Source organism: Syngnathus typhle, linkage group LG6 (assembly GCF_033458585.1).
Source record: "Syngnathus typhle isolate RoL2023-S1 ecotype Sweden linkage group LG6, RoL_Styp_1.0, whole genome shotgun sequence".
Classification (NCBI taxonomy): Eukaryota; Metazoa; Chordata; class Actinopteri; order Syngnathiformes; family Syngnathidae; genus Syngnathus; species Syngnathus typhle.
In genome coordinates, this window is record NC_083743.1 from 15,214,231 (window position 1) to 15,336,126 (window position 121,896).

The 121,896-nt window shown below is 41.1% G+C and overlaps 7 protein-coding genes across 13 annotated transcripts in view; 4 read left to right on the forward strand and 3 right to left on the reverse strand.

Annotated features, from left to right (window-relative positions):
* Positions 1–556, reverse strand: part of usf1 (upstream transcription factor 1) — an 8,600-nt gene extending 8,044 nt beyond the window's left edge. For 2 of the 3 annotated variants that reach the window (XR_009714576.1, XM_061280119.1), the window contains exon 1: positions 267–494. The gene's annotated coding sequence lies outside the window, so the exon portion shown is untranslated. The other variant, XM_061280120.1, reaches the window with a different exon arrangement.
* Positions 557–10,208: 9,652 nt separating this feature from the next.
* On the reverse strand, positions 10,209–15,301 carry LOC133155915 (zinc finger protein OZF-like). Of its 2 annotated transcripts, none has more exons than XM_061281588.1 (3): positions 15,183–15,301; positions 12,915–13,136; positions 10,209–12,600 (listed from the first exon to the last, which is right to left on the reverse strand). In XM_061281588.1, exons 2-3 carry the CDS (start codon positions 12,925–12,927, stop codon positions 11,147–11,149), a joined length of 1,467 nt encoding a protein of 488 aa, XP_061137572.1. In that variant the 5' UTR covers positions 12,928–13,136; positions 15,183–15,301; the 3' UTR covers positions 10,209–11,146. The 2 variants fall into 2 exon arrangements, with proteins under 2 accessions (XP_061137572.1, XP_061137571.1); XM_061281587.1 differs by having other exon boundaries at positions 14,910–15,286.
* Positions 15,302–26,701: 11,400 nt separating this feature from the next.
* Positions 26,702–45,509, forward strand: LOC133156074 (ATP-binding cassette subfamily G member 4-like). Its single transcript, XM_061281836.1, has 15 exons — positions 26,702–26,843; positions 30,575–30,815; positions 31,558–31,675; positions 31,901–32,033; positions 32,129–32,179; positions 32,598–32,743; positions 34,472–34,595; positions 35,172–35,286; positions 35,376–35,518; positions 36,345–36,443; positions 36,547–36,715; positions 36,809–36,909; positions 38,609–38,767; positions 44,011–44,129; positions 44,321–45,509. The coding sequence occupies exons 2-15, from the start codon at positions 30,584–30,586 to the stop codon at positions 44,544–44,546; spliced, it is 1,935 nt and encodes a 644-aa protein (XP_061137820.1). The 5' UTR covers positions 26,702–26,843; positions 30,575–30,583; the 3' UTR covers positions 44,547–45,509.
* Positions 45,510–57,223: 11,714 nt separating this feature from the next.
* ngef (neuronal guanine nucleotide exchange factor) lies at positions 57,224–81,891 on the reverse strand. Of its 4 annotated transcripts, XM_061280298.1 has the most exons (15): positions 81,308–81,891; positions 78,167–78,263; positions 76,105–76,407; positions 75,694–75,752; positions 74,050–74,288; positions 71,867–72,027; positions 71,286–71,438; positions 64,868–64,997; positions 64,701–64,775; positions 63,374–63,463; positions 62,047–62,210; positions 61,801–61,959; positions 59,258–59,337; positions 59,072–59,176; positions 57,224–58,995 (listed from the first exon to the last, which is right to left on the reverse strand). In XM_061280298.1, exons 1-15 carry the CDS (start codon positions 81,519–81,521, stop codon positions 58,751–58,753), a joined length of 2,274 nt encoding a protein of 757 aa, XP_061136282.1. In that variant the 5' UTR covers positions 81,522–81,891; the 3' UTR covers positions 57,224–58,750. The 4 variants fall into 4 exon arrangements, with proteins under 4 accessions (XP_061136282.1, XP_061136285.1, XP_061136284.1 ...); XM_061280301.1 differs by lacking the exon at positions 78,167–78,263 and having other exon boundaries at positions 81,308–81,448; XM_061280300.1 differs by lacking the exons at positions 78,167–78,263; positions 81,308–81,891 and adding an exon at positions 77,991–78,139.
* A 1,771-nt stretch (positions 81,892–83,662) lies between these two features.
* mrps23 (mitochondrial ribosomal protein S23) lies at positions 83,663–88,187 on the forward strand. The gene is made up of 5 exons (XM_061280138.1): positions 83,663–83,786; positions 86,096–86,275; positions 86,395–86,472; positions 86,605–86,728; positions 87,169–88,187. The coding sequence occupies exons 1-5, from the start codon at positions 83,743–83,745 to the stop codon at positions 87,298–87,300; spliced, it is 558 nt and encodes a 185-aa protein (XP_061136122.1). The 5' UTR covers positions 83,663–83,742; the 3' UTR covers positions 87,301–88,187.
* Positions 88,188–90,415: 2,228 nt separating this feature from the next.
* LOC133155113 (gastrula zinc finger protein XlCGF26.1-like) lies at positions 90,416–94,211 on the forward strand. Its single transcript, XM_061280137.1, has 3 exons — positions 90,416–90,881; positions 91,144–91,253; positions 91,918–94,211. The coding sequence occupies exons 2-3, from the start codon at positions 91,151–91,153 to the stop codon at positions 93,654–93,656; spliced, it is 1,842 nt and encodes a 613-aa protein (XP_061136121.1). The 5' UTR covers positions 90,416–90,881; positions 91,144–91,150; the 3' UTR covers positions 93,657–94,211.
* A 1,660-nt stretch (positions 94,212–95,871) lies between these two features.
* On the forward strand, positions 95,872–118,947 carry LOC133155112 (centrosomal protein of 164 kDa-like). Its single transcript, XM_061280136.1, has 28 exons — positions 95,872–96,033; positions 96,396–96,473; positions 96,656–96,767; positions 99,499–99,712; positions 99,933–100,097; positions 101,033–101,143; positions 101,251–101,331; positions 101,556–101,654; positions 105,861–106,694; positions 107,196–107,249; positions 107,730–107,854; positions 108,159–108,800; positions 109,625–109,756; positions 110,019–110,205; positions 110,327–110,401; positions 110,474–110,596; positions 111,742–111,885; positions 112,532–112,615; positions 112,688–112,756; positions 112,821–113,080; positions 113,191–113,349; positions 115,261–115,405; positions 115,489–115,593; positions 116,300–116,402; positions 116,502–116,831; positions 116,918–116,984; positions 117,088–117,189; positions 118,107–118,947. Exons 2-28 carry the CDS (start codon positions 96,401–96,403, stop codon positions 118,201–118,203), a joined length of 4,692 nt encoding a protein of 1,563 aa, XP_061136120.1. The 5' UTR covers positions 95,872–96,033; positions 96,396–96,400; the 3' UTR covers positions 118,204–118,947.
* Positions 118,948–121,896: the final 2,949 nt, after the last annotated feature.

A 121,896-nucleotide genomic window follows, 5' to 3' on the forward strand; every position in this document is an offset into this window, starting at 1 on the left:
GCGAAATGTGTTCTAAAGCGACTTTGGTAGCTTCCACAGCTACACTGTATTTTCAGCTTAACAATTTTACGATTGTCGGTAGCGGATAGTTTCTGCGCTCAAAATTACAGCAGGTAATTTAAGAAAAATACAGTCGCAGTAAAATATAAGACAATTTAGCAACGGTATGTATGGTATGGTAATGGTATTTTTTGTGCATTTAGGATTTCTTTTGAATAATTTCACCGGGTAGGTCAAATAATGTAAATACTTTATTGGATCCCAACCTGAAGTTGCGCTTTTAGCTAGCTGGACGAGATCCTTCCTGTTGTCTACAATGTTCGGCCCCAGTGGTTCTTTGCAGATGTTTAAATAAGCGCTTTATCTAATGGACATTAAATAGATGCATGTTCCAGTGATTTATGCCAACAGCCTAAAGTTAGCTCTAAAACAATACGCTATGCACAGGGAGCTACAATTTGGTAAGTATATTTGACTGTGACGAACAAAGATCTACTTACACCAAGGTTTGGACCCTCCCACAACATTTGTCAACAGCATTTATGTCGACTTTGCGCATGCGCAACAGGAAACTGCGTCATTAGTCGTCACTGTTTACCTTTTTTCGCCCGCGTATGACATGAATGTACAGGATATAATCTTGATCCATCCATTTTATGCAGCTCTTATCCTCAATAAAAAAGGAAAATACTGTCGAGCCGGTTTATTTGCTAGCATATTGTCTTATTTGGATTAAAAATGATGGCAAATGCTTATTAAAAAAAAAAAGTACGAGTAGTTTCAAAGAACACCTTTATATAACATTTGAAGAAGAAATGGTGACAAATTAACTTGCAAATTAAAATTGTAACGTTTCGTAAGTAATGTACGGTAGCCTAAGAATGTGTCCAGTCTGGCCACTCGACATAAAAAGTGAAAGTCTCCGTTGATACACTATTACAACAACCAATAAGAGTCGCTGTTGAGTCACTTATGTGAACGGTCTTGATCTTATTTTACTCCAGTAAATTAGTCGTGGACTTATTATGTAATCATTATTCATGTGTACTACATGCACTCTGACAACGGTACATTTTTAAATACAACTGAAAACAGAACATTCTATCTACAGTATGAGTATAGATAGTCCAAGCTGAAATTGATTTGCATTTCTCGCACCTCTTTCTTTCAGAAACGCTAGAAAAGCATAGAATTATTAGGTGTAATAGACACTTTACAACTAAGAGTTTGAGTTTCCTTTATCATTTACTTAAAATGGTGAAGTAAATTCGATGGAGGACTGTAAGTGCAAAAATTGAACAAAGAAACACACCATTTACTGAATCCATTATTTAATTAATACATGAAACATTTAAGTAATAATACATCTATTTAGTGGTGCATTTATTTTCGGAATGGTGCATTTATTTTTGTTTGATTTATTTAATTCCATATTTATTAATAAATGACATCACATGACATGTTTAATAAAATATTTCTTAGTGTATTTATTCATTTGTTTTGGCACTTCCAGTAGAAGAACGGACGTCGACGGCTCGTCCATTGTATGTCTTTTTTGAGCACAACTAACCACGGAGCTACACTAGTGTGACATTTTGACAAAATATCTGGATATACATTAGTCAAATTTCAATTGCGGTAAATATCGAGAATAGCTCTATGACAAAATAGTTCAGTCAAAACTATTGTATTAAAGCATCCATATACGTATACGTAGGATTACCTCAATGGGGGTAAAACATGAAGTTAAAAGAACACACTGGACATCGCCCGTGGTTTGAACCCAGGGAGGGTTTGAGAAGAGACGAATTCTGCAGAAGAATTGTAACTTGACGAAGTAACTACTGAGCTACACCAGTGCGAATCCATAGTGTGGGAAATGGGATTTTATTCGTCAATTTTTTTGTTGCATGCCATTTCGCTCCCCCAAACTACTGTATTAAAGCATACATATACGTTTACTCAATGAGGGGAAAACATGACATTAAAAAAAAAAAAACACTGGACATCGCCCGTGGTTTGAACCCGGGGTGGGTTTGAGAAGGCGAATTCTACAGGAGAATTGTGACTTGACGAAGTAACCACTGAGCTAAACCAGTGCAACTGACAACTGAGGAAAATTGGATTTTATTCTTGGTTGCATGCCATTTAGCTTCCCAAATAAAATAAAGAAACGTCAACAATGGGACTGCAGATTAATGTACTCGGCGACTACGAGATTTTACGACTCATACACACAACGGAGGGCTGGCTCTTATAGCCAACACTAGAGGTCGCCACCCATATATATGTTTTCCTTAATGAGGGGAAAAATGAAGTTAAAAGAACACACTGGACATCGCCCGTGGTTTGAACCCAGGGAGGGTTTGATAAGAGACGGATTCTGTAGTGGAATTGTAATTTGACGAGGTAACCACTGAGCTGAGTGTATGGTGGGTTTTTATTCAAGTCTGATTCTTTGTTGCAAGCCATTTAGCCCCCCCCCCCCAAAAATGCAAATGCATAAAGAGGAAATAGGGTATTATTAAAGCTTAATTCTTCTGTGTGAAATGGCTTTTCTGTGTGACATTACGAGTCATCTGAATGCAATGAACTTGCAGCTGCAGGGTCGGGATCGTGTCATCTCTGATATGTACAGTACAGTGAAGGCATTTAAAACCAAACTGACTCTGTGGGAGACGCAGATGCGGAAAGAAAATTTGAGCCACTTTCCCAGCTGCCAGACCATGAACGAGAAGCTCTCTACCAGTGCGTTCCCGAGCGCACAGTTGGCTGATAAAATAGGTATGCTTGCCGCTGACTTTCGACGCCGATTTGCTGACTTTGAAGCACAAAAAAGCAGGTTGGAACTGCTCGGTAACCCATTTGCTGTTGACGTGGAAAGCTCACCACCAAACCTCCAAATGGAGTTGATTGACCTCCAATGCAATGATGCACTGAGGGCAAAATATGCGGCAGTGGGTGCTGCGGAGTTCGCCCGTTTCCTCCCCGACACAATGCCCCAGCTGCGCATCCAGGCTGCTCAAACGTTGTCTATGTTTGGCAGCACATACCTGTGTGAACAACTGTTTTCTTTGATGAACCTGAACAAAACATCACACAGAAGTCGACTTACTGCTGAACACCTCCACTCAATTCTGAGGATTTCCTCAGCTCAGAGCCTTACCCCGAACATTGATGAACTTGTGGAAAAGATGGGACACCACCAAGTATCACCCTCAACCTCAAACAAGTGAACATTACTGTGCAATCACATATTTAGAGTTTTTACTCAGTTCAAGTTTAAAAGTTAAAGTTTAATATTTGTTTTCACTGCATGTTACTTCTCCTTAAACAAAGTGTTGTTTTTGATTAATAGATTTTTGCACTTTATTTTATTGTATTTCAATCCAATTATATTTTAAAAATATTTCAGTTGAGTGGATGATAGAAAATTTAGGCCACTTTTGCTAAAATAGAAAATATAGGCTACTGATGGTGCCTTGAATACCGGTTTCTTTCATTTAATGTTCATGTTATGGGGATTTTTATATAAAGGAAATTTGTCTTTTGTGTCTGTTGAAAATTAAAGATTACTGACAGAGCCATAAGAAAATATTGCTTTATTTATCTGATCATATTGGAATATATTTGTTAGGTTTTCAGTAGGTTCAATTAGGTTCACTAGACTATATGCGTCATTTAAATTTTTTTCAATGAACATTCGAACAGTCCGGCCCTCGGCTTGTAGCTAAATTTTTTATTTGGCCCTCCGTCCATTTGACTTTGACACCCCTGGCCTACAGGGACGAAGTGGTCCGGCTATCGGAGTGGTGCGGAGAGAACAATCTGCTCCTAAACACGGCTAAAACCCAAGAACTGGTCATTGATTTTAGGAGGAAAAATAATGTATTTGTATTTTTTAAATCTTTTATTCTATTTATTCTGTTTATTTTTTTATCTCATGCGCGGATCGGTTGGCACTTTTTAAATTTCGTTGTACATGTTACAATGACAAATAAAGATCTATCTATTTATCTAACATTGCACTACAATATTTTGTCATGCAATTTAAAACATAAATTGTAATTGTTTTAATTCCATAACTTTTTAAAATTAGTCTTACACAAAGGCGAATGACTTCCTGTTGCAACACCCAAAGTTGAAGCAACAATGAGCTGTCGGCTCTGGGACTGTGACTAGGATTCTTTGACATAGCTCTCAGGCGTCGTCTCTTGGAATTTAGTCTGCTGGTGGCATCATTGGCTTCCCTGGGAAACATGGACCACATCATAGAAGTTTGTCCTCTCCACAGACTTAAAGGAGGGTTAGTCACCCTCCATACAGCAGACCCAGTTTTTTTTTTGGATTGAAAATATAAATCCTTGTAGCAGTCTGATTAGCCAAGATACTCCTTTAGAATCTTGAATTGTGCAACTGATCCGGTTCAGCTTGAAACAAAACTCAAAAGTCCACTCGACGGCCGAGCATTCCTAATTCTTGGCCCTAAGTAGCACTTGCCCAAAGACGGAGGGCCCCTAAATTTTTATTTCTTTACCTACACCTCCCTATCTTCACCGCCGGCAGCCCTAAACGGCTACGAACGGCAACCACCCCCCTGAGTGCCTGACTGAGGCCACCCACCCGTCTTTGGACCCAGTTCGACCAAAAGTGTCATGATTGGTCCCCAGTTTTGCTAAGTTGCCATGGTTTCTGTTCGCGTCGCCCCTCCCCTCCTGTGTTCCCTCAATCAATGTAACCGCGTTCACCTGCCTCGTGTTTTGTGCTTGGTATTTAAGCCCTGTCTGCCCCTTGTTCATTGTCGGTTCATTGCTCGTCGATTGTTGCTTGTCGATCAATCGCTGCTGTCATGGTCACGTCACCATGTCTTTCTGTTCCACGTCATGTCAGGTCAGTCCTATTATTGATGTCAGTTTACCAAGTTTGTGTTTGAGTTGTTCCAATAAACCCTGGTCCAAGCTGCACATGGTCGTCCTGCTCCATTTCCACACGCCGCCCGTGACAGAATGAACCGACCATCACAGCGACCAGCGTTTGGACCTTCCAGGATCAGCTCCCGTCCGCGACCTGCAGAACACATCGAGAACGCTACCCGTATACATAACAGCTTGCAGAATGTGCGACAAAAAGGTCAAAACCGAAGTGACGCAGTTTGATAAAACCAAACTGCGCAAGACTGAACCCGAAGAGAAGACATCACTTCCAACCCAAAAGGAGATTGAAGAGGAAAAGAAATTAAACGAAGAGGAACCTACCCGAATGATCAACGATGAAGTGGTGAGATTTAACCCCAAGAAGCCACAGCCCAAGCCACAGCCCAAGCCACAGCCCAAGCCACAGCCCAAGCCACAGCTCAAGCCACAGCTCAAGCCACAGCTCAAGCCACAGCTCAAGCCACAGCTCAAGCCACAGCTCAAGCCACAGCTCAAGCCACAGCTCAAGCCACAGCTCAAGCCACAGCTCAAGCCACAGCTCAAGCCACAGCTCAAGCCACAGCTCAAGCCACAGCTCAAGCCACAGCTCAAGCCACAGCTCAAGCCACAGCTCAAGCCACAGCTCAAGCCACAGCTCAAGCCACAGCTCAAGCCACAGCTCAAGCCACAGCTCAAGCCACAGCTCAAGCCACAGCTCAAGCCACAGCTCAAGCCACAGCTCAAGCCACAGCTCAAGCCACAGCTCAAGCCACAGCTCAAGCCACAGCTCAAGCCACAGCTCAAGCCACAGCTCAAGCCACAGCTCAAGCCACAGCTCAAGCCACAGCTCAAGCCACAGCTCAAGCCACAGCTCAAGCCACAGCTCAAGCCACAGCTCAAGCCACAGCTCAAGCCACAGCTCAAGCCACAGCGAAGCCCAAGCCACAGCGAAGCCCAAGCCGAGCGAAGCCCAAGCCGAGCGAAGCCAAAGCCCGAGCGAAGCCAAAGCCCGAGCGAAGCCAAAGCCCGAGCGAAGCCAGAAACCAAGCCAAGAAACCAAGCCAAGAAACCAAGCCAAGAAACCAAGCCAAGAAACCAAGCCAAGAAACCAAGCCAAGAAACCAAGCCAAGAAACCAAGAAGCCAAGCCAAGCAACCAAGCCAAGCAACCAAGCCAAGCAACCAAGCCAAGCCCAAGAAAGCCAAGCCCAAGAAAGCCAAGCCCAAGAAAGCCAAGCCCAAGAAAGCCAAGCCCAAGAAAGCCAAGCCCAAGAAAGCCAAGCCCAAGAAAGCCAAGCCCAAGAAAGCCAAGCCAAGCCCCGTCGGCGCGGATGCTACGGCCGCCACCAATCCAGGCGGCGTAGATCCAGCGGCCGACTACCGACCCGGTCCCGTCGGCGCGGATGCTACGGCCGCCACAAATCCAGGCGGCGTGGGATCCAGCGGCTGACCCCCGACCCTGTCCCGTCGGCACGGATGCTACGGCCGCCACAAATCCAGGCGGCGTGGATCCAGCGGCTGACCCCCGACCCTGTCCCGACGGCGCGGACGCTGCGGCCGCCACAAATCCAGGCGGCGCGGATCCAGCGGCCGTCATCCAGTCGGTCTTCGGGGGTGTTGCAGGACCTACGGCCGGGGCCAGATTCAAGCCAGCTGCGCCGGACCCACGATCGTCCATGGTCCCCACCCCACTGCGACAGCGCGTGCTGACTCTTGCCGTTGCGCACAGCACCGCCTTCCAATTGCCGCTGATTGCGGACCGGACTTCAAACTGCCACCAATTGCGGCTCTGACTTTTCAAGTTCCCGCCGAGCACGGTTTTGTTCCCCGAGTTGCCTCCGAGCGCGGTTCTGTCCCTGAGTTGTCATCGTTTGTTTTTCTGTCCCTGAGTTGTCATCGTTTGTTTTTCATGTCCCCCGAGTCGCCGCCAGAGTGCGGTTCATGTCCCCCGAGTCGCCGCCAGAGTGCGGTTCATGTCCCCCGAGTCGCCGCCAGAGTGCGGTTCATGTCCCCCGAGTCGCCGCCCGAGTGCGGTTCATGTCCCCCGAGTCGCCGCCCGAGTGCGGTTCATGTCCCCCGAGTCGCCGCCAGAGTGCGGTTCATGTCCCCCGAGTCGCCGCCAGAGTGCGGTTCATGTCCCCCGAGTCGCCGCCAGAGTGCGGTTCATGTCCCCCGAGTCGCCGCCAGAGTGCGGTTCATGGCCCCCGAGTCGCCGCCAGAGTGCGGTTCATGTTCCCCGAGTCGCCGCCGGAGTGCGGTTCATGTTCCCCAAAGTTCCTGCCAATTGCGCGTCAGGCCCCCAGGGTGTGCCGCGAGTGTGGCCCTGGGCCCCTGACCTCCGCTGAGCGCAGTTCTGTTCCCCAAGTTCCTGCCGATTGCGCGTCAGGCCCCCAGTGTGTGCCGCGAGTGTGGCCCTGGGCCCCTGACCTCCGCTGAGTGCAGTTCTGTCCCCAAAGTCGCCGCCCGAGTGCGGCTCCCGGCCCCTAGTCGCCGCCGCCCGAGTGCGGCTCCCTACCCCTAGTCGCCGCCGCCCGAGTGCGGCTCTCTGCCCACCCGCCCCCCCCTTGTCGTGAGGGATTGGATTTTTGGGTCGTCGGGAGCCGTCCCTTGTGGGGGGGGTACTGTCATGATTGGTCCCCAGTTTTGCTAAGTTGCCATGGTTTCTGTTCGCGTCGCCCCTCCCCTCCTGTGTTCCCTCAATCAATGTAACCGCGTTCACCTGCCTCGTGTTTTGTGCTTGGTATTTAAGCCCTGTCTGCCCCTTGTTCATTGTCGGTTCATTGCTCGTCGATTGTTGCTTGTCGATCAATCGCTGCTGTCATGGTCACGTCACCATGTCTTTCTGTTCCACGTCATGTCAGGTCAGTCCTATTATTGATGTCAGTTTACCAAGTTTGTGTTTGAGTTGTTCCAATAAACCCTGGTCCAAGCTGCACATGGTCGTCCTGCTCCATTTCCACACGCCGCCCGTGACAAAAAGGAGACTTTGTGTGGACTTTGATGGATGGTATCATCCCCCATGGAGCAGGAGAGGCCTCAGAAAAGTTACAAAGATAGGGTTTGAGTCTACACACATGAAGAAAAAAAACTAAACAAAAAAAACCTCACTGCAGTACCATGTACTAAAGCAAAGAAAGCGCAAACTAACTCTTGCCCCCCCCCCCCCTAAAAAAACCTCACTGCAGTACCATGTACTACAGGAAAGGGAGCAATAAATGCTGATGATAACCAAAGACACAGCCCGCCCCATATCCCACCCACCTAAAGACACAGCCGACCCCACCTTGCCCCACACCTTCCCACACAATCCCCAAACCATCCCACTCCCAATAAATTAAGTACCATCCGAACTTTTGACACTTTAAGCATGCGCGTTACACCACGCTAACTTGTTAGTTTACCATGCTGCGTAGCTAGCCTCCAATTTATTTAAATTAAATACAACAAAGGGTATAAAAAGTTCAGGGCTCATGGAGAGTTTTGGAGCTTACTAACAGAGGGGAAATACCACTGCTCTGACTGCATTATCCAGTTCCACCTATTTATTTGAATCCGCCTTTTCCCACATGAAGATTATTAAGTCTAAATACCATTCTACCATGACTGAAAGCATGCTTGAAGCAGGCTATTCTACTGTCCGGACTACGCTGCTTTGGCTGATGCCATTCAATGCAAGCCATCAATGTAAGTTGTGAGTTGTATTGTACAATGTGGGTTCATGCAGGTATACAAGACCCATCAATATGTACTGTAGATGAATTTCAAATTCAATTAAAAAAATACTTTATTTATCCTGAAAGGGAAAAAAGGAAAAGGACAGAAAGAAAACACAATATATAATAATAATAATATAGAAGAAATACATTTTTGTCTTGCATTCTTATTGTAGGTAGATCCTTTTGACTTTAGTCTGTTTGCCACAGAAAAAGTGAACGTCTACAACATTGACACACTATTAGAACAACCAATAAGAGTCGCTGTTGAGTCCTTTAAGTGAATGGTCTTGGTCTTATGTTGTCCCGTAAATTAGTCGTGCAGCGATCGTATAATGATTATTAATGTGTACTACATGCACTCTGACAACGGTACATTTTTTAAATACAACTGAAAGCAGAACATTCTATGTACAGTATAACTATAGATAGTCCCAGCGGAAATCAATTTGCATGCTTTGCACTTCTTTCTGTCAGAAATCCTAGAAAAACATAGTATTATTAGCCAACAGTTATAGTCTAATAATTAATTGATAAGGCAATCATAATGGCATAGGAATCGTAATGAGAAAAAAAGAGACTGAAATATGATAGTGCGTTCAAAGGTTTGGCACTTATCGGCAACACAAGAAGTCGTCACCCAAAATGGAAAAAAAAAATGTGTTTGTGTGTGGGTGGGGGGTGGGGGAGAGCTAATCACTACTGGACAACCGAATGGACCCGATACATAAAGAACGTTTATAACTTATAGCCAACACTAGTCACCATATCACTTAGGGGCAGAGCACTAACATGTCTCAAATCTACAAACTTATGATTGAAAAAATAAAATAAAATCAAGAATAGTGATAATTAAAGCATACATAAATGTTTTCCTAAAGAGGGGGGAAAAATGCCTCCAAAATGCACTGGACATCGCCCGTGGTTTGAACCCGCGGAGGGCTGGAGAAGAGGATTCTGGCAGAGAATGGTTTCTTATCGAAGTAACCACTGAGCTAAACCAGTGCGAGTGATCAAGCTGGAAAGTCGGGTATTATTCAAGTCTAGTTCTTCTTTACAACGCTACGCAACTCCCCAAAAAATTAAACGAATGAAATAAAAAATGAAGTTCAAATTATGTTACACATCACCCGTGGTTCAAACACGAGCAGGGTCTGAGAAGAGACGAGTGTTATGGTATTTATTTAATTTTATAGTAGAAGTGTAACTTGTCGAAGTAACCACTGAGCTGCACCAGTTCAAATGCATGAGGTGGAAATTGAGATATTCAAGTTTAGTTTTTCGTTAAAAGAAATAACAATGGGACTGCTGATGACTGTACTAGAAGTTGCCATCCATATTCAAATTAAAAAAAACTAGTTAAAGAAAAGCGACTACCCAAATGTATTTTTTGTCAGGGTTTAAAAGACATTCTCATGATATTTCATGATTGTATATTTTCTTGTTGCTATAAAATGGTGAGATTTTTAATTGTTTTAATTTGACGTAAGGACAGTTGTGAAAGCTTTAGATGCTGCGTGTGCGATGGGAAACAAACATAACACGTGTAACACAGCTGTTGATAAACATAAGGGAGACCAAAATCAGTTCACTAAAACCAAGGTCTTCACTTAAGGAAGGACAAGGCAAGTTTATTCTTATAACACAATTCATGTAGAAGACATATTCAAAGTGCTTTACATAAAACATTTGAAGCATTACAGAAAGAGAAACAAAATTTGAAGACAGAAAATTCCTTTAAAATAACAGTGTAATTATAGAACCGAGCATCAAGACAGGGAAACGAAACATGAAGACTAAAGGAATTAGTCACAAGAATGTTGCAGTAAATAACACTTTTCAATGAACTGACGGTTTGAGCAATAACTAAATGTTGCTTCACTTTGTTTGCTTCTGATTGGGGGACACATACTGGACCTGACCTAGACAACCTGAGAGGTCTGGATGCTTCATAGGGTAGGCTACTAGTAAATTCTGCATTTATTTTGGTCCAGGACCGTTTAGAGCAGTGGTTCTTAACCTTGTTGGAGGTACCAAACCCCACCAGTTTCATATGCGCATTCACTGAACCCCTCGCTAGTGAAAAATACAATTATTTTCAAATTCAAGACATCGATGTTTTTTCCTGGTGCACAAAATGAGCAGTGCAAGAACATGACCTTGTTCAAAGAATAAAACCAACACTATACATGAACTCAACAAATGGCATACCAGCAAATCAGTATGACTTCTGCTGGTGCCTTTACGAGACCAGTTCAGATATGCGCTATCACGAATTTACACGACATTCAGGTGTTTGGCCCTCCGCAGTGGAGCCTCTGCCGAACCCCAAGGGTTTGATCGAACCCAGGTTACGAACCACAGGTTTAGAGATTTATTGACCAGCAGCAAGATTTTTAAAATCTAATGTTTGATTTACTGGTAGCCAGTGTAATGATTTGAGGGCACGTGTGATGCGGTCCAATTTCCTGGTGTTTGAAGTAGGGAATAAGTAAATGATTCCAAGCCAGTCTGTTTCTGTTTATGCTGAAGCTTCATTACCTACACACTTGTGGCTCTTAATGTGGTGCTGAAATGTGAAGCTTTTACAGCAGACACTGCAACTGAATGGTTTCTCGCCTGTGTGCGTTCTTGCGTGCCGTATTAAATTTTCATTTAGGTAGAATTTTGCACCACAAACTGAGCATGCAAAAGGTTTTTGACCATGTTTTCTAACGTGTCTGGATAATTGCTTTTTTTCACCGAATCTCAGCCCACAAAGTGAGCATTCAAATGGTGTCTCTCCAGTGTGTGTTCTTATGTGTACTGTCAAATTGCCTTTTGCGGCGAATCTTCTTTTACAAATTAAGCAGGCAAAAGGTTGCTCCCCAGTGTGGGTTTTATGGTGTTCTTTTAAATGGGACTTCATCAAAAATTTTCGCCCACACTCTAAGCAGGCAAACAATTTCTCTCCAGTGTGAATTATTTCATGTCTCGTCACATGCGACTTTCGAAAAAATCTTTTACCACAAACTGAGCAGGCATGAAGCTTTTCTCCAGTGTGTAATAATGCATGTGTTATTAAACATGCCTTTGAAGATACTATTTTTCCACAAATAGAGCAGACAAAATCTTTGTCCATCGTGTGGTTTCTTTTGTGTGCTCTTAAATCTGCCTTTTGAGAGAATATTTCAACGCAGATTGAGCACGCATCAGGTTCTTCTTCAGTGTGCCTTTTCAAACATATTTTTTGAGAGACTCCTTCACCACAAACTGAGTAGGCGACCCGTTTTACACAAGTATGTGTTCTTGTGTGAACTTTTAAATTCCTCTTTGAAGCAAACTTATTCCCACACTGAGAACATTTCCAGCATTTGCTCGGGTGACCTCCCTTATTATCTTTGGAGGGTTCCTCCTCCAACTCTTCACCCTCTTCTTCCAGCTCTTCTTCTTCCTCTGGGAAATGTGACAAACTACTGTCACTATCAACTTGTGATTCTCCACAGTCATCTCCAAAACGTTTCACCCCAGTGTGTGTAACTGAGCAGGCAAAAAGTTTCTCTCCAGCGTGTTTTCTTCTGTGCTTTGTTAAACTTGCCTTTTTAGAGAAACATTTACCACAAACCAAACAGGTAAAAGAATTCTCTTCAGTATGTATTCTGAAGTGAACTTTCAAATGCCCCTTTGAACTAAATTTCTTACCGCAATCAGAACAACCCCAGAATTTACTGTCGTTGGGAAATGGCATAAGATCATTGTCAAAGTGTGACGTGATGTCACAATCAGCTTGTGACCTTCCACAGTAGTCTCGATCCCATTCTGATGTCACGTGGGGGCTTGGACGGACTGTCCCTCTGCTCTGCTCACTTCGAACATTGTCTTCTTCACTCAAGAACATTTCTTCGTCTTTGATGCGGAGCGGCTCTTCATACTCCTTTTTAATGAGAGGGCACTTTGGCTCCTGTTGCTCAAGACTAGGATTTTTTTTACTGACATCTGCAGGACAGAAGACAAAACCATTTCGTAAGGTTAACATTTTTCATACTGCGACTTTGATGTGCATCATTCGTATAGTGGTACTTCTGACTTTAATGTGCTGCATGACCAAGTTTGTCACTGAAATTATAAATGCGTTCATGCATCCATTATCTGATTAAATGCCCGTTTAAAAAAAAATCTTTCCACACTCAGAACATAGCAAGAATTTACTCTCATTGGGAAATGTCATAAGATCATCATAATAAGGAGAGCGTGACATCATCGTGTCACTATCTGCTGGTGATCTTCCACAGTGGACTCGACTCCATCACCTTCTGTTGTCATGTGATGACTTGAGCCGCTGCCTGGAGGCTGCGCCTTTTGGCTCTCCTCAGTTTGAACTTTGTCTTCTTCACTCTTGAAAGACGCGAAGTTTGAGGACAAATTGGCAATATCATTGTTTTCTTCCTCTTTGAGCGGCTTTTCGTTCTCCTTTTTAATGTGAGAGTACTCTGTCTTCCGTTGTTCATGACGAAGATATTTCTCACTTACGTCTGCAGGACATACGAAGAGAAATAATTTGGTTAGGGGAAGGGACACTAAAGCAGGCTGAACATTGATAGGTATGATAGGTCTATATGTAAAAATGATCTCAGATCTAAAATTCATCACTGTTAAAGAATCTGTAACAATTTAATGACTTTATTGGGGATAAGATTTGTGTCAAACTGGTCCATCTATTTATGGAGCTTGCATCTTGTATTTTTCTTCTTTCTCAGTTTATCTAAGCGCAGATCGATTTCAGCTTCTTATCCCAGCCATCAATTGGCATCGAAAGCCGGCCGCACAGCGACGAGACTGATCGGATAACTTTGACAACTCCGGGTGGTCGTTTTGTTGGAAACATTGGGATCACCAGACTTCAAGCGAGGAGGCCACTATTCAACTGAGTGTGGTTGTTTAAAGCACCTTCTTTTTGAATAGGTGGCGGAAGTGGTACCCCATAAGTGGACTGCTGGGAAAATGTAAGTCAAATGAACCCTTACCAATTCCGATTGAATATATAATCAGTTATAAACAACTGAACTTTCAAAAAGCCTCTCAGGATGCCTTGTTTTTGTAGCTTGGTCACTTACGAGCAAAAATAAGCAGAGGGGACAGAAACTGCACTTTAGCCGCTCATTCATCATCATCATCGGTTTAAAGTCCGCTTTCCAGGCGCCGCTGGGTTGGACTGGGTTCTCGATATGGCCTTCTTCCACCGGGAACGGTCCATGGCCATCTCGTGGTTGATGCCGAGTGCCTCCATGTCGGCTGCCACGGTCACCTGCCAGGTCTTTTTAGGTCGGCAACTGGGTCTTGTTTCCTCTACGTTATACGATAACTTTCTTCACCCAGTCGTTCTCGTCCTTCCTCACTACATGTCCGTACCATCGCAGTCTGCCTCTCCTCACCACATCCACTATGGCCTCCACTCCCATATTCTGTCTCAGCTCTGCACTGCTCTTTTCTTCCCTCATTGAAACACCACACATCCATCTGATCATTCTCATTTCTGCTCTGTTTAGTTTGTCTTCGTGTTGTTTTCAAGGGCCATGCCTCACTTCCGGACGTCATACTACCTCTAACACAGGCTGAGTACACTCATTAATCCCTTTTTATAAGTCAGCCAGGGAAAAGCGAATCTTTGAGGTTTTCAGAGGTTGAAGTTAGCCTAAAAAAGTCCACATACATTTTGACGCTGGTTAAGCCCTGTTATTTTGACATCACAAGCTATGTCTGTACAATGATTTCCTATGGATAAACTGTCCCTTGTTCCCTCAAGCGACTCCCACCAAGACATGAAGAGAATGGAGGGGGCTTGGCCCTATTGCTCATTAAAGGTGGGGGTTTCTGAAGGCATTACTTATTGCATTATTTCTCCAGAATGAACTGAAATGATCATATAGAAAAGCCAAACCAACTCAAAAGAAGTGAATGGCTTGACGCAGTTGCTGCAAATATATGCCAGCAAACATTAAATGTTATTCATCGTAAGTTAATTTTAACAGGAGTTGAAAGACTTTTGGTCTCTTGAAAAGTTCAAAGCTCAAACTAAAGGTGGAACACGCGCACACACGTATGAAGGAAGACACGTTCAACTTTCATGTCTAGTGTCACGTGTGAGAGAGACCTGTCACAGATGTATGCAAACTCAGAGGACATATTTTAGGCTCAAATGGAATGCCACACTAAAGGAAATGTATACGTACACGTCAAATCCAATTTATATGAAGCTACATGTTTCAAACTGGCACGTGTCAGGACGCTCCTGTAATAGTACAAACCTGCTCTGCGTAACACAACTCGAAGCTGCTTCCAAACAATGTCGTGGAGTTGATAACTTTGTCGCTCGTTCTCCTCTTTTGGCCCTGGACGTTTCCCTATACATATTGCTGTCGTTCTTGCACACATTTCTAGGCAAAAATCCTAACACGTTCTATTTCGATCGTTGTTTAGGGTCTCTTTGATGTCTCTTTTATAACTCTGCTAAAACAAGCTGGGCTGAGGTTCCGAACGAGAATATTAATAAATGATGTTTTAGTTGTTTATATACGTACAGAAGTGCAGCGTAGAGGATTCCGTCAGTTAATAACTAGTACAAAAAATATTTAGCGGAGGGTACGTGATGAGATGGGTACGGAAGTAAAACCACGTCGGAAGTTCTTCTTCTTCTTTGCTAAACAGCAGTTTGCGTAGTGATTTTGTACATTACCGCCATCCACAGACATGTATTGAGCACTGCTTTGGCTTACAATGTAAGCATTGACCATAACATAAAAAAAGAACATTGTTGCATGTACAAATTACATTTTTTATTACATTGATATTTATTCCTTTTTATATATATATTTTTATTAATTAATTTCGGTGTATTTAATCGAGGCACATGTACACAGATTAGGTGCTCCGTGGACGTATGTGGTGGACGTCACCAGATTTCATTCATAACGAATTATTACAAAAATCAATTCATTGACCAGATTATAATTATTACCATCTCGAAAATATTTTAATAGCAGCCACGTCACCTTTCCCTATTGCGGGGCCTTGGACTTAGACCGGTGCTTCTCAATCATTTTCTGTGATGCCCCCCTAGGGAGAAGAAAACATTTCACGCCCCACACCCCCATGCTTATTAACAATAAAGAAAACAAAAAATAAAGAAAAAATAAAGAAAAATCAACTTACACTAAAGAATAACTTTATTAATAACAATGTTATTAGTCTGTAACAGAAGAGATTCAATGTTCAACTGTTACAACTCAACCCAGATCGTTCTACTACGTGTCCATGTTGTCATAATTTCTGTCCGCGTCTCTGTGTACTTGCCCCTCTTCTCCTGTGTCTGCCCACGATCAGTGTAATCACGGTCACTTACCTGCCTCTCGTTACCTGTCTTGTATTTAAATCCTGTCTGCGTGTCACGCCCTCTTGGATTGTTCTCGTCTGTAGTCTTGTCTGATGTCTTCTTGTCTCTTGTGCCACGTCTTTGTCAGTCTGTTCCCCTTCATCCTCCACTCCAACTCCCCTTTTCCTTCAATAAACCCTGGTCCAAGCTGCATTTGGTCGCCCTGGCTCCATTCCGATCCTGACAGCATCATTTTACCTGAAATTAAAAAACTAATTATAATTATTTAAACAATAAACATTCTTGATTAACTGCCATTTTATGGCGAAAAAAATACAATAAAATAATAACATACAAAGTATTAAATTAAATAACAGCAATAAATAATATTCAAATAGGTATTCAAAGTAATCAGAAACATTAACTCAGGAGCACAATATATAAAACATTTTAACCTACAAAACAAAAATGAATAAAACAATTTGTGCTCAAAATGAGGCAGCATGACGGAGACCATATCCACGACTGCAGGTAGTATCAGGTCTTCTGCAATGGTGTGTGTTTTTCTTGCGCTGAGCAATTTGGTACGCTGCTTTATATGATTCTTACTGTGCTTGCTGATTGACTGAAGTAGCATTCACAAAGTGGGATGATTGTTGGCAATATTCAGCCCGTTTTTGCTGAAAAACCTCAAGCATCTTATCAGCGTGATTGAGGTGCTTTATGAGTGCCGCCTTAATATATTTGGCTTCATACTGTCCGCTGCTAACATTGTAAGGCACAGTAAACACACCGTTTTTTTCCTCATCTCCCATCGTAGTCACACTGAAGCCGAGCGCTACGTACGCTTCGTCATATTTCCTTGTCTTAGCTTTCGTGTGACTCTCAATTTTCTTGTCTCCGTTCTTTTAAACTCTCTTAAACATTTTTCCTTGGTGTCCCACTGAACTTTTTATCGCCTGCTCTGTGCTCTGTGCGTACTTTCCGTGCGCTCTACACTGTAGAGCTGGGGTGGCCAACCAGTCAGAGACTAAGAGCCACATTTTTTACTGTTACCGCAAAGAGCCACATCATACACAGGAGCACACATGAACATCACCTCATCCCTCTTATACACGCACACGCACGGACGCACGCGCACGCACACACACACACGCACACACACGCCTTTTCTGGACAGTATAAAACAAGCTGACCTGGAGAAGGAAACTGTTGGTTCATCTGCTGCCGTGCCTCGTGTACTGACCGCCATTAAACAACCCAAGATCTTGCCAATAAAGAACCAATTGTTACTCCACATCTTTGTTTTTGGTGGCTCAACAATGGACATCCCAAACAACATACAACAAGAGCCAACTAGGCGTTGAGGGCACTGCACTCGACTGGCTTACCAACAGAAACCAGTTCATCTCTCTCTCCGGTCACAAATCCATCCTCTCCCCAGTTACGCAAGGGGTCCCCCAAGGCTCAGTTCTTGGCCCCCTCCTATTCATCTGTTACCTCTTTCCCCTTGGTACTGGCATCCGCAAACTCAATCTGGACTTCCACTGCTACGCTGATGACACCCAGTGTACCACACCAACCCGTAACCCTTCCTTCACCCACTTTGAAACCTGCATCTCTACAATAAAAACATGGCTGACAACTTTCTCAAACTCAACAGTGACAAAACAGAGCTCCTCCTCATAGGCACTAAATCCTCCCTTAATAAAACTGGATCCATCACACTCACCATTGACTCCTCAAACGTCACTTCCTCCCCTCTGGCACGCAACCTTGGCGTTATTTCTGACTCCACACTCTCCTTCCACCCTCATGTTAGCTTAGTTGTCAAGACCTACTACTTCCACCTCCGAAGCATCGCCAAAATCCGGCACTGCCTCTCTCTCCCTGCCGATGAATCCCTCATCCACGCCTTCATCTCCTCCCGGCTTGACTACTGCAACTCCCTTCTCACTGGAATCACTGCTCACTCACTCCATAGACTTCAACTAGTCCAAAACTCTGATGCCCGCCTCCTTACCCACACCCGGTCCCGTGAACACATCACTCCTGTTCTCCACTCTCTTCACTGGCTCCCCAATAAAGAGCGTATCATTTTCAAGATACTCCTCCTCACCGATCCTCCAATACTTCACGTCTGACAGTCCCAAAAACTAAACTAAAATCCTTCGGTGACAGAGCCTTCTCCTGCGCATCACCCCGACTCTGGAACTCTCCCTCAGTCTGTCTGTGACTCACCCACACCCCATATTTAAGTCCCGTCTAGAAACTTACCTCTTCTCCCAAGCTCATGACCTTCCCTACCCATAACTGGTTTCCTCTTCTTAATTTTATCCAATTGTTTCTTCCCCGCGGCTCGGTGGCACACTTGGGTAGCACGTCCGTCTCACAGTTAGGAGGGTGCAGGTTCGATTCCACCTCCGGCCCTCCCTGTGTGGAGTTTACATGTTCGCCCCGGGCCCACGCGGGTTTTCTCCGGGCACTCCGGTTTCCTCCCACATCGAGTGCGAGTGCAAATGGTTGTTTGTCTCTGTGTGCCCTGCGATTGGCTGGCAACGGGTTTAGAGTGTCCCCGGTCTATTGCCCGATGATGGCTGGGATAGGCTCCAGCACGCCCGCGCCCCCCGTGGGGACTAAGCGGTACAGAAAATGGATGGATGGATGTTTCTTCCCCCTCCCCTCATGTAAGTGTTTGCTTGTTCCCTGTAAGCGTTATTTGGGTTTTTGAAAAGCGCTATACAGATTTAATGAATTATTATTATTATTATTTGTTATTCGTTCATACATGCACATTCCTCTAAACTTTGTAACTGGCCCTGGCTTAATTAATATTAAAATATATGTCTGTTTCCTATGCAAAGGTGGAAATATTGTCAGTACTAGCTCAGAGCAGCTGACAGGTAAAGAACAGTCATCTATAACTGCATGGGATTGAATAGGCCTATGACTATGCATGAAACATTTGAAGAAAGGCCTATATTTGACCATATCATTCTTTTGATAAATAAATAAATATTCAATCAATCAATCAATCAATTAAATGTGTTATTGTCGATAAAATAATTATTAGGCTGGTTGTTCTGACACTCCCAGACGATGCAGAGTATACTGGCAAGACAAGTCCAGGGAGCAGTGCAGGGGAAAGGCCAACTCAGGACACAGACAGACAGTCAAACTCAGAGACCTTTTCATCATTTTGCTTGCCCTCATTCCAGAGATTTTGATTTGTTTTTTCCGGTACCACCCACACAAAACCCCAAAAATGATTGTGTGCATATGTGTTCGCAAAAATGCGTTTTGCTTGTGCCCATGCATTTAAGTGTGGGTGTGAACATGCACGTGTGGGCAAGGCCAGGGTGGCCTGGTTACATAACTGACTCCTGGCCTGAAAAAAATTCCCAGTCCCGGCCCTGCAGAGCATGATCCCCTCCCTCCGTAAACTGGGCAGTATTCCAACACAATAACAACCTCAAACACACCTCCAAGACGACCACTGCCTTCTTAAAGAAGCTGAGCGTAAAGGTGATGGACTGGCCAATCATGTCCCCAGACCTAAACCCTATTGAACATCTGTGGGGCATCCTCAAACGGAAGGTGGAGGGGCGCAAGGTCTCCAACATCCACCAGCTCCGTGATGTCTTCATGGAAGAGTGGAAGAGGATTCCAGCGGTGACCTGTGAAGCTCTGGTGAACTCCATGCCTAAAGGTTTACGGCGGTGCTGGAAAATAATGGTGGCCACACAAAATATTGACATTTGGGTCCAATTTTGACATTTTCAGTTGGGGTGTACTCACTTTTGTTGCTATGCACATTCATTGTTGTATTTTGAGTTACTTTGAAGTCACAATAAATTTACTTTGCTATCCAAGCTATACAGTGAGTACTTAACATTGGATGAAAGTGTCATTTCTTCAGTGTTGTCCCATTACAAGATGTCATTAAAACATTGCAGAAATGTGAGGGGTGTACTCACTTTTATGAGATACTGTAGACTGAGGTTTGTGCTTGGCATGCACTCAGAATGAAAATAACACCCCAGAAGGTTGCGATGAATGTTGCATGTCAGGGACTTTTTTAATAACGATTCTGTGATTGTTTTTCTTTCTGTCATATTGTAGTTTACAGGAATGAGGCGAGGCTAAAATCATATTGTAGTTTACAGGACTGAGGAGCGGCTAAAATGAAGAGCTGATAAGGAAAAAAAGAGTGTGAACATAAAACCCATGCACAAACACTTGACAATAAACATTCATGGGTTATTCTAGGTCAAAACATCAAGCAACATGTTCAGTACCGTATGTAACATTTATATAATTTTCAAAGTACATGTTACAATAAACATACAACGAATAAACAATTTTAGTAAATCTTTGAACATATTGGTATAATGTAGGCTAAATACTTTTTTATTTATTTATTTTTTTACTCATGGGTGAGCAAGCCAATACTTTTGCTTCCTCTGCAGCTAGTCAATCAGTTCAAAGGATCTTAGCACTTTGTTCTACTACTTTGTTAAGACAAGACAAGTTTGGTTAATTATTACAGGTTACATTCCAACATAATCATAGGATCAAACTAATCTATCGACCCCAACAATTTAAATGCAGCATAACGTTTAATTAATTTCAAGAGCGTCTGAGTCACTATCACAAAGGCACCCCAGGCATCGTCCCCAGCGACAGGCAGCATTTGCACCAATCGATCACATAGCTAATTATCTCCCACTCTGTCATGCTGTGTCTTGAGCATTGTCTCATTGAGACCAGCCATCTCACGACAGCGGTCAGAACAAGGAAGCCGATGGCCATGAGGATGGAGATATACATATGTACTAGGGGTGTAAATCGCGGGTTTTGTCACAATACGATATCATATCGATACAAAGAACTACGATACCATATTTGCCGATATCCTAAAGCCTGCTGTGATTCATTCACACTATATCGCGATATAGTGCTCTACGATCGATATATATATATTTTTAAATAAAAAATATAGAACAATATCCTGATTTATAACAATTCATACGCAAAATCAACAAGGTACTGCAAACTCTTTATTTAGGAAATTACAAGAATATTGTAGTATACAAAGTGCTTATTTTAACACTGAACTTTGATGTCGTGTTCTTTCTTTAAATGTGCGGCGAGATTTGTGTCCCTGAATATTTGATCACCGCATGGCAGGATTTACAAACTGCACGTGTCTTGTCCGTTGAGCCATCTTGTCTTTGGACTCCAAAGTGCTTCCAAACGAATGACTTGAAGCCTAAAGGGGAGCAAATTTCCTCGTCTTTTTGGACACTAGTCATAGCACCAGCCCAGGAGCCGCGTACTAGTTGTCGACTCCCCTTTCACGTGCCTGCTCTGCTCACAACACAACAACGCCGCGCACTGCTCCCGGAAAGAGGAAGCAAGCAACAATGAACTGGATTTCAAAATAAAGTCACGTCTAATGTCCGAGGTCAAACACGGCGATATAAATCGATGTTTACCTTTAGCATCGATGCCAATAAATCGTAGAGCATTATATCGATTAATCGATGTGTATCGATGAATCGTTACACCACTAATATGTACACATCTTCCACATCTTCCGTATGCAACCTGTCAAAGCAAATGACACGCCACTTGCTGTATGTGTCCCTAAACTTCAGTACCATAAAGCAAATGAGGTTCTATTCGTGTCGAATATACAATTTTCAAAGTTGACTTATTTCCTTTGTTTTGTAGTCTGATTGCACAGGTATTTTTTTTGCTAATTTAATTTGGAGTTTTTTGAAGTGTGGTTTCCATCCCAGGAGGTTGTCAATAGTAATTCCCAACATGTTGTACTATGTACTCTTTCGATAGGAGAAACATCTATTGTTAGATGTACTTCCTTGTTTCTATTGAGGTTAGGGTTTTTTAATTTCTCTAACGATTCTGTGATTGTTTTTCTTTCTGTCATATTGTAGTTTACAGGAATGAGGCGAGGCTAAAATCATATTGTAGTTTACAGGACTGAGGAGCGGCTAAAATGAAGAGCTGATAAGGAAAAACAGAGTGTGAACATAAAATCCATGCACAAACACTTGACAATAAACGTTCATGGGTTATTCTAGGTCAAAACATCAAGCAACATGTTCAGTACGGTATGTAACGTTTTCAAAGTTACATGTTACAATACACATACAACGAATAAACAATTTTAGTAAATCTTTGAACATATTGGTATAATGTAGGCTAAATACTTTAAAAAAATTGCTTTTTTTTTTTTTACTCATGGGTGAGCAAGCCAATACTTTTGCTTTTGGTTACATTCCAACATAATCATAGAATCAAACTACCGTTTTTTTCCATGTATAATGCGCCCCCATGTATAATACGCACCCTAAAAATGGCATGTTGATGCTGGAAAAAAGCCTGTATAATACGCACCCAATTTTTATTACTATTATTATTATTTTTTTAAGTCCCAATGATCGTCACACACGCAGGGAGGCAATGGGTCCCATTTTTATAGTCGTTGGTATGGTCTTAACTAGGCTGGATGTATTTTTTTTTTGTTGGCATTGATTTCTCCGACTGCCCGTAAAGCCACCACCGCGATCAGTGCGGACATGTGAAAAAGGCGTGCGGACATGTGAAAAAGGCGGCTCTGTATGGGAAAGACGTTGAAGAGGAATAAAAACACCCTTGGAAACCAAAACTTGCCCCTCGTCGTGACTCGGAGCAGCAACAAATGTTTCGGATTTGTGTAGGGTACAGTGTGACAGCAAACGAGCAGGTGATCGAGCAAGCGTCTGATACGAGAGCATTGTGTTCGTATGGAGCGTGTTTGAAGTGAACAGCAGAGAAGAAAGGAACAAGGCAAAGTGTTGTGAAATAAAATATTACCTGTAATACGCATTTTGTTATTTGCTGATTGAAACTGCTAATTAAACTGTGAATTGAAACTAATAGGGAGAGAACTGAAGTCTTGCTCTTTATATAGCTGACGTGTCTTGCGCATCCGTTCTGCGCATCTGTAATGGCGGCCTCTGTATGATATCCGGTTTGCGATGGAGAAAAACAAACAATATTTGACAATAACACACCATCAAGGATTGCACCATCGCATCAAACGATGTGTCGTCAATTATGAATTTTACTGACTAAGTGTGTTGGGCAGGATGGCTGAATGCGATGCGCGATTGACAACAAACAAGAAGAAAGGTGAGTTTTATTTCGGGGGAGATTTGTCATGTCTCGTCCCCAGTTTTGCTATGTGTCTAGGTTGCCATAGTTTCTGTTGGTGTCGCCCCTCCCTTCCTGTGTCACCTCAATCAATGTAACGTGTTTTGTATTTAAGTCCTGTCTGCTCCTCGCTCACCGTCGGATCATTGCATGTGTTACTGTCATGATGTCTGTTTGGTTTCTGTTCCTGTCTTTGGTAATGTCACCCTGTCTTTTTGTTCCACGTCTTTGTCGGTCAGTCCTGTTGTTGGTTTTGTTGTACCACGACTTTCTTGAAAAAAAAATTAAAAAAAAAAAAATTACATTTTTTTTGTACCCATGTATAATGCACACCCCAGATTTTAGGACAATAAATTAGTTAAATTTTGCGCATTATACACGGAAAAAAACGGTAATCTATCGACCCTAACAATTTGAATGCAGCATAACGTTTAATTAATTTCAAGAGCGTCTGTATCACTATCACAAAGGCACCCCAGGCATCGTCCCCAGCGACAGGCAGCACTTGCACCAATCGATCACACAGCTAATCATCTCCCACTCTGTCATGCTGTGTCTTGAGCATTGTCTCATTGAGACTAGCCATCTCACGACAGCGGTCAGAACAAGGAAGCCGGTGGCCATGAGGATGGAGATATACGTATGTACACATCTTCCACATCTTCCGTATGCAACCTGTGACACGCCACTTGCTGTATGTGTCCCCAAACTTCAGTACCATAAAGCAAATGAGGTTCTATTCGTGCCGAATATACAATTTTCAAAGTTGACTTATTTCCTTTGTTTTGTAGTCTGATTGCACAGGTATTTTTTTTGCTAATTTAATTTGGAGTTTAAGTGTGGTTTCCATCCCAAGAGGTTGTCAATAGTAATTCCCAACATGTTGTACTATGTACTCTTTCGATAGGAGAAACATCTATTGTTAGATGTACTTCCTTGTTTCTATTGAGATTAGGGTTAGGTTTTTTTAATTTCTCTAACGATTAGATGTACTTCCTTGTTTCTATTGATGTTGTTAATATAATTTAATGTTGTACTTATTTCCTCTTTCGATAGGTGACCCATATATTGTTAGTTGTACTTTGTACTTACTTGTTTACAAAGTAATTCACTCCACATTATGTAAGACTGTCATGTTGTGGCATGGTCGAGGAGCCAAATGCAAAGAAATGAGGCAGGAGTCCAATAAAAAGTAATTTAATTCAAAAGTAAAAATAATGCAAAACAAGGTAGTTTGGTAACCACAAGTTCCCAAGTATCAAAACAAAAGTAACTTAAAAAAGACTAGGAAATAGAATAGAACATGAGGAGGTAAACAAACAGGATGACAGACGAAGTGACAGGGACACAACAAACCGATGATGGACAAAACCCCAAGGTGGGTAAATGACGCACAAAAGAACACAATAACCTACGGAGACAGACACAAAAGAAACACGAGAAAAACATAAAACTATATATTCTAAAGGAAAACCAAATCAATGAATCATTGTGATGGCGGAATGAAGCCTCATGAATTGCCGAGCTTCAGAAAACTGGTGAGTTGTGATTGGTTGTGACCAGAGACCTGGCAATTGTGATGTCATTTTTAGTCGACAGCAGGTGACTGTCCCCTACCCATGATAAAAATGGAGGACTTTTGCTGCTTAACATACTTCTCACACACACACAAACACACCCACACACACGCACACACGCACACGCACGCACGCACGCACGCACGCACGCACGCACGCACACACACACACACACACACACACACACACACACACACACAATTTAATCAGTGTTCACCAGGTGGGGGCACATACAACATATTGTTAAGAAAGTTTTGGGGTTGACACAAAAAAGAATGAAAAAATAGAGCAACTTAAAAGGAACTAGCATCATGGAATTGGTTTCATCTGAAAAGTTTCCACTGTGTTCTTACACAATATGTACTTTAGGATACATGTGCTTTTATGTATTGCCTGTAATTACTATAGGCGGCTCAGGGGTGCACTGGTTAGCACGTCCGCCTCACAGTTAGGAGGGTGCGGGTTTGATTCCACCGGCCCTCCCTGTGTTCTTCCCGTACTCGCGTGGGTTTTCTCCGGGCACCCCGGTTTCCTCCCACATCCCAATGCTTGGTAGGCTGATTGAGCACTCCAAATTGCCCCTAGTGAGCGTGAGTGCGGATGGTTGTTCATCTCTGTGTGCTCTGTGGCTGACAATCGGTCCAGAGTGTCCCCTGCCTACTGCCCGATGACTGCTGGAATAGGCTCCAGCACGCCTACGACCCCCGTGGGGTCAAGAGGTGTAGAAACACGACTTGAGGTGTACCTGCATATTTGAAGACCTTTGACACCATTATTCCATCATTTAAAGAAAGAGTTATTACTACAAGTATAGACCTCTGTCAGCAGGTAGTAGGGATAAGATCATAATTTCTTAAGAAAATGGCTAATTACATTTTTTGTCTTTGGCACCTTGACCAGTGAAAAGGTTGAACAAATTGAGCATGCTAGAAGCCCTGCTCCTGATGAATTGCTGCTGTTTATAAAGGCACTAGTGACTAGATTTAAGTGACTCAGGACTTACTTGGAGAATGATTTCCCCTTTGGCAAGTTGATATTATTGAAAGCCACATGGACCAAGGAGAAGACAAAGACTTGTTCAAATATACATTGTATCGACATTTCCCATCTAAATGAGTATGGGTCACCTCTAGCTGCATGCTCAGTATTGGAGACTCTCGTGGACGAGTTGTTGCTTGTTTTATTGCCACATTCCCAACCACGAAGGAATTCGATTGTGACTCCAACTTCCACATAATGTGTCATTGCAGCTGTAACATGTAACATACCTCAAGGCATGTAAACTCACTGAAGGAACTGGAAGTTCCAAATGAAAAAAAATCTAATTATACTAACAATACAACCAAATTTTGTGTCAGAATATTGATCTCAAACATGTTACCATAGTAACGCTCAATAGCAGTTTTTTGTTTTTATACCTTGCTAATCAGACCAGAAGCACCTACTGAAGGTCCGAAATAGTCTCTGGGATTAAGTTCAAATGTAGTCTTGCTGGCTGCTACCCGGCCATATGATAAAATCATGTAATCTCTGTGTATCCATTTTTAAAAATTTCAGTGATTTTAATTAGCTTAACCTTTTTTGTTTTTCTCCTCACTCTCTTTATTCAGTTTTAAACGGGAGCTGCAGTTTAAAGAAATACTGTAATAGGAATACTCATTAGAGTGGACTGCAATTTTTGAATGAGCAAATACTGCATTTATGTTTTACTTATGGGAACAAAGACATCAAAGTTAGCCTATCGTGTAAAGTTGTCATTGAAATAAAATGAAATAAAAAGGAATTAGAAATGATAAAGATAAGAAGGGCATAAAAAGATATTTCCAAGAGGTGTTGCTTAATCCCTCATGTGACGCAGGTATGTTAGAACAGCCCCTCCTCCAGCCATCTACAGTATCCACCTACCAAGTCAACCCGAGTCGACCTCCCGCCCACATCCCTCCTGTAGTAATACACCCTGTAAGCTGGGGCCCGGCGAGATGAGAAGGTGTAGAACACTCTTGGCTGGATACTGAACGTTCAAGCCGGTAATACCTCATCAAACTTGGACGTCATACCTGACAACAAATAACGTAAGAGCAACACCGAATTTCCAAATTAACTTGAAATACAGCCTTTTTTCCTCCGTTATTGTTTTAAATGTTGTTTTAGATAAAAGCAGATACTTAATGTCACACAAGTTACCCTTTATGGGTAATTATTGTTAATTCAAAATACCTTTTTACTTAAATCTCTTAAATTTATGTTACCTATTTAGTTTTTTTTTTCTTGTATTGAATATTGATGTTAATTTCAGTCGCAACCTAAAAGAAAATCTGGTTAGAATAATAACCGCACTTTACATGGATCAATGGTTGTTTAAAAGGAAGCAATACAACATTTCTACATTATTTATACAACAATTTGGATCGAATGTGTATGCATCTTCTGTAGCTTCAATGAAGAAATGGTTCTTTTTGTTTCCCCATTTAAACTTCCTCAGCAATTTAGCTTACTAAATCATGGGAGACCTGCAATGTTAACCTATTTTGCTTGGTCTGATCTCAATATGCAGCATTTCAGCATTCTTGTGTTAACACATGGGCAAAATTACTTCGTAGACCTACTGTTAATCGTTACGTACTGTTTATTAGCATAGTAATATTAAAGTATTGAAAATTAAAAGTATCAAACCTATAATTAACCATTTGGCTTCAGGATTTTGTGGTTGGGTGAAAAATTTCTTGTTCCATTAACAAGTCATCCAGGCCTTGAAGTGGTAAAACAGCCGCAGTTGAAAATGTTCCAGAGATGACAAGATGCCATCCGCGGTAGATTATCTGACAGTTTGCCTTTGTAGGGATAGCTCAGGGGTGGGCAAACCTTTTGACTTGCGGGCCGAATTGGGTTCTAAATTTTGACGGGGGGCCGAACCAGGAGCAGATGGATGTAGTGTTTGTGTGAAGTAATATAAATGACATGTAAAGGTCATTGCACAAAAGATTTTTACTTTTAGTAGATACTAAAGCATGGATATTAAAAGCTTTTTGAAAACAAATGCATTTATTAACATCATTAAAAAAATATTTCACCAAAAAACTACTATCAGTGATTCTTATTAAATACAACACTGTTATGATGAATAACATTTTCCATAACTTCAGCGCCTGCAGGTCAGATTTATGAAATATGTTTATCTAATGAGGCGAAATCACATCTAACGGCAAACATTCGACACTGTTATGACCAAATACATCATCTTGAAGAATCTAAAATAAAATAAATAAAGTAATAAAGAAATCAATAGTATTGTTGGTTTCCCTTTTTTGCTAGTGCATCATAGCCTGGAGTAAAATGTGTTGTGGTAATTCTTAGGATAGAGCCGAGGTGTCGGTCCGTTAACCTAGATCTGTGACGGGCTTTGTTGACGTTCATGTGACTGAACGTCTTCTCACAGACGTACTAGGTCGAGCCAAATTGTCCACTCTTTTTTAACATTCGGCACTCAGTGTCCACCTTTCTTTTCTTTGGGCCACTCATTTTAATGGAAGGATTCCAGGGGAAGGTTTGTGGGTGGCATTAGCGTAAAACTGTATCTGAAAACTCAGCGCGCGAATTACGAGAATATTGACGTCACAGCCTACACTCGAAATTCGGCACTGATAGATGAAATTACTACGTACTATCGAGTACGCACACGCACTTGTGAGTGTACACCAAGCTTTCTGACGGCTCCCGGGAGTAAATGCGCGGGCGGGCGCTTCCCCATCTACTGGGGAAACATAGTAATTGCAGGAAAAATGACCCCCCCAAAAATTAATAATACGATTTATTCAGGTTTGGCGGGCCGGATTAAACGACCCCGTGGGCCGGATGTGGCCCGCGGGCCGTAGTTTGCCCATACTGGGATAGCCAAACTTGTTTTTTAACCTTGTAGAATCCACACTATTAGGTGAATTAGCTTAGCAATTAGCACAGCTTATCAGTGTTTCCTCGTTGTCCCTTTCTGAGAACCACACTTGTAACAAATGTATCTTATTTGCCACCATAGAGGAGATAGTTTCAAATTTAGGAGCAACTGTGCAACATGTGTAAATGAACTATTAGCCAGCCTAAACTAGCACTAGCATCCAAGACAAGCTTTTTGGGCCGATTGGCAGTTAATTCTCAGTTGTGCTATTCAATGTTTTGTTCAGCACTAAATGTGAATTTTGCATTGCAAACTTTGATGCAAAACTGGATATTTTGAGCTTTGTAGCCTATAGTATGTATCAAAATATACGTGTACATATTACCCAACCATTTGAGGCAATCACTGCAATGAAAAATGTTAACTTTCAATGACCCTATGGGCAAGCGTTTTGACCTTTTCCTCATGAGAAAACTTCTTCAGTTGTCTCAACTTTGAAGGATGCTTTCTTTGACTGCATGTTTTAGTTCTTTTTATCGGTTCAATAGGGTTTAGATCAAGACTCATACAAAGCCACTTCAGAATAGTCCGACACTGCTATTCTTGGGTAGTTTTAGCTGTGTGTTTTGGGTCCTTTTGCAAGACCCATGACCTGCAACTGAGAGCAAAGTTTGTCATCAGTTTTCTTCTTGCGGCCATGTCCAGAGAGGTTTACATTCCTTTGGTTCTTAAATTTCTGAATAGTATGTGCAACTGTACCTCAAGCTGATTGGAGTCTTTACTTTTATCATGTTCATAATTTTCTTTATGATCCCCTGAGACAACGCTTTCATTTGCTTCCCTGGTTCATGTTTAGGCTGCGTGACTGATTATAATTTTGAGGACATCTGTGGACAAACCTTGGTGAAACAAGTTCCTATGGTTTAATTATTTGTATTATCTTCTGGGGGTAACATAATTTTTCTGTACAGGCCTATTTCATGAGTTTGGTTTTCAAAAATAATTCTGCTCAACCACAAGTATAAAATAATGAATGATTTTCATTTGTTAATTTATGCAGTTTTCTTCCATTATTTCATCAGGTTCAAGTTATATTTGTGACCGCGGTGGGATTCTCTGCTATTAAGAGAAGGGCGCCAACAATTTTGTTCATTTGGTTGCGGTGAAACATATGAGATTCAAATGAGATTCAAGCGTAACATTGCACTCAAGGTGGTGTGATCCAGGACCATTGAGTTCTTCTCCCTGTGGACTGTGGCTTTCGTCCAGAGTACTCCCCAGGTGGACTCGTGACATGTTGGCATGAAATGTGTCTCCCCTGTTCCCTGCTCTCTTTTTATCAGAACCTTTTGTCACCTAAAAATGAAGGTTGAGACCTCCCACTCTATGCTGTCAGTAAAATGAATGTGTCTAAGTGTGAAGTCGGGGGCAAGTGAAGGAGTATTCATTTCCCATACATTAGCTTGGCATCGGACATGAGTCTGCAGATTTTTCCCAAGGAGCTGACTGCTGCCCCTCCTGCCCCCAACATATCAAGGCTGGACAAGAAAGTTTTTAATCCCAGAGAGGATTAAAAACCCCATGAAAGATTAGATGAGACCTCTGGCTCAAAGTGGACAAATTACTGTACCACCGCAGACTTAAGAACCGCTTACACAGTGTTAGATTATGGCTCCATATTGATGTGTGATCAAGAGTTTGACTACATATTTCTGCTACTTAGAGTCTTGTCAAGAGAATGGAATTGGATTGCAAAACTCATATTGCAAGCATAGTCGCCAAATTATAAAGATTAACTGCATCGATTTAATTTGGGACAATTTTGAATTGCAACTCGCCTGATAATTTGACTCATGTACTTCCAATGGAGTAACGTTTCAAACTACTGCTTTTACTATTATTTTATGCTCACAGGAGACGAGTATGGATAACAAGGCGTTGGAACCCGACTCTGTGAGTGTTTCCATAGAGGACAGCATCATTTGTAATGGAGGTACTCAGCAACAGGAGACTTCCATGCTGAAGCTAAAGAAAGTTGAGAACCAGATCACAGAAGCACAGCGCATCACCCATCTACCCAAACGTTCACCTGTAGACCTTGAGTTTATTAACATCTCTTACACCATTCAGGAGGGATCTTGCTGTAAGAGGAGAGGTAATGCACATTAAACTCATCTTTCATACAAATAGTTTTGTCAGTCATCCATTTGGTTTGGTCAGTCTTCCATTTATCAGTTTTCACTGAACGGTGAAAGCTTGTGAAGGTGGTGTATGTTAATTCCCCAATACAACAGCCAAACATTAATTGGAAATGAAATGTTATGAGTAACTCATAAAATTGAACACAAAAATATTTTTTTATACATAATGTTTTTATTTACCTCTTTATTTGACTTTTATATTTACAGTGATACCTCATATATTGCTGGAGATGTGTTCCAGAACCACCCACAAAAATCAAAATTCCGCAAAGTAGAAATATACGTATGTCTTATTAAGGCATTTAAACAAACACGCGATATAAACACACCGCCTCCTGTGTTTGAACGTCCGCAGTGACACACATTGCTCAGAGGCATGCCCCGCACTATCAGTGTGTTTTTAAATGCCGTTCACCTGTCGCTTATAAACCCACAAAGTAGCGCATTTGCTAAAGGTGAAGCGTAAAGTGGCGAGGGATCACTGTAATTTTATTCTTTATTCCTTTTAGTCTTACAGTTACTTGTCTTACACTTTCCTGTTCAAAAACGGATGTTGTACAGCATAGCCTGTCCATTAACAAGTTTCATTCATATCTTGACGACTTGGATGAAATTTTAATTTACTCTTTTTACATACGGCATATGAATCCCTAAATGATCAATACCATGTCTATCTATCTTCAATATTTTTATTAGGATTCAAAGCCTTATTGAAAAGCATCTCTGGGAAATTCTGCAGTCGGGAGCTCGTAGGAATCATGGGTCCCTCGGGTGCTGGAAAGTCTACCTTAATGAACATTTTGGCAGGGTACAGGTGAGCTAATCCACCTCTAATGCTAAAGTTTTTGTCCATAGTCTTTGCCATGACTTAAATCAGCGCTTTTTAAAGTACCAAGTACAAATCAGATTATTTATAAACTATTAAACAAATAAATACATAAATGAATGTCCTCATAGCAACTTTATTACTGTACTGATTTTATCTCTTGCACTTGGGTATTTTCTGTCCCCGTTTGAATGTATCTTTTATTCTGATTAGGGGAAAAGGAATGAAGGGTCAAATCCTTGTAAATGGGAGACCCAGGGACCTGAGGTCATTTCGGAAAATGTCATGCTATATCATGCAACAAGACATACTGCTGCCACATCTTACTGCACAAGAAGCCATGATGGTAAGCAGTTATACATTATATTTAAACATTTACATAATGCAAGTTCTTGCTGATATTCACTTTTTTGTTTGTATTGTGTTGTGATTATATTCCAGGTATCAGCCAACTTAAAGCTCAATGAGTCTATGGATGTGAAAAGAAAACTGGTAAACTAAAAAAAAAACAGACAAAGTACACAGGGGCAATTTATCAAATTCTGGCAATTTATTACATGCTCAAAAGTAATGTTGCTGTCTTAATATTTGGGGTATCTGACACATAACTACATGTGGTCACAGTGAGAACCAAAAGTAAAGTAACTGTGGTGTGTTCATTTTGAAAAAATTAATGTTCCACATACAATGATGTGCCAATAAGCTAAAATTTTATCATTATCACACTTGTGGCGTCAACCAAGGACTTTTGCCAAGGACTGCCAAGCGCTCACACCCCATGTTAGCATTCGTTTGCTTGAGGTCAGAGGCATTTTGAGCCTAGCCAAAGAAAGGGGATGTGCCCTTTAATGTCGACTAGGATTACCCCAATTGATTTTTTGCTCTCTTAATGTTCATGTTTCTTTGATAGGTTAATGAGATTCTGATTGCCTTGGGGCTTCTTGAGTGTGCTCATACTCGTACCAGCTCACTATCAGGCGGTCAGTGTAAAAGGCTCGCCATTGCCCTTGAGCTGGTCAACAATCCACCAGTCATGTTTTTTGATGAACCCACCAGGTAAAAAAATCCAGTGTAAATACAGACAGATGCATAAAAATAAAAAAATAAATAAAAAAATAAATAAATATTTATATATATATATAAATAAATATATATATATATTCACAATATATATATATTCACAATATATATATATATATATTCACAATATATATATATATATATATGTATATTATATATATATATATATATAATGCGAGAGACAAAATAGTTACATATAGTTACAGAATCCAAATTTCAGATGTTGCATATATTGGAAGTTTCCAGATGTAAACATGCTCTTTGGAAAATTATTTAAGTCACAGTGATGACGTTAGATGACCATATCTTACAAATGAACATTTTACTTGTACAGTAGGGGGGTAAATCGCGGGTTTTGTCACGATACTATATCATATCGATATAAAGAACTACGATACGATATTTGCCGATATCTTAAAGCCTGCTGCGATTCATTCACGATACATCGCGATATAGTGCTCTACTGTAGTGGGTTGACATAATTCACCCGGAACCTAAGTTCACGTTGCCGAGTTCCGGTGGGATGGTTTACACGTGTGGGAGTTTCCGGTTTGAGTAGTGTGTGTTAGGATCTCGAAGGGAAAAGAGTCGGCCCGTGGTTGAGAGAAGCAAATTATAAATGTCATTAAAACAACCGCCGTTGGCACCGTCATTTATCACTCCGCCTCCGACTCCAGTCCTTGCACACCACACTACGATCGATTTTTTTTTTTTTAATTAAAAATATAGAACAATATCCTGATCTATAACAATTCATACGCAAAATCAACAAGGTACTGCAAACTCTTTATTTAGGAAATTACATGAGTATTGTAGTATACAAATTGCTTACTTTAACACTGAACTTTGATGTCGTGTTTTTTCTTTAAATATAAATATAGAGATTTGTGGTCCCTGAATATTTGATCACCGCATGGCAGGATTTACAAACTGCACGTGTCTTGCCCGTTGAGCCATCTTTTCTTTGGAATCCAAAGTGCTTCCAAACGAATGACTTGAAGCCTAAAGGGGAGCAAATTTCCTTGTCTTTTTGGACACTAGCCATAGCACCAGCCCAGGAGCCGCGTACTAGTTGTCGCCTCCCCTTTCACGTGCCTGCTCTGCTCACAACACAACAACGCCGGGCGCACTGCTCCCGGAAAGAGGAAGCAAGCAACAATGAACTGGATTTCAAAATAAAGTTGCGTCTAATGTCCGAGGTCAAACACGGCGATATAAATTGATGTTTACCTTTAGCATCGATGCCAATAAATCGTAGAGCATTATATCGATTAATCGATGTGTATTGATGTATCGTTACACCCCTAGTATCGATGTATCGTTACACCCCTATTGTACACTCATAAATTAAAACATTGTCACAAACAATGGGGTATAATCTACAATAGGTGTTCAACAACCTCAAGATTTAATTTGTAGTCGATGCTGAGGTCATGTTAGTCAAGTCTACTTTTTTTCCATTGACAAATTCCTTAACCTATACAAAAGTAGCATTCAGTCATATTAATTCATCATCATTTTAGGCAGATGTTGTGAATCGGGTTAGTTGCAGTGAGTTACTTGCAGAATATGACAATTTAATAAGTGACACATGTTCTGGTTGTTATGGTCCCTTACTGCAGAGATAATGATGAATAAGCATGCCTGTTTCTCTTCACCACACTTTCCCTATGCTCATTGAGTTTGTTTTGTTTGCTTCTGCAGTGGCTTAGACAGCACATCGTGTTATCAGGTTGTGTCTCTCATGCGTTCTTTGGCGCTGGGAGGAAGGACTATCATCTGCACTATCCATCAACCAAGCGCTAAACTCTTTGAGATGTTTGACAAGGTATACCTTTTTTCACAAAGAAGCACACACTCACTCAAACATGGATTCAAATTTTTGATCATACTTGTACCGTATACATGAATTCATTAAATGTTTTATAATTGTTCTTCCAAGTGATTTGGTTAACCCATTCAGGGTTTGACACACACTTTTGTTACCTGGTTTGTACTTTTTTCCATCTCTTTGTTTGTTCTCACAACACGCATCAATCATCCTTCATTTGCCCTGCCCTGTTGCCTTTGTTACAATATGAGTCACCCATCTAACCGCAGGATGAGAACATGAGAAGTCATTCTGAGAACCTGTTTGTTTCTGGGTTTACTTCTGTTTTTATTTTACTTCTTGTTTCATACCAGTCCTCAAGATAACTTTGTTGACCTTTTCATTGCATTTATCAGAAAAGTAAATATTGACTTCACTTCATTGTTTGTCAAAGTATTTGTGACCTTTGCTTCTCCATGAATCTTAAATAGCTTGGAACCCCCACACCCCACAAATTGTTTTACACAGATTTATCCTCCATAATATCTCCCTCCCCTAAATAGCGATTAATTGAACAAATTTGTCCTTTCACAGCTATACATCCTCGGCCAGGGTCAGTGTATCTACAAAGGCACAGGCCCCTACCTTATTCCCTATTTGAAAAGGCTGGGACTTTACTGTCCCACCTATCATAACCCTGCAGACTTCAGTAGGTCTATTATGACTGTTTATTATGATCAAACCTCTTAATATTTCCCTCCTTTTGATTTACATTACATCTCCCTGATTCTGATTCAGTCATTGAAGTGGCATCAGGAGAGTATGGAGACCTGAACCCAGTTTTGTTTGAAGCAGTCCAAGGAGGAATGTGTGGAACAGAAGACAAAAAGAACCAGCGTGGTACCAATGGCTCATTGGTCTATACCACAGAACATTCCAAGGTGGGCAGTAAACAAAGTGTTGCCGTGCATCAAATTCTAAATTGCATGATTTTTCCCCCCTCAACTAAAAAAAGTAGCACACTGCTTAATTCAATCAAGGCTTTTTATGAAAATAGATTGTTTGACAGCATAGCGAAGAACACAACCAAAATCTTAAACGACTATACACACCATAGTCAAGAATGAGAAACTCAATTAAGGATAAAACTACTTTTGTGGATATTACTTTTGTGTCGTATGTCAGAAAAGCGATATGAATTATAAGTTTATTTATATTGATTCGATTTGAAGGAGTCAACTCTGCTGATTTAAAATATCCATCCATCCATTTTCTGAACCGCTTAGTCCCCACGGGGGTCGCGGGCGTGCTGGAGTCTATCCCAGCCGTCATCGGGCAGTAGGCGGGGGACACCCTGAACCGGTTGCCAGCCAATCGCAGGGCACACAGAGACAAACAACCATTTGCACTCGCACTCATACCTAGGGACAATTTGGAGTCTTCAATCGGCCTACCAAGCATGTTTTTGGGATGTGGGAGGAAACCGGAGTGCCCGGAGAAAACCCACGCAGGCCCGGGGAGAACATGCAAACTCCACACAGGGAGGGCCGGAGGTGGAATCGAACCCGCACCCTCCTAACTGTGAGGCGGACGTGTTACCCAGTGCGCCACCGATATAATAATATAATATATAATATTTAAAAAATAAAACTTGCTTGAAGAAACCATAGTCTTTGTGGGGACAAGTAAGCAGGCGCAAAGTTAGGTCTAATTCTTAAGATTATGCACTGTAATAAAAAAATATATACCTGTCTCAATTTTGCTTAGGATACTGGACACATAGAGAGACATACTTTTGCTACAAGCACACTGACACAGTTCTGCATCCTCTTCAAGAGAACCTTCATAACCATTTGTCGAGACCAGGTAATTGATTATAATGCTCTACAAATACTTATTCAACATGTAGCATAAATATACCAATATAGTTATACTACAATGAAAGATACAAGTTTTTCTCTGATTTCAGGTTTTGACCCACCTCAGACTGATGTCCCACATTGTCATAGGTGTGGTGATAGGCTTGCTCTATCTGAACATTGGTAATGATGCCAGCAAGGTGCTTAACAACACTGGATTTCTCTTCTTCTCAATGCTTTTCCTCATGTTTGGAGCACTCATGCCAACTGTGTTAACCTGTGAGTATTAAAAAAGAAAAGAGCAGAGAGAAGCCACCTCGGCATTCTCATGATTCTGTCAATCAGTGTAGGTACATGTCTCTTCTATTTCAGTTCCTCTGGAGATGTCAGTGTTTCTGAGGGAGCACCTGAACTACTGGTACAGCCTGAAAGCCTATTATCTGGCCAAGACCATGGCTGATATTCCATTCCAAGTGGGTTGGCAGTAATTGAGCCTTAGATTAAAACAATCATATGTCCACATTACTCTACAGCAGGGGTCATCAACCTGAACAAAATCCACATGTCAGTGAGCAGTATGTAAAATCTCGGTGGCTATTCTCTGTAAATCACACTTTGGAAATTCTTGAGATGTAGTCAAGCATCCAACAGGTTTTCTGCAGCTTTTGATCTCTATCATCCCTTTGATACAAGAAGTATCATACTTCCCCCACTCCCTCAAAGCTGAAGGCCCCCAGTGAGTGTGGGTCACCACAAAATGATCAAATTAAAAAACAAAAACTAGCAATGTTCAATGGTCACTATTGTAGCACGTGATCAAACCATAAAATTTGTGGGGACAAGTGAACAGGCACAATGACAATGAGAAGATGAATTACTTCCAACTACCTTTCTATACCACGGGGGGTGCTAGAGCCTATCCCAGCAATCATCGGACAGTAGGCGGAAAACACCCTGAACTGGTTGCCAGGCAATCACAGGGCACATAGAGATGAACAACCATCCGCTCTCGCACCTAGGGGCAATTTGGAGTGCTCAATCACCTACCATGCATGTTTTTGAGAGGTGGGAGGAAACCAGAGTATCCGTATCCATGCAGACACGGAGAGAACATGCAAACTCCACACAGGGAGGGCTGGAGTTTATTGACAGGTGCACATACATTTTAGTTACAATGCCAACTTGGAAACACAACTATTGTTAACAGGTACCTGATCCCAGCAGGATTGGTCAGCAGAATTGTACAAAAAAAAAGCTATGGTCCGTGGGCACCAGGTAGCTCCCAGGGGCCACGTGAGTACCCCGCGGGCTTGCTCTAAAAATAGCTCAACATAAATAATATAATTTTAATAATTCATAAAATAATAATTTTCTAATAATGTTATAGAAGTGATCATTTGAAAATGTAAATGTATATCAAATGGGTTAAGCTCACATAAAGTACTTATCAATAGGGGTTTAAATTGCGGGTTTTGTCACGATACGATATCATATCGATACAAAGAACTACGATACGATATTTGCCAATATCTTTAAGCCTGCTGCGATTCATTCACGATATATCACGATATAGTGCTCTACGATCGATATATATATATATTTTTTTAAATAAAAAATATAGAACAATATCCTGATTTATAACAATTCATACGCAAAATCAACAAGGTACTGCAAACTCTTTATTTAGGAAATTACAAGAGTATTGTAGTATACAAAGTGCTTATTTTAACACTGAACTTTGATGTCGATCCTGAACTCTCTCTCCCTTTCTGCGTAGCGTCCTGTACTTTGCGCTATGCTTACTGTCTGCTATATGCACACTGGCTCCGTTTTGCTCCATTTATTTATTGTGTTATTTGTTTGTTTATTATTTATTCATCACTCTTATTATTTATTGTTTGTGCCTTCTTGTTTTTATTTTGTGTCATTTACTTGTATGTCTATCGTGTACTATGTCTCGTCACCGTGGGATAGAGGAAACGTAATTTTGGTTTCTTTGTGTGTCTTGACATGTGAAGGGATTGACAATAAAGCAGACTTTGACTTTGACTAGAAACAGAAACTACAGGCAGCAGCATTGCAAGTGGTTATAGATCAATAAAACTATACGATAGGCATTATATTCAAGTAGGAATGAAACTAGCAACTAATGATAACTATATGTCGTTTCAGGTGATCTGCCCCATCATGTATTGCAGCATTGTGTACTGGATGACAGAGCAACCTCCTGAGGTCAGCCGCTACCTCCTCTTCATAGCGCTGTCCATTTGCACTTCTCTGGTTGCACAATCCCTCGGCTTGCTAGTTGGTGCTGCTTCCACTTCATTGCAGGTACTCTCTCTGTCTGTCATATATATATATATATATATATATATATATATATATATATATATATATATATATATATATATATATGTATATATATATATATATTAGGGGTGTAAATCGCGGGTTTTGTCACGATACGATATAATATCGATATCAAGAACTACGATACGATATTTGCCGATATCTTAAAGCCTGCTGCGATTCATTCACGATATATTGCGATATAGTGCTCTACGATCGTTTTTTTTTTTTTAAATAAAAAATATAGAACAATATCCTGATTTAGGCGGCTCGGTGGCGCACTTGGGTAGCACGTCCGCCTCACAGTTAGGAGGGTGCGAGTTCGATTCCACCTCCGGCCCTCCCTGTGTGGAGTTTGCATGTTCTCCCCGGGCCCGCGTGGGTTTTCTCCGGGCACTCCGGTTTCCTCCCACATCCCAAAAAACATGCTTGGTAGGCTGATTGAACACTCCAAATTGTCACTAGGTGTGAGTGCGAGTGCGAGTGCGAGTGCAAGTGGTTGTTTGTCTCTGTGTGCCCTGCGATTGGCTGGCAACCGGTTCAGGGTGTCCCCCGCCTGCTGCCCGATGACGGCTGGGATAGGCTCCAGCACGCCCGCGACCCCAGTGGGGACTAAGCGGTACAGAAAATGGATGGATGAATATCCTGATTTATAACAATTCATACGCAAAATCAACAAGGTACTGCAAACTCTTTATTTAGGAAATTACAAGAGTAAAGGGGAGTCGACAACTAGTACGCGGCTCCTGGGCTGGTGCTATGGCTAGTGTCCAAAAAGACGAGGAAATTTGCTCCCCTTTAGGCTTCAAGTCATTCGTTTGGAAGCACTTTGGATTCCAAAGAAAAGATGGCTCAACGGACAAGACACGTGCAGTTTGTAAATCCTGCCATGCAGTGATCAAATATTCAGGGAGCACAAATCTCGCCCCACATTTAAAGAAAAAACACGACATCAAAGTTCAGTGTTAAAATAAGCACTTTGTATACTACAATACTCTTGTAATTTCCTAAATAAAAAGTTTGCAGTACCTTGTTGATTTTGCGTATGAATTGTTATAAATCAGGTTATTGTTCTATATTTTTTATTAAAAAAAAAAAAAATCGATCGTAGAGTACTATATCGCGATATATCGTGAATGAATCGCAGCAGGCTTTAGGATATCGGCAAATATCGTATCGTAGTTCTTTGTATCGATATTAAATCGTATCATGACAAAACCCGCGATTTAGACCCCTAGTATCGATGTATCGTTACACCCCTAATATATATATCGTCACCTTATCGTGGTCGAGGGGTTTCCATGTCCCTATGATCCTACGAGCCATGTTGTCTGGGGCTTCATGCCTCTGGTAGGGTCACCCATGGCAAAAGGGTCCTAGGTGAGGGGCCAGACAAAGCACGGCTCAAAAGACCCCTTTTGAAGAATACAGTATATAGACTTAATTTTCCCTCGCCCGGACGCGGGTCACTGGGGCCCCCCTCTGGAGCCAGGCCTGGAGGTGGAGCTCGAAGGCGAGTGTTTGGTGGCCGGGCTTTCGCCCATGGGGCCCGGCCGGGCACAGCCCGAAAAGCGAACGTGGGTCCCCCTTCCCATGGGCTCACCCCCTGTGGGAGGGGGCCAAAGGGGTCAGGGGAGTAGTGAGCTGGGCGGCGGCCAAGGGCGGGAACCTTGGTGGTCTGATCCACGGCTGCAGAAGCTGGCTCTTGGGATATGGAATGTCACCTCTCTGGCTGTAAAGGAGCCCAAGCTGGTGTGTGAGGCAGACAAGTTCAGACTAAACATATTTATGTATATTATGTAACTCCATACATAGTTTGGGTTCCGATACAAGCCCTCTCAAGAGGGGCTGGACTCTCTTCCACTTTGGAGTTGTCCACGGTGAGAGGCGTCGAGCAGGTGTGGGCCTACGAATGTTTTGGACACTTGAGTGAAGAGAGGGGCGGAGCTCTCAACTGATCACCACCTGGTGGTGAGTGAGCTCTGATGGTGGGGGAAGATGCCGGTCCGACCTGGAAGACCCAAACGTACTGTGAGGGTCTGCTGTGAACGTCTGTCAGAATCCCCTGTCAGAAAGAGCTTCAACTCCCACCTCCGGCAGAGCTTTTCCCATGTCCCGGGGGAGGCAGGGGACATTGAGTCTCACCATGTTCCATGGCCCCATTGATGAGGCAGCTGACCGGAGCTGTGGCCGTAAGGTGGTCGGTGCCTGTCCTGGCGGCAATCCCCGAACCCGCTGGTGGACACCGGTGGTAAGGGATGCCATTAAGGTGAAGAAGGAGTCCTATCAAGCCGTTTTGGCCTGTGGGACTCCGGAAGCAGCCGACAGGTACCGGACGGCCAAGCGGAACGTGGGTTCGGTGGTTGCTGAGGCAAAAACCCGGGCGTGGGAGGAGTTTGGCGAGGCCATAGAGAATGACTTCCGGACAGCTTCGAGGAAATTCTGTTCCACCATCTGGCGTCTCAGGAGGGGGATGCAGTGCACCGTCAACACTGTTTACAGTGAAGATGGCGTGCTGCTGACCTCGACTTGGGACGTCGTGAGTCGGTGGGGAGAATACATCGAAGACCTCCTCAATTCCACCAACAACCCTTCCATTGTGGAAGCAGAGCCTGGAGACTCTGAGGTGGACTCTCCAATCTCTGGGGTCGAAGTGACTGGGAAAGTTAAAAAACTCCTCGCTTGCAAGGCCCAAGTCAGACATGGGCAAACTACGGCCCGCGGGCCACATCCGGCCCACGGGGCCGTTTAATCCAGCCGCCAAACCTGAATAAATTGTATTATTAATTTTTTGGGGGTCATTTTCCCTGCAATTGCTATGTTTCCCCAATAGATGGGGAAGCGCCCGCCCATGCATTTACTCCCGGGAGCCGTGTCAGAAAGCTCGGTGCACACTCACAAGTGCATTTGCGTACTCGATAGTACGTAGTAATTTCATCTATCAGTGCCGAATTTCGAGTGTAGGCTGTGACGTCAATATTCTCGTAATTCGCGCGCTGAGTTTTCAGATACAGTTTTACGCTAATGCCACCCACAAACCTTCCCCTGGAATGCTTCCATTAAAATGAGTGGCCCGAAGAAAAGAAAGGTGAACACTGAGTGCCGAATGTTCAAAAAGAGTGGACAATTTGGCTCGACCTACGTGTGTGAGAAGACGTTCAGCCACACGAACGTCAACAAAGCTCGTCACAGATCTAGGTTAACGGACCGACACCTCGGCTCTATCCTAAGAATTACCACAACAAATTTTACTCCAGACTATGATGCACTAGCAAAAAAGGGAAACCAACAATACTATTGATTTCTTTATTACTTTATTTACATGTATTCTTTCACTGATTCTTCAAGATGATGAATTTGGTCAGAATGTTTGCCGTTGGATGTGATTTCGCCTCATTAGATAAACATATTTCATAAATCTGACCTGCAGGCGCTGAAGTGATGGAAAATGTTATTCATCATAACAGTGTCGTATTTAATAAGAATCACTGATAGTAGTTTTTGGGTGAAATATTTTTTTAATGCTGTTAATAAAAGCATTTGTTTTCAAAAAGCTTTTTTTAATATCTATGCTTTAGTATCTACTAAAAGTAAAAACCTTTTATGCAATGACCTTTACATGTCATTTATATTACTTCACACAAACACTACATCCATCTGCTCCTGGTTTGGCCCCCCGGTCAAAATTTAGAACCCAATTCGGCCCGCAAGTCAAAACGTTTGCCCACCCCTGGCTTGAGTGGTGGATGAGATCCGCCCGGCATTCTTAAAGGCTCTGAATGTTGTGGGGCTGTCCTGGCTGACACGCCTTTGCAACATTGCGTGGACATCGGGGACGGTGCCTCTGGATTGGCAGACTGGGGTGGTGGTTCCCCTCTTTAAGAAGGGGGACCGGAGGGTGTGTTCAAACTACAGGGGAATCACACTCCTCAGCCTCCCTGGTAAGGTCTATTCAGGGGTGCTGGAGAGGAGGGTCCATCAAGATGTCGAACCTCGGATTCAGGAGGAGCAATGTGGCTTTCATCCTGGCCGTGGAACAGTGGACCAGCTCTATACCCTCGGCATGGGAGTTCGCTCAACCAGTCCACATGTGTTTTGTGAACTTGGAGAAGGCGTTCGACCGTGTCCCTCGGGAAGTTCTGTGGAGGGTACTTCGGGAGTACGGGGTGCCGAGCCAACTCATACGGGCGGTGTGGTCCCTGTATCATGGATGCCAGAGTTTGGTCAGCATTTCCGGCAGTAAGTCGGATTCTTTTCCAGTGAAGGTTGTACTCCACCAAGGCTGCCCTTTGTCACCGGTTCTGTTCATAACTTTTATGGACAGAATTTCTAGGCGCAGCCGAGGCGTTGAGGGTGTCCGGTTTGGGGACCTAAGCATTGCGTCTCTGCTTTTTGCAGACAGCGTGGTGCTGTTGGCTTCTTCAAGCCGTGATCTCCAGCTCTCACTGGAGCGTTTCACAGCCGAGTGTGAAGCGATTGGGATGTGGGTGGGCACCTCCAAATCTGAGTCCATGGTTCCCGGTCGGAAAAGGGTGGAACGCCCTCTCCGGATCAGGGATGAGATCATGCCCCAAGTGGAGGAGTTCACGTATCTTGGGGTCTTGTTCACGAGCAAGGGTAGGATGAAGCGTGAGATCGACAGTTGGATCAGCTGTAATGCGGACTCTGTACCGGTCTGTCGTGGTGAAGAGAGAGCTGAGCCAAAAGGTAAAGCTCTTAATTTACCGGCTGATCTACGTGCTTACCCTCACCTATGATCACGAGCTATGGGTCGTGACCGAAAGAACGAGATCCTGGATACAAGCGGTCGAAATGAGTTTTCTCCGTAGGGTGTCCAGGCTCTCCCTTAGAGATAGGGTGTGAAGCTCGGTCATTTGGGAGAGACTCGGAGTAGAGCCGCTATTCCTCCACGTTGAGAGGAGCCAGATGAGGTGGCTCGGGCATCTCATCAGGATGCCTCCTGGACATGTCCTACCGGCAGGAGACCCCGTGGACGACCCAGGATGTGCTGGAGAGACTGTCTCTCAGCTGGCCTGGGAACGTCTTGGGATACCGGGATAAGCTGGGCGATGTCGCTGGGGAAAAGAACGTCTGGGAGTCCCTCCTAAAGCTGCTGCCCCCGTGACTCGACCCCGGATAAGTGGAAGAAGATGGATGTTTGGACGGATGGATTTTCCCTTGGGTCACTGTGTGTAACTACTGCATGTCTTTGTACCGGTTCACAGGTGGCCACATTCGTTGGACCCGTCACAGCTGTCCCGGTGCTACTTTTCTCTGGATTCTTTGTGAACTTTGACACAATTCCAAAGTACCTGCAGTGGACCTGTTACGTGTCATATGTCAGGTTTGTGCAGTATATGTATCAGAACATATCGAAGAGGGCATTACTATCTGCTGCTCAGTAGATGTTTGATAAGTTTTCTCTCAACAATATACAAATTCATCTCTTGTACCAAAACATTAGTTCACATTGGGTTTTTTTCTTGCATTGTTTGACAGAAGAAAAAGTTTCATGTTTTCAAACGTCCCTCCTAGGTATGGTTTTGAAGGAGTGATTTTGTCTATCTATGGGATGAATCGTTCTGAGTTGGAGTGTCCAGGCAAAGCGTGTCGCTTACAACAGCCTGAGGAGGTTCTTAAGCTGTTGGACGTAGAAGATGCCAAGCTCTACATTGATTTCATTGCCTTGGGCGTTTTCTTTATCATCCTGCGCCTGGCCACTTACCTTGTTCTCCGCTATAAGATAAAAGCTCAGCGGTAGCTTGTTTTACAGAAGATTTGTACTATTGCCATGCCAACATTTACACAACCTGAAGTACGCTCTTTTACCACATTGGTGTATTTCTTATTTTTACTGCACACATTGCTGCTAAACGCTGCTGAACGTGTCAATAATGTTTGATTATGAACTTGTACATTACCTCAATACACCAGGCTTACTCTTCTGTTTTTAAACAGTTGTAGTTCAATCAGAGCAAACTCAACAGAGCATAAAGATATTTTTAACATCAAGCATGGGTGTGCACAGCGATTGTCTCCACTCACAAGGAGAAAAGTCAAGCCTCCCCTCGAAAAACACAGTTTACATAATATTAGTGTTGTTAGTCACCTAAATGTTGAACAGAGGGTGTGTTTTTACCGAAGTCAAATTCCTTGTTTGGCACGCTCAAACATGGCGAATAAAAACTCTTGAATCTTGAATCATGCAAGTCTGATACATATATAAGCTCAAATGACTTTAGAAATCAATTCATTCTTTTGCTAGATGGATTTTTTATTATTTGTAGATTAATTAATATAATCATATGTTCTCAAATGTTATATTCTACTTACAATATGTGAAATTCTTTCAATGTGAATCAAAGTGTAATGTTTTTTTGTATAATTATCTCCTTGTGTATATGCACTAACATACAGCATGAGTATTTAAGATAGAAATAAATGAGTATACTTTTATTTTTTTGTACCTACACAACCAGGACATCATACAATCATGTTTGGTGCTAAATTTTATGATCAATATGAAAAACACAATGCATTTGGACTGCACATTAAAAGGAGCACTGGAAGAACTGGAAGGAGCTTTAGATTGCATTTAGCATGACGATTGTTTTGTTTTTTTCTCAAACTAGTTTTTTGTTTATGGATTTTATGTTTTTTAGCTGGACTGCACAATCATTTCCAATAATTGAGAATATAATAAACAATGATTTGATTAATTTGACGGAATGTTTCAAATAATTCTTCACTCACGTATGATGTGTTGAATAATGTGACATTTTTATTGTCTTAAAGCTCTTGATGAGGATTTTCCATATATTATTTTGTCTTCATCATGTCAGATATCATCAACCTATATTAAGCCTGCCACCGTTACTTTGCAGATCTATGTCCTACATTAAGCAGGCACAATAGGCCCACTTGCACTTGCAGAATCATATTCTATAATACGGTGACACTGTCACAGAGGCAGGTTTTTAGCCTGGTTTGAATTTGCTGTGATGGAGAACTGCACTGCAGGGAAGAAGAGATGCAAATGCTCACCAAAAACTGTCGAGGAAGTGCAGATGTTTAGGATCAGGGGATGTCTGAGTATACCGTTTTTTCCGTGTACAGTGCGCCCCCATGTATAATACGCACCCTAAAAATGGCATGCTGATGCTGGAAAAAAGCCTGTACCCATGTATAATACGTACCCAATTTTTATGATTTTTTTTTTTTTTAAGTCCCAATGATCGTCACACACGCAGGGAGGCAATGGGTCCCATTTTTATAGTCTTTGGTATGGTCTTAACTAGGCTGGATGTAATTTTTTTTGTTGGCATTGATTTCTCCGACTGCCCGTAAACGCACCACCGCGCTCCGTGCGCGCACGGGACAGCAAACGAGCAGGTGATCGAGCAAGCGTCTGATACGAGAGCATTGCGGTCGCATGGAGCGTGTTTGAAGTGAACATCAGAGAAGAAAGGAACAAGGCAAACTTTTTTCTTTAAATGTGCGGCGAGATTTGTGCTCCCTGAATATTTGATCACCGCATGGCAGGATTTACAAACTGCACGTGTCTTGTCCGTTGAGCCATCTTTTCTTTGGAATCCAAAGTGCTTCCAAACGAATGACTTGAAGCCTAAAGGGGAGCAAATTTCCTCGTCTTTTTGGACACTAGCCATAGCACCAGCCCAGGAGCCGCGTACTAGTTGTCGCCTCCCCTTTCACGTGCCTGCTCTGCTCACAACACAACACGCCCGGAAAGAGGAAGCGAGCAACAATGAACTGGATTTCAAAATAAAGTCGCGTCCAATGTCCGAGGTCAAACACGGCGATATAAATCGATGTTTACCTTTAGCATCGATGCCAATAAATCGTAGAGCATTATATCAATTAAACGATGTGTATCGATGTATCGTTACACCCCTACCGGCCGCCCATCAGAGAAGGGAAAAGTTATGTGGCCCTCACAGGAAAAAGTTTGGGGACCCCTGGTATATAAAAGCACAATATAAGTGCCATTCCTCTAAAAATGCATGCAATGCTTACACCCAGAAAGATTTGGAAACAGAAAGGCCGCGAAAGGTGAACTGCAATAAAGCGAAGCAACACTGTATTTTAAAATCATTTAACGGGTGGGCTAAGTGTGATTGCCACATGCAGCCAGCCAGTGGACTGCCTCCAACTACTGATAAGAAGCTAGACATACAGCATTATGTTGCGACATACTGCTGCACTACGGCCAAATACACTCACTACTCCTTTGAATAGTATAATAATGTCAATCAAACCTGAACTTTTTTTTATCTTTTTAAACGCAAAATATTTTATACACTTCATAAATCTATTTTTAATTTAGGTTCATTTGCCACTATAGTATGTCCACTAAAGAGAGAACAGTGGACATTTTACCAAGGTTTGCTGGTCTGTCATTTGTTGTTTATCTGTGACACAGACATCTTTAACACTTCCCTGCAGCAGGCCATCGTCCCGTCGTGTTTCAAAGCTGCCACCATCGTACCTGTGCCGAAGAAACCTGCTCCGTCCTGCTTCAATGACTACCGCCCCGTGGCACTTACGCCCATCATCATGAAGTGCTTTGAGCGGCTTGTCATGGAGCACATCCTTTCCGTTCTCCCCCCCACCATTGACCCCTTCCAGTTTGCGTACCGAGCCAAGCGGTCCTCTGAAGATGCCATCTGCTCTGCCCTCCACTCGGCCCTCACCCACCTGGAGAGAAGGGACTCGTATGTGAGATTGCTGTTTGTGGACTTCAGTTCTGCCTTCAACACCATTGTGCCACGTCTCATCAGCAAACTTGACAAGCTGGGCCTCAGTACCTATCTCTGCAACTGGCTACTGGACTTCCTCTGTCGGAGGCCACAGGTGGTACGTGTTGGCGACAAGATCTCCGCCAGCATCACGCTGAGCACAGGGGCCCCTCAAGGCTGCGTGCAACCCACAGCGACAACCGCATAGTGAAGTTTGCTGACGACACAACTCTGGTGGGTCTCATCACCAAGGGAGACGAGACTCAGTACAGGCTGGAGGTTGACCTTCTGACCACGTGGTGCAGGGACAACAACCTCCTGCTGAACGTCGACAAGACCAAGGAGGTTGTTGTTGACTTCCGGAAGGGTCACACCCAACACCTGCCGCTGACCATCGACGGTGCTGTGGTGGAGAGAGTGAGCAGCGCCAGGTTCCTGGGGGTGCACATCAGTGAGGATCTCTCCTGGTCCACCAACACCACATCACTGGCGAAGAAGGCCCAGCGCCGCCTGTACTTTCTGCGGAAACTCAGGCGAGCGAGCGCTCCTCCGGCCGTCATGACTACATTTTACCGTGGCACCATTGAGAGCGTCCTCTCCAGTTGTATTGCTGTATGGGGTGGCGGCTGCACTGACTACAACTTGAAGGCCCTGCAGCGCATAGTGAACACGGCTGGTAAGATTACCGTTTTTTTCCGTGTATAGTGCGCAAAATTTTACTAATTTATTGTCCTAAAATCCGGGGTGCGCATTATACATGGGTACAAAAGAAAAAAAAAAAAAAAAATTTTTTTAATTTTTTTTTTTTTTTTTTTTAAGTCCCAATGATCGTCACACACGCAGGGAGGCAATGGGTCCCATTTTTATAGTCTTTGGTATGGTCTTAACTAGGCTGGATGTAATTTTTTTTGTTGGCGTTGATTTCTCCGACTGCCCTTAAACGCACCACCGCGCTTCGTGCGCGCACGGGACAGCGAACGAGCAGGTGATCGAGCAAGCGTCTGATACGAGAGCATTGCGGTCGCATGAAGCGTGTTTGAAGTGAACAGCAGAGAAGAAAGGAACAAGGCAAAGTGTTGTGAAATAAAATGCACAGAACGGATGCGCAAGACACGTCAGCTATATAAAGAGCGAGAGTTGCTTTCTTCCTATTAGTTTCAATTCACAGTTTAATTAGCAGTTTCAATCAGCAAATAACAAAATGCGTATTACAGGTAATATTTTATTTCACAACACTTTGCCTTGTTCCTTTGGTCTCTGCTGTTCATCCTAAAACACAAAGGCGCTCTTTAAGCAATGCGACAGTGAGCGCCCGGCGCGCTGCACCAAATTAAGCTCCCTGCGCAGTGCCCACTGAGGTCCACTTACATTTTAGAAAGTACATCAGGACTTTAAAAATATCTTCTAAATTTCAGCGACGGCTCTGTCACAATAATCGACCAGCCCGGTGCAGTTGGGCGGTCGGCGGCGCGCTACGGTTGAGCGTTCTCTCGCGCGCTCTCTCTCTCTCGCTCTCGCACACACGCAAACCGGATATCATACGGAGGCCGCCATTACAGATGCGCAGAACGGATGAGCAAGACACGTCAGCTATATAAAGAGCGAGAGTTTAGTTCTCTACCTAAATCCGTATTACAGGTAATATTTTATTTCACAACACTTTGCCTTGTTCCTTTCTTCTCTGCTGTTCACTTCAAACACGCTCCATGCGCACGGAGCGCGGTGGTGCGTTTACGGGCAGTCGGAGAAATCAAAGCCAACAAAAAAAATTACATCCAGCCTAGTTAAGACCATACCAAAGACTATAAAAATGGGACCCATTGCCTCCCTGCGTGTGTGACTGTCATTGGGACTTAAAAAAAAAAAAAAAAAAAAAAATTTTTTTTTTTAAAAAAAAAATCATAAAAATTGGGTGCGTATTATACATGGGTACAAGCTTTTTTCCAGCATCAGCATGCCATTTTTAGGGGTGCGTACTATACATGGGGGCGCACTATACACGGAAAAAAACGGTATTGGTGCTTCACTCCCCCCCTTGAAAGACATTTACATCTCCCATCTCACCCGCAAGGCGACCACGATTGTGAGTGATGTGAGTCACCCCGCTCACTCTTTGTTTGAGCTTCTGCCCTCTGGGAAGAGGTATAGGAGCCTGCGCTCCCGCACCACCAGACTCAACAACAGCTTCATACTCCAGGCTGTTAGGATCCTGAACTCTCTCCCCCCTTCTGCGTAGCGTCCTGTACTTTTGCGCTATATTCTGACTGTCTGCTGCATGCACACTTGCTCCGTTTTGCTCCTCTTATTTATTTATTTATTGTGTTATTTGTTTATTTATTATTTATTCATCATTCTTATTATTTATTGTTTGTGCCTTCTTGTTTTTATATTGTGTCATTTACTTGTATGTCTATCGTGTAATATGTCTCGTCACCGTGGGATAGAGAAAACGTAATTTCGGTTTCTTTGTGTGTCTTGACATGTGAAGAGATTGACAATGTATACCTTTGTGTCTTCGCTTCCAATCGTTTGTCATTCGTCATACAAAACCCCTTTGCAAAAAAATAAATAAATCATACTGCAGATGAAAAACTCAAAGAGTACCTACACCAAACGGTACCATCACTGGGACGGAATTCCCACTTCTAAATATAGCAGTAATTCCCACTTCAGCAGTATTTCAATTATTCTGTGTCTTTGATGTGGAATAGGCCTATTGACAATTTAAAAAAAAAACTTTAATGATGTTGTGACTGGTTGGTGTAAGGTTAGGCTTAGGGTCAGGGTTACTACCGTTTTTTTCCGTGTATAATGCGCCCCCATGTATAATACACACCCTAAAAATGGCATGTTGATGCTAGAAAAAAGCCTGTACCCATATATAATACGCACCCAATTATTATTTTTTTTTTAAAGTCACAATGATCGTCACACACGCAGGGAGGCAATGGGTCCCATTTTTATAGTCTTTGGTATAACTAGGCTGGATGTATTTTTTTTTGTTGCCGTTGATTTCTCTGACTGCCCATAAAGGCACCACCGCAATCAGATGAAAAGAGAGGAAAGTGACGTGCGGACATGTGAAAAAGTCGGCTCTGTATGGGAGAGACGTTAAAGAGGAATAAAAACACCCGTGGAAACCAAAACTTGCCCCTCGTCGTAACTCGGAGCCGCAACAAATGTTTCGGATTTGTGTAGGGTGCATTGTGGCAGCAAACGAGCAGGTGATCGAGCAAGCGTCTGATAAAAGTTAAAGTCCCAATGATCGTCACACACATATCTGGGTGTGGTGAAATTTGTCCTCTGCATTTAACCCATTCCCATGTGATTTTAATCCATCCCCTAGGGGAGAGGGGAGCAGTGAGCAGCAGCGGTGCCGCGCTCAGGAACCATTTGGTGATCTAACCCCCCAATTCCAACCCTTAATGCTGAGTGCCAAGCAGACAGGCAATGGGTCCCATTTTTATAGTCTTTGGTATGACCCGGCCGTGGTTTGAACCCACAACCTTCCAGTCTCAGGGCGGACACTCTACCACTAGGCCACTGAGCTGGATGATACTAGACTAGAGCATTGCGTTCGTATGGAGCGTGTTTGAAGTGAACAGCAGAGAAGAAAGGAACAAGGCAAAGTGTTGTGAAAATAAAATATTACCTGTAATACGCATTTTGTTATTTGCTGATTGAACTGCTAATTAAACTGTGAATTGAAACTAATGGGAAGAAAACTGATTTCTCACTCTTTATATAGCTGACGTGTCTTGCGCATCCGTTCTGCGCATCTGTAATGGCGGCCTCCGTATGATATCCGGTTTGCGATGGAGATTAAAAACCAAACAATATTTGACAATAACACACCATCAAGGATTGCACCATCGCATCAAACGATGTGTCGTCAATTATGAATTTTACTGACTAAGTGTGTTGGGCAGGATGGCTGAATGCGATGCGCGATTGACAACAAACAAGAAGAAAGGTGATTTCAAGTTTTATTTTGAGGGAGATTTGTCATGTCTTGTCCCCAGTTTTGCTATGTGTCTAGGTTGCCATAGTTTCTGTTCGCGTGGCCCCTCCCTTCCTGTGTCACCTCAATCAATGTAACGTGTTTTGTATTTAAGTCCTGTCTGCCCCTCGCTCACCGTCGGATCATTGCATGTGTTACTGTCATGATGTCTGTAATGTTTCTGTTCCTGTCTTTGGTAATGTCACCCTGTCTTTTTGTTCCAGGTCTTTGTCGGTCAGTCCTGTTGTTGGTTTTGTTGTACCATGAGTTTCTTAAAAAAACAAACAAACAAAAAAAAAAACGTTTTTTTCCGTGTATAGTGCGCAAAATGTAACGAATTTATTGTCCTAAAATCTGGGGTGCGCATTATACATGGGTACAAAAAATTTAAAATTTTTTTTTTTTTTAATTTTTTAAAAAAAAATTTTTTTTTTAGAAAACAATACCACCAACAGGACTGACCGACAAAGTCATGGAACAAAAAGACAAGGTGACATTACCAAAGACAGGAACAGAAAGCAAACAGACATCATGACAGTAACACATGCAATGATCCGACGGTGAGCGAGGGGCAGACAGGACTTAAATACAAAACACGTTACATTGATTGAGGTGACACAAGAAGGGAGGGGCGACGCGAACAGAAACTATGGCAACCTAGACACATAGCAAAACTGGGGACGAGACATGACAAATCTCCCTCGAAATAAAGCTTGAAATCACCTTTCTTCTTGTTTGTTGTCAATCGCGCATCGCATTCAGCCATCCTGCCCAACACACTTAGTCAGTAAAATTCATAATTGACGACACATCGTTTGATGCGATGGTGCAATCCTTGATGGTGTGTCATTGTCAAATATTGTTTGTTTTTAATCTCCATCCCGGACCGGACGTCATACGGAGGCCGCCATTACAGATGCGCAGAACGGATGCGCAAGACACGTTAGCTATATTAAGAGCGAGAGTTGTTTTCTTCCTATTAGTTTCAATTCACAGTTTAATTAGCAGTTTCAATCAGCAAATAACAAAATGCGTATTACAGGTAATATTTTATTTCACAACACTTTGCCTTGTTCCTTTGGTCTCTGCTGTTCATCCTAAAACACAAAGGCGCTCTTTAAGCAATGCGACAGTGAGCGCCCGGCGCGCTGCGGTTGCGCGACCGCACCAAATTAAGCTCCCTGCGCAGTGCGCACTGAGGTCCACTTAAATTTTAGAAAGTACATCAGGACTTTAAAAATATCTTCTAAATTTCAGCGACGGCTCTGTCACAATAATGCGACCAGCGCGGTGCAGTTGGGCGGTCGCCGGCGCGCTACGGTTGAGCGCTCTCTCTCGCGCTCTCTCTCTCGCTCTCTCTCGGACACACGCGCACACACGCACACGCGCACACACGCAAACCGGATATCATACGGAGGCCGCCATTACAGATGCGAAGAACGGATGCGCAAGACACGTCAGCTATATAAAGAGCGAGAGTTCAGTTCTCCACCTATTAGTTTCAATTCACAGTTTAATTAGCAGTTTCAATCAGCAAATAACAAAATGCGTATTACAGGTAATATTTTATTTCACAACATTTTGCCTTGTTCCTTTCGTCTCTGCTGTTCACTTCAAACACGCTCCATACGAACGCAATGCTCTCGTATCAGACAAGGCTTGCTCGATCACCTGCTCGTTTGCTGTCTGTCACAATGTACCCTACACAAATCCGAAACATTTGTTGCGGCTCCGAGTCACGACGAGGGGCAAGTTTTGGTTTCCAAGGGTGTTTTTATTCCTCTTCGTCTCTCCCATACAGAGCCGCCTTTTTCACGTCCGCACGCCTTTTTCACATTCAAGATTCAAGATTCAAGATTCAAGAGTTTTTATTCGCCATGTTTGAGCGTGCCAAACAAGGAATTTGACTTCGGTAGAAACACACCCTCTGTTCAACATTTAGGTGACTAACAACATTCAGGACATGTGAATAATGCAAAAACAGTGTAGACAAATTCAAGAAGGTGTGAGGAGCAGGATGTTATTGCACAGTAATGTCTCTGAGACTCTATGAGTGGTGTGAGTTCATCAGAGCAACAGCCTGGGGGAAGAAGCTGTCTCTGTGTCTGCTGGTTTTGGCGTACCGAGCTCTATAACGCCGTCCGGAGGGGAGTAGTTCAAACAGACTGCAACCCGGGTGAGAAGGGTCTGTAGAGATGTTCCTTGCCCGATTCCTGGTCCTGGACAGGTACAAGTCTTGGATAGATGGGAGGTTGATTCCAATGATCTTTTCTGCAGTTCTGATTGTCCGTTGTAGTCTGTGCTTGTCTTGTTTGGAGGCCGATCCAAACCAGACAGTGATGGAGGTGCAGAGGACAGACTGGATGATGGCGGTGTAGAAGGTCTTCAGAAGCTCTCGCGGCAGGTTGAACTTCTTGAGCTGTCTCAGGAAGTACAGCCTCTGCTGGGCCTTCTTCCGAACAGAGTCTATGTGGCCGGTCCATTTCAGGTCCCGAGAGATTGTGGTTCCCAGGAACTTGAAGGTGTCTGTGGAAAGAATAGTATTACTGCGGATAGTGAGGGGTAAAAGTGGTGAAGGGTCTCGCCTGAAATCCACTGTCATCTCCACGGTCTTGAGCGGGTTCAGCTCCAGATGGTTTTGACTGCACCAGTGGACCAGCCGCTCCACCTCCTGTCTGTACGCAGTCTCATCACCGTCCTGGATCAGTCCGATGAGAGTGGTGTCGTCTGCATACTTCAGGAGCTTCACACGAGAGTCACCTGAGGAGAAATCATTGGTGTAGAGGGAGAAGAGCAGTGGGGAGAGGACGCACCCCTGAGGGGCTCCAGTGTTGGTGGTCCGGGTGTCAGATGTGATGCCCCCCAGCCTCACACGCTGTCTCCTGTTGGTCAGGAAGCTGGTGATCCACTGACAGGTGGAGGCAGGCACCGCAAGCTGGATGAGCTTCTGTTGGAGGATGTCAGGGGCGATGGTGTTGAACGCCGAGCTGAAGTCCACGAACAGGATCCTGGCGTACGTTCCTGGGGTGTCCAGGTGGTGCAGGATGTAGTGCAGTCCCATGTTGACCGCATCATCCACTGACCTGTTTGCCCGGTAGGCAAACTGGAGGGGGTCAAGCAGGGGGCCCGTGACCTCCTTCAGGTGGTTCAGCACTAGCCTCTCGAACGATTTCATGACCACAGATGTCAGTGCGACGGGTCTATAGTCATTCAGACCTGTGATGGCGGGCTTCTTGGCTACTGGAACGATGGTGGAGCTCTTGAAGCACGAGGGCACCTCACACAGCTCCAGAGAACGGTTGAAGATCCGTGCAAAGGTGGGCGCCAGCTGCTCAGCGCAGACTTTCAAGCAGGAAGGTGACACGCCGTCTGGGCCCGGTGCCTTCCTGGTCTTTTGTCTCCGGAACATCTGGCGCACTTCCTCCTCGCGGACCTGGAGTGCGGGCGCGGCCTCTGCAAGAGAGTGAGTGGGTGACAACGATGATAGAGGTGTGGACAGAGCAGTTGTGGGGAGAGGTGAGTATGTAGATTGTGTTGCAGGAGGTCCCGTTGTGTGGGAGGACCGATCAAACCTGCAGTAGAACTTGTTTAGCTGGTTAGCAAGTCTTGGGCTCTCTACAGGACGGGTGGTTCGTTTCTTGTAGCCCGTGATGCTCTGCAGACCTTTCCACACCGTTGAGGGATCAGGATTGGCAGAGAGGTGTCTCTTCAGGTTCTCCCCGTAACACCTCCTGGCTTTCCTGACCTCTTGGTTCAGCGCGTTTCTGGTCTGCCTGAACAGCTCGCGGTCGCCACTCCTGTAGGCCTCCTCCTTGACTTTGCGCAGCCTCCTGAGGTTCGGTGTAAACCAAGGTTTGTCGTTGTTGTACGTGCAGAAGGTCTTAGTCTGCACACACAGATCCTCACAAAAACTGATGTATGATGTGACAGTGTCAGTGAGTTCATGCAAGTCTGAAGTTGCAGCTTCGAAAGCTCCCCAATCGGTGCAGTCAAAGCAGGCTTGGAGGTCCTGCCTTGACTCCACTGTCCACTTCCTCACAGTCCTCACCACAGGCTTAGAAGTTTTTAGTTTCTGCCTGTAGGCCGGGATCAGATGAATTAGACAGTGGTCCGATAGTCCTAAAGCTGCACGAGCCGCAGAGTGGTATGCATCCTTGATCACGGTGTAGCAGTGGTCCAGAGTCTGTGCCCCTCTGGTGGGACACGTTACGTGCTGTCTGTATCTGGGGAGTTCGTGTGCGAGGTTCGCCCTGTTAAGATCACCTAGAACAATGATTAGTGAATTTGGTAGAAGTTTCTCCATGTCTGTTACCTGGTCAGCCAGCATCTGCGTGGCTTCACTCGGGCGTGCGTGTGGTGGAATGTAAACAGCCGCCATGACAATCGAGGAGAACTCCCGTGGTGAATAGAACGGCCGGCAGTTTATGAAAAGTGTTTCTAGGAGAGGGCTGCAAAACTCTTTCAACACCGTGACTTCAGTACACCAACGTTCATTAATGTAGAAACAGACACCACCTCCCTTTGATTTTCCGGAGAGCTCCGCGCTGCGATCTGCTCGCACTAGCTTGAACCCGGCTAGCTCCACGGCGTGGTGGGGGGTTCGTTCGCTAAGCCACGTTTCCACAAAGCACAGCGCGGCGGATCCGCTGAAGTCCGTGTTCCTTGAAGTGAGGAGCAGCAGTTCATCCATCTTGTTCGCCAGGGAGCGGACATTCGCCAGATGAATTGACGGTAGGGCAGAACGGAACCCTTTCTGCCTCAGCCTTACGAGTGCGCCGGCTCGCTTACCGCGCCGCCGTCGTCGCGCTAGCTTGTGCGCTAGCTTGTACAGCACCGCCGCTCCGGCTAGAATCTCCGACAAACAGTCTGAATCGGAGAGAACAGGAGAGAAAGTACCAGAAGAAGTCTGCCCGATGTTTAACAGAGCTTCTCTGGTAAAAGTGATCCGGGATGAGCAGCAAAGGACACAGAAAACACACAAAATAAGACAAATAAACAGAGAGCGACTCACCGTGGCTGCCATCCGCGGCGCCATCATAATGATTGTCACATGCACGCACGGAGCGCGGTGGTGCGTTTATGGGCAGTCGGAGAAATCAACGCCAACAAAAAATATTACATCCAGCCTAGTTAAGACCATACCAAAGACTATAAAAATGGGACCCATTGCCTCCCTGCGTGTGTGACGATTATTGGGACTTAAAAAAAAAAAAAAATTAAAAAAATTCATAAAAATTGGGTGCGTGTTATACATGGGTACAGGCTTTTTTCCAGCATCAGCATGCCATTTTTAGGGTGCGTATTATACATGGGGGCGCACTATACACGGAAAAAAACGGTATTGTGTGTGTAATACACTTTTACTACCCTAATGAATATCTGCAAAAGCTGTGCACATTAATCGAAAGACAACAGTAGAATTTCTACAAACTGTTGATTTACAATCGTAATAGGTCTGGATCGATATCGAAAGTAAGTAACATACACAAAATACACATCATACAATCATGAGGACATTTTTACCTCATTTTAAGCTATCTTCTTTATCCATACCAGTTTATGTTTAAAGCAAAACACGAGTTTAAAGACGAAAACGCTATTAACGCGTCCCTTTTTTTTTCTTTTTTTAGTTCTTTTTCCCACAATGATATACATATATTTTAAAAAAAGGAATTGTTCTCGTTTTCATTTGAATGTCTTCATTTATGTACACAGATAGAAACATACAGGTTTTACAATCATGCTGTTCCACACTACATCTATACACATTTACAACCTAAATGTAATAAAACCAGAATTTACCATCTGTGTATTTGTGTGCATAGGAATGTTTTAGGTCTAGGATTTTGGTAAATTTTCATCCCAGAGAGACATTTTGGGAAGACTAACCAAGCTGTGGTCAGTGAGTCGTAAATCCAAAATACATTTTGCTGACTTACTCTTTTCAATAGTCATGCAGACAGACATTTGGGTAATCATTGATGCTTTTCATAACATTTGCTATGCATTTTTATGATGAAATGAAGGAACACAATCAAATGGTTAAACCCCGCCCACGCATCTGAGGGACATTTACAGTAACTTCACAATAAATTAACTACAACAAAACTTTCCCCCTCAAACAAGTTATTTATCAAATATAGATCCTTCATTTATTACACACCACATTAAGGGCAACAACACCCTTCATTGCACATTTATAAGCCATGCATCACTTGAGTCATTTTGATGAGTTTGTGATCACTTAGACCCTTTTACGTTGCCTGTAAAAGATTGCATCGAGATAGAATGAGGGTGGACAAAATCATCTTGGCAATTTTCTACATTTGGAGGTAGTATCAGAGCCATAACAGAAGTCCACCGCACAATAAGTGATGCAGCCAACCCAAATGAACACAGTGTTCGGCATCTAGAGAGGCAGCCTAATAATACTGACACTCTCTCCTTTACTCTCACAAACGTCCTCTCTTGGAAACAACCAGGGGCGCCACCACTGGGTGGCTTCAGCCCTCTGCAAGCCACCCCACAGCCACTCAAGCCAACCCAAATGAACACAGTGTTCGGCATCTAGAGAGCCAGCCTAATAATACTGACACTCTCTCCTTTACTCTCACAAACGTCCTATCTTGGAAACAACCAGGGGTGCCACCAGGGGGTGGCTTCAGCCCTCTACAAGCCACTCACCAGAATAGAATGCATAAGCATCAGTTATGCTTTTTACACCAAATGTCAATTTCACACACTTAAACTTTATTCACCATTTATTCGCTACATAATACAACTTCAATTGTTGTGGAACTATGTTGTTATGAGTCTGTGCATGTGAGAGCAATAGTAATAGTAATACAACACAACATACTAAAGCATATCGTTAGGCATTTCCTAATGTTTTTCTGCTAGTTTTCTACTGGCCATTTTACTAAAAACGTAATGACAGGGGCAAGGTTGCCATTGGGAATTTTTTGAAAATGTATGGATTTTCCTACACAGCCAGTAGCACGAGTGCACATTTATTGGTTTCTACATAAAAAAAAGCAATGGTGGATCGTGCCAGCTCTTCTGTTATAGCTCTGATGCATCATTTGTGCGCAATCTGTAAAAAAGGGGCTACTGACAGCAAGAAAGTGAAGCTTGAAAGTCATCTGCCCATAATTCAAGATCTCTAGGACTCAATGCTTCTGCACATGCATCTTCTTCAAGTGCTCTGCTTTACTTCCTTCCCATGGGATCATTCCATAAACTGAAGAGGTTGGAGACTTTCGGCATGGGTCTTCCTGCTCTTAAGCCAATCTTTGTTCTACTTTGCAAGGCTCCACCAGCCTCTTGAGCATGATGAACCTTGAATGCCTCTCTCAAATTCTGAGCTCGAACTTCCGGACTCTGGATCTCCTCCACAAGTCGACTTGGGAACCATCCTCTTTCGCCATCGTGGAGCCTTTCCCCCATCATCCAGCCTGGAAGCAACCCATAAAGATGCACAATGACTATTTGTAACTGAAATGCTTTTGAAGGCGATGCAAAGCCACGTACCATCATCTGTCCTCTCCAAGAGATTCAAAACGTCGGCCATCTCAATAGAGAGTTCATCTGACTCCTGAGAGGAGTAGGACTGAATACACTGCACCTGCAAAGAGTCTAAAATCCCAACAAATGGGATGCATTAATAGCATCATATTTGCATGTTACTGTAACCGATTAAGTCATTTGATATCTCACCTGATTGGTGTGCACTGGTCGACATAAAACGAGTGCGTGGGTTGGGAGTCAGCGCACTCATCCATCGAAGCTTATCACTCCTGTTCACAGGATTCCATTGATTAGCAACGACTCCAGACTTTACTTGATACTTAGTTGCAAATAGTTAACAGCTAGCGTAGTGGTAAGAAGGTCAAACCATGGGCTTGAATGTTATAATGATTTGGGGCATTTAATGATACATTGGAAGTGTTCTTGTCCTGGATGTGGTTGCGGGGGATCCGTGACCTATTTTAGCTGATTTTGGATGACAGGTGGTACACTCTTGATTTTAATTTCAACATAAGGTGGACATTGTGTTGAATGTCCCACCAGACCTAGAAGCTGCATTTTCATGCAGTAAAACCACTTAAATCGAGACCAAGCCAGAACAACTGTGATTAGTGAAAAACCTGAACATTAAGAAACACAGAAGGTGTCGCCTAGAGTGCCACGCCTCTTGTACATAGAGTTCAAGAGGTAAAACTACTTGAGACGCTGCACCCCAGAAGAATAAGAAAAAATGTCGACAAACTCGTTGGTAATTAAGTTTGGTTTCCAAAAGGATTTCTTTTGTAAGTATGCACTCTGCAACATGCAAATTGGCACAACGTCCAACGTCTGGAAACTAAAAAGAATCATAAAGACATGCAAGATAACTGTTAAATGAACCACACTGGCAAACTTAAAACCAGAGCACCCCAATCCAAGACAATGAGCAAAAATAAGCAATATCTTTTTGTTGCAAATCTTAAGAACTAACAGTGATTTAATATTACAGCAAACGAAGCTTGCATAGCATGTTAAAAAGCAAGCTAACACAAAAACAAAAAATCAACACGCCAGGTATTAGTCATGCCCCAAGGTGTTAATAGTTACTTTACACCAGAAAATGGGGCGAGCTTTAGATGGGACCAATTTCTATGTTGGTGCTTTAGCTGCAGAAAGTTGATCATTTGGCTCAACAACTGAAAGCTAACACTGCGCTAACTGGTACAAAGTCAACAACGCTAAATTAATATAGTTCATCAAATTTCTTTAAGAACAAATATTGCTTAAAAAAACAAAACATTTTCTAAGACAATAGAAACTCAATAAAGGTATTGTTAAAGACTCCTTAAGAGCAGGTAATAGAAAGTTGACTGCTTTATTCCAAGCAAAGTGAATACATATGGACTACTGCATGATGTGTTTCTCTACAATTTGACGCTTGTGTGCACTAAGCACAAACTTGTTTGTTGGTGTACTTGTTTTTGTTGCAAATGTAATGTAAAATGTAAAGGATACTGGTGATTTTGATTTTTTTTATGTATACACTTTGGTCTTAACCCCCAAAGTCTTGGTCTCGGTTGGTGAAAGAATATCGATACATGACTTGCACAGTATATCTAAATACAATACAAATTTGTCATGGTATCAATACTACAGCGCAAGCTGTTCCGCCAACCAGGCAGACAGTCTTCACTGCGGTTCTTCTGGTTTATTTTGGTTATTTATTTTGCATTTATTTGCATGAAGTGAAAAAGTTATTATCTTTTTTTTTTTTTTTTGATGCATTTGATGCATTTGTTTGGAAATTTGGTTCCTCTCTCTTCATCATGCTGTGCATTTTAGTGTACTGAAGCTCATTCCTATTCCATGCATCTGGCACACCAGAGAATTTGGTGTCTATAAGAAGACTAAAATGTAGTGCCTGCTGGAAGCAGTTCTAAGTATTGGTGAAGGGAGTCTAAGGAACCTTTGGTGAATCTGATAGCAGTGCAGGCGGACAGATTCTGACCTCTGCTGACATGTTCAATTAGGATGGAAAGCAGTCTCCAATTTATTATTATTATTATCATGTTTATCACGGATTGTTAAAATAATCCCACTACCAGCAGTAAATCTATGGTGAAGAGCATTAGGTGAATATTTAAGGCCATGTATGATCCAAGTGCAATGTGGTCTCTAAGTACCCACTTCACAGATCTGTGACTTCCCTATAGTCTACTTGATATCACTCGCGTGGAAAAGTCGACTGGAAGTTCCCTATAGACATACTTAGATACTTTGCACTTTGCAAGATGTTGCAGGACTCAAGTAAAACAAAGTCTACTTCCTTCATGTCAATTCAAGCATGACTAGCATAGAAAAGGAATGAGAGAAGTCACTTCAATTGTCGGCAAGACAAGTTGGCTGTGTTCATGGCCACAATGGCGCAAACCGTCCTTAAAATGCGGCATGCTGGTCTGGCTTGTTAAAATACCAAAACTCAGTCTAGCCCGCTCTTGTGCTGCTCTAATTGTACACCGACTGCCTCGCGCCAAACTTGCACTGTAAAAGTAAAACATTGGTTTATAAAAGTAAGAATCAATGGTTATTTACTATAGATGGAGTTTTAGAGTTTGCATTCAAAACTATTGTAAATTTGGTATTAAATATGCAGTTAATGTCAACGAATTGGGGCAGAATATCAAAAGATGTAGGAATACTGCATCCATGTGAAAATAGCAGGGATTTTTACAACATGGGAAACAAAACCTTACATGCTTGCGGTCTTGAGCATGTAGTTGACGGCACGGTCCTCTTGGTTCTCCATCAATTTAAGATTAAAGACATAGGCCAGCATCTGGCCTTGGTCATCCTGATCTTCAGTCCTCAGCATAGCCCGTGTGCAGGAGTCAAGAACCTGAAACTTGTCCCCACTGGAAAGAAATTGCCATTTTGTTCAGGAGTGACTGACTCTTGTCCAGGAGTGTCTTTCATGTAACAATGATTTAACGGATGCTTACCTCGAGCTGCGCTTGGTGACCAGCAGCAGGTTGTTGAACAGGAACAAGAAGACGGGCTGGTAAAGCTTACGGCTTCGCAATGTCCTGGTGCTCTTGGGTCCCGCCATGAGCTGCACCTCACCCTTCTTGAGCAGCCACCGGGAGTGGGAGATGATGGGCACAGACTACAGATGAAGAAAACAAGGTTTATGATATACAGTATATGACTCTGCAAAGCAGGCCTACATCACAGCATCACGGATGAGTTTGCACCCACTGGAGAGTAATCATACAGTGTGACTCAATTTGCATTGAAGAGAGTTTATTTGCATGTGTACATGCAGACACACTGTGTTTACATGCAGCGGTATTCCAAAGATTCTCTGGGAATTCAGAGCATTATTCTTTGAAAGCTACATGATGGAGATCGGAGAATGAATGATATATTTATCGATATTAGCTGTTTTCATGAAACACTAAATGCTGTTCAGTGTCGGAGTTAAGGCGTATTAACCTGGGGTCCTTGGTGTCTTACCAAAAGCCATCAGTCTTGAACTTAGGTTTTAAATTGTACAGTGATAAATGTAAATGTGTAAATGATTTGTACTCTTTGGCAATTATTTCGATGATCTAAACATTTACATTACGAGCAAAGCTCTAAGTAAAGAGAAACTACTTCTTTCTTAGACTTTGGAAAGACAAAATGCAGATAAACCCAAGGCCTGAATATTATGATACAGAAAGAATATACGGAGCTGACGTTCTGAATCTCTAATGATTCCCTTGACAAGCAGAATGACATACTAACGGTCTTTATTCTCATAAAAAGACAGTCGTATGCCTCACTCACTGTATCACAATCCATAAAACATCTTATAGACGTACAAGTCCTTGCAATCCTCTCCTTGTTTTGCATGCTGGATATGTTTCAACAGCCACACTTTTTATTGCTTTACAACAGTCACTCCCTCTGCTTCTACAGTTTCCATCTCTTCACAAATGTCACTGTTATTCCAGCTCCTTTTTTCATAACAAAAAAAGAGTGACACACAACACTTCACAGATAATTTATCTAGCTTTTCCACTTCCCACATACTTGCTTGTTTTTACATTCCGATAACACTCGTGTAAGGTTAACCAAAGACTGTAAATTGCCCCCAAGTGTGATTAAGAGAGTGTGAACAGTTGTCCGTCTCTACGTGCAAACAAACAAACGTGCCGGTCGCCCAAAGTCAGCTAGTTTACTCGTAAACTGGGCAAGCGGTAGAAAATGCATGAAAGGCTAAGGAGTGAAATTAGTGCAATAAACAACAGAGAAATGCCAAACGATAGGTATAGTACAGTTTACCTTGGATTTAAACTCCAATGTCTTTTCAATGCTGATAAGCTCCTCTGTGCGACTCATTTTGCGGACACCCTCGTTACAATCTTTCACAATCTGAAACACACACACAAAAAGTAAATATTCTGGATCAATTAAAAAAAGTCATTCTTTTCGTATTGTTTCTAGTTAATGATGCCTTGTTGCGATTAAATTGCACTTTGTAAATGCTCAGAGACAATCATTATTGTTTGTCACAAGTTTTACGTATGATGTTTGGTACTGATGTCACATAGTCGCAATAAAAAAAATAAAACGTTAATTACTCTATAATGTATTGTATTATTAGGGATACAATAATATATTATTTATAAAATTAAAGGAAAAATTGTAGACAGAAAAGCAATTTAAGCTAGGATGTCATGGCATTTCTCTCATTCTATTCTTCTCATAGCCATAAGGGCATTTTAGCAGAGTAAATGGGAACTGCAATGATGTGATTTCCTGTCATAATTTAACAACACAATATTGTGAATCAGAATGTAACAATATTCCTTATAACTTGAGTTCAATAATTGCAGGTCAAGAGTCATTAGAATTCATTACATTTTGGAAGTACCTTGCTTAAAAATATCGTTTCAATCACAAAATCAATTCCATCGAGATGCCAGCATGGAGAGTTATGATATGCTGTGAAGTAATATCAATATTACTGCAGAATGTTGAGTATATAAACTATATAATGCATTACAATCACAATCTTGACTTTTTTTTTTTTTTTTACACAGGGTGTTATCCAGGCGGCTCGGTGGCGCACTTGGTTAGCACGTCCGCCTCACAGTTAGGAGGGTGCGGGTTCGATTCCACCTCCGGCCCTCCCTGTGTGGAGTTTGCATGTTCTCCCCGGGCCCGCGTGGGTTTTCTCCGGGCACTCCGGTTTCCTCCCACATCCCAAAAACATGCTTGGTAGGCCGATTGAACACTCCAAATTGTCCCTAGGTGTGAGTGCGAGTGCAAATGGTTGTTTGTCTCTGTGTGCCCTGCGATTGGCTGGCAACCGGTTCAGGGTGTCCCCTGCCTACTGCCCGATGACGGCTGGGATAGGCTCCAGCACGCCCGCGACCCCAGTGGGGACTAAGCGGTACAGAAAATGGATGGATGGATGGATGGATGTTATCCAGTCTACGTAAACTTTACATCACATCACTTTATGTTTAAGTGAGAACATTTGACAGGCTTGGGCCACACATTTATAAATAAATCAATAAGCCCCTGATAATGTGACACTAATGTCGTCATTCATTCAATGACTTTGTAAACAGATACTGGTGTCATTGCAAATATTAATGTTTACCTTCTCCAGTTGCTGGTGAGCTTTAATGGCACTTGCTTCCCTCTCAGAGTTTTCTTCTGAATTTTTCAGGATATTCTGTGCGAGAAACGACAGTTAGCAAAAAAAAAAAAAGAACAGTGATATTTTTAAAGCTATGTCTGCGAGTCAAATCAGTAAAGCCTACTCACTTGAACGAGTAATTTGAGTCTTGTGATCCTCTGGAACGGAAGAATGAGGAACGATGTAAAGGACAGCCCTCTGACACATGAATATTTCTCCAATACTGCCATCGTCTCTCGGAATGCCTGGTTCCCCTCTCTGGAGAGACACAAATGTTCATGGTACCACATGCTTGACAAAAAGGTCTCTGAGTAATTCACAACATTGCTACATTTCCTCCAGTAGGAAAAAGGCAGTTTGTGTACTCAGCTGCAGAAAATATAATTTGCTAATTTGAGTGATGCATACATTTGAGAGGAATTCTCATGAGACGCGACAAGATTTATCAATCAAACTAGCAAAAAACCAATGAGGTACATGAGTACAAATTTACAAGACAACAACAACAATAATAAGAATGATAAAAATGATCATAAAAATAACAGTTCCCTCTGCTGTCAGACTTTACAACATGGGTGGCACCTGATAAAATAGATGTGTTTCATCTCTCTACTAGCAAGCAACACTTGTGTTTGTCCTTGTCTGTTATTTACCCTTTTTTGAAAATTTGGCACGTGTTTTATTCTTGCACTCGTATTATTCTTGCACTCATAACCAGCTCAGTGGCCTAGTGGTAGAGTGTCCGCCCGGAGACTGGAAGGTTGTGGGTTCAAACCCCGGCCGGGTCATACCAAAGACTATAAAAATGGGACCCATTGCCTCCCTGCTTGGCACTCAGCATTAAGGGTTGGAATTGGGGGGTTAGATCACCAACTGATTCCCGAGCGCGGCACTGCTGCTGCTCACTGCTCCCCTCTCCCCCAGGGGATGGATTAAAATCACACGGGGATGGGTTAAATGCAGAGGACAAATTTCACCACACCCAGGTGTGTGTGTGACGATCATTGGGACTTTAATCTTTAATCTTTAATATGCGCTGCTGTGACAAGTAAATTTCCCCGCTGTGGGATAAATAAAGTTCAATCAATCAATCAACCAATCAATCAATCAATCAATCAATCAATCAATCAATCAATCAATCAATACAGCAGCAATAATAATAAATAATAATAAATAATAATAATAATACAAGTTCAAAATAACTTGAAAGTCTTGCAACAAAATAATGACCCAAAACAAACACTTATAAACACCTACGAATTTTTTTGAAGTGGCCCTTTTTGAGCTTTGATGTAAATTCTATTGAACATATGTGGAAGCAGCAGAAATATGGAGTATGGAGGAAGAATTTGTCAAACCCGGGGCATTTGGGGTGATTGTTTTTTTTGGGGAATATTGGTGGAAAACACCTGCTGAGAAATGCACAACTCTGAAAGAAATTTATAGAATTCATTTGATTCCAGAATGTGCCTCAGATGTTTGTGGGGAGAAAAATATTAGGTAAAGGATACAATGATTTTGGTCAGGCCTTTTTTATGAGTTTGTTTTTAAAAATAATTCTGTTGAGTAACATTTCAAAAACAATGTTGATTTCCTTTTTTATTTCTTTCATTAACGTTGGTCCACCAACAATTTTGTCCACATTCTATGCAAGAGTATGAGCTTTGTGCTGATTAAGAAACGAGCTGATATGTCTATTTATCACTCTTTACACAGCAAGACCAAATTCAAGTTTGTTTTGTTTTTCATATGTAGTATCTCCTTTTAGCTAAGACTGCCCTCGCTCTGAGTCACTGTAGCACAGAGAAGTTTTCTATGTTGATTTCACTGCTGAGTTACACGTCACACAGCTGCAACGTCACACTCCTTATCCAGCTTGTGCAGCAATCTCATATATTGATCTAACAGTGGTGTCACACCCATTACGGAAAATCGACGTATATCAGGGTGCAGCATTATGGGTGTATCACTCGGTGGTAATGTGACTACTGTAATTAGTATTAGTAATTACAGCTAGCTAATGGCACCACCTGTGACTGTATTTTATTTTTTGGCGTCTATAAAAGGAAAGACGCTTGTTCAATGGATGATGCACATGGCAACACACTGCTACCATACGTCATCATTCATCCCCACATACAACTACACTAAACTCTCTCTCTCTCTCTCTCTCTCTCTCTCTCTCTCTCTCTCTCTCTCTCTCTCTCTCTCTCTCTCTCTCTCTCTCTCTCTCTCTTTCTCTCTCTCTCTCTCTCTCTCTCTCTCTCTCTCACACACATCGTTTTTTTTTATCATTGATAAACACCCACATAGTTATTCATTCTTCCGCATTTATGGTATCAAGGGAGCAAGGTTCAATGTGTTTCCGTACAATCTGTTGTGTACAATCTTTCCCCAAGCTCCAGTTTCACTGCGTGAGGTCAGACACACCTGTCAGGTAGGTGCGCCTTTGACTTTAAAAGCCGGCTCTTCCAGACCACTCCCTTTCTCTATTTCCCCTTTGCTGTTCAGCCTTATGACTAAATCATCTGTGCAATGTGTCTTTAGTTTGCTTTGTTTTGCCTCCGTTCCCTGTGAATGAATGTATAAAAGTACTCAACTGATTAGCAAATACTGATACAGTCGATTTTAAACTGCACATACAATACAAGAGTAATTTCCCCATTGTGGAGACGCCATAGTGACACCAAAACAAACTACACTCCATTCAGATCCACTGAATATTTACTAAACGTCACTCGCTGTGAAACCTTGTTTTTCCAGTTAAGAAAAAAGGACACAGCCATTGCTCATGGCTCTTTGGCTCTCATACCTTCAGCCAGGTTTTATGTTATAGTAGGAGATTCGTATCTTTCCACTCACATACAAACATTACGTAAACAGCTGTCTCTACAAACACAATGACAGGTTATTTTTGACTGACAGATATAGACAGCTATTAAGTTGACTACATTTTATTATTATTGTAGTTCTATGTTGAACTACAGTGCTAAATATATTGTAAAGGGAATAATCATTTTACAATATTGGTCAAATTTTTTAAACGTCTGAATTAAAACTGCGGTTTTCAACCACCGGATCAGACCAAAAGAAGCCATGCAAACCTAGGCCATAACATTAGCTAGTATATTGAGTGTTTCATAAGAACATTCCTGCACCACAGACAGACAAACAGACAGACATACAGACTTGATTGATTGATCTACAAAACTTCAAAGTGAGGACAAATGAACCTGTGCTCATTATGGCGACTATATACTATAAAATCTTTGTGAGAAATACCGGCAAACTAATTTCAACACCCTGCCAAGTACAGTACATCAAAGAGAAGGGACGAGGCAATTAAGAAGAGTTAAAGACATTGGAGAAGACGGTATTTCAACAAGCAATATTGGTTTGATTTATTAACACTACTGTAGCAAAATGTATCATAAACTACCAGTACAAACAAGACAGAAAGCACAAAGTTTGCTTTTAATGATGATCCTGAGTACACTGTGCTGGTATCGGTTTCAGTGAAAACTGTCAGTCAGCCTGAATACTTTAGTACAAGACAGTGGTTCATCTCTTTCACAGGCTGATAAAACGGACACACTTGACTATGTGCTATGTATCAAGATGGAACTCCTGACACGTTAAAAGGTGGAATCCCACTTTTCCAACTCAATGATATACTGTAAATGCATCTATCTATCTATCTATCTATCTATCTATCTATCTATCTATCTATCTATCTATCTATCTATCTATCTATCTATCTATCTATCTATCTATCTATCTATCTATCTATCTATCTATCTATCTATCTATCTATCTATCTATCTATCTATCTATCTATCTATCTATCTATCTATCTATCTATCTATCTATCTATCTATCTATCTATCTATCTATCTATCTATCTATCTATCTATCTATCTATCTATCTATCTATCTATCTATCTATCTATCTATCTATCTATCTATCTATCTATCTATCTATCTATCTATCTATCTATCTATCTATCTATCTATCTATTCTACAGATCCTGTTTAGGATTGCAAGGAATTTGCCTATCCTGGGATGGGTAGTTGGGTACAGCATAAATTAGTTATTGATTAGGACAAGACTTAAGCCAGATGCATTAAGTCACCCATGTGAATTATTGCTCAACCAATGACTGATTTTGACTGATGCCATTTACATCAATCTACTATGGTATATAATAGAACTCGGGTTTTGCACGTCAGAGCTAAGTCTTGTGTGGTGCGTGGGAACATCTCACTAGCTCTTTTGTGTGCTGGATAAGAAGCAATGCACAGTGCACTTCCAAATTCACAGGCAACCACACCCTTCACAGTTGTCATTATGAAAAACAAAGCTGCTCTTATTAAGACAAATATGACTCCTGTTTCACTCACACACTCAATGATTTTTATTGATTTATTTTTTGCAAGTCACATTTGAATTATGCAACCCCAATCTAATTTTATCAAGAACTTGGTGTTTTTCTCTGTGATTATATCCCTGGAGCTGTTTCAATTGGTTAATCAAAAATAAAATAAAAACTCCTCACTGGCATAAAGAGGGATGGTTTACTGAGATCAATGTACATTTCAGAACCAAAATGATGCAGGTATATTCACAATCTAATTGTCGGGGGGGATAAACCCCTTGAGCCTCTGGCTGACCTGAAGTTACAATGGTGTGCCTTTATGTGAAAAGGTAATTATACACTGTGAACCGCAGACCCCATGAAATGTAGACCTCTATTTTTTTAAGCTGATACTTTCTGAATCAGGGCGGCACGGTAGTTAGCACGTCCGCCTCACAGTTCAGAGGTGCAGTGTTCAATTCTGGCTCAGTCCTTCCCGAGTGGAGTTTGCATGTTCTACTCCGGTTTCTTCCCACATTCCAAAGACATGCATGGTAGGCCGATTGACCAGTTCAAATTGTCTGTAGGTGCGGTTGTGAGTCTGACTGATTGTCTATCTATATGTGCCCTTGCGATTGTCTGGTGACCAGTTCGGCGTGTACCCCACCTACCGCGACAAGACTGCTGGGATAGGCTCCAGCACACCCGCCAATCATTCCCACGGCGCGAACGCTCATTTCTACCAACAAAAAAAAAACTCCACCCATGTGCACAGCAAAACCGCCCTTTGCAGTAGAGTTGGGCTGGGCACGGAAATACGTAGATTGACTTGTGAACTCCAAGTTAATTAGTTCACTGACGCTGACAGGCAGCTACAGTATGCGTAAATACTTTATACTAATTGTGTCAAACTGGGAGGGCTGGCAGTTAATGATTTACTGTAATTTACTTTATATGCTGTTCCATCCTCTCTGAAACATTTTCATATTCACTGGAACAGCAACTGCTCTAAAAAAATAAAATAAAACCGACCAAACTGGAACAGTTGTGATCTCAGGTATTTAAAGTGGAGTAGAGTGATAGGAGTAAAAGACTCAAAGAGGACAATAAATCATTATCGTGACTACTGGATGTGCATTTAATTGTTCCAAAACAATTTGGGAGGATTAGTATCATGGCAACATAAAGAGACGAAAATGCAGGGAATTAGATAAATCAGACCTCCTCCAACTGTGGATAAATTCCACATATCTGCCAAAGCCACTGAAGTATAAAAGGGACAGATCAGCTATGTCCAGTCAATGCAATTAAACAGATCAGATACACTCCCACCTCAACATAATAACACAAATAATCACATTAAAATACACCATCTTTAAATCTAAAATGCAGTGAAAGTATTTATCATTAAATATGGTACATTACTGGCATAAAGAGCAATACATAAAACAAAAATAATTGAAAACGAGGGTCAGTGAAGTGACACTTAGGGCAACTATTATACTACATGTCATGTTTAATATTTCTATTACTGCTCATCATCGTTTTTCTCTGTGTTGTTGCCACCCAGCGTTAACACCTGTTTAGTAAAAATTATTCATAGATACTAAATTGGAATTGGTGAATGGCCTACACTTCTACAGCACTTTGCTACCTTTGAGGTACTCAAAGCTCTTTAAAACTGTCTCCTCATTCTTCTACTGCTGACGCAGCATCAGGAGCAACTGGGGGTTCAGCATGTTATTCAAGGACACATTGACATGGTCATAAACACTGAGAATCCATCGCACAACTTTCAGACGGCCAGTCTACCACTTGAGCCATGCCGTCAACAACCAATTGGCCAATTGAAATTGTATTTTAAAAAACAATACCCCATATACACATCTACTGGATCAATACCGTGTATATAATAAAATGTCAATTAATGCCCAGCCCCAGGGAGAGTATGTATCCAAAATAGCATCCACAACTACAAGTTGTTTTTCAATCAATATGATTATTGTGGTTTGAGGGACAAAATAAAACAAACTTTTTTCACAGGTGCAATTTAGAACACCGACTGTCACTGAAAGTGTTGCAGTGATAAGGGTCAATTTTCATTCTTATCAAAAGGAATGGCCTATTGATACCGAAAGGACAATAATAGAGAATGCAACAGATAACTAAGAATAGTGAAATGAATACTCACAAAATTCGCCTGTAGTTCTTCTCCTGGTACACCTGGTTAATGACATACTTGGTGAAGACACTGAAATGCTGAACAGCATGGCTATAAACAATGTCACACACATCCGAAATCAAAATGGACTTCTCGATTCGGTGTTCGAGATCCATTAGGAACCTGAGAACATAAGAAGATTTGAATGAGTCATTATGATTACTGAGGAAAAGTCTGTTTGTTGGAATGGATTACATAGGAGGGAAACAAATAGGAATTTGGGTTAAGCCAGTGCTTCTCAAATAGTGGGGCGCGCCCCCCTTGGGGGGCGCGGTGCTATTCCTGGGGGGGCGCGTGTGACCCTGGGGAACAGGCTTTTTTTTTGGCAGTACTAAAATAAAGTGTAATTGCGCGTTTACTACAGCAGGGGGCAGTGGCGCTCTCATTGTTACTTCTGTCACGTTTGCGACAGTGCAACATTTTACGACTTACAAGACAAGTTAGGATAGTCACGGTGGGGAGGGGGGGCGCGAATAGTTTTCTTCTTGCTAGGGGGGGGGCGTAACAGAAAATAATTGAGAAGCACTGGGTTAAGCAAAGCGTCATCCTACCGTTCACTGGCTTTCATGACTTCTTCGATGTTGGAGAAAAGAAAGTGCATATCAGATTGGCTGAGGTTGTTTATTAAAGAAGGGTTACGTAGGAAGTGAGTTTCGAGAATCTCCAAACTTTTGTAGTACGATGCCTCCGAAGTAATGAGCTCAAACATGGCCTAGACAGAAAAGAAATGCCATACCGTCATATTGTGACCTAGCCATAACACAAAAACAAGAGTTGCTCTTTCAAAATTGTATATTGGTAGATAAAGACAGGTTCATCAAAATTAAGTACCGGTATTGTGTTAAGTCCATACTAAACAAACAAACAAACAAGCAAAAAATCCATCCATCCATCCATCCATCTTCCGCTTATCCGGGGTCGGGTCACGGGGGCAGCAGCTTTAGGAGGGACTCCGAGACTTCCCTCTCCCCAGCACCTTCGTCCAGCTCATCCTGGGGGATTCCAAGCCGTTCCCAGGCCAGCTGAGATACAAAGTCTCTCCAGCGCATCCTGGATCGTCCACGGAGTCTCCTGACGGTGGGACATGCCCGGAACACCTCCACAGGGAGGGGTCCAGGAGGCATCCTGGTGAGATGCCCGAGCCACCTCATCTGGCTCCTCTCAACGTGGAGGAGCAGCGGCTCTACTCCTAGTCTCTCCCGGATGACCGTGCTTCTCACCCTATCTCTAAGGGAGAGCCCGGACACCCTGCGGAGGAAACTCATTTCGGCCGCTTGTATCCGGGATCTTGTTCTTTCGGTCACGACTCATAGCTCGTGACCAAAGGTGAGGGTAGGAGCGTAGATCGACCTATAAATTGATTGATTGGGCGGATCTCATCCATCCCTGGGGCCTTCCCCCCGAGGACAACAATGGAGGTACGGAACATGGTCGACTCCGACTCAATGTCCCCCGCCTCCTCGGGGACATGGGGAAAGCTCTCCCGGAGGTGGGAGTTGAAGCTCCGCCTGACAGGGGATTCTGCCAGACGCTCCCAGCAGATCCTCACAGTACGTTTTGGCTTGCCAGGTCGGACCAACATCTTCCCCCACCATCGGAGCCAACCCACCACCAGGTGGTGATCAGATGACACGACTACAAAGTCGATCATCAAACTGCGGCCTAGGGTGTCCTGGTGCCAAGTACACACATGGACACCCTTATGTTTGAACATGGTGTTCATTATTGATAATCCGTGTCGAGCACAGAAGTCCAATAATAGAACACCACTCGGGTTCAGATCGGGAGGGCCATTCCTCCCAATCACGCCCTTCCAGGTCTCACTGTCATTGCCCACGTGAGCATTGAAGTCACCCAGTAGAACGATGGAGTCCTCGGAAGAAGCGCTCTTCAGCACTTCTTCCAAAGGCTCCAAAAAGGGTGGGTACTCTGAGCTGCCGTTTGGTGCATAGACACAAACAACAGTCAGGACCCGTCCCCCCACCCGAACGCTGAGGGAGGCTACCCTCTTGTTCACCGGGATAAACCCCAATGTACAGGCTCCCTGCTGGGGGGCAATAAGTATACCCACACCTGCTCAACTCCTCTCAACGTGGGCAACTCTAGAGTGGAAGAGAGTCCAGCCCCTCTCGAGAGGGCTTGTACCAGAACCAAAACTTTGTGTGGAGGCAAGTCCGAATATGTCTTGTTGGAACTTTTCTGCCTCGCACACCAGCTCGGGCTCCTTTCCAGCCAGATAGGTGACATTCCATGTCCCTCGAGCCAGCTTCTGCAGCCGGGGATCGGACCGCCAAGGTCCTCACCTTTGGCCGCCGCCCAGCTCACTCTGCACCTGACCCCTTTGGCCCCTCCCACAGGTGGTGAGCCCATGGGAAGGAGGACCCACGTTTTCTCTTCGGGCTGTGCCCGGCCGGGCACCATGGGCAAAGGCCCGGCCACCAGATGCTCGCCTTTGAGCCCCACCTCCAGGCCTGGCTCCAGAGGAGAGCCTCTGTGATCCACGTCTGGGCGAGGGAAAACGAGGTCCATTTATTGTACTCATCACAAGGGGTTAAAAAAACAAAACAAAAAACATACAAACCAAAAAATACATATGTATCAAAAATTATATTTTGTGCGTTAACCAAAAAACAAGAATCACAAAAGAAACGCCTGTGTAAAACAACATAAAATGGGGGAAAATAGCTGTGCCTTTCATCACAGTCATCCCAATTGAAAAATAATTTTTGATCACCTCTTGCATTATAACTTCTTTTTGTGGCAACTGGTTGAGTAGTCCACTGGCCTGCACCACTTCCAGGTTCTGCCACAAGCTTAGCGCACGGGCATCGTTCCTCAGCTGCAGCTGTAACACTGGTGCAGGAGAGACATTGGACTTTGCCAACATGGTGGAAGGAGTTCGATGCTCACGCTGGCGCCTTTGCTCAATCTCCTGCATTTTGGATGTATCTCGGTATTCCTGATACAAGAAGCCTGGAAGACAAAATAATACATGACATTAACTTAACCTTTTTCAGTGATGGGACATTGACCATCAATTTTAAACATAGCATTACGAAAGTCAATTATGAGTGAAGCACATATCTAGTCCAACTCTACTGTATATAACATAACTATAATATAATATAACCCATAATATCATAATAATGCAACTCTATTTATCTGCTTTGGTCTAGAGTCTAGTCTAGTCTAGACAGGGGTGTCAAACTCATTTTTTTCGTGGGCCGGATTGTATTCATAGCTTCTTTCGGAGGGCCATCATGACTGTCAACTCAAATGTATGAGCAGCTCATATTATATACAGTAAAAGCTACAAAACAGACTGACCAATAACTTGTTTCAAATCAGACGAGTAAAAACTGGTCAAATATTAAAAAAAAAAAGAAAAAATTAAAAGTGAAGACAATTTGCTATTTTAGTAATGACACGAATTTGATGCACAATTTGTCTTCGCGGCCACATAAAATGATGTAGTGGGCCGTATCTGGCCCCCGGGCCTTGAGTTTGACACCTGTAGTCTAGACCCTAGTGCCCAATGACAAGTGTGAAACAGCCAAGGAGACAGTATAAAAACAGAAAGGCTAATGAATGGAACTGAAATGTTCTATGATAATAATAATAATAATAATAATAATAATAATAATAATAATAATAATAATAATAATAATAATAATAATAATAATAATAATAATAATATTTATTAATAATAATAATAATATTATTATAGAACATTACAATAATAATGGTGATGACAATAATAATAATAATTATTATTATTATTATTACTACCATTATTTTTGTTTGTAAACATAAAGGGGTGTCAGACAATGGCTTTGTACTAATGGGTAGATGCACTACTTTTGTCCATTCAATGTAGGAGTTGAAGAAGCTTTTAGAAGCTTTAGAAGTTTTTAGGTGGGTTTGATGTTCACTGATAAGAACAGACATTTTTTCCCAGAGTAAATTGACTGTGTGTATATCAAAACGTGATGTGGCTAGAAACAACAGGAGTGGGTTGCATAATCTACCCTATACTGCAGATTGGTTTGGTGGGCGTCAAACTGGATTGCAAGTTACATAAGAGTGACAAAATATGCAGCTGAAAAATGCATAGGGTGGTTATGCATGCATGTGTAAACAACAATAAGGCACTGTCATTCTACAGTCATTAAAATAAAATGCATGCATTATTTAACCTGAAACATGCATTTAAGATAAATGGTTAAATGGACCATTAACCCAGGGGCAGTAGTTCTACATCTAGACTAGCTCTACTATTATTAACAAGTATAACAAGTCAATTAAGAGTGTAGTTTGTGGCATTCCTAGAGGGGATGACAGTTGGAGAACGCGGCTGTAAAGTGATTAGTGCTCTCACCGATGTTTTTAAAAATGTTGAGGATCATTGGGTTAGAGTAAGCTCCATTGTTCAGCAGCCTGGAAAGAAAGAAAAGCAGACAGATGATTGTTAAGACAAGCATGCAAGCAGGTGAAAGATTATATTCCCGTGTCAGTGAATGTATGAATTTAAATAAGGTGACAGGACAAGTTGTTATGTCATAGCGCAGACACCATAATTTGTGTTTTCCTGGACATTCACTCTCAAGCAGCACAATATAACATTGTTTAATAAACTGAATTTTCAGATACGATGGACATTGGGGAAATCTGTATGTTTGGTCATTATTTTCTTTGCGTGCTGTTTTTTAGATTATTTAGTTGTAGCAGAAACCCCACAAGCTTGAATTATTTGCCCATATCCGGTGCTGTTAGTGTAATTTGGTCAAACCTGTGGTTATAGTTGTCCCGGTCTGTTCCCTCGGGGCTCGGCACTCCCGAACTCATGGTACTTCCAATGTCGCGTACGGTGCAGGCTGCAGTCGTTTGCTCAGACAGCTTTTTAATGTCCCCACTAAGAATGGTGTGAGTCCGGTATGAGATTGAGTCGGATGTTAAAGCACTGTTGTGGTGGTAGGAGGTAGCAGATATGTCCACACTCCCTCCTCCCACACTTCCCCTTTCCTTATTCACAGCATCCTTATACAAAGAATAATATCTGCTGCTGGCCTCTCCATTGCTTGGCAACACAGATCTGGAATGAGGAAGATGTGGTGAAAATCAGAGACAAACATTTCATAACACAAAAGCCATTTTAGAGTAATAACTATCCAAGTCATCCTTGGAGAAGAAATTCCAACGCAAAGTGTGATCGCTATCTGTATATTTGTTGGTTTGTTTTCATGGACGTGCTAGAAGTCTAGCCATATATACACAACTGATTGTTGGAATTTCACCTCTTTACACTATAACCATAATGTGTCACTGATTGTAGGGTGTGAACACATCAACATTTTTCTTGATTCATTATTTTCCTTATTGATCAGCCAAAAACCACAGCCTGAGCTGATATTACTGTACAGATAAAAACAATCGAAGCAAAGCATTACATGAGAAAACATTTTAGCATTTTTTAGCATGACGTTTTGAAAACTGTACGTTTCAACCAATAGTGTAGTGAAGGGTTACGAAGAGAAGCTGCAAAATTCATATGGAACAATATATGTAGATCTGTCTATTCAACAATTTATATACTGCTGTGCAAAGGAATTGAAGACTGAAAAGGTTGCCGGTGAGCTGGACCCCCAATCACACTTGAGTATGGGTGACAGTTGAAGTACTCTAAACCTTGGACTAGATGGTTGGTAAACACCACCTTTTAAACGTACAATTACACTACAATGATTTGAGAGTTTAGCATAAGCATGTACTAATCTATGGATATATACTGTATTTTTTAAATTATGTGCTCACTCAGTGACCTAAAACAAAACTGAAAGGCAGAAAGCGTCACAAACAGGTTCAATTTAAAGTAGCAGCAGTAGCAAAGCCGCAAGCAGGTCTGCTTACGACAAGACAATTTGTTTGTACATAATACAGTTAGAATAACTGACCATCCTGTTGAGCTAATTCCCAATATCCACAATTCCAAGTGACACTTTTTAGTTATCTATCTATCTATCTATCTATCTATCTATCTATCTATCTATCTATCTATCTATCTATCTATCTATCTATCTATCTATCTATCTATCTATCTATCTATCTATCTATCTATCTATCTATCTATCTATCTATCTATCTATCTATCTATCTATCTATCTATCTATCTATCTATCTATCTATCTATCTATCTATCTATCTATCTATCTATCTATCTATCTATCTATCTATCTATCTATCTATCTATCTATCTATCTATCTATCTATCTATCTATCTATCTATCTATCTATCTATCTATCTATCTATCTATCTATCTATCTATCTATCTATCTATATTTCTTTTTAGTTATTCTATATCTAGATAGTTTCCACTCCTTTGGAATCTTTATGATATTTTAAAGGAATGTGTGCTCACATACATGACTAGAAGGCACTTGTCAACAAATATTTCTCAAAGAACATGGGGTATGTGATTGGTAATTAAATACGAGTCATAACAAGGAGGTGATTTTACATTATTGTTACCACACTATTTTTTTTACAAATATACTAGTACAGCTATGTAGTATACAACATTTAACATTTACTGTTTAAATAAAAAGTTACACATGTCAATGGAAAATGAACTACTTACACTGATTTTTGGCTCATCTGATTAAGAAAAATTTACTCACAATTTGCGGACCTCTCACATCGTGTCCGATATACTGTAAAACTGAAAATGCCAAACTAAGTTTGTTTTAGTGACAATCTAATGGCCCTCACTGCGTGTCTACCAGCATTGTTTCAACATGCAACATGCACATTTGTTTTGGTATTGGTTTTGATAGTCAAGGTGAAGTCAACTCACCGACCAGCCGCAGATAGTTCCGGTGATTTATGGGGTGATGGAGTATTAGAATAAGAGTTTGGTGATGTGGTGTTGTTCACTCCAGATCTGGAAGAACCTTTTGTAAAGGGTCAAAGTTCCACATGGTTTGGAAAGAGAGAGAGAGGGAGAAAAAGCTTATTACTGAAATGAAGCACAATAACAGAATGTAACTTATTTTTTATATTGGCACTGAACACTGTTAACAGTGTTAATAATGATAATACATTTTATTTATAAGGCGCCTTTCAAGGCACTCAAGGTCGCCGTACAGACATAAAATACTGTTAAGAGGATCCATGAAGACACTGGGTAGCTTTCTAGATGGCTAGTTAAATGTGAGTTATGAGGATGTATGATGGATTGATTATTCAGGCAATAAAGAATGATGAATAAGTTAGAATCTTGGATTTAATGGACAGCTGACTCAAAGATTACCCAGGTGATGGAAAGGGAAAAGCTTTCAGGAGGAACAGATTTGTTCACACTCCAAAACATGCAGTTTCATACAGGGATGGGGAAGGTGGGCCAAAAAAACAAAACACCAGCATTCTCTAACTTGCTGTCGGACAGGGCAATTTGCCACCACTATGGCATAGAATGCAGCAGCCCGTCTCAGACACGCATCAGCAAATTACATCCTTCTGTCGGCACCAGAAGTGAGGCTCATTTTAAGACGTTTTAAACTCAGAAACAGAAAAACACCATCTATGTATTAAAACAAGTAAAATCTTGTAATCGATTCTTAACTGGAAGTCAATGAAACTGGAGCAATGTGCTCATATCTGTGTTTGCTAGCATTCTTGCTAGACCAATTTGTACAAATGATTTTGAGTGCTTGATTTGTTAAAGCGAAAAAAAAGAGCATTCAAGAAATTTTAAAAACTACAGATGAATAAATGAACCATATTTTCAGTCTCTGGCGGCTTCCTTGATCACCCTTATTCACTGATTCACCTCCTTTAAATGCTTGCTTTGTTTCTTACATGATAAAATGCCGTAGAGGAAATATTAGTTAAAAAGTACGTCTAAGTTTCTGTCAAAAAAATTACCGTCATGAGAATAAAATTGGGGGGGGAGAAGCATGACAAGAATATAGTATTTGCAGCTGTATGAGAACATTCATTCATCTGTTCATCCATTCATGCATGCATTCATCCATTCATGCATGCATTCATTCATGCATTTATTTATTTACACTGTATTATATGACAGACTGAGCCTCACATTTGCCAGGATTTGGCAACAACCGGAAGGAAAATCTCCCTCTAAGGATGATACCTTGAACAGAACCCAGAACCCAGGCTTTGTTGGGCAACTGTCTGCTTTGGCCAGTTGGACTGAGCGAGTGAGACAGAGTAGAGGGACAGAGGGAAGATAAAGAAAACAGGATAGAGGGGTTGAGCCACCGGGGGAAGGACGAGAAAACTATGGATATAACAACAGTCCTAACAACAACAGTAAGCCAGAATATTATTAGAGCTGAATCACAATATTAACAACCGAATGACAACATTGTCTCACTAATGTAAAGACCATATCTAAAAACAGTACTAAGTCTGTCACTACATGTATTATTATAAAAGTTTGTATTTATTATTTTCAGTTTGGCCCTCATATTCCTTTGTACTAAAACATTAGGGCGTTAAATAGCAGCAGAATGGAGACACTCCCTGGAAATTAGCATCAAAAATATGCATGAACCTGTTAGTGATTCGTCATCAGTGCATAACATGTAGAGTGAAAAACATACAATCAATAGCTTCTTTGCTGTCCAAGAAAACATTTTCTCATTGCATCAAAAAGTCAAATTTAAGTGTGGGAAAACGTTCTTGTCGCCACCCAAGCAGCAAAATGTACCAAATACAATTTGGTATTTTGGGTTTATTTTCGAGTGAAAGTTGACTTCACTGAAAAGTGATTTGATCAACAGCGCTTCCACTTTTCTGTACTTGTGTGCAAAATCAACAAGCTTATCAAGAGATCTGACAATGCATTTTGACAGGCCTCGTTGCTTTTTATGACTTGTACTGCCTTTTTAATACATGCCTGTCTTGTTATGTATTTAATACCCTATAACCCTTTGGAGGTTTGTTCTATGCTGGGCAAAGTCCAAGCCCAAACACTTTGGTGCGGCTCAGTGAAAATGTTTAAGACCTGTTCAAAATAATAGCTTCTTTACACAGTAAAATAGTAAAAAAAATAAGCATTTGCATCATTTAAATTGATAGTTGTTTAGGGTCGGTTCAATTCAATTTAAACATTTACTCCTAATTATTTTTACTTTTTATGACGAGATCGTATGTTGACACGTAACAATTAGGTATTAGTCAGACAACTGTGTTATTTTAACCCAACAGGTTACTCAGGTTGCCCTCACAGATTTACTACACTACAGGAGAATACGTGGCAAACCCTGTTCTTCATTTAGTAGTTGTCAATTTCACAGTGATACAGCGCGACACAACATGGCGTCTTAGTTGAAACCTTAAGTAGCGTATGGAGAGTGTAATGTCTCTAACAGAAGGATGTTCGTTTCTACAATAGGAATAGGACATTCACTTTAAAGAGACTAAATTTGACTTGTTTTTCAAACAGTTGCTGATGAAGGAACAGCTGGTCAACATAAACAAGTGTAACTATATCTATGTCCGCAGGTGTATCTATGTGTATCTATGTCAGCAGTATGTGTGTGTTTTGCATGTGGATGAAAAGCTGTGTTTCGGAAAATATCCTCATTTGTGGGGATATGGACGTAGTCTAATTTCAAGGATGTGCAAACAAAACGATAGAACTAAAGAAGAAATTGTAACTTAAAGCTTGTTTCGCTACACATTTGAATGTTCTTCTGTTTTAATACAACCATTTGCACTTACCAAACAGTAAACTATGCTAACATTTTCTGAAACCTTGTACTTGTATGTTGCATTAAATCAAAGAGAAAAACATATTGAATTGCTCGTGGACTACTTGTGGCGTCTCGGGAATCATTGGTGGTCCCATGGACCACACTTTGAGAAACACTGGCTGACATGTTTGACATAATGTATTGTGTCCATTAGGTACAAGTTCAACATTGAGTATAAACATCCTAGATAACTAGATGATTTGATGTTTTCTTACTTTCTGAGTTTTCAGAGGCAGCCATTCTCTTCCTCCTCATTGAACGGTAAAAGCGAGAGTTTCTGCGAATAGGTTCTCTGCTCAGGCCCACCCTGGATTCATCATCGTCGTCATCATAGTCCTCCTCATGGAGCACCACAGGGGTGGGATGCTTGTCAGGGCTTTCCTGGGATTTTGTCCCCCACTTGCCCCGAAACAGAGCAGCCACAGACATGCTGGATGTATCAGAGATCTCGATTTCAAGTGTGCTAAGAAAATTCAGTAAGACTTGGAGCAAACTGTCTGAAAGTAATCCATCCTACTCAGCCAGAATCCAGAAGAAAATCCATCCTGAGAAATGACTGGCTTCAGTGATTATGTTCATTTAAAAAATACAAATAAATCCAAAACAGGAGCGATGAATGGTAGTGTAACCAACAAAACAAAAAGGTCAATGTTGCTTAGGTCCTCTTCATTCTGTCCTGTTGTTAGCTACGCTGGCAGCCAGTGGGAGCAGAGTGCTTTGCTTATTTCTACCTAAGCTGTAATTATTGCATTTATGACTCGCTCTCCCTCTCCTGCTCTTTGTCCCTCCTCTGTTTGGCTCCGTCTCTCTCGCTACACCACCCTGTAACGCGCTGACATTCCTAAACTCAACCTGGCCTGCCTGCCTGCCCGCCTGCTTCTGTGCCTTAAAATGCACTCTGTTGCCGAACCAGAAAAAAGAACCACTGGCAGATTACAGTGTAATGTGGCTCTCCATTTTAGATTCTCCTCTCCGCCTTAAGCAAAGTTAAATTATATATCAAAAGCAGAGAAAGAAATGACTAAAATAACTATGCTAGCCAGTACTGAAAGTGATTTACCATGTGTGTGAAAGTGTGTGCTAAGAACTGCGAGTAATGTTCTTGATCCAGTTGAGCCAGGGCCCCATACACATTTTTTTTTTCTGGTCAGCTGACATTAAGAGTTTAAAGTTCACTTTTGCCTTTTTATTAAGCCTGCATGTGTCGCTATTTAACCATGCCGTGTCCTGTCCCACTCTAGCCTTACTGCAAATTGAGGTTTTTCATCTTGTTGTTTTTAATTAGGTTTAGATCAAATTTAGAACCATACAAAAATGTGTGGTCAAGTCATTTGAACGTGTGAAACAGGTAATTTAAAATTTGGGTTTAAAATGTGTGTATGCTTTCATTATAAGCAATTAATTAGCTTGTTAACACCAGTTATAGGGTGAAAACAAATGACTACCTCAGAAATGTAATTTCTTAAGCAGAAGGATGCACTAATTTGCTAGATGTTAGTCATTGAAGCTCATGGTGACTACATATTATACCTTTACAGGTTAACTAAAGAGTCTGGTTTGAACTAGAGATTGCAGGGAGGAAATTTTACTGTCAGACTTTTATGACTCTAAGTTACAACTCTTTATGACTGATTAACAAAGACTTCAAAATATCTGTATTAGCACATTTAGAAATGATTAAGGATGCTCATATTGTATAAACATAAATTGGTATCATAGTTTGAATGTGATTGGTTAATTTTGAAAAAGCCACAATGACACTTTCAAGAGGGTGTGCACACTTCTGCAAACAATTATCTCGGATATTTTCAATATCTTTAGGAGCTTTAAATCATTCTAATTGAGGTGTACAGTTTACATACAGCTCGCATTAATGGTGGAAAATGTTTTGAAATTATCTTCATCCCATTTTTTAATTTACAAAAATTATTTGAAAAGAAATGTGTAGAGTTTATATACAGAGATGGGTTGAGATCGATAGTGAGATTAGAGTGATAAATTGATTGACACAACGTTTTTTAATGAAGAAATCGGACGTGATACAAATTGAAATATACCATGTATTAGGGCTAGGGTTATGGTTAGGGTTAGATCAAAAAGAGTAACTGAGAGGTCACCTCAGGGAAGATACAGGGATCTTGATTGTTCTCTAGTGGTGATTCTTGGTATATATTTTGATTTTTTTTTGTTTGTTTGTTTGTTTGGTCGTACCGACTAGCGTTTCCACATGATATGGCGCGAAAAGGGATATCCGAGGTCTTAGGTTAGTCAAGTAAGACCCAAGAATATCGAAAGTAAAAAGACAACAGCAAAAAAAAAGGTTTGAACAGAAAGATATACGATCTCGTTTTTATCATATTAATACCCCCAAAGGCAGGCGAATAAATAAATAAATAAATAAATAAATAAATAAATAAATAAATAAATAAATAAATAAATAAATAAATAAATAAATAAATAAATAAATAAATAAATAAATAAATAAATAAATAAATAAATATGTACTGTATAATATATATTCCTATTATCAAGTCATTGTTGTTAGAGCAGTGATACTTTATTCTGAAAGAGATGAAAGTACTACCGGAAGTGCTGTTTGGATTGCCCGTTGAGAAACTGATTGTGGTTCAGCTGTACCCAAAATAACCAAATGGCTGGGAGCAGACTAGAGAGAATTGGAACTGTGTTTACGCGGTAAGAACGCGTTTTAATGACCTATTTGTTGTATTTCTTTTATTATAGCACCAGTTTTCAGCATTTCCTAATAACTATTATGCTATTTTTGAGCCGCTTGAGCTATACTGCATTGTCTTCAATTTGTTATGTTGATAACCAAATTGTAAGACTAAAGTTAATATTATAGACCATGTGTGATAAACATGATAGTTCTAAATATATTTGCACGTGAATTTGTATTTTTCAAGGACGCCGACGTGCCTCTTGATGACGAAATAGTTGTGCGACAAAAGCTAAAACATTTACTCGGAGAGAACTTGGAATAACCATACAATTGAACGTGTGTTCAATGCATAACATTTTAATGATAAAAATTCAATTACACGAATGAAGCAATTGCGTCTCACCTCTATGACTCAATGCTCATCGTCTTTTGAAGGACGCTGTCAAGGCACGATGGCGGTTTCGTTCCCTTAAGGCTTAAACAACTTGGGCAGTCAATGTCACTACCTGATTTGCATTGAATCACAATATTATTATTATTATTATTATTATTATTGTTATGTTGAATAATAATAATAATAATAATTAGATTCATAACTAAAAGGTGGACTCCTGCAGAAGGTTGAGGAAGAATTTAGTTATGTTAGGTCAGAGGTCACCATTGTGGTGACACCAACATGGTGCCAGCGGGCACCAGTAGCCTCTGAGTTCTAACGATTGATGGGATAATTGTGATTATCGAGCAATATGGAAGTAGTGATCATTTGATATTATAATGTGAACATTGGCTGATATTTCCAGTAATAAATGGTGTTATTTATAGTAATGAATTGTAAAATTAAACAAGTTAATATAAAGCAGGCACAATGGTTACCACGTTCCCCTCACAGTTCGGAGGGTGCGGGTTCAATTACACCTCCGGCCCCTGTGTGGAGTTTGCATGTTCTCCACGTGCCTGCGTAGGTTTTCTCCAGGTCCTCCGGTTTCCTCCCACATCCCAAAAACACGCTTGGCCAATAGAGCATTCCAAATCGCCCCTAAGTGTCAATGCGAGTGCAGATGGTTGTTCGTTTCTGTGTGCCCTGCGATTGGCTGGCAATCGGTTCAGGGTGTCCCCCGCCGACTGCCCGATGACTGCTGGGATAAACACCAGAACGCCCGCGACCCCCGTGGGGACAAGCGGTATAGAAAATGGATGGATGGATGTCTATTTTGGGAATCTCAGCTACATTTGACATAATTTGGATGGGTAAATTATTCACAAAATTAGCTGGAAAATAAATCAAGTCTATTTAATAAATCCATTGTATTTTTAAAAATGTTACAATTATTTTCCACTTCCAATTTTGCGGACCACCTGCAATACCACCACGGACGACCAGAGGGCTGCGGACCACCTGTTGACAATCCCTACCATAAATGAATACCATTAATTGACAAAATAACATAATTACAGATATGGAGTTTTTTTGGAATGCTGATCCAGGATATAATATAATATATATATATATATATTTCTATGTAGAACAACATTTTATGTATCAGAACAGTGCACACCAGCACAGAAAAAAGTCCTCTGGTGTTTAGTGGATTAAAGTTCCGATAACTGATTGATCCACCGATTTAAAAAAAAAAAAAAAAACTAGAGTGTACTGGCTTAAGCAGGGGGACATGTCTGGCACTCCAGGATTTGAGTCCCTGGCGTAGTAGTGTGTTACTGATGGTAGTCTTTGTTACTTTGGTCCCAGCTCTCTTCAGGTCGTTTACTAGGTCCCTCTGTGTTTTTCTGGGATTTTTGTTTAATGTTCTTGTGATCATTGAAGCCATTATTGACTAAATACTTTTTTCCCACCATAATTTGCAAATAAATTCGTTAAAAATTTAATTTTGTCTTGCATAGTTGAAGTGTACCTATGATGAAAATTGCAGGCATCTCTCATCTTTCAAGTGGGAGAACTTGCACAATCGGTGGCTGACTAAATACTTTTTGCCCCACTGTATTGTTGAGGGGCAGGTAAATGTCATTATCTTTGCCTTATTCTGTTTTGTGTTGAGAAATAAATTGGCCCTTTTTTGCGGACTTTTTTAGGACTATTTTAGAAGACTAAATGTCAGACTTTTAGATAGGTCAGGGCCTAAAAACATTTTTTGGGGAAAACAAACAAAGAAAATAATTAAAATTAATTTATGTTAATTGAGGGTCAATGAGGTTGGTGTGATGTGGGTTTTGGGATTCATCCTTAATGTTTGTCTGGCTTTGAATTGTGGATCAGAGCTGGGGGTTTCAACATCACTAACTGATTATGTAAAAATATAATTAACAGGGTTCGGGATCTAATGCGCTCTGGAGTGATAAAGCAAACCGAGAAACCAATCTGGTATGATGTATATGAAGCTTTTCCACCAAAACGGCAGCCACTTTATGTAAAACCTCATACGAGATCCCGGGTCAGGAAACCAGACCCGGTGCCTGAAATCTTCTACACAGAAGATCAAGTTAGAGCGTAAGTAAATACCAATTTTTTCTATTTCTTGTTCTAAGATGGTGTATGTCTAATAATAATAATAAAGTAAAAATGCTGTACTGCATTATATAAACATGTTTGTCCATCTCTGTTTTCAGGAAATTTTATGAACAATATGGGATGGGTCCTCGCCCTTTTGATTTTTCCAAATCAAACTTTGTCTCTACCTGTCAAAGGTATGTACTGGATTGTATTTCCCCCATCTAAGGGTTCAAACTAATGTTATTTGGCTTGTGATTTTTGTAATGGTGTGGCTCACATGGTGAGAATTAACAAAATTTCTGCAATATTTTTATGCTCCATTGTAGGTTTGTAGACAAGTATGCTGAGTTAAAGAGCCAATCCGAGATGGATGACACTGTTCTGTTTGAGGAGACTGCAAAGGCTTTACTCGCAGAGGGCATCATACTGAGAAGGAGAGGAGCCTCAACAGTAAGTGTTCATCTGGAAAGGTCCATTTCCACAGAAGATATCTGCTGGAAAACATCTAGGGGTTCCTTGGTTTTCGATGGCCCCGGCATATGCTGTTTTGAGGGAACAAATAGCATGCAATGAAGTAATGAAGAGGGAGAACACATCTTTGTTTTCATTGCTCAACGACGGACATCTTGAACAAAACGCAAAACAAGATGTCGTCAAGCAGCACATAAACTCTCACGCACTGTACTGCTTTGCTTACAGTGGAACCTTGGTCCAACTTAACAAGTTGAAAGACAAACTAAAATGTTTGACCTCAAACATCACAGTCAAGTATTGATTTATTGAAACATTCTCATAACAATAAGATGCTATTAATATTCTAATAATAATAAGTGGAAAGTTGAAACTGCAAATTTGAACATATAATCATAGTTTTGCTTTTTATTTCACAGGTGGCAGCAGAGTCAAGGGATCCAGTTTTGGGGCTGAAGCTGACAGCCATGTTGGCAGAGCAACAGTCAGTTGGTGATGACAGCATGCAGGAGCCAGAACAACTTACATCAAACACAACACAAACGTCGTAGACCTTTCTCCTTATTTGGAGGCTCTGGTCACCTGTAGAAATAATAGCATGATCATCGAGCAGGGGTTTGCCAATGGCCTCATACAGAAAGGTTGAATGAAGTTGGGGACACTGATATTCTACACTTTCCTGTAATAAACATGGTAAAAAATCAATCCTAAATTAAGAAATGCTAAGTATTTGATTCTACCGCTTATCCTGTTCAGGGTCTTTAAGAAAAAAAAAAAACAGTCTATGTACACCACCAATAAAAAAAAAAAAGAGCTGTTGCTGTTCAGGATCCTATTTTATCTGGGAACTTCAAGTAGACATCTTTGTGAAATGTCACTTCAGAAAAATCAACAATGTCAGCAAGCTACCGTATTTTCCGGACTATAAGGCGCACCGGACTATAAGGCGCACCTTCAATGAACGGCCCATTTTAAAACTTAATCCTTATATAAGGCGCACCGGACTATAAGGCGCACCATTAATGCATCATGTCAGATTTTTAATCCAAATCAAATCATTCTCCATTTTATCTTTTTTATTCCAACTTCAGATGCAACAAATGACTTTATAATCACAAAATAATGATCCATAGTCTTTTTGATTCAGGATTTATAGTCTTCAGCAGGCCACTTATGCTTGATTTCATGACACAATGCTTCGGGACAGTTTGAATTTAGGAATTTAGTCCATACATAAGGCGCATTGGACTATAAGGCGCACTGTTGGCTTTTGAGAAGATTTTAGGTTTTTAGGTGCGCTTTATAGTCCGGAAAATACGGTACTTACAATAATTTATTGCATACAGTCTACTTTGTCTGAATATCAAAATGATGGATGTTTCATGGAATGTTGTGTGAAACTGTGGCAACACACTGAGAATAAATTGTATTTACAGCAGGCAAATGTTTGGATTGAGAATTACTTAAAATGTTCTCATTAACTTTTTGAATGAGTGTGAGGAAAAGACTCAGCAATCCAATGCTTTTGAACTCATAAAATGTTGATATTCTGCTACAAAGGCGGCACTTCCCCAAATGGTAAATCTCAAACCTTTGTAAAACTCATATTAAAGCATCAGTAACAACCGGCAAGCATCACTCGAACTGGGAAGCATCAAGGAAAGGTATGAGGAGTCAGAAGACGTAACTAAATCAAATGTTTCATGTACTGTACAATATAGCAAGAGTAAAAGCAATTATGGCTTCTAGAAAATACTCTTGTTGCCTTATCGTCAAGTTTTGTACTCACCAAATAATCTATAATTGTAGTTATTATCCATATTATTCGGGTTGACCACGTTTTAGTGGGATAATCAAATTTCCCAGTATCATTGAAATCATCAGATCAAAATGTATGGTCCAGCGGATGTATCAAAACGAAAGTATCCAGTAATCTAGCTCACAATAAAGTGGGACTGTCACGCTTTAATGTGTATTGATTTGACATCGTGGAGCCGATCGTAAGTTATTTAATTTAATAAGGCATAATGTACAAACTTTGGTCACAAAAAAAATAAGGGCAACAGAAGATTGGTCTTGTTGATTTTGTAGCGGTTCGTAATATAATGAATGAATTATTTTTGTCCCCCAACCAAATGTAAGATTTCATGCTTGTTAAATGTTGTGTCCATTTAATAAATGAGATAAAAAAAAAAAAAAGACGTGGTTCTTTTTGTAGTTTTTAACGTGCTGTACGTAATGACGTATTACCTGTATCTCCCCTCAAAATATAATTAAACCCAAAACACAATACATTGAGGTGAATGTCGGAAACATCCCTGTTGTTGTTGTTGTTTTGTTTTCTTTTAAATAGCATAAACAGACGACTTAAAAATGTAACCGAGCAGGCAAAATATTTACGGTGTTTCCTGAATGTCTCAAGCGGCCAGCCAATAACAGTCTATTTCAGGCTGTCAACAGGAAACTAGGGATGGGCGATACCAATGATTTTGGAGTCGATCCGATACCAAGTATTTCCTACCCAAAATACCCGATATTCGATCCGATATCGATACCGGAAGTGTAATTTCCCGCCAAAAACAATTTAAATGCAGTGGCATTCTTGCTCTTGGAGAGTCATCTATTGAATGTTGTGGAAAAAAGTATTACGTCATGTACATGAATTATTAACCTTTTTAGACATTAGTGCATTAGTGGAAGATGCATATTAATAGTATAACTTTAATAAAAAGGAGCTATTCTTTACTTTTCTCTCTCTCTCTCTCTGTTGTTGGGGAAAAGTTTTGTCTTTTAGTATAATCTAAAAAGAGACATGGTACCAACAGAGATGCAGGGCTTAATCGCCATGAGCAGCAAAACTATCAATTTGTAAAGCCACTGGATACACACATTTAATATTGTAATACTTTAGTGTTGTTTATAGGAAGTGGAGTTACAAATAAAACGTATGGCGTTCGACCACAAATTGAAAAGGGGAAAACTTTATTTATAAATGACTGACTAAAGCGTAGTAATTATTGCTTCAAATAGCACATCAACCACAAATGCTTACGATTTTTGGTTAGCACCTGATACCTGGATATGTCTTGCCTTTCTGAAACGCTGCTTCTAAGGTACTTTGGTACCTTAGCCTCGGTGTGGCTGCAGGGTTTTCCGTCGCTGCCTTAGTGTCTGCGGCACGTTTCAACTGCAGCTCTTCATGAACCGTGGGGTGAATTTTGCTTAAATGTTTAGTCAAGTTTGTGGTGTTGCCACAATATTTAATTGTTTTGTGACATATTTCACATTTTGCCTCGTTGTTATTAAGTAAAATATAATATCCCCAAACCAGACTTCTCTTGCGTTCGGACTGGGCCGCCGCCGTGGCCATGCTTGTTTGTGTTTGTTTGGATTGGAACGGGGGGCGGAGGAGGAGGGCTTGGCTTGTGAGAAAAGGGGGCGGGAGCAGAGCAGAGCAGGACACGCCGGTGCAGCAGGCGGAAGGAAAAGTAGTGCTAGCACGAGTGCAAGTCGTCAAATTGGAGCAGAAAAAAAATGAGGAAAAATATAATTAAATAATTGTAAGTATCGATATTTTAGCTAGGGAGATCAATACTCAAAAATGAGCAGCCTGGATCGATATATCGATATTTTGGTATCGATCTGCCCATCCCTATCACCAACAGCTTCATACTCCAGGCTGTTAAGATCCTGAACTCTCTCTCTCTCCCCCTTTCTGCGTAGCGTCCTGTACTTTTGCGCTATGCTTACTGTCTGCTGTATGCACACTGGCTCCGTTTTGCTCCTCTTATTTATTGTGTTATTTGTTTATTTATTATTTATTCATCACTCTTATTATTTATTGTTCGTGCCTTCTTGTTTTTGTTTTATGTCGTTTACTTGTATGTCTATCGTGTACTATGTCTCGTCACCGTGGGATAGAGGAAACGTAATTTCGGTTTCTTTGTGTGTCATGTGAAGAGGTTGACAATAAAGCAGACTTTGACTTTTATTATGTGTCTCGTCAGATTTAAAAGATGCAATGCCTGGCAGACGGGGGGAAAAAAAGCAGTTAACATCTTTGCTTTTGGGCCACTCGAATATTTGGAGGAACTTCACTCAGCGGAGCAACGAAGACAATTCCCCACACATGGTAGCTACCACAATGCCAACTTTATGATATTTAGCTTGATTATCATCGACGAATGTTCGATCTCAAATGATTGTGGAACAATGCAACTAGACTGTCTTTTGCTAAGTTTATTTTCTTGCCAAACGATCTAGCACAACGCAAAATATTACTGTGTAAATACGGGATAAACTATATTCAATTACTTCAACAAATAGCTCGCTGGCCACTGCCCAAAAGACACTTTTGTTAGCCAAACATCGTTGAACAAGTGTTGTTATTGCAGTGTGAAAATGTCTGCAAGGACCACAGCAAAGTACGTGGAGGGAAAGGACCGTACGCGTCGACGACAGGAACATCTTTGCTTGCAGCCGAATGTTGTGTTGCGCACGGCAGGTTCGTACACGTCGACCGTTTTGTTTCATGTATAATGCGCAAAATCTAACTAATTTATTGTCCTAAAATCTGGGGTGTGCATTATACAGGGGTACAAAAATTATTATTTTTTTTAATTTTATTTTTTTAAATCCTGATATGATACGGAGGCCGCCATTACAGATTTCTTCTCTGCTGTTCACTTCAAACACGCTCCATACGAACACAATGCTCTCGTATCATACGCTTGCTCGATCACCTGCTCGTTTGCTGTCACAATGTACCCTACACAAATCCGAAACATTTCTTCGCTATCGAGTTTGCTAGCGCATGCGCAGTGATACTGACCGGCAGAATAACATCCGGTTGTTCCCAAAGATGATATTTTTTCTGAAATAATTTTACGTTTACGGACTTAAGTAGGAGTCCGAATTTGGGTGCGTATTATACATGGGTACAGGCTTTCTTCCAGCATCAACATGCCATTTTTAGGGTGCGTATTATACACGGGGGCGCATTATACATGAAAAAAAAACGGTAGTTTCCATTATGAATCCTCTTCCAGTGTTTATTTTTAGTACTATTCTATTCATATCATGTGTGATAGGCAGATTGAAAAAATCCTTGTATAGTTTTGACCGGTTTCTTTGTAACTGTAACTTATGTGCTTGTCTTGTTTTTGCAGACATCAGTGAAGCTATTTGTCCTAAGCAGCAGGAGCCAGAGCGCACGTGCGTTAAAGAGGAAGCTGTGCGCAAAGAGGTCCACCACGTGAATGAACAAATGGTGCAGAAGTTTCTTTGCACCATAAAAGAGGAAGAGCCGGAGCGGTCTTGTATTAAAGAGGAAGATGTGGGCAAAGAGGTCCACCACTTGAATGAGCAAATGGTGCAGACGTTTCTTTGCACCATAAAAGAGGAGGAAGAGTCGGAGCGGCCTTGTATTAAAGAGGAAGATGTGGGCAAAGCGGTCCACCACTTGAATGAACAAATGGTGCCCACGTTTCTTTGCACCATAGAAGAAGAGGAAGAGCTGGAGCGACTTTGTATTAAAAAGGAGGGAGAAGACTCCTGTGACATTAAAGAAGAGGAGGAGGATACCTTCGAGATGCTATCGGCTGGTGTTCCTGTGAAGAGTTTAGATGAGGGTCAACATGAGGTGAGCAAAGGCGTGGAGTCTCCAAGCTGCAGCTCAAGTCAACAAATGACTCGAGAAGATGATGGAGACCACTGTGGAGGATCACAAGCAGCTCAGCCATTAGATAGTGATGATGTGACGAAAAACTTTTCCTGCTCAGATTGTGGCCGAAGATTTGCTCAGAGGGGACATTTAAAAAGGCACACAAGAATCCACACTGGCGGGAAACCTTTTTCATGCTCAATTTGTGGCAAAACATTCAGTGACAAGCAAACCTTAAAAGTTCACGCAAGAGTCCACACTGGAGAGAAACCTTTTTCATGCTCAGTTTGTGGGCGAGAATTCTCTGAGAGGCGACATTTAAAACAGCACACAAGAATCCACACAGGCGAGAAACCTTTTTCATGCTCAGTTTGTGGCCAAAAATTCTCTGAGGGGGGACATTTAAAAAAGCACACAAGAATCCACACCGGCGAGAAACCTTTTTCATGCTCAGCTTGTGGCAAAACATTTTCAGTGAAAACAAGCTTAGAACGCCATACAAGAATCCACACTGGTGAGAAACCTTTTTCATGCTCAGTTTGTGGCCGAAAATTCAGTAGCAAGGGAAACTTACAAAGACACACCCAAACCCACACTGGCGAGAAACCTCTTTCATGCTCAGTTTGTGGCCAAACATTCGCTCAGAAGGAAACTCTAACACTTCATACAAGAATCCACACTGGCGAGAAACCCTATTTATGCTCAGTTTGTCACAAAACGTTCTTAGAGAAGAAAGGTCTAACACGTCATACAAGAATCCACACTGGTGAGAAACCTTTTTCATGCTCAGTTTGTCACAAAACGTTCTTAGAGAAGACAGGTCTAACACTTCATACAAGAATCCACACTGGTGAGAAACCTTTTTCATGCTCAGTTTGTGGCCAAAAATTCAGTAGGAAGCAAAACTTACAAATACACACCCAAACCCACACTGGCGAGAAACCTTTTTCATGCTCGGTTTGTGGCCAAAAATTCAGTCAGAAGCAAAACCTACAAAGACACACCCAAGCCCACACTGGCGAGAAACCTTTTTCGTGCTCAGTTTGTGGCCACAAATTTGCTCACAGGCAACATTTAAAAGATCACACAAGAACCCACACTGGCGAGAAACCTTTTTCGTGCTCAGTTTGTGGCCGAAAATTTGCTCAGAGGCAACATTTAAAAGGTCACACAAGAACCCACACTGGCGAGAAACCTTTTCGTGCTCAGTTTGTGGCCAGAAATTTGCTCGGAGGGAACCTTTAAAAAGTCACACAAGAAGCCACACTGGCGAGAAACCTTTTTCGTGCTCAGTTTGTGGCCAAAGATTCTCTGAGAGGGGACATTTCAAAAGGCACACAAGAATCCACACCTAACCCTGTTGCCTGCTCAGTCACTTGTCAAAGAGTCTCTATTGAGAATTCTGAGTGTCTCTGGGAGATGAGCAATGATGCATGAAGTTCTCACCTTCTATTTGAGCAGACTTTGAGTTTATGCATCAGTGATAATTCTATTCTAGTATGTAGCTTTTGATTGAGATGCTGAACTCTTTTCCTTTACTACAGTGAGAAGTTCATATTTTAGTTTTAGTAATGCATTTGAAAATATAGTTAACCAGCCTCGGGATGAGAATTGTTCTGTATTTGTCATTATAATTGATGTTTCTTTTGGTTGTGGTTTTTAACCGCAATTTGTTCAATTCATATTCAGGACAAGTAGCTGAGTTTTTAATAGTGTCTGTTTAGTTTTTTTTATTCTTCAGCCTTTCATATTCATGTGGAGCAATAAAATGAAAAAATAAATAGTGTTGGATATCCCCCATTTTTCTTCAACTGTCTTTTTTTTGTTGCCTTGCCTTGCTCATAACACTTTAAATTGTTCTTGAGATGCATTAACACATTTCATTAAAGAGTTGTTTACTTCACAGTACTCATATTGAAGGCTATGAAGGTGAGAGATGAAGATGGCATCTGGAATTGTTCCTGGTGGGTCATTTTTTAATTTCATGCAAATACACACTGTCATAAAACAAATTTCATTGTCACAATTGTCTTTATTTTTCAAATGACAAAATAACCACATATAAGCCATTCAGGCAGATGTGAACAACTCTAAAAACACAAATTCTACCTTTCATTCATATCTGAAGAGTCAGATAACATTGAACAAACTGTTTGAAATACTTTACATTTTTACACTTTACTTTACACGATTGTGAGTGATGTGAGTCACCCCGCTCACTCTTTGTTTGATCTTCTGCCCTCCGGGAAGAGGTATAGGAGCCTGCGCTCCCGCACCACCTGACTCACCAACTAGGGATGGGCGATACCAATGATTTTGGAATCGATCCGATACCAAGTATTTCCTACCCAAAATACCCGATATTCGATCCCATATCGATACCGGAAGTGTAATTTCCCGCCAAAAACAATTTAAATGCAGTGGCATTCTTGCTCTTGGAGAGTCATCTATTGAATGTTGTGGAAAAAAGTATTACGTCATGTACATGAATTATTAACCTTTTTAGACATTAGTGCATTAGTGGAAGATGCATATTAATAGTATAACTTTAATAAAAAGGAGCTATTCTTTACTTTTTTCTCTCTCTCTCTCTGTTGTTGGGGAAAAGTTTTGTCTTTTAGTATAATCTAAAAAGAGACATGGTACCAACAGAGATGCAGGGCTTAATCGTCATGAGCAGCAAAACTATCAATTTGTAAAGCCACTGGATACTTACATTTAATATTGTAATACTTTAGTGTTGTTTATAGGAAGTGGAGTTACAAATAAAACGTATGGCGTTCGACCACAAATTGAAAAGGGGAAAACTTTATTTATAAATGACTGACTAAAGCGTAGTAATTATTGCTTCAAATAGCACATCAACCACAAATGCTTACGATTTTTGGTTAGCACCTGATACCTGGATATGTCTTGCCTTTCTGAAACGCTGCTTCTAAGGTACTTTGGTACCTTAGCCTCCCTCGGTGTGGCTGCAGGGTTTTCCGTCGCTGCCTTAGTGTCTGCGGCACGTTTCAACTGCAGCTCTTCATGAACCGTGGGGTGAATTTTGCTTAAATGTTTTGTCAAGTTTGTGGTGTTGCCACAATATTTAATTGTTTTGTGACATATTTCACATTTTGCCTCGTTGTTATTAAGTAAAATATAATATCCCCAAACCAGACTTCTCTTGCGTTCGGACTGGGCCGCCGCCGTGGCCATGCTTGTTTGTGTTTGTTTGGATTGGAACGGGGGGCGGAGGAGGAGGGCTTGGCTTGTGAGAAAAGGGGGCGGGAGCAGAGCAGAGCAGGACACGCCGGTGCAGCAGGCGGAAGGAAAAGTAGTGCTAGCACGAGTGCAAGTCGTCAAATTGGAGCAGAAAAAAAATGAGGAAAAATATAATTAAATAATTGTAAGTATCGATATTTTAACTAGGGAGATCGATACTCAAAAATGAGCAGCCTGGATCGATATATCGATATTTTGGTATCGATCCGCCCATCCCTACAGGAAACCAGGGAAGCGTCCTTGGTGATGTTCCTATTTGTATAAGCTTCTCTTTTTGCATCTTTAGCAGAAACAATGCCCGCGTTACTGAGCTGACAGAATCTGGAAAGGCAAAGGGAAGTCGGACAGTTTGAAGGTGAGCTGATATACAATCTACAACTTTTCTTTTTTTGATCTGCTTAGCTTTACGTTGCTAAATGGCGCCTAGCTTACTTAGTTCAGTGTATGTATTTGTAGCCGCTTTTCATTCTACGGATTAAGGCGCCGAAATCCTTGTACATAAATACATCAAAATATTACCCTTAAATTTTATTTACAAGTTGAGCTCGGGGACATGTTTTTACGCTAATGTATTTGAAACTTACCGCGTCTTAGAAGGAATTTCTACCGGAGTCAAATTCCTTGTTAGGCATGCTCAAACTTACCAAATAAAAGCTTGATTGATTGATTGATGGATTGATTGATTGATTGATTGATTGATTGATGTCTTACCTGCAGTAATCATGAGTGCGCCTACCGGAAAACAGCTTATCCTTGAGGAGGACTTTGATGAAAACTATATTCCATCTGACCAAGGTAAACAGAATGTTGTTTTATCATGGTTACTCCTCTGATAGATGCCATAATACTCAAACATTGGAAATAAATACAAAAAATATGTATTTATTGGTCAAAAGCCCACAGTTTCATATCATTAAGAGCTTCTTTGGTTTTAACATCTACTCATTCTTAATGTGTTGTTTTCCCCATATTATCAGAGATCAGAGAGTATGCAAAGGAGATAGGCATTGATCTTGAGAATGAGAAGGAACTCATGTGGCTGGCCAGGGAGGGAATTGTTGCCCCTCTTCCACCGGAGTGGAATCCTTGGTAAGTCAGGGGATGTACTACAGTCAACTTTCTATGAGATTTTACATTGGTAAAGTTCTATCTCAAAGGGTAAATGTATGTTTTATACAAGCATAACTTGGTGCAACTAAAGCTGATATTAATATCATTTTTATCTTTAATTTTCAGTTAACACAATTTCAAGTCACTTTATATAAACTGTATGTACTGCCATCTTAATTTAGCTTTGGGTTCAAGTCACTTCATTTCCTATTTTTGTCTTAACACTAACCAGCTACAACATTTTGAGATACATGATCAGGTTAGGTAAATGGGATCCCCAAGTTTTCAGAACTGTAGTCATTAGTGTAATATAGTGCAGTTCTACACTAATGCAATACATGATGTGTTTAATAAATAATTCTCTGACAGATTGCGATTAGCCGATGACCAGTCCAAGGTGTAACTCACCTCTGTTTTATTTTTGTATATGACCAGTGGCACTGAAAATGTGGTTCCCTCACCTAACCTCAGTACACGCAGAGTGGCTTGAGTTCCCATTTAATGACTGTATAAATATGTGCCCAGTGATTGACAACCCAAAGAGTAGTCTGCCTTTCACCGCAGCTCCAGCTTGTTGCGACTCTGATAAGGGATGTAGAGAATTGATGGATGGATTAAAGTTGTGTCCAATCAGTATAATTTTAATGACCTGCCTAGACTGAAATCAAATTTAATTGATGCAACACAAAGATAATTCTTCAAAATTTGCATCATCCCTCCACCGTAAACTTGGTGTTATCTACAGACACAATTTTGTCTTCCCACCCCTTGAATTGATTTGAAATTAAATTAACTTGACAACCAGTATTATAAATTTGATTCCATCCAAATTAAATAACTTTTTTTTTTTTTATTACTATGGTTATCTTCTGTGAGTTTTGCCTGCCACAGTGGCCTGCACGCTCTTTTTGGTTCAGGTTTTAACACTGATTCCAAAGCATTATAAAGACAATCCGATAAGATCCAAGATGTTTGCCTCACGTTATAAGTGTGCGACTGAATTTAAGCAGAAATAAATTAACATTTTGAACAGGCATCTCCTTTGCTTTGACTCATTAAGTCATTAATTTCATTCTTCATAGTCCCTTTTTTCCATAATTCGATTAAGTAAATCTTCATAATCATTACGCAGAGCAAACTTATCCTTTATTTATTTACAATTCTTTAGAGCTATTTGTGCACTTAAAAAGTAACCACATCGAGACTGTGATTCCACTCATCACTGCAAATTATCCATCCATCCATTTTCTGTACCACTTGTGCCCACGGGGGTCACAGGCGTGCTGGAGCCAATCCCAGCAGTCATCAGTGGACACCTTGAACCATCCGCACTCGTACTCACACCTAGGGGCAATTTGGAGGGCTCAGTCAGCCTACCATGTATGTTTTTTGGAATGTGGGAGGAAACCGGAGTGCCCGGAGAAAACCCACGCAGGCACGGGGAGAATATGCAAACTTCACACGGGGAGGGCCGGAGATGGTATCGAACCCACACCGTCTGAACTGTGAGGCGGATGTGCTAACCAGTGCTAACCAGTATCACCATGCCGCCGCTCCAAATTAATTGGATGGATAATGTGGCATATGGTGAAGGACTGGCTGTTCTTGACATCCGAGAGTGGTGGTGCTCGTGCAGGTTGATGTTTCTTTACCATCTGCAGGGAGATGTCAACAGCAGGCCTTCAACAAGCTACTTATGACAGTATTCTTAGTTCTACTTATTGTTGTAGATAGAATTTTGAGAGTAAATTCATATTTCTATCTATATATTTATATTTCAATTGATATTATTTCAGATATTCCCTATATTTTTGACTGGCGTAGAGTTAACTGAAACAGCTGACTTCATTCCCTGCTGACTTCTGCCCTGTTTAATTTATGTTCACAACAAAAGTAGGGATGGGTGAGTACCGATATCAGGTATCGGTATTGTCAAAGTCAAAGTCAAAGTCTGCTTTATTGTCAACATCTTCACATGCCGAGACACACAAAGACATCGAAATTACGTTTTCCCTATCCCACGGTGACAAGACATATTACACGATAGACACACAAGTAAACAACGCAATATAAAAAACAAGAAGGCACAAACAATAAATAAGAGTAACAATAAATAATAAATAAATAGATAACACAACGAATAAAAGCCAGTGTGCATACAGACAGTAAAAGTACAGGACGCTACGCAGAACGGGGAAGCAAGTTCAGGATCCTGACTGCCTGGAGTATGAAGCTGTTTGAGAGTCTGGTGACCATACCAGCCGTATTTCACAGTATCGGTACTCGTGATGTTGGCCGATACGAGTATCGGCCGCCCTATTGTGGTTGTTTTGCGATCAGGAACTAGGAGTTAGAATTTAGAAGAATAGAAAATTGCAATTTGCGAAAGAGAAAGGCTATACTTTTATCCATCACATTTTTGGAAGGAAATTTCATAAATCAAAAGTACCAATGGTATTGGTACCTGTAAATAAAATCAATTTGTTTAATTTCCTGGTCATTATTAGATTTATATGTGTCCCAACCAGGAATATATTGATACATTTAAAAGACAAAAGTTCAAATTTGGCGACGCATGCCACTGTCAAAGTTGACGTTATTACTACACCACAGATTTGGTTTTGAATAACCAAAAAAGTTGATTACTGTAGATAAGATAACTCATTGTTACGTATGTCATTTTTGTGCCAACTCGTGATCCCCCTTGCAGCCAAGATGTCACAGGAGACATCTACTATTTCAACTTCTCCTCTGGTGAGTCTACTTGGGATCACCCCTGTGACGAGCACTACCGCCGCCTCGTCATCCAAGAACGTGAACGCCTGCAGAGCGCTGCTGCTCCTGGGGCTACAGGGTCCAAGAAGAAGAAGAAAGAAAAAAAGGAGAAAAAAGATAAAAAGAAGAAAGATTCAGACAAAAGTGGAGTGAGTGGTTCTCCAATTTTCAGAAGAACAGAATAGCATACATTGAATATTGTTAGGTAATAGGTTTTACCTTCGATCTTCAAGATACAAAGAGAGAAAATAAATCAAACCAATCAAAAGTTTTGGGAGGAAAACTATCATTTCCAAAAACAAAGTGATTACATTTGCTGTATACATGTGAAAACGTCTGACTTTGGTGTTGTTGCTTTCTATCTTGAAGGGCCTAAGTTCAACATTGGGGTCTTTGCCACCTCCACGAGGAAGCCTGGTTTCTCTCGGTGGTCTTGATCCTCCTGTCCTCGGCCCAATCTCTGGATCTGCTTTCCCACGGCCTCTCGGGTCCGGGGGGTTGGAATCCCTCAAAACATCTCCTCGGCCTCTTGGGGTAATCTGTGATTAATTAATTATAGGATGGAGGTGTATTCAAAACTACACTGGAACCTCCAAATGTAATTGGCTCAAAGGTTTTACAATTTTGAGTTCAGCCAAATGTTTACAGATGAGTGAAAGAGGAAAATACGTAAGATGATAATCAGATATAAATGGAATTCACTACAATGTAGGAAAGAAACTGAGCAAATGAGCAATACAAATATTATCTACGGCAATGTAGCAGTGACAAACACAAACTGGGTTTTATCCGCCTGGCGAAACGTGAGGAGAACAAAATATTAGCTACCTTCAAAAACACTTGCAATTGTTTGGAGCTTACTGAGAGAGTTAAGTTAAAAATTAAAGTCCCAATGATTGTCACACACACATCTGGGTGTGGTGAAATTTGTCCTCTGCATTTAACCCATCCCCGTGTGATTTTGATCCATCAACCGGGGGGAGAGGGCAGCAGTGAGCAGCAGCGGTGCCGCGCTTGGGAATCAATTGGTTATCTAACCCCCAATTCCAACCCTTGATTTTTATAGTCTTTGGTATGACCTGGCCGGGGTTTGAACCCACAACCTTCCAGTCTCAGGGTGGACAATCTACCACTAGGCCACTGAGGGGTGTTACCTTTGTGTTAGTTGGCATAGGCTCCAGCTCCTTGCCACACCAAATGGGTAGTGCAACAGAAAACGGACGGATCAATGAATACTACACATAGGATCGTGGAGATTGCATTGATGTTACAACTGGAGCCCTTGACAATTATTATTATTATTATCAGTAGTAGTTGTAGTAGTAGTAGTAGTTATGTTGTAGTAGTAAAGAAAATGAAAAGTACTCTATACTTTGTATTTTGAATTGTAGTTTCTGTCATGCACATGCGTGTTTATCTAAAGACAGTGAAGTGAGGACAGTGCTAATTTTGATTTCCTCCCTTGTCAGGCACTCCGTAACAGTGGTGCTGCAAGTGTTTTAAGTTCCAAAAAGGAAGAAAAAGTTTATCTTACCATGCCTGGGTTTGATGATGATGATGATGAAGTCTTGGAAAATGAGGTGCAGTACATCTATTAAGAAATTAGCTAAAAGGCAGTTGGGGCAAAACATCGACAATTGCAGTTGGTTCTTTGATGATGTGATGTTTGTTGTTTTTTTTCTCCAAGTCAAGTCAGCGGTCTTCAGACCGGCAACTGATGAACCTCCACCTGAATCTGGATGACCTCAGAGGGGGCATAATATATGAGGTACACAGAACACTAAAAAAAATATTTTTAATGCCTCATTGGAATTTCTTTTTAATGGTGTAGTTGATTTGTTTGATTTAGTTCCCTTTTTACATCTTACTTTAGGACCATGTTTCTTAAGATGCGCGTGTGTGTGTGTTTGTGTGTGTGCGTGCGTGTGCGCGTGCGTGTTTGCATGTTTGCGTGTGTGTGTTTGTGTTTACATGCACGCGGGTGTTGGTCAGGACAGTGACGGTAGTGCAGCAGCACGAGTAGAGGAAAGGACTGAACCAGAAATGCAGGACATATCTGGAGGCCAGAGTTCTGAACCACCATCTCGACAGGTATGCTCATAACACATACATAAATACAAAGGTGTTGGTCTCTTTTTTTTTTTTGCGATTGTTCTTCATTTTTCATTTAAAACGAAACATTTTTGTATGTGTTCATTTTAGTGATGGCTTGATATTTTTAGACGTTATATACGCTTTAGTCATAGCTAATATTTCCTCAATCAAGCAAAGCAATGACAAACTACTCATACAGCGTTAAGAATATTGAGATAGCAAAATTTCTATATGGATATAAAATCTACCCTATCATCTCCATGGGAATTTAATTTAACAAACTACTCATACAGAGGTAAGAATATTGAGATAGCAAAATTTCTATATGGATATAAAATCTACCGTAACATCTCCATGGGAATTTAATTTGACATTCTCTGAACCTTTCAATGCACATGTCTGCTTGTTCAATATTTCAGTACTTTTTACAGTACCGTATTTTCCGCACTATTAGACGCACCTAAAAACTTATATTTTACAAAAAAAAACACAGTGCGCCTTATAATGCAGAGCGCCTTATATATGGATCAATTGATGAATTTGTTGATCCATACTGGTTGTACACAGTGGTCTGCCAAAATGTTTCAGTACGTTTTAGTACGACTAGTAAATTACAAGGTCGCATCGCTTCCCAACATTACGGCAACTGTAGTCAGGGGGCGTCACCGAATAGCTGTTGTACCCGCGAGGCTATTTCATTTCAAAATAGGCTTCTCCGTTAATGTTTCGTTGGTTATTGGCTAGTGGATGCATACCGCAACCCTAGTCAACCTCAGTTTGTTGCAGCATAGCTTCTATTTTATGCGCCTCATAATCCGGTGCGCCTTATATATGGACAACGTTTTAAAATGGGCCGTTCATTGAATGTGCGCCTTATAATCCGGTGCGCCTAATAGTGCGAAAAATACGGTACTTGCTGTTCTCTCACAAGGAGCTAAATGTCAAGATATAGAACAGGTGCTTGATCTATGAATCAGTATTAGAAGTGGTATTCAGGTGTTTTCAGCAGGTGGCAACAGAGAAGCGTCACAGAAAGGCATAGAAGTGGATGTCATGGGGTGGGAGGGGTTCGAGGGGGCCTATTTAAAGAAAAAAAGAAGCTCCCTTTTAGAGGACAGAAATCTGTGCAAGAAGTACTGAAACACTGAACAGAGTTTTAAAGTTTGTAGTGCATTTTAGGTTTATCCTAAAATTTCTACCAAAAGCCGACTATATCTAAATTTTTGGGTAAAGTGGAGGTTTGACAAGTTTTCTTCCCCCCCATGACTGCACCACACACTATTCAAAGACGCTCATCTATACACAGTGCTTATTAAATTTATTAGACGATCTCCCAATATAAGGTTTATGCCATCGCCTGTTCTAAATTAGCAGCATTGGAAATTAAATTAAATGCTCATGCTGTAAATGCTCATGCATGTATGTAGAAACCTTTAAAAGAAAACATATGTACTATAATGCAAAAAGTAATTACCGTATTTTCCGGACTATAAGGTGCACCTAAAATTTCAAATTTTCTCAAAAGCCGACAGTGCGCCATAAAGTCCGGTGCACCATATATATGGACCAAGTTCCGGCTCGCGGAAATTATCTAAATTTAAACTGGCCCAAAGCAATGTGTCATAAAATCAATCATAAGTGGCCCGCTAAAGACTATGAATCATTAATCAAAAAGACTATGGATCATTATTTTGTGATTATAAAGTAATTTGTTGCGTCTGAAGTTGAAATAAAAAAGATAAAATGGGGAATGATTTGATTTGGATTAAAAAATCTGACATGATGCAACCTGGCCTGTTTACTGCAGTCACAAACACCAATATCAACCTTCTTATTCATACAACAATAACAACAATAAAACAAACTTAATACACCTAATAAAAAAAATCATTCAACTTTCATAAAATTGTTAATTTGTTATTATTTTAATCTAAATTTTTTGGTAGTGACAGTGGTAATTGACAACAGATTCTCATTTGCAATATCAACCTATCTGCAAAGGATATAGTAAAGGATATAGTGGCATATTTACAAGTTCATTCACAATGGTAATGGTTCGTGGAATGTCGGTGCGGATGGTTGGTCGGCCCCTATACAGGACTCTCTCAGAAAATTAATGCATTAATGGTGCGCTTTATAATCCAGTGCACTTTACGTATATATGGACACAATTTTAAAATGGGCCATTTATTGAAGGTGCGCCTTATAGTCCGGTGCGCTTTATAGTCCGGAAAAAAACGGTAGTTATTATCCAGGAATGTTCGAAGTTAGTATTTTACAAAACACGGGAACTTATTAAAGTGATTTATTAATGCATTAAATAATAGTTATTCACATTTCTGAATAGAAAAAAAACATTTTTTGTATTTGAGTGCTGTGCTTGCTTAATATCTGACTACTTGTATAAGAATTACAAAAGGTGAATCTGTCTTTGTAAATCAAGAGCTCACTGAAACTGAGGCGCTTCATGATATTAGTTGGTGTCTTCAATGAGATGTGCACTTTATTGAGTTCTCGATGCTTAAACTAGGATGCATATTTTGAGATTACATCTAGAATAGTTTAATTGTCAGAAAGCGCCACTGCTTGCTGTTCCAGCTGACTTTGGTCAACACTCAAAGCATCAGTTGTCTCTGTTTCTAGTTTTGATAAAATTGCTATTGTCTTTGTGACAAGTGCTCACTACCTCTTCACCATTCTCTAATTTAATCATATTTCCATTTTATCCTCCTTTGTATCTTTCTTTCATCTTTCTCTCTCTGTATCTTTTGTGAAATTTGCACCATGACCCAGGATGTGTTTGAGTAGCTTCTGTGCTGCTGGGATCTATCCTATGGGCATGGCTGCCACTGTACCTTCCTCTTTGTCCTACTCTCTACCTACTGTCACTGCTACTGTTTTGCCATCTGAATTCCGACAGCATGGTCATCCTCGTGTTTTTGTTATTTATAGTTCATATTAAATTAGACCCATTACAAATTAGAGAATCACACTATGCGGACCTGTGCGCACTGCAGGATCCTCGTGGTTTATAAACATTAGTACCTATAAGCCCCAAGGTTTTTCACCTAGTTTAGCCGCCTAATGGCTTTAACCAGAACACTGCTTGTTTGAGGATTTTCCCTATCCTGGGTGCATCAGGTTCTTGTCAATTTTCTGCTTCTACTCACTAAAATCATTAATTGCATTGTGGAACAAAATTTATGATGACTTAAGTTCAATGTTTTTTTTTAAATTTTTTTTTAATTTGGGGTGTGGAATCCATTTTCTTTTCTTAAAATTTTCTCTTTCACGTCGAGTTTTAGAGCTGTAGGCTCATCATTTTCTTAAAAACTATGAGATAAATGTCTATGTACGTATGTAAATAAAACACTAAGATAGGATAGTTACAAGGTTTCAATCCCCCCAACAAAGAAGGATAAAATAAAATAGAACTTAGAATGATATGCCCATGGCTGCGAGGTTAAGATAAAAGACAGTCCTCTTAATTCCTACTACACTAGCTTTCTTTTTGCAGATCTTGATAGTACAGAGCAGACCTATTGGGTGCTGTGCATGTCTCAACTGTGACTGTACAAACAAGCTGCTATGTATTTGGAGATAATTCCATTTGAAATAAACTGACAAGTCTTACTTTAGTTCATCAATAGAATTTTGCTTATCTGGTAAGATGTGGAGAAAAAAACTTGATGTGCTTAAAAAATGACCGCTATTTTGGAATCGTCATAGAAATTTTGAAATCGTCATGCCAATTTTGAGAGTGAGGATTTCCCCCTATATCATTTTCCTAATGACAGATTTATATTGAGAGTTTGAAAAACCATGACAGTGATTTTTTTTTATTGCTAGTTTCCATTTAAATTTAGGATTAATTTTGTTTTTAATGGGCGCGGCACATATGTATACACCAATGCGCTCAACAGACCAAGCGTTCCCTTACACAATATGTAACATGGTTTTAATCACATGCATGCGTCTTTATTTGCCATGTTCTGTATTTTCCATGCTGGTGACTGTTTGTCATCTAATGTTTCTTTCAAAACACCATCAGCCGGTCCTGCATGTTATTTGTCAAAATTATCACTCCCACTATCTTTGCATGCATGTTAAAATGATCTGACTTGTGTTTGTCTGCCTGCTTCCCCTCACTACCCCTTCCTACTTTTCTCTTCCTTGTGTCTGTTTGGAATGGATGGACTCAAGGACTCTTTGAGGGGCCGCCGCTTATCCCCTCTGGCAGCTCGAAACCATCTCAATGAGACTGTGATCGAAGGAGAGCCTTTTGAGGAGACTGAGGACAAAAAAAAGACCCAAAATAAATATGAGGAAGCAGATGAGAAAAGTAGAGACAATGAGGGGGGAGGTCATGGCACTCCAGAAACTGAGCATAAGCCATCCAGTGATTATGAAAGTGAAAAGAAAGACAAAAGTGATGGTGGAGGAATAGATTTTTTACTAGATGAGGAAAATTTGGACAAGGTCGGAGACAAAGATGACAGACCCAAGACAGTCCAGCATGATGACAAGGAGACAATAGAATGTGCAGAAGTAATGGACAAAGATGTGCAGAAGAAAGAGAATGGCAATAATATTGTTGAAGACTCCCAAAGAAATGACACAGATGTGAAGGAAACTGATTATGAGGGAGTCGTGCATAAGAGTACCACAGATAATGAAGGTGGACATGATGGAATAGAGGAAGAGGATGGTGAAAGTCATGGTGATTTGGAGCGATGCTCCCTGAGTCAGAGAAAATTGTCAGATGATGATGAGGAGGTTTTGGAGAGTTGTGTAGCTAGTGATCAGGGAGAAACGCAGGGGGAGAGAAAAGAGTTGAAAGATGAATTAGACGCCCAAAAAGCTCAATCAGCATATCCGAATGAAGAAGAGGAGGCCATTGAGATGTTTGAGATGGCAACAATTCAATCTGCGCAGCGCGGCAAGGAAACAAGACTTGACGTCCTTACAGTGTCTCACCAAAAGAGGAAACCTGGCAAGATGGAGAGCGTGAATAATATATCCCTCCTTCCTGCAGAGGTAGGGTTTGCTTTTAAATCTCTGCGTGCTGTGTGCTCACATGACATGTTGCTAGATTATCTTTCCATGCGGGGCCAGTCCCCAAAACCCAACCTCAGTCTTAAGGAGCACGAGCAGATAATAACGATGCAGGCTATTCATGTTTTGCGTCTTCTTATTTTAATGTGTGATATATTGGTCAGAGACACCTTTCCAACCAAATCCTTGGTCATTTAAGTTGTCTTATTTTTCTGCACGCATGCTCACTTTGTTTTGGCAACACTGGTTCGTTTGCACAACATAAGCATAGCATTTGCAGCTTTAATACGTGGGAGCGATATGGCTTCTCTAAACACTGTTTTGTGATTTTGTGCGTGCGTCTGCGCGCGTGTGTGTGCGTGCGCGCGCGTTTATCAAAGGTGCGCACATGCGCATTTGATAAAAGCAGCAAATCCATGTGTCCATATCCAAAGTTCTTTTATCGTCAATTAGGTGATCGCATGTGTGTGCGTGTGATTGCAGCACTCTGATTCCAGCGATGTCATTAAGCAGGGTTCATCCTCCATAAATGTGAAGGTATTGTGATTATGCAGTGTGACTTTATCTAGCCTTCACTTGAATGATTTTTTGTGTGTGTCTGTGTCTGTCTCTGAACAAAATATATCGCTCCCCCAAACGTTTAACAGTTCACTCTCTACAGAAATTTGTGCTGCAATTGAGGGACAATTGGTCAATAAAACTTTGTTAAAGTAATACATCTCTGTGGTCATGCTACAGTATATCAGATGTGGCGTAAACCGTGACTCCCGACTAATTTTTATCGGTCATGTCTGCTCAGTGTGAATGTGCGCTCACAATTGGAAAGCAGCACAAGACAAAACTAGATTTTCTCTATATCTGTAGAAAAGGTACAATGAATGAGGGCTGGGAAATATTTTCTTAGTCATGGTTTGCTTACATTTGAATTTTGTTTTGCACATACTATTACTATAGCAAAGATTTAGGCCAGTGGTTCTGGACAACTTGTTTGATAAGGTATTCTTTTGTCTCACCTAGATGTCTGAAAAGGTTTTGGACTTTTCTGATCTGTCTGGCTCTGTGAGTCCATTGGAGGATAATGATGATGAAGAAGTAAAAAAAGATGAGATGGATAAGTACATAAAGGGCGAGACTGCCAAGAGGTTAGTTGCTTCCATGCTGTTTATATCGAGTAAACGAATGTTTATGGTGAAATTGTTTCTACAGAATAGACTCCAGACACAAACACCTTGTGTTTCTAATGCACTGCCACTCATTTTTCCTGTACATTTGAACCAGGCGTAATAAAACTCATAGATGGACTACACTCATTTTTAAAACTGATAAATGAATGAAAATCATATTTTCTGTTCTCAGAGTAGTGACTATTAAAATGAATGAATATTGTCATGAAGGACTCCAGAGGCATTTTAATGAATTGACATTCAAAATGTGCTTTCTCCAAAGGCGTTTGCAGCTTGCAGTCAAAGACAAAGCTGCATCTCCAAAAGTAGAAAGACTCGTGCTCCACCAATCAAGTGTTGGGAGCCAACAAATAGCAACTGGTCTCAGCTCAGGTGTGAATCTACCCAGGCCTGAAACGTCTAGAGGTCGACTCTCCAGAACTTCCAATGCCCAAATCAATGAAGGAGAAGCTGCCTCACAGAATTATGTGAGCCCATTGGAGAAAGAAAACTTTGGAATCTGGAAAAATGAGAAGAAGACAGACCGGGAAGAAGGAAATGAGTGGAGGAATACTGAAAAGGAAAAGAGTCTAAACGAGAGGACCAGCGAGCTTGACAGGAAGCGTGGCAATGTCGTTTCGGGAGTGGAGAACCGCAATGAGCAAATAATGGGGGAGAAGAAAAGTAGATCGTTTAATCTTCAGGAGACGATGAGCAGAGAGGAAGAAGAGGAGAAGGAACGTTTGAAAAGAGAGAAGGAGATGAGAATCTCTCTCTTCATGGAGGAAATAAAGAGAGAGGAGGAGGCAGAGAAGGTCCAATTATTGCAGAAGAAGGAACAAAGAAATGATCTCCTCCAAGAGGAGCTGAGAAGCAAAGAACAGGAGGAGATAAAGCTAACAGAAGAGAGTGAAGAAAAACTCAGGTACTATCGTAATCACGCTCAATTTGTCGATGTTTTTTATCAGCACTTTGTACTTTGAAACCTTATGTTTTGTTTAGAATCATCTCCTTTTCAATCAAATGATATATGTGAGAAATCCAATACAAAAAGGATAAAGAAGCTAACAAATTCAACAGATCATCACCATGAACTTTTTTATCTCTGAGGAGCCAACAAATTATGGTCCTATAGCCAGGATACTATGATTTGTTATTTTCCAGTCTCACAATTCTATTAATTATCAATGATACTGAACCAATGGGAAGCACAGTGGGGCACTGGTTAGCACGTCCGCCTCACAGTTCAGAGGGTACGGGTTCGATTCCACCTCCGGCCCTCCCTGTGTGGAGTTTGCATGTTCTCCCAGTGCCTGCGTGGGTTTTCTCCAGGTCCACCCATTTCCTCCCACATCCCAAAAACATGCATGATAGGCCATGCCGATTAAGTCCGAGTGCGATGGTTGTTCGGTTCTGTGTGCCCCACGATTGGCTGGCAACCAATTCAGGGTGTCCCCCGCCTACTGCCCGATGACAGCTGGGATAGACTCCAGCACGCCCACGACCCCCTGGGGACAAGCGGTACAGATAATGGATGGATGGACTAAAAAACAATATCATTTCCATGTCACTTTTCACCGTTTTAAAATATTTCTTGTTTTAGCAAGAACCGCATTCATTTTGAGTGGTATCTAATCCAATAGGTGTAAGGTCATCATAATGTGTCATTTGCATGTTAGTACCAAATAACATTTACTGTTGAAAAAAACCTGAGAAGTTTTGTTTCTTTTGTTTTTTCTGCCTTGTCAGGACTCTAAAACAGCATCTTCTGTCCAAGAGAAAAGAAGAGGAGGTAAGGTTGAACATGGAGTCTGACCGGATCCTGGAGGCACTAAAAGAATCTGCTTTGAAGGAGAGAGAGAGGCAGCTTCACGAGCTCAGGTCAGAGTAACAAAGGTGCACGGGAGCACTTGCTGCATGAAATTATTTTTATAATTCAAAAACACAAATCGTTGCTTGCTTTAATTGCCTGAATGTTCATGTGGATTTAATAATACTTATATTAATACTGATACAAACATTGAATGATTTATTTGTCCAAATTGTAAACATAATAGATGAGTACGATGACTGGTCACATGAAAGGAATGTACTAAGCTTTAATTGATACAATGTTGATGTGTAGCTATATTTCTGTGTTCAGGGAGGAGAGTGAAGCTATGCTGAAAGACTTGCGTATCACACTTGAAGAAGAAAAGGCAGCAGAACGTAACAAGTTGGAGGCTCAGAATAACTTGGAGATTGAGCGTCTGAAGGCGGAGTCAGACGGGAAGCTGCGAGCAGAAAAAAAGAAACTCCAAGAAGAGAAACTAAGCTCTTTTAAACAGGAGGTAGTTGATCATTTTTTATAATTTTATTTTGTTTATTAAAACCCCCCAGCAATAAGCATGTTAACGAGACACAACATCTTCATGGTAATTTTTTTACTGTCTGTTTGTTGTGTGCTTAAAGGTTATTGGTACTGAGAGCAGGAGGGAGCTGATTGGTCCACGTCCTGAAGAGCAGCTTGCAAAGTACCACAGAGAGGTACTCTATTGGAAGTACTTTGCAAATTCACTATGATAAAGCTTTCATTCGACCCTACCTTTCCTTGTGCAGCTGTCTGATTTGCTAGTGGAAGTGCGGGAAGAAGTGCAGCGTGACCATGAAAAGAAACTGGAAGCGCTGAGGGAGGAGCACAAGAAAGAGCTGAACAAGATCAGAGAGAAACAACTGGAGGAGGTCAGTTGTTTTTTCTGCTATTTCTGCTCTCATTGTGCTGAGAAAGATGTCTATCTAAAGCCATCTATAATTTCAGCAAGCCGACATTCACATAATTAGATGGAGAAACAACACTTCTAACAAAATCACAAGCAATAAGTATTGTGTACTGAATTTTTGATCGTCAAGCAGGCAAACAATTTCATTTCGAAGGGCTTTTTGATTCATGTTTGTTTTCATAACTTCATGTCTGTTGTGTTTTTAACATGCCTACTTATGACTTAGCCCTTCCTCCTATTGCAAAACAAATGCGAGAATATGACCTCCCCCTTACTCCCTAAAAGTGTTTATAATTGCCTACCTCATAATTTAAACAGGAAATGAAACAATGATCATAAAACAGTTTGATGTTTCAGACTCGTCAACATTACCCTAAAAAATAAATGACTCTCAAATTACTGGAATTAAAAAAACAAAACGTGTTTAAAATAACATGCAGCAGTCATTCCATAATGTCAATTAACAGCCGATGCCCAATTAGGGCTGCTCAATTAATTGAATTTTAAACATTATTACGATTTTGGCTCTACACAATCGCAAAATTCATATAATCGAGGAAAAATTATTATTTGCTGTTTCTGTTTTGAGAGTGTAGAGAATGGAGACCGAGGACATATTTAACAGGAACGTTTCTCTTTTAAAACATGTTCAATAAATGCTGTTCGAAACATGTCCAATAAATGCTGTTTCAATTTCAAAAACATAATCATATAAATAATTGTGATTTTAACATTGAACAAAATAATTCTGATGATGATTTTATACACAATCGAGCAGCCCTATGCTTAATTTAGCTTTTTCCCGAGATACAAAGATTTTTCTCTCAATCTAGTATCACTTCAGTTTACAGTACTTTGTTGTACCCGGACCCGGCTTTTGGGCCCATCTTGTGGCATTTCAGGGCATTTCAGAATGCCGAGAGTTGAGTTTGTCAAAAATGATGTGAGGATAGGTTCCACAGAAAAAATGCAAACATTGCATGGATCATTTTTTCCAGCTCAAAATGAGATAACCGACTTAAATATAGGATTAATCCTTTTTTTTTTTTTCTTTTTTTTAAAAGAATTTTGTATTGTATTTGATTTTTTTGTGTTTATTTGTTACAGGAAAGTGCCCAGAGGGATCGCTTGCTTTCTACTCTGCAGATTGACAGAGAGCATCTTCAGGCCTCACACGCTCATGAGCTGGAAAGACTCCACAAGCAACTTGACAGTGAAATAGAAAAGGCACAGCTGACACATTCACACAGGGTAAGATCAGTCAGACTCGTACATCGATATCCTGTACATGCAACCTGTCATATGGCTAAAGAAAATATTGGCCTTTTAACAAGAAGGCTGATAAAGAGTCAGGATATCAGAGTAAGCGATGGTTGGACTGATGTTTCATGCAAAATGTTCGTATTATAGGGGGCCATTGGTTGACAAGAGTTGCATTCCTGCTGCAACAAAGCACTGTAAATTTGTCTGCAAGTCGAGATGCTCCAGAGTTTATCACTAAACTATGATCAAGCAGTAATAAAGTGGTTATTACAGAAAATATATTAACATAAAACACTTGTATGCTGAAAATATGAAGCAATAAAATTATGGGAGTGAGAGTGCTTTCTTTTGCCACAAACGTAATCTTACTCCACTGGGCAAAATAGTTCACGGCCTGCTGTTTATAACTTTGAAATGTTTTATCTCGGTACCAAGCACCTCTTGAAATGAATCCAATTGCCTGGAAGAATTCAAGTGGACAATACATTTTCACACTATGAGTGAATGGTGCATAAACAACACCCTGCCCCCTGTAAATTTATCTTACTTTTGGTACAATGTAAGATGATTAAAAACTGCGGGAATACACATTCCAAAGTCATGAAGGACATGGTACTTTTGATTCTTTCTGCAGGAGTCAGAACTACAGGATCTGATCAGTCAGTTGGACCTGAGAGCAAAAAAGCTGAAGAGAGAGGAAGAAATTCTTCATAGCAAGGTACAATTTGTTCATGAACTCACCAGATCACAGCTAAAACTATTTGGACTAACAATGTACGTATCTTCCTAGACTGAAGGTGTTAACAGGAAGAGGAAGATGCTTGGTGAAGAGGAGGAGGATCTTGACAAACGGATAGGGGTGGGGTGTTTTGTGCTAAAGAAGGTTACCTACGTATTAATAAAAACTTAATTTGTATGTTCAGGTCTTACACCAAGTGACAATGGAGAGAGATCAGCTGAAGCTGGCGCTAGGGAGAATGAAGGAGGAGCAAGTTCAAGCTCGAGAACTCCTCCGCGTGGTGCGGGAGGAGAAGAATGAGGCCCGGCGGGAGGAGGAGAGGTCAAAGGAGGAGAGAGACAAAGTCAGGGAGGAAAGCAGGAGGGTGAAGGAGGACAAAGAGCAACTGGAGTGTAAAGTGGCTCTGCTGGAAGAACGATGCGACCGGCTCAGTCGCAGAGTCAGGTATGCTGAAATGTTCACAGATGTAATTATGACATTGAAAATGAAGTTGGTACTACATTGCAACTTGGATTTTAAAAACATAATCAATTTCCTCTGCGTTGGATTTGTAGTGAGTTGGAATTAGGTGAAGGAGGAAATTCCTCCAGACAAAAGGACAAATATAAGGTGACGTCGCCCTCCTGTGGCCAACGAGACTCATCACTAAATCTGGATGATCTGGACGAACAGTTTCCATCCTCAGTACATGACAGTAAAAACACCATCCTGGAGTAAGTACAGTTCAGCCTTTGTGTTATTGTAACATACTGATTTACTCATCCAGTCTAAAAATGTATTCCAGAATTTACATTTACACTGACTGAAAGTGATGGCACAATGAGGTTTCGATTTGCAAACAAGTACTATATGCCATCTTGATACTCCCCTGAAAATTTTGTTGGTTATTATGAACATGCTTTTGATTTATATACAGTAATCCCTCGCTACATCGCGGTTCGTTTATCGCGGTTTCACTACATCGCGTTTTTTTTCCCCAAATTAAAAAACAAAATTAAAAGTTATAATAAAACTTCAAAATTGAGGAATTATGGCACAAAACTTGCCCACACGCCAGCAGAAGCCAAGCAGTGCCCACACAATTGCAGTGCGTACACTTGTACCTTATTATAAAAACAATTATAATAATAAGAGTTCTTAAAACATATTTACAGTGTTGCACCTTGTTATAGAAAAATTGTTAGAATAATAAGAGTTCTAAAAACATATTTACAGTATGTACACTTGTACTTTGTTATAAAAATTATAATAAAAGTTGTTCTAAAAACATATTTACAGTATGTGTTAAGAATTCCCCATATTATTTATGTTATTCAGCCGTGCTTTGATTTGAGGTAGGGTGATACATTTTGAAGGGCGTTTTCAGGCCGTTTTTCCAAAACTTCCTGTTTTACGTTCATGTACATATGTCGGTTACAGTGGTACAGGAGTCATTGACTATGTAAGTGGGTCTCCTAACAAGAGAAATGACCGATCACATGTGTCTAACCTTTCGGACAATGTATAGTATTGCTCCAAATGTTCGTTCAAATTCCTTTAGAGCAAACTCGAGGCCCAGGGGCCAGATATGGCCCGCCACATCATTTTATAAGGCCCGCAAAGACAAATTGTGCATCAAATTCGTGTGTCATGACTAGAATTGCAAATTGTCTTCACTTTTAATGATATCTTTTTTTTAGATATTTGACCAGTTTTTACTCGTCTGATTTGAAAACAAGTTATTTGTCAGTTTGTTTTGTAGCTTTTACTGTATATAATATGAGGTGCTCATACATTTATTTGGGTTGACAGTCATAATGGCCCTCTGAAAGAAGCTATGACTACAATGTGGCCTGCAAAAAAAAAAAAAAAAGAGTTTGACACCCCTGCTTTAGAGGTCCGTTTTCATGTTAGCACGATCGCGAATTAGCATCTTTCCGCTAACTCGTTAGCCTGCCCAGTATTCCTTGTTAACATGTTACACGCACACATGTATAATATTTATATTTTCAATATTTATACAAAATGTTCTGTGTTATTTATGCTATTAATGTATTATTTACATGTTTGAAACAATTATTTAATGTTCTAATAATAAAATATGCACTTAAATGGTTTCATATACATTTATTGACACAAAAAAATGTACAGATAGAAATAAAAATGTACAGATCAGAGGGTGACCGTACTTCGCGGATTTCACTTATCGCGGGTGGTTTTTGGAACCGATTATCCGCGATAAACGAGGGATTACTGTACCTTTAAATGAATGCTGAAATTTCTTTTCTCATTTTCAATCTTTTCATCAAATATTTTTAGTGCACAGAAAAAACAAAAAAGAAATGGGCCTCATTGTTCCAACTATTTAGAAGGGCATTTTGTGCATTGCTGGTGATTTTTAAAATCATAATCCTTGCATCCCTATTTTTTTTTAATATGACTGAAATCCAATATATTAAAATATGTGATTCCATGCAACAAAAAAAGGCATTCTAATTAATGGTCGATTGATATCACAATTTGCTCATTTATGACATTCAGTTCAATTAAATATACTTTATGCATATATATTAGATCGCGGGGCAATCTAAGATCCAAGTAATATAATCCAAACCAATGATGCAGTTTCACACGGCTCTGTTCAGATTTGGCGGATTCAACTCCTCACATTGTGGATCCATTGACAAGACCAAAATCTTCCTGGAGAAGGAAAGCAGCCGACTATTGCAGAGACAGAATCTGCATGTCGCTCACAGCAACTCCACTCATCAATCCAACATGGAAGGAAAGGTGCAGTAACTCTGCAGATGTTATCTATATTTCTTGTTGCATGTTTAATGAACTGTCTTATTGCATTTTCTGTCTCTTGTCAGGAGGCTGGAAGTTTCTCTGAGCTCCAGCAGACGGTTAAGAATGGAAATGCTCTCAATCGTAGGAAAGAACAACTGAAGCAGCTTGATACTTCCATTGCTGACGAGGTTAGCATTGAGCATACGATCACATCCAGTCTGCCAAGGGAGCTCCCCTGACAGTCCAGGCCTATATATATGGCAACATAACTAAAACTAAATCATCTTTTTACCCATAGTCAACCTGTATCTCTGGGTTAAAAAAAAAAAAAAAGATATGCTAATGGTACTCAGCATAATTTTCAAGTTATGAACAAAAAATGAATGTTTTTAAGCAAACCCCCCAATGAAAACAGTATTTAAAAAAAATAAAAATGTATTTTGAGTATTTTATGTTTTATTTTATGCAGCATTGTTTCAGCACATTTTATAGGAAATCAAAAGCTATCAGTTTGTCAAAAACAAATAAAAGATGGAACTTGACCTGTCAAGATGTTTTTGATTGAAATGGTTTTTGGTTTCAGTAAATACGATGTCCTACTGCTGCAAATTCAACAAATAAAAATGTCAGTTCTTTTCTACCTATTAAATGTCTATGATCATTTGGAAGAGAGTATTTTGAAAACAGATATGTTATCATTGGATGGTTTGTTTAAAAAACACATTCAAATTATTCTCTAACAGTTGATGACTTAAATTATACTGAGTGCCATTTGTTGTGTTGCATGGTAGTTGAATGATAAATAATCCTGATAAAAGATAATGCAGATGTTCCTTACTGTGTGCAGTACTGTGTTCTTGCTAAATATGTTCTCCTTCTTGATTCCCTTTACAGTCATTCCTTCAAGATGCATTCCTCTTGGCTGGAGAGAGGAAGGTCACATTTGATGTGACAGATTCGGACCTCAGCAGCACTGTTGACCCACCCGATGAGACAGGTGACAAACATTGCCCTTATGCCCAAGAGGAAACAATTTTGTATTTTGACTACATTTTCCTTCCTCATCCCATCTGTTGTCCTGGCTGTCACTTATCAGGATGTGGCTTGACATTCTTGGCCAAAGTGCAAGAGTCCCAACATCAGATCTCAGGCCAGCTCAACACTGTTTTAGGTGCTCTGGGCTCATTAGCCCAGAAGCAGAGCAATGCATCTCTCCCAGCCTTCCCTGCAGCCCTGTCTCATTCCACTCCCAGCACAAGATCTTTAACCACTCCAGGCCCAACCCCTTTTGGCCAACCTAACCCACTTTGGCTGTCGTCAACCCAAAGCGGCCCCGGACCGACAGTCTACCCGGATAGCTGCATCAAAAGTGGACTGAGAACTGCTGAGGATCTCACACTCCGCAGATGGAGAGAGATATTTCCCGGTATGCTCAGTTGAACAATTTATAACTTGATCTGGGTAGTGATCATTCTTGTTCAGCTGTTGTCATTGTTTTTTTTTGTTCCTCAGAAGCAGCAGCACTCAACACCAGCACCCTGAAGACATCCACATCACCCCTATCCTATACTCCTGCTAGGTAGTCTTTGCCTTTAATTGCAGTATTTTCTAGAATTCCTTTCATTCATGACAAATGTATTTCCACTAGTACTCAACACCCGATGTTTTGTGTTTCCCCATAGCCTGCAAGTTCAAAAGTCAGTGAAAGTGGATGGCCGTAAACTGCAGAACCTGATTGAAAGCAACAAGAGATGGCTGGAAATGCGAAAGAAAGACAACAGCATGTATCCTATCATCACACATTATTCCACAATGACTTGCTATTTTTGCTTATGGCCTTTTCTTTCTTGTAATGTTGGACACTATGTAAGAAATAGAGGTACAGCAGGAGTCCATTTCTGTACCTAAGTTACACTACAGGAACTCTTGTCAATTTTTCAAAAACCTGAAAAATCTGATAAATCATCACCAAAGTGGATGTGGATGATTGAAAATGGATTGGTAAATGATAGCCTTCTGCATGCCAATTTAACCTAATTGCAACAGATATCTCTCAAAATAAGCTCAGAATTGGAAATGAGTAAATAAACACAGCTATGACTAAACTTTTTGGAAATGTAAATTCTGTGTTTAAATGTTTTGACCAAATTCACACCAGATATTGAAACACACATAATTTTAAGCCCTGGTTGTCATTAGTTGTTAATGTTCTGTACGCTCTTTTTCCATTGTCTGTTCACTCCCAAACTTTTGATCTTACATTCCTTTATGAAGATGTACAACTTACAAAGTATTGAAATGCACCCATAAAAACATAGACAGTACTCCAACATTTTAAAAAAATGAGGACGGGGGGATACAATAAACACGTTTATCTACAAAATATAAACACTCATGATACTCACATAATCAGTTTCCCCTTTCCAAAGGCTAAAGGTGTAGCTGCTGCCACCAAGCATGGTCCTTAGCCATTTATCTTGAATAATAATCCTTTCCAATAAATTTCAATAAATCATGACACAAATAGCAATAAGATGCTTATACAAAACTCACCTGTGTGGAGCCAAACTGTTCCAACATGATGAAGGATACCGGTAGATCCATCTAACTGCATTACCAAGGAGCTGAACAGGACAAGTTTTCAAAAAAGAAGGAACAGATTGTTGTGTAAACTGTTTGTGTCCTTAACTGAGCGCCTCAGACCTCTCTTCACCCGCTATCAGGCTTCATCCTCCCAGAGCAATCTCGTCCAGCTTGGCCTGGATGACAAGGATCGGATCAGAGTCTGCCACTACTGATGACACAACACACTGTGGAGTCCTGCTGGGCTCTGTTCCCTGAAAAATTTGGAGAACAAATGTCCACACGACTGTAATGACTCTGACTTTTCACACTAGTGATTCAGTTCTTTAAAGGATTTGTTTACTCTGTGAAGTTTAACTATTGGTGCTATAGGGAGGAGACAGCCCACATTGAGGTCTCACTGGCCGATGTCCCATTCTCAACTACAGTAGACTGGATTTTGCTCAGGTGATGTCCATGATAAGGCGCACATTTATTTATTGTTATTCAAGTAAGGATGACCTTGTACAGTAGCTACTGTTGTGTCTGTCCCATTATTCAGTTCGGTTTACATTGGAGGCAAAACCCCTGTGCTGGACACAGGATTTCGTATTTTCCAGAGATGTCCTTTAATTTTTCTAGTAAAAATCACACATAATGTGATATAAAAGTGATCTAAGGGGGACCCGAAGGTCCTCTGTTTTATCAACTCCACTGTCAAAATGAGTAAGCCCTAATTTCTATCATCTGTAACGCACTACACTCTGTTTTCCGTGGTTTTTTTTTATTGTTCTTGATGTTTGATCGTATTTCTGTCTTTGCTAATGGTTTCGTGAAATACTTTTATACGTCAGTTTTATCTACTTGTCTCTAAATCCCAAGTGAGTGTTAAGATGCAGACAATTCAGCTTATCAGTAGTTATGAGCTTTGTGCATTTATATTTTTGTATTAAATGTTTCAATAAGTTGTTTTTCTACAACTAGTATATTTTCTGTCAATATTTTAAATTTGTAATTGCTGCAGGTACACAGCAAGTAAAATATCCATCCATCCATTTTCCGAACCGCTTAGTCCCCACGGGGGTCACGGGAGTGCTGGAGCCTATCCCAGCTGTCATCGGGCAATAGGCGGGGGACACCCTGAACCGGTTGCCAGCCAATCGCAGGGCACACAGAGACAAACAACCATTTGCACTCGCACTCACACCTAGGGACAATTTGGAGTCTTCAATCGGCCTACCAAGCATGTTTTTGGGATGTGGGAGGAAACCGGAGTGCCCGGAGAAAACCCACGTGGGCCCGGGGATAACATGCAAACTCCACACAGGGAGGGCCGGAGGTAGAATCAAACCCGCACCCTCCTAACTGTGAGGCGGACGTGCTACCCAGTGCGCCACCGAGCCACCCGTGATTAAAATATTGTACACTAAATAATTATGCTGTGAGGCTGTCATTATACAGGTGCAAAGCATATTGTATTAAAAGTCAAGTTTATTTGTATAGCCCTAAATCACAAGCAGTCTCAAAGGGCTTCACATAGACAGAAATTGACAATTATTCTCAAAGCATCCCCTGATCTTAAGCTCCCAAAAGGGCAAGGAAAAACTTAAAAACCCCTACCGGGGGAAAATGAGAAACCTTGAGAAGGGACCACAGATGGAAGGATCCCCCTTTCAGGATCACCAGGTTGAAATGGATGCACAAATGATACAACATGAAAATCAATGAAATAAAAAGTCGATGTGCATGTTAAAAGGTCACATTGACAGTTTTATTCCAAAATTCATTTCAAAATCGGCTTTCATTTTGGTGCATCTCGTAGTGACATTAGAGATCAGTTTGTGTGTTGTTGGTTTTTTACTATTGCCATTGGTGCTGAGAGAAAGCAATAGAGCAAGGATATCCAAACATTTGTGTGGTGGGCAAACCACTGAGCTTCATGTTGCTTTAATTTTTCATGGTATTCATGTCACCTTGTCAGATTGCATGTCTGGTAGTGCCTCTTGATATTGAATTCCTTGAACACAGTTTTGTATTTCAGTTGAAAGTGACAGCAAAAATAGATTACCGTATTTTCAGCCCTATAAGGCGCACCTAAAAACCTAAATTTTTATCAAAAGTCAACAGTGCGCCTTATAGTCCGGTGCGCCTTATATATGGATCAAGTGATGAATTTGTTGATCCATACTGGTTGTACACAGTGCTCTGCCAAAATGTTTTAGTACGTTTTAGTACGACTAGTAAATTACAAGGTTGCATCGCTTCCCAACGTTACGGTAACTGTAGTCAGGGGGCGTCACCGAATAGCTGTTGTACCCGCGAGGCTATTTCATTTCAAAATAGGCTGCTCCGTTAATGTTTCGAGTAAATCTACGGATCGATATGGAAGGGAAACATAGGTAAGTAGTACCAATGTGTTAGATCGAACTTTAGTCAGTTCTGATCATTTTATAGGAGATCGTTTGAGAAACGCGATTGTTTACACTTTGCTGAGGCTCATGGGAGATTGCGAGCTGAGGGTCATGGGTCTTTGCGGATGGCTAATGCTATAACGATAGCTGCTATACGCGCGAGGCTATTTCATGTCAAAATAGGCTGCTCTGTTAATGTTTCGAGTAAATCTGCGGATTGATATGGAAGGGAAACATAGGTAAGTAGTACCAATGCGTTAGATCGAACTTTAGTCAGTTCTGATCATTTTATAGGAGATCGTTTGAGAAACGCGATTGTTTACACTTTGCTGAGGCTCATGGGAGATTGCGAGCTGAGGGTCATGGGTTTTTGCGGATGGCTAATGCTATAACGATAGCTGCTATACGTGCGAGGCTATTTCATGGCAAAATAGGCTGCTCTGTTCATGTTTCGAGTAAATCTACGGATCGATATGGAAAGGAAACATAGGTAAGTAGTACCAATGTGTTAGATCGAACTTTAGTCAGTTCTGATCATTTTATAGGAGATCGTTTGAGAAACGCGATTGTTTACACTTTGCTGAGGCTCATGGGAGATTGCGAGCTGAGGGTCATGGGTTTTTGCGGATGGCTAATGCTATAACGATAGCTGCTATACGTGCGAGGCTATTTCATGGCAAAATAGGCTGCTCTGTTCATGTTTCGAGTAAATCTACGGATCGATATGGAAGTGAAACATAGGTAAGTAGTACCAATGCGTTAGATTGAACTTTAGTCAGTTCCAATCATTTTATAGGAGATCGTTTGAGAAACGCGATTGTTTACAGAGGGCTCGTTGGTTATTGGCTAGTGGGTGCATACCGCAACCCTAGTCAACCTCAGTTTGTTGCAGTAAAGCTTCTATTTTATGCGCATTATAGTCCGGTGCGCCTTATATATGGACAAAGTTTTAAAATGGGGCGTTCATTGAAGGTGCGCCTTATACCCCGGTGGGCCTAATAGGGCGGAAAATACGGTAATATATTCTGTATTTCTTTTTCGAATGAATCTGCCGATTAATCGGCAATCTTTATTTTTCTCTTTCAAACATTGGCATTGGAATCAGTCGAAAAAATTCAGTGAGTGGACCTTCTGTTGCACAATAACTGTTTGGAGTTTGAATTCCCCACCGTGCTTCCGCGACGCCTCGTCATCACGCTTTCTGATTGGCTGCACATCACTGTCAACCGGCTGCGTGCTCTTTTGTCCGAGAGGGACACCACACAAAAAGTCGGGCCAGAAAAATCTAACGTGTTGAATATCATCAATTTGACGTCCTACCAAGCCGCCGGGACCAGTTTGAGGACACCACACACGGCATGATTATATGCTAAGATTATCCTTGGAGCCATTACTAAATTCAGGGCTGAATTACAATTGTTGGGAAGGAACATTCAAGGCTAAATTCAGGCCTATAATCTTGCTGTGTGAACCAAGCTTACCTTTACAGGCTATATTTCTCTCTGTATGGGAGTTGTA

Excerpts from the sequence above, each read along its gene's own strand:
- LOC133155915 (XM_061281587.1), bottom strand. The coding sequence starts at position 15,036 with ATGTGTGCAAGAACGACAGCAATATGTATAGGGAAACGTCCAGGGCCA. Across the intron at positions 13,137-14,909 it reads AGTTGTGTTACGCAGAGCAG|ACGTAAGTGAGAAATATCTT; the intron begins GTTTGTACTATT and ends TATGTCCTGCAG. Across the intron at positions 12,601-12,914 it reads TCATCACATGACAACAGAAG|ATGTCAGTAAAAAAAATCCT; the intron begins GTGATGGAGTCG and ends TCTGTCCTGCAG.
- LOC133156074 (XM_061281836.1), top strand. The coding sequence starts at position 30,584 with ATGGATAACAAGGCGTTGGAACCCGACTCTGTGAGTGTTTCCATAGAG. Across the intron at positions 36,716-36,808 it reads CATGCCAACTGTGTTAACCT|TTCCTCTGGAGATGTCAGTG; the intron begins GTGAGTATTAAA and ends CTTCTATTTCAG. Across the intron at positions 36,910-38,608 it reads TGGCTGATATTCCATTCCAA|GTGATCTGCCCCATCATGTA; the intron begins GTGGGTTGGCAG and ends ATGTCGTTTCAG.
- ngef (XM_061280298.1), bottom strand. The coding sequence starts at position 81,521 with ATGTCTGTGGCTGCTCTGTTTCGGGGCAAGTGGGGGACAAAATCCCAG. Across the intron at positions 72,028-74,049 it reads AAGAAGTTATAATGCAAGAG|GCCATGTTTGAGCTCATTAC; the intron begins GTGATCAAAAAT and ends TTTTCTGTCTAG. Across the intron at positions 61,960-62,046 it reads GTCACCAAGCGCAGCTCGAG|TGGGGACAAGTTTCAGGTTC; the intron begins GTAAGCATCCGT and ends ATTTCTTTCCAG.
- mrps23 (XM_061280138.1), top strand. The coding sequence starts at position 83,743 with ATGGCTGGGAGCAGACTAGAGAGAATTGGAACTGTGTTTACGCG. Across the intron at positions 83,787-86,095 it reads ATTGGAACTGTGTTTACGCG|GGTTCGGGATCTAATGCGCT; the intron begins GTAAGAACGCGT and ends TATAATTAACAG. Across the intron at positions 86,729-87,168 it reads GAAGGAGAGGAGCCTCAACA|GTGGCAGCAGAGTCAAGGGA; the intron begins GTAAGTGTTCAT and ends TTTATTTCACAG.
- LOC133155113 (XM_061280137.1), top strand. The coding sequence starts at position 91,151 with ATGTCTGCAAGGACCACAGCAAAGTACGTGGAGGGAAAGGACCGTACG. Across the intron at positions 91,254-91,917 it reads TGTTGTGTTGCGCACGGCAG|ACATCAGTGAAGCTATTTGT; the intron begins GTTCGTACACGT and ends TTGTTTTTGCAG.
- LOC133155112 (XM_061280136.1), top strand. The coding sequence starts at position 96,401 with ATGAGTGCGCCTACCGGAAAACAGCTTATCCTTGAGGAGGACTTTGAT. Across the intron at positions 112,616-112,687 it reads AAGAAATTCTTCATAGCAAG|ACTGAAGGTGTTAACAGGAA; the intron begins GTACAATTTGTT and ends GTATCTTCCTAG. Across the intron at positions 115,406-115,488 it reads AATCCAACATGGAAGGAAAG|GAGGCTGGAAGTTTCTCTGA; the intron begins GTGCAGTAACTC and ends GTCTCTTGTCAG.